Genomic DNA, 112,383 nt, shown 5'->3' with positions numbered 1-112,383 from the left:
TTATGGGGAAGAAAAAGGGTGTTTGTTTTATTAGCCCAAGATACGGTTAGCTTAGACTACTTAGGAAATGAAAGGCAGGGCCCGGTTGCACAAAACACCTTAAATTAAGATTTTCCCATTAAGTTCAATTTAAGGTTCCTTTAAATTAAGGTATTCTCCTAAGGCAAGTATTCTCCTAAATTTTTCTTAAGAATTCCCTTAACTTTTCTCCTTATCTTGGTCTACTTAAGGTAGGGTGACCAGATTTGTCGAAACTAAAACCGGGACACTTAGTGCGTGACCGCGTTTAACGTGCGGCAGCTCGGGCAGACACAGACATTTTTTTTCTTTAAGCCCAAAAGGTGTAGGGGGTTTGTAGGTATCACCCCTGAGAAAATTTATGAAATATTGTATGCAAACACACAAGTTCTGCGCACTTTAAGTCAGAGAAAAAGGTCCTGTATGCCTAACGAGTGCCAGACATGCATGAAAACATTTAACAGTAATTTTGAGAATGATGACCTTCTCTTCAACATTGTCGTAGCGTATCCGTTAAAACGAGGGAGATATGAAGAGGCATGCAGCAATGTTTACGGATACATTGTAACGTTGGTTGCAAAGATTATGGAGACTGCTACGATTGACTGACACACGCACGCACACATTATCGAAATCATACGCCGCTAGTCTTTCTACATGGGTTTAGTTAATGATTGGGCTATAATAAGACCATGCCGGCTATGGAATCTCTGAAAAACAGGGACACTTTAATAGTGGTTGGTGTAAACCGGGACATTTTAGCGTCTCCTACAGCTTTTGTCGGGACTCGGGACACACATCTCAAAATCGGGATTGTCCCGGTTAAACCGGGACGTCTGGTCACGTTAACTTAAGGTGAACCGTTGTACAGAACACCTTAAGCCCTCCTTACACTGACAGACTTTGGAAAGATTTGGAAAAGATTTTTGAAAGACTACAGTCTCAGACCCCCTCACATCTAAAGACAAGTAGTAGAGTTTTAAGTCACAGACTATGATTTTGCAATGACTAGAGATCTTGCAGGGTCACTATTTACAAGACTGCAACTAGATTCCTTTAAATTATTACCCATCGTGCAATAGATAAACAGGAACTGAAATGATAGCATACTAAACTCAGTCGTATTTTCGTGTTTCTGCAGCATTGTTTTATGCGTGACATCCCTAACCGATATAGAGTCGTTCTGTCACGTGGAAGAGCCGACTAAATATGTATAAGAAATGACAAATATTTATTAGACAGTTAAGTTTTTTCACTTTGGAAATAATAAGTGGATTCAACATAATCTTCTTGCTCCAGAATGGCACCTGCATCTACTGAGGTGATCACATGGGTACCATAATTAACCACCATCATCTCCGAGAGGAATGTTGCATGTTGAGTGTTGTTCTTTAGCAGTGCGTCTGCTATTTCTTTCACTTGCTCAATAAAACTTGAGTCCAGGGTGAACTCAGGATAGGTGTTCACTGTGTATATATGGTCTCTTACCTGCCAAACACAGAAAAGGTGCAAATATTAAGTTAAAGTCAACAATACTCTCATACCCAAAAAATGTACACTTAAAAAATACAAATTAAACTTTTTTCTTCACCCTTTATGGTAAATTTCATAACGAATGTATGGCCGGGCAGGCACCAAGGGATGATGTCATGCGTACTGTATGCCGATACATGAAACAGGCCTGCTGTATGTAATCTATCGTAAACGTGCTAATTACCAACTGTTTCGTTTGAAAATTCTAAAACAACGATGTTTTTTAATACTTCAAAATAACATTTGATAAATGAACCGTACATTTTTCAGTAGGGCATAAGTGTGTAGATTTGAGCAAAATCTAGTTTGGTTCTTTTCCTGCCTGAAATATCTGATTTTGTGTACCTCGCCCAGAGTTCAGCGAGGTCATAGTTGTACTACTGTAGAAGTTTCGTACCATTCAGGGCATTATTAGTGGGGTAATTTACGAGATAAAAGTTGGTTCCATCACGACTGCAGAACGTCATTTGTTTCTGACAGCGCTACTCGACCAGGGTTCGACCAAGGGAAAAAAGGTTCTGGGAGGGTGTTTGGCTTGGGGTCATGGTGCAAAGGACCCTAGGGTGAAATTACTCCGAACCATCGCTTTAAGGGTTGTTTTAGGACGTGTTTGAGTAGCCTACAGTACCCAGATAGCAAACATACACTGGGACGGAACTGGGCCACACCTACCACGTCTGGCACGGATCTGCATAATGGACCTGATCCGGCGTCCAAACGCACATCGGTCTAACGGGTCCAGGTCCGTGTGATCCTCTGAGTTACGGATCCGCGGTACATATCTGTTTCTGATATGGACCAGCACTTGTCCTCTGTCTGATCATCTGCTACAGATGTGGCACAGACCTGCTTATCAGATCCCTGCCTATGGATGCGATACGAATCTGCTTACCAGACCACTGCCAGCTTCTATTTTGCCTTATATTGGCATTTTGATAACTTGCTTTACAAAGTTACACTGTTGCTTGGACCTAGGCTACAATGGAATAGGGAAAAAGAAACAAAAGAAGCCAAGATAAATGTTTGAATTTATTACATGAACAACTTCCTGAAACATGACAAATGCAATTGATTAATTCCAATATATGTTGTTGCCTACATAAACATAAAAAACAGCTCCATATGCTGTAGACCAAAAAAAAAACATGCGTGTCTTTGGAGGGCAGGGAGGGAGTTAAATCGTTGTTACTACTGGTAGTGTTGCATTTGCTGTTGGACTGCGGCTTCCGCCGTCGAACAGGTAGTGGAGTTTGGTCGCTGCCATAGCGGCGGTCGGTGTCTTTCCATCCTTTCCTGTTCCTGCCGCTGTTTCTCCATCCTCTCCTGGCGGCCTCCAAACCGGTCATGGGCCAGGGAGAACCATCGGATGGCATGATGGCATATTTCATCATCTGTAGCCTGTGCCATTGTAGCACATTTGCGCACTGCTCCTGGAAAACACACAGACAATGTTGTTGAAGGGCCACAAATAAAGATGAGTTTGATATGACCAATGCGAGATCTGGACCAGACCAGAGCTGCAGCACTCAATGAGGACATAGTCCAGGAGTGCCATTGCATCAGTGGCAACCTGTTGATCTAAATTAAGAAATATATTTAATTCCTTGCCCTAAACAGTATTCATGTTTACTGCTACTAATTTACCGATGTCAAGTAATTTAGTGTGGGGCAGACAATAGTTCAACAGTATGGAGTAGAAAATAAAGAGATCTAGGCTAAATCTGTCAAGGCTGTGGGTGCCACCATGGCAAACAGTCTTGCAGCGATCTCAGTTGAACACTAACCGCTTGATTGCACAGTCTTTTAGCCTACCCCCATATGGGCCGTTCTGACACTGTGATATGGCAATCTGGTCAAGAGAACACTTCAGATTGTCGTTTTTTTCGTGTGAGCTAATAACTGCTTGTGTCACAGCAAAATCGCCAGTGTTGTTTCAACTCTTATGGTGTTAAATTCAACACTTTCCCAGAGTTTATATAATTCTCACCGGTTCAGAGTTCATTTTACACTTTGGATAGTGTTAATAATTTAACTACACAATAGTGTTATAATTTGACACCCATAGAGTTATTATTTTGACACATTTTAGTGTTATTGTACTGGATTGTGTTAAATATTTTCACTGGAGGTGTTACTTCATAACATTCATAGTGTTCTTTTTTGACAAATGTAAGTGTTAATTTCCACACTGGATTGTGTAAACGTTTCACTTAGGGTGTTACTTTATAACATTCACAGTGTTGTTTTATGACACTTTAAAGTGTATACATAGCACTATATTGTGTTTTTAACATGTGCATCTTTATGATTTAATACCACATTGAAGTGCATGTGTAACTATTGTGTTACATTCAATGTTCTGAAAGTGGTTCTTGCATGATAGGAAAACAAAACGTGAACAACTGATCAACTATCATTTTTAATATATTATTAAATATTGAATAAATTCCAAGCACCATGTAACCTTTGCACATTTACAAAGAAAATAAATGGACAATGTAAAGTCCATCATAATCACTAAAAGTCAAAGGGCTCATACATTTAAATACAGTCTGCTTTAACTTTAACTTTTTTCATCAGTTTCAAACACTCTGTAGGCATGAAAATGTTCATTAAAGTTTTCAACAACAAGCTTGTTATCAAAGCCAGATGAAAGTGCCCTAACAGATGAAAACATTTAAACATCATTCAAAACTTTGGCACGTAACTCACGAACACGTGGTGACTCGTCTGTAGAGGTTACATCGATGTTGAATACAGTGGTCTGCACAAAAGTATAGAGATGAACCAGGGACTCCTCATAAGACAAGTTGAACACGTAGTGGGATTTAAAAAGTTCGTCGAAAGCACTCAATGAGCTGGTGGTTGAGCAATGAGGGGATGAGCCGTTTGTCGACTGCGATGTAGAAGGTGTCAATCCTGTTCTGGACTCGGCCAACAGCGAGGATGTATGGTTGTTTACCCTCTCTTTCTTGCAGGTTCTCATCAATGCTGCAGCATGACTAAATAAACAAATGAGAAAAAACAACATGTGCACCTTTCAGTAATGCTTGTTGGTCCATGATAGTGTAAACATGAGTGTAAACTGCCCCTTTGGATTGAGATCATGTGCCTTACTGGAAGCTCATTACTCCCAAACAATGGCCCTGTGCTAAAGAACACACACTACAAAGCAACACATGAAGAGCAAAAGTTAGAAAGTGCATATCTGAAAAGGTGGCTTGTGGTATTTTACAAAATTACCTTGTGAAAGTGCACCATGTTGTGCACTGCATCACTTGGACTTATTTTGGTCCTCCTCTTCCGTCCAGCTGTGGGTGGCAAAAGATGAAGCAGCAGCAGCAGCAGCAGGGAAGCCATGTCACTGTCCCAGCCTATCGGGGAGGGGGGAGACAAGGCTGTGTGATTAAAGACATAAAAGAAAGTATTAGTAATATCAACCAAGCATGCGATAAAGCTACCATTTTCATCATTCACTGTAAGTTTCTCAGCAGCTTTCAGCAGGCGACACACATCAGTTGACGGAGTCAGGTGTTTGGCCTCTTTGATGACTAGGGCTGTCACTTTTATGAAAAAATCCTGTTCGATTTGAGAGACATAAGTGTTCATGGAATCGATTGTAAAATCGACTTTCCATGTCTAAAGACGTCTCCATTTTCAACGCCAAATATAGGCCAATCCACTGACAACTAACAGGTATTAGAATGAACGTAAGGGTGCTTGAGACGCACAAGTCAGCAATATTTCTGACGATTTATTTGCGTGAAGTTTCGTGCACAATGATAAACAGGAGTGCAACATTCAACAACAAATTTCGCTTACGTAGGCGATTGTAGCCCATGAAAAGAGGTTGAAAATAAAATTTAAAATTCACTGAAGGACTAGCTTACATTGAACATGAATTTCGTGTAGGCTATGCCAACAAACTCGCAGGGTCGCTACATTCTCTAAATTAGGACTAGAGACAATTTTCAATTAAATTCAAAGGTGCTTTATGACAAAAAGGGCATTTGCATTGCCAAAGCAGTCATACAAAACAGTGTATAGACATTTATGTGTAACATACATAGGCCTAGATCTAAACTTACGTAAAATATAGGATAGAGGGGGAAATAACATCTGTCGCCGTCTACAACAGGCTGCATTTATATGACTTAGGCTATTCAAAAATCTCCAAAATTACTTAAAGTAATGATTCAACTTAGGAATGGCACCCAGGCTAGATTCAATCCATTACAACTGGTCAAAAATTAAACTTTAAATGGACTTACTTGAGAACAGGCCATGTGTTTTTTTTTATTGAACGTAACCGACACGGCATAATGGAACGTGCAAATAAGGCTAGGGCTATTACAAATAATTGGACAGGAAAACAAGTCGATCAACATTTTCGGGGTCCAGAGCAGAGCGTTTTTTATTCACTATATGTCCAGCTGTTGAGAAGACGCGCTCCGACCGCACTGATGTTCCAGGGACACTCAGGTACTTCATTGCCAGTTGCGCAAGGTGGGGGTATTTCGTACTTCCAGTCTTCCACCACAAAAGCGGGTCGCTGTCAGCTGGCAATGGTGGCTCTTTTTCATAAGCCATCATCTCCTGTAAGAGGTCGCTTTCGACGTCATTCACTTTTTCGTAGCTCCTTGTGTAGATGTCTCCAAACAGATCCCCCATTGCTGTTAAGGCCGTCTTTTCCCTGCTTGTTGCCGAGCTGCATGGCTCCACGGGTTCGTCATTGTCGCCAGACTGCAGTGCCAATTCATCTCTAATGTTTGCGTGCACTTGTTGCTTCTGTTTCTCCGATAAATGAATTAAAAGATGAAATCGAGGATCCAAGCAGCTTTTCAAAAGCATAAATGTAGCTTCATTTTTGGAGTCATAGCGTTTGCTCAAGTCTGCCTCGATTTTAGTGGCCATTTCCCTCAAGCAAGACCTCCCGTCTGACTCTGACCTGATTTTTTCAACTTGAGACAAAAGTACATGTTGCAAAGGCAGTACAGCTGAGGATGTGGGGTATTTGCATGTGGACAACGCTTGGGTGGCGACTTTGAAAGGTTTAAGTGTCTCTCGCACCTGTTCAACCAGACGCCACTCAGTTGTGGTCAGTTCTAGATTAGACATTTTTTTGTCAAATATCACGGCTGCCACTGCTGCTTGTTGCTCAGATGCCCTACAAATCATATCGTAGGTAGAGTTCCATCGTGTCACACAGTCATTAATGAGCTTCTCTGGCTTTAGGCCTAGCATACGCTGCTTATCTTCCAAGAGGCTGCTGTCTGTAGTGGATCTGTGAAAATGAGAAGCCGTTTTTCTTAGCCTAGCAAGAGTTGTGTCTATGGCTCTGACATCTAACCCCTTGCGTACAGCCAGGTTGATTGTGTGGGCCAGACACGGTATGTTAACAGCACCCAGGTGCTGCTCCACTGCATTAACATAATTAAGTGCATTATCGGTAGTTACTGCAACAACTGAATCAGGCTGTATTGCGAAATCCCTCAATATGCCTGCGATGCACTCTGCAACATTCTCTGCTGTGTGGCTACCTCTCAGCTGCTTCGTTTGCAGTACAAAATCGTGGAGTTCCCAAGTCTCTGAAATGACGTGTGCTGTCACTGTGATATATGCCTCTGTAGCGAGGGAGCTCCATCCATCGGTAGTCAGAGCAACGTTTTTGCCACTCAAAATCTGATGCATGTTTTCACGACTAGTGTCATAGATTTTCGCAATCTTCTTAGTTACTGTGGTTCGGCTAGGTATAATATATCTCGGCTCAAGTTCATGAACAAAATCAATGAAACCTTCACCCTCCACTATGCTAATTGGCCTCATGGCTCGACAAATGAACTTTGCGAGCTTCGAGTTTATAGCCTCTTTCCGTGCAGCAGGTAGAGGTGCAGACGGGGGGAAAAAGTGTGTCAGTCTTGGCTGTTTAGCAGGTGGCTCTATCGGGTCTAGGTCTTTGTATTCATCTGGATGATGAAGCTGAATATGCCCCCTCATATTTGTAGTGCTGCTGTGGTATGGGAAGTCACGATCGCACAGTTTACATACCACTTTGTCCTTCTTCACTGTTTGACCTATAGTCCAAAACCCAAAGTGCTTCCATATCGAACTCCTAAAATGATTAGGGGTTATCACTTGTGGCACAGGTTGATCGCCGTTGTCCTCCATTTTATTTTCGCAAAACACCAACAGCAGCTGATTGAAACTAATAGGCTAGGCGCGGCGTAAAATCGGTGGGAATGTTATTTTTAGTTTTCGCAACGCCTACTGCACTTCCGGAATTCTTTATTTTATTTTTCTGCTTGTTTGTGAGTTTTGTTACATCTGTCTTTTTATTTGTTTAATTCGTTAAAAATTAATAGTGTACAAATTTGGTTAAAATCGATTCCCCATTTTCGTTTTCGAAACTTGTGTTGGTTGGTCCAATCGATTGTGCAATCGATTTTCGAACGTAAAGTGACAGCCCTATTGATGACCTTGGGCTTGAATGAGGTGTCCCACTTCTGAAGCAACTTGGAGCTTGTTTCAACACCAAAGAGCAGCAGGAAGTCTTGATTTACCTGTTGATCATACATAAGCATATTAAGCCAGGGCTCAGTATTGTTAATGTTGCATTAGGGCTAGGCCTAAGTGATTTTTACCATATAAATACGGGGTAAACCCACATACATCTTGTGTCTATTTTAAAGATGGAAAGCACATCATCCATAACTTCTTAAACCATAGCCAGAACAAAGATATTTGAAAATAGAGTTGAAAATAAAAGAAATGTACAACTCACTAGGCCTTTGACATCCAAAAAGCGTGTAAATGTTTTGTAGACATCTGTGGTTCTTTGTGGGTCATACACTAGGTCCTGGCGATGTTGGAATGTCATCCATCATCTTCTGAAGTACACTTGCTTCATCAGGAGTTAAAAAAGAAATGAAATAGCCTCTCTGCAGGCATCTCCATCAAGCTGCTGAGGCAGTGTGTTTTGATCTTCAGCGCTTTGGCCCTTGTTCTTGAGGCACTGAGGTTTCCTTGGCTGGCTGTTTAACGGTACTCCTGGACATGGTCTTGAGGCGCCACGCTAAATATCCACTGCATTTCTCCCCATCATAGAAATGCTCCTGTTAAATTTAAACGAACTAATGAACATCACAAAAGGATCTTACAGCAAGTGCAGATGCAGCAAAAAAAACCAAGAAGAACAATCACTTATGTTATAGGCGTTCTATTTTCATATTAAGATGCAATATCCTTATAATCTGAGTCCTTTTGAATCAGGGCCATTGATTGTGATTTTGCATCTTTAACCAGTTGAACTTTATAACCTACACCAGTTTCAATTGTGGTTCTATCTATGACACTACATTTTTAGTCACTATCAAAACCAAAATAACACCAAATAGCAGAATTTTTCAATCGTTTCACTTTTATTAGCTACAGTAGTTATTCCATGATGAAAACTAAAACTGTAATCTGTGCGATGTTTTCTTACTATCACTGCAAAACTTACACAGCCCTTTGAAGAAAAGGGATCCTTTAGTGAAGGAAAGAGTAATAATTCCCAGGGCATACTTCTCCCTCTGCTGACGGGTAGGAATCCTGCTATAGAGTAAAGACAAAAGTCAGTCTTGAGTGAGTTTGATTAAATACAGACAGAAGTTACAATATATATATATATATATATCATATATTCTTTACAGTCCTTTATAATATTAATCTTATTAACTCTTACCCATGTCTCTCGGTCATATCACTTGCCAATATGTTGACAAGCTGTCTCCGGGTGTGGTGGCTCAGTGAATTTTCTGACTTGTACTCTTCAAGAATATCCTCTCCTCCAGGCTTCCTAAGCAAGGCATTTTCGACCATCTGCTCACATAAAAGAAAAAAGGTTTTCAGTGTTCAATTCTGTCTATGATATAAAATCATTGGAAGAAACACATACCACATCATGTTTGTATAAACTTAAGGTGAAAGTTCAGAGAAATGTCAAAAACCCATAGAGATACAACATACAAAACCCTAAGGGTAAATCAAAAAACATCTACTTTGATTAAGGGTGAGTTTGGAATTTATAAATTATGTCAACTCCAAATTACATTTCTTTCGTCTCAATTACCTCTTGCAGTCTCTGACACAGAAACTTTTCCAGCAGAACTACCCATGTCTTCTTTGCTGGATCTACTGAGGCCTGTGGGAATACCCTGATCCCTTAAGTCACTGTCACTTGAAGAAAGTGATATGGTGTCTGTGAGGGAAGAGTGTGTATCCGAGGAAGATGGTGTTGAATGAGCTAGAGGAGAAAAATCTTTACAAGAGAGTATTTGATTAACTTCATGTTTGTGGCTGTATCCATTTTAGTATAATTTTTTAGGTAACTTAAACATACTCAGATGACATATATTTATTAATTCAGTTGGTAACATTAATAATAACAATTGGCAAGTAATATGTATTGAGTGTCACAACAAAATTTCACATAAAAATGACCCAACCCTGTCCACTGTCATGTCCATTCCATAAAGAAAGATCACCATCAGCTGCATCAGGGAGCAAAAACTTGGCTATGTATTGACTGTAGGCTTCATTGACAACGTAAGATTTTATGAGAACACCTACCTTCATCTGAAATCCTTTCACGTACTGTCAGGCATAGATCTGGATGAGCCTCGTTAACAGCTGTGTCAGTTTCATCGAAAATGTCTAGTTCAGCAGCATCAGGAAGACCAAACTTATTTTTGACTGTAGAGAGAGCGAATGTAACCATTGAAAGTGACCGGAAACAAATATTGAACAGCACATTGAATAACTGATCATCCTGTTTTTCTCTTTGATGCTGAAATGCTGAAAAGTACTTGTTAACAGTAGTATTTTGACACTGCATCTTGGGTTATTAACTTGTCTGAAAATAGTAACCTTAACTAAACAGATCTGTAAATACATTGCTCTGTGCTAACCCAAGTTGATGATTCCAACATGAACCGTCACAGTAATAAGAATACGCAACACACCATTCTAACAAAGTATGTTAATTACAGCTAAAAAAAAAAGTCTTTAAGGATACAAGGAAGTTTATTGTCACATGCATATAGTTACTGGAAGTAAGAAATGCAGTGAAATTATGTCTGGTGTCAGCCTATTTGTGCATTAATGGGGGGGGTAAAAAGTGCAGTAGAAGAGGGGTTTAGTAGATTAAGTGGCAAGGGCTGCATAAAAAAGGTGGGGGAGGATTGGGATTGGGTGGGGGGCACCAACAAGGAGCACCCAAGAGCAACAGGGGCAAGGAAAAACTCCCTTACCAAGGAAGAAACCTTGGGCAGATCCACGGCTCAAGGGGCTAACCCAACTGCCAGGGGTCTTGGTGTGTGTGTTGGGGGGATGACAGGGGAGATGGGATAGTGTGCTGTGTATGTGGGGAGATGGCAGTGTGCAATATGTGTGTTGGAGAAGCTTCCTCATGAGACAATGTGCTGTGTATTGAGGGGGGGGGGGGCAGTGTGCTGTAAGTATGTTGGGGATGTGTGTTGGAGAAGCTTCCTGATGAAATAATGTGCTGTGTATGTAGGGGGGGGGGGGGGGGGGGGCAGGGACTTACTATTGCAAGCAGAGTACTGTATGTAATGTATGTGAGTGATGACAGTGAAGATGTGTGTGTGGGCGGGAGGGGAGTGGAGCAGTGACTGTGTGTGTGTGTGTGTGTGTGTGTGTGTAGTGTGTAGGTGGGTAGGTGGGGGCAGTGTGCTGTAAGTATGTAGAGGATGTGTGTTGGAGAAGATCCTGAAGACAATGTGCTGTGTATGTGGGGGGGGGGGGGGGGGGGGGAGGGACTTACTATTGCAAGCAGAGTACTGTATGTAATGTATGTGAGTGATGACAGTGAAGATGTGTGTGTGGGCGGGAGGGGAGTGGAGCAGTGACTGTGTGTGTGTGTGTAGTGTGTAGGTGGGTAGGTGGGGGCAGTGTGCTGTAAGTATGTAGAGGATGTGTGTTGGAGAAGATCCTGAAGACAATGTGCTGTGTATGTGGGGGGGGGGGGGGGGGGGGGGCAGTGTGCAGCAAGTATGTAGAGGAGGCTTACTGTAGCAAGCAGTGTGCTGTATGTATGTGAAGTGATGACAGTGATGATGTAAGTGTGTGTGTTGGGGATGGGGGTGGGGTGGGGTGGGGGGGAAGAAAGGCTAGGCAATCAAGGACATGGGTAGATGGAGGAGAAATCAAAAATAATAAATAAAAAGTGTGCAAAAGTTGGAGAAAGTCAGATATGTGTGTGTGTGTGTGTGTGTGTGTGTGTGTTGACGTGTGATGAAATAAGAAAATAAATAAAAGGTCTGTAGCATAGGGAGAGGGATGTAAAAGTGTAAAAGTGCTAAAAGTCTTGTAGGTGTGTGTGGGTGTGTGTGTGTGTGGGGGGGGGGGGGGGGTCATGAGTGCTGAGGAGTGAATGAGTGCAAAGTCAGTATAGTGTGAGTTCAGAGTTCGGATGGCCTGGGGATAAAAACTTCTCCTGAGTCTCTCAGTTCTGGCTTTGTGACTACATAGGCGTCTTCTTGATTTCAGCGGTAGGAATAATCCATTGTTAGGATGAGAAGAGTCCTTCAGAATCTTTTGGGCTCTTAGGAGTACTCTTCTGGAATAGATATCTTGTAGAGCAGGGAGTTGAGTTCTTATAGTACGTTCAGCTGAGCGCACTACTCTCTGCAGAGTACTACAATCTCTAACTGTGGAGTTCCCATACCAGGTGATGATGCTACCAGTTAGAACACTCTCAACCGCTGAAGTGTAAAAGGCCTTCATGATGGATGTAGAAACTTTGAATTTCCTTAGCTGACGAAGGAAGTAGAGTCGTTGTCTGGACTTCTTCAGAACATATTGAGTGTTAACAGTCCATGTTAAGTCTTCAGTAATGTGGACACCAAGGTATTTAAAACTTGTGACTCTCTCTACAGGTTGCCCGCTGATCATTAGTGGGGTGTAACTGTAGTTCTGCTGCTGCCTTCTGTAATCCACTACCATTTCCTTGGTTTTATTGATATTCAGTGTCAAGCTGTTAGATTGACACCACTGTGCCACCTCATCAACCTGATCCAAGTAGAACTGTTCATTGTTGTTACTAATCAGGCCCAAGATCACTGTGTCATCTGCAAACTTGATGATGGAGGTATGACTACTGTTGGCTTTGCAGTCATGTGTGTAGATGTTGTACAGCAGTGGACTCAAAACACAGCCTTGGGGAGCACCAGTGCTGATGGTTAATGAGTCAGATGTCAGACCCCCCACTCTAACCACTTGTGAACGGTTGGTGAGGAAGTCAAATATCGAGTGACACAGGGTGGTGTTCAGTCCTAAGGCCTTCATCTTTGTGACCAAGGTGAGAGGTACTATCGTGTTGAATGCTGAACTAAAGTCAATGAACAGCATCCTCACATAATTCCCATTCCCCTCCTCCAGGTGAGTTAAGGTGGTGTGCATGAGGTTTGAGATGGCATCCTCTGTAGACCTGTTGGCTCTGTAAGCAAATTGGAGGGGGTCGAAGGAGGCAGGGAGGGATGAGCAGATAATGTTTTTCACAAGCTTCTCAAAACACTTCATCACTGTAGACGTCAGGGCTACTGGGCGGTAGTCATTCAGACATGATGGACTTTTGTTTTTCGGTACTGGAACAATAACAGACTGCTTGAGGCAAGTAGGAACTGTCTCTTGAGCCAATGATGTGTTAAAGATATAAGTGAACACAGGAGCTAACTGAGCAGCGCAGGATTTCAAAACCCTGTTTGAAATTCCATCCGGTCCAGTAGCTTTTCTACAATTTACCCTCCTAAAGGCATTGCTCACATCGACCTCAGAGACACAGAAAGGTGCATCCTCATTTGCTTCACATGCTGCAGCTAGTCCAATATAGTCTGTGTTTTTCATGTCAAAGCGAGCATAAAAAGCATTAAGTTCATCAGGGAGGGCTTTACTCACATTCATCATAGGAGGGGACTTTCTTTCAAAGCCAGTGATGGTTCGGAGTCCTTTCCACACTCGTGCTGGATCACCCTCCAAGAAATCAGCTTCAACTCTGTCTCTATAGCAGCCGCTTTACATAGTTGAGCCACATAAGATCATGCTTTGATTTGTTGATGCGGGCACATATTTGGTTAGGCCTCTAAACCGTATCTTACCTTCACTGATGAATTCCAAATAGGTGAAGCCTGAATGCAATTTGACGTAGTTCTTAACATTGAGGTATTTCACTTTCAGCAACATGGTAATGTTCTAAAACTGCACTTAGTGTAACAAGTGGGAAATATTAGAAAATACAACATATCAGCCATGATATGAGCAACAAACTATGAAGTTTACAAACTATTAAACAAACAACGTTCGCAAAATGTTTAGTGTTTAAATTAGTGCATGATGCCCAGGCGACAGTCATTGACTATATACTTGAATATTATTCAGGCTCTGACCATTTTCTTATAAATCGTGTGCCATCCTTGCAGGCAACAGATTTGAATCTGACCAGCTCCTCGCGTGAGCGGGTTTGCACAAGGATAGCTAAACTTGGTTACTTCCACTGAAAATGCGCTCTCCCTCAAAAGCGCGTGCGCATCTTTTTTTTTTTTTTTAGACGCCTACTTACAATTAAAACCTGGTTTAAGTTACAGAAACAACATTGAAACCTTATATTTCTGACACAGAAACAGTCGCTCACAACCTAACTTGTCTGTATTGCTAGCTTACTTGTTAGGTACTTGCTGCTAGTCGCATTTCTATATGAACTCATGCAAGGCTAACGTGAAATGCAATCGAACAACGCCCCGAGCCAACGTTTAACGTTAGCTGCCAAGTAGCGCTTAGCAATCCCTGTATTATCTAAGTTTCTTGCCAGCTTTGTGATAAGGAGTGCACCACAACACCCCCATAACAAAACGACTTGAACAACCACGCAAACACGATTCTTACCTTTTTAACAGATTATTATTCCTGTCAAGTAAAGTCTCTCCACCTTTTGGGCATGGCGCTTTTTGGGCAGCCATGGCCTACTGGTTAGCACTCTGGACTTGTAACCGGAGGGTTGCTGGTCCGAGCCCAGTGGGCCGCGGCTGAAGTAAAGATTGTTGAAGTGCCCTTGAGCAAGGCACCTAACCCCTCGCCGCCGTTGTAGCAGGCAGATCACTGCGCCAGGATTAGTGTGTACTTCACCTCACTGTGTGCTGTTTGTGTTTCACTAATTCACCGATTGGGTTAAATGCAGAGACCAAATTTCCCTCACGGGATCAAAAAAGTATATATACTTATACTATACTTATATACCTACCAGCTTCATGGGGATGTCTCACAAACTCACGTTAGCTGCTAAGTACCAGCTAGCAATGGTGATTCTAATGTCTGCATTTTGAAAAGACTACCCCCCCTCGTTCCTGCTTTTCATTCAGTATAAAAACACTTGCATTTCATTAATGACATAAAATGGACTGTTAAGCACTTATATTACCTGTACACAACACACATTTACGCTGTACAATAATAACTTGTTTTTGGGAGATATTACTTAGGCTAACGCCATTAGAATGCTAGTTAGCCTACTGTAGGGGAGGGTGGGGTGATTGGTGCCAGTGGGGAAGTTGTGCCACCCCCTATTTCTAGGAAACCATAGACGAAATTGGTTATGTGACCACACATTTTTGAAGACTTCGATTGTTGTGTCAAAAGAGTTATAGACAAGTTTGAAACATTTCACACATGTTTTAGTAAGCTACATTATGAGTCTATACAGCTAGCATGATGTTAGCTCAAATCTGATGGATGATGCATTTTTTCCAAAATGGTGGGGTTGGGGTGATTTGTGCCAAAGGGCCTGGGTTAAGTTGTGCCAGTGGCCCCACTTATAAATAATGTTTTAAACATATTTTATTGTAATTGTGCATTTTATTCTTACATTTTATCACTAAAACTATGTGACATTCTTAATTTTAGACCAAAAATAGAAATATACCATCATGCCACAGAGTTATAAGAGGAAGACATGCAGGGCATACTGTACGGAGAAGGAGCTGGCAGAACATAAAGGCACTAGGAGTAATGTTTCACGGTCTAAGTCCCATGAAATGCTGTGAACTTCTCACACACACACACACACACACACACACACACACACACACACACACACACACACACACTGACCAGGAAGCCTGGGAAGGAGAGGGGGAACATTATCAGGTAGCAGTGGCAGAGTTGACATCTACACAACCACATCAAACCACCTAAATCTGCTGTAAACTTCTCTGATCAACAAAACTTTGATCTCATTTCAGGTATGACTTCCCTCCACACAAGATCTACAACATGGATAAAACTGGTGTGACAATGGAAAATTACCTTTGATGTGCTCGTGTGGCGCAATAGGCTTGTAGAAAATTGGCCTTTAATGTTGTAAAATAACTTTAAGAACAATTAAGTGACTTTAAAAAATATAATACTCAACCAAGTGTATTTTCTTTGCCTCCCCTTTCGAATACAATACTCAAATTACTTGAAAAAAAAAAATATCCTGAGAGTGGATTTTGAGGCGTACAGCTCCATAGACCTCCATGCATTCTGCACTCGTGGACGAGCGTCCTCATGTGGAACCACAGAAGGAACTGCAACCAGTTCAGAAACCGGAAGTTTTCCGAGAGTGGCAGTTCTCCCCTTATTAGACATTCTCTGATAGGCTTCACCTGGCTTGATGAATCCGTGTCTGCTCATCCTGGCTTGGTCTTTGCGCAACCAATTAAGCCTATACGCTCTTGTTTTGGATTCATTGAGCGCAGCTGAGAACCTGAGAGGGGCAACTTTTAAAGAATCTAAGTCTCCCTTAGACAAGTAAGACAGCTATGCTAATGTGGTCGATTTAGAGAAGTTAAGAAACCTGCCACAATATAAATGCATTGGCTGAAAAGATTACTTTTGGAAAAAAAAATAGGTGGAAAGAAAGGAAGAATCAGGCATACGAAGGACAAAAAGGACAATCAATGTTTGACTTTAATTGATTTATTTATCAAAAGAGATTACATTACTTCTTAAAATTGTATGTTGGTTGAGGGAGTTGAAGAGATTTACAATGGGACCCTGTGAGAGCGTTTCCAAAAACAGGCCAAAAAAACATTCTTGGTTTCATAAGTACAGACACAGGACGAGAAGTCGGAAAATATACAGTACAAGGCCTAAAAAAATAAATGTGTGACAGTCAGTGGCCTCTTCCAAATTTGGTCAAACAGCAAAGCTGTCCTTTACCATCTTGAAAACAAAATTAATTAAGTGCTTTGACACAGTACTGAGCACAGTTCTACAGCGGCGTTGAGATGTTTGTGAGTGAAGTGTCTCCAGAAAGGCAGACTTTTCTCTTAGTGTAAAGAGGGGGTTAAAGACTACATACAGGTGGAGGGTGAACTAGTGCCTGGCTGGTTTGATAGAGGATAGTTTGGTAAGCATTTGAAAATCTTGTAACATCCTCAGTAGCCGTATTTATCATTGAGATGAGTCCTGCCGTCCCCTGACTGATCTGAAAACACAGAAAACATGGGGGGGAATGTTAACTACAGACCCTTTAAATGCTGAGAGGATTATTGGGGAGAATGTCAACTGACAGATCCTTTGAAGGTTAGGTCTCATCAGGTCCTTAAGCTGGTACAGATAGGGCTAGTTTCCTGCACATGGATTAAGCCTAGGCTTGCAGTAAAAGAACATTTCAATGAAGCTTTCAGTCTAGGACAAGGCCATGGTGAAGACTATTGTGAATCAATCTAATATCCTTACCACAGGGACTTTACTTGTCACAACCCAAAATCAAAGCTTCTAAATGTATCCATAGTGCCATCACAATACATTCACTGAGTGTTAAATGCTATTTTCTTTACCTGTTGGTGGTACCCAGACAGAGTAGTCGGGATCGTCCTCAGGGTAGCTTCCTGAAAGGGCACTGGGGGGCTGGGAGGGACGCAAGAGAGCATACATTTGTGGGTAAACATATGAACTTGTCATCATACCATACCAAACCAAAGGCAATCAGCAAAAAAAAAATATCAAGTCAAAAGTTAACAAAACAGTAATCAAAAAGTAAGCTTCACACTCATGCCAAACAGTCACTAAATTAAACAATGGGTAAGTAACATTCTACCAGAAATTTGGTCAAGCAAGAACTGCTAGAATTACCACTTCTGCGAAAAATACACAATTTGAACCAAAAGAGTACAGAAGTACAGGCATCTTGTCTGTTTTGAGCGGTCTTCCCGGTCGACATCCTTACAATACTCAGTCCAACATGGCGGCAGCGCTAACACAGTGCCATCTAGTGGCTGTTGGCAAAAAGGGAACATAATTTCCCCTCTTAATACTTCTATAGTCTTTGATTTGATTGTAGTGTTCTATTCTCAGGCCAATTCTGAGCGGGCTAGTTTGTGCCAAGGCCATCTGTGTTTCCATATGGGCCATATGGGCCATGGGCTTATTCGTGCCTCTAGTAAAAGGTGAGGTTAGTGGTGGTATCGGGTAAGCGGTCCAGCGACAAAAAGAGATAGTGTTCACTATCATATAACCCACAAGGTAGCAAAGAAGAAAACAAGATAGTATTTACCATCAAGTAACCCAAGAGGTAGCAAATACCTTTACCAGATAAAAACAAACCTCTGAATCGATGGAGCTGGTAAGGGCTCTGTTTCATATTTTGGCTTGATCAGAAGTTATAAAACTTTCACTGACTCTACCAAAGCATTTATTAAAACGTTTAAGTCATGTGTTGTATGAAATATAACCAAGCAATAGGGGGGCTGTGTGAAGTGGTCCTCCGGCACCGAACATGTAACGTTCTGTACGGCACAATAGTCAACATGTCTAACCTACAGAACAGTTCAAATGAATACAAGGTGCTTACCCTGGCAGGGCCCATAGGCTTCCTAGGCCTCTTATCTGTACTCTTCTCTTTAATTTGTTGTATTGGTGATTCCAAGTGTTCCTTTTCAGTACCTAAACATGAACAAGTTTAGGTGAAAAAACCTATATGTCCATGCATGCCCTCTAGTGGAGGTTAAAATCAATGTTAAGGTATGGTATACTTGGATGCAACATGTAGAATAGCCACTGGAATAGTTTTACGATATACATAGTGCCTAAAACAAGCATTCAGCCTCCTTGTAAATTGTTGTACAACACTTAGAAATGAAAGTGTATTACATCAAACTTGATTAAGTGAAAAGAGATCACTACAAAACGAAGTAAATGAACTGAAAATAGAAAGTAGAAAAAAAAAAATCAATGCATACGTATTTACCCCCTTTACCATAACTCACCTTAGAGTAATTCAATATGAAATTCACACAAAAATGTAAAATGTGAAATTATAGTCAAAAGTGTCTACCATGTTTTATAACAACTGTGCAAAGATTTCAGCCAGATATCTCATTTAATTCTTTAGATAAGATTCATTGTGACAAATTTCACATTTAAAGCAGATTGATTGATCATAGCTATATGTTTCTATTTGCCTAATGGCCCGGACATTGCCATTTTATTGGCAGTTTGACAATTCCATACCTGAATGAGACCTGATTGCGTGTTCTGGGTGATGATGCTGTTCCTTCTCAACTCTGTCAGACTTAAGCATGTCCTTGGCTTCAGGATGTCCCTTTAATGTAGACACTGCAAGAACAGTCAAACAGTTAGCTCAGGGGAGATCAGAACAAGCACAATTATATATTTAAAATGGATTATATTACCATTGGCCTGTGTTTAAAATGGAGATTAGATTACCACTGGCCTGTGTTTAAAATGGATTAGATTACCATTGGTCTGTGTTTAAGATGAATTAGATTACCATGATTACCATTGGCCTGTTGGCCTGTGTTTAAAATGGCTTAGATTACCATTGCCCTGTGTTTAAAATGGATTAGATTACCATTTGCCTGTGGTTCCTCCTCAGCGTGCTCTTCCTTTTCTTCTTCTTCTTCTTTTTCTTCTTCCTCCTCCTCCTCCTCTTCCTCCTCACCCCCTTTAGGCGTTTCTTTCATGTTGAAGAGTTCAGGAGGTAGACATGCTCGCTTCGGGGGCAATGTCTAATGAGACAGAGAGCAAAATAGACACCAAAGGCCAATACTAATACCTAGACTAATGACTAAGACTCATGCACAGCTAAGACAGTGCACAGACACACACAAACACACACACACAGCTAAGAGAGCGCTCACCCCTATGGTTCCAGTCTTCAGTTTGAACTTGCTGCCTCCCTTCATGGCACCAAACATCGGCAATGCTGGTTTTTTCGGCTTGTCTGGGTTAGATCCACTAGACCAGAAAAGTCATATATCACCCATGAATGCACTACCTACTGAATGTCATGTTACTATTTCCCCTTCCTATTTCTCACTGAAATCATACTCAAAATTGGTCGATTAAGGTGATTCTCTATGGTCTTATGTTATCTTAACTTATCTTAGTTGATTATGACAGCAAGAGACGAAGGGCCAGTTTAGAGCTTATTTGTGTGTTCATACTGTATGTATGTGTGTGGTAGTACAGCAGCCAATGGCGCTCACCTTGCCTGCAGAGAGGGAAGTTGAGTGGGCCGGGTAAGATCGATCAGTCTGTGCAAGCGCTGCGCCTCCTTGCGAAGCTCAGCAATATGGACATGAAGCTTCTTCCTCTCCACACTGTCCAGCTTGATCTCACTGGACACCACGTTCATGAAGGCATCCAGCGGGTCATCAGAGGAAGCCCGCTGACCACCTGCATCCACATTTGCAGAGCACACAGACAGCCAAGCTGTTATTAACCACCTGCATCCACATTTACAGAGCACAGATTTACTAGATTTACATTTAGCAGACGCTGTTAAGTTATACTGTAGAGACTTATGTCAATTATATTACAAGGGCCATTGTCCCCGGAGCATCTGGGGGTTAAGTGCCTTGCTCAAGAGCCCAATGGTGGAAGCCGGGAATTGAACCCACAACTTTTCAGGCTAGCCAAGCTCCTTAACCACTACGCTACCACCGCCCCAAGCTGTTATTAACTGGAGGGCACAAATGTGATAAGGTGACATAGTTGTTGATGAAAAAAGCATCAGTTAAAACCATACTGCTTTTGTATATTATTAAATAATGTTTTATGATCAACCACTAAGACAAAAACAAACAAACAAACCAACAAACAACATTGCCCAGCTCACTTTTCTCTGAAGAGCGGAGCTTGTTCTCTGTCTCTGCGATCTCTTTCTCCACGTCATTCAACTTCAAGGTCTAAAGCAGTAGCAGAAATGTCAGGACATGAGTTCATATCTATGTTAAGCCTAAAAATAGTCCACACAACACATTTCAGTCTGTGAAGCTTGAGGGATAAGATCAGATCAGATGTTGTTTTCTTTTAGTGTTTTATTCTTTCTATAAAACATTTTTTATTAACTGTATTATTAAATGTATTATTATTATTATGCATGTGTTATTATTATTCCCTATGAGTAGAGAACACCTTACCAGCGATTCATATGAGGCTGGCTGGTCCTCAACCTTTCCAGCCCTCTTCATGCGTTCTTTCCTCTTTTTTTCCACAGTGCCAGTCCGATCCAGGAAGTTGTCATCATCACTATCATAAAAGTCCTCGTCCTCCCAGTTTTTCTTTCTTCTCTTCCGGGAAACTGAGTGAGGGGACACAAAGCCATAACAAATCCTCTGTGCATTATGAAGACAAGTAAAATGCCTCACTAAAGCCAAGCTCAATATATTATTAGGTCATTCTGTGTCAAATCAGACAAAATCCAGGAAAATAGTTGCCACACGGTCTCAGATTTTGCTTGGAGTTTCTCAACATGATGTTTAGGTCCCAATGCTAAGACCTGTACAATATTTTTCACCAATTCCAATTGTTTCATTTTTGGGCACAGCTGGCTACAACGAAAGGCTAATTATACTGTCAGAGATTGGAAACAGAATAGGACAGTGGACAAAGCTATTCTGTAGCCGGAACCCCTTGTAACTGGCCAGCCTAGCTGTAGAGACTCACCTGCTTCCTGTCTGAGCAGACCTCGGGCTTCTAGAATACGGCAGGCCTCCAAGGAACACTGAATAGATGCCTCCTTCTTCTTTCCTGTATGTGTTACCTCAGCAACCAGTTGCTTGCCATGAGCATCATCTACAGGCAGCCTGAGAATGATTGTAGCACACAGAAAAATTAGGAGTAATGCCAGTAGAGGACTGGTGGTCTAATTTACATCTGATAAGTAGCAAATTGTTCAAAGTGCTTAAATTGAAAAGTCCACTCCATTAATAACAAAACAAATGTTTTTCTCTCTAACTACTAGCAACAGTGCAGTTGGCACCTTGCAGTCTCATGTATTGCGGTATCTCATGTATTGCGGCATTATGTTTGGTGAGATCATGCTGCTCTTAAGGGTTTGGGAAAGGTGCATTTCACATGACCATTTGAGCACCACCTACATGTGCTTCCTTATTTTGGGGTGAAATGCATTATGTCAGCCCAATGTTGGGCATAATGCAGAAATGTGCTGTGATTTCAAAACCAGATTAGTCGAGAACACCTTATTGTACAGATAAACATACCATTGTATGCTGTAAGTTCTGCTGTATATTTTGATATGCGGTTTATCATGTGGTGATTGAAGAGTTTATGATACAAGGATACAAGGATACAAGGAAGTTTATTGTCACATGCATATAGTTACTGGAAGTAAGAAATGCAGTGAAATTATGTCTGGTGTCAGCCTATTTGTGCATTAATGGGGGGGGTAAAAAGTGCAGTAGAAGAGGGGTTTAGTAGATTAAGTGGCAAGGGCTGCATAAAAAAGGTGGGGGAGGATTGGGATTGGGTGGGGGGCACCAACAAGGAGCACCCAAGAGCAACAGGGGCAAGGAAAAACTCCCTTACCAAGGAAGAAACCTTGGGCAGATCCACGGCTCAAGGGGCTAACCCAACTGCCAGGGGTCTTGGTGTGTGTGTTGGGGGGATGACAGGGGAGATGGGATAGTGTGCTGTGTATGTGGGGAGAGGGCAGTGTGCAATATGTGTGTTGGAGAAGCTTCCTCATGAGACAATGTGCTGTGTATTGAGGGGGGGGCAGTGTGCTGTAAGTATGTTGGGGATGTGTATGAGCTATTCAACCGAAAAGAATGGGTGTGGAGATGGACACAGAGCTGTATGTAGAATGAAATATAGGAAATATATAATAATAAATTTGATGTTTCTTGGAAACTAGTGAGTGGGACCATTAGAACGCTGAAGTCAGTGATATACATGTGGTATTTGTGTAATGAGCAATTCAACTGAGAAGAATGAGTGTGAATTTGCCTGTAAACTGCAATCATCGGGCCCATGATATGTGTTTTTCAAATAAAGTCCATGTAATTATGTCTCTCGCTATCCTAACAGCATTTTTGCACAGATATCTTTAACTAATCCTTAACTAACTTACTCCAACCAACGTCAAACTCGACACTGCACTTGTGCCCTTTGCAGGGACACCTGTCAAATGTAAAGTCTGTCTGAATATCTCAAACTGTTTGTCCGACTAATGTTCTTGGAACTCATAGGTACAGTACATAGATCGAACATCGAATCACTTTCAGCAATGAATCACAGCAACCTAAATTCTTTAAAATGTAATCCACCTCTGACCACCTTAGGACACTGAAAGTGTCGATCCTCCTCTTATCATCTTACCTTACTCTGCAAAGCCACGAACCATGGCCTTTTTCCTCATATTCAAATTCCAACTCCTCCCCTAGGATTATGAAAAAGAGGTTCAAGAAATCAGTCAGTCAGTATTTCTCAGAATGTCCTTCATAAATTGAATTAAATCATTTCCAGCTGCCAGGTTTTTTGCCGGCTCAATTCCAGGCTATCTAATATAACTACTTTTTCCCCATCAAGTCTCCCGTCTCATTTCTAAAATAATACTTTTTTTTAAACTCGGTGTAAATTTTGAGATCAATTGCAATAGATTTGGCCAATGGCCATTATTAACAATCTTTTAGGAGTAGGTCAGTTCAGTTGTAGGCTACTAATCAGCTGACAGAATGTGGTCCATAAAAAAAATATTTATTTTACTGTACAATATTGTTGCCCTTTAAGTCATCTACAATGTATTTTTAAAATATGTCAGAAGGTTATATTTGGACAAACTTCTCCAATTTCATTACAAGAAAAGAGATAACCACCTTCGCGATCATAGAAGCCTTGAAGTGCTTTCTTGGGATCCTTGAGGTAGGCAGCCTCTTGGTCCTCCTGGAATTCTGTGGCAAACGGGTTCTCTTCATTCTCATCTTCTGGTGCTGCCTCCTCCGCTGTAGACAGAGTTATAAAAGGCATTGAGAATATGAGAGGGTTCAAATAAACATCCCAGTTACTGCCTCTTCCACTGTAGACAGAGTCATTATAAAAGGCATTGAGATTGAGACTCTTAACATTTCTTTCAACAGGTTTCTTGCTTTACGTCTTGATGGCAACCACAGTAATGTATTTGCTATACCTGGAATCTGATGCAAGTAACTACTACTACTACAGCTACTACTACCGAAGTACGGCGAAATAGCATTACTTGCACAAACATTTTGTATTTAAAAAAAAAAAAAAAACCTTACCCATTCCCCAAGAACAGCCAGAGTCGTCTGTGGAGTTCTTCCCAGGGATGCGGTCACTTTTATCTTCGTCCTTCTCCTCGTCAGACCCATCTCCCATCATCCTCTCTTCCAGCTCTCGCTGCTTCCTGGCTCTTTCTCTTAATTGCGTTACGGTAAGTTCTGACTCTGTTTCTTCATCAGATTCTGGACCCTGTGTTGGCACAAATGTTTGCTTTTACTGCACATACTGTATACACAGAAAACTGCACTACCACCATGCGGTGAGGACAGGCAGTGGCGCCAATAGCCTATTGGTAAATTAGTTATTTCCCTTAAAAATTTTACATTTTGCGGCAGATTTGCAGCAAACTTGCGGGTGATTTGTGGGAAACAAATGAGTTCACTAGAAAATATTGCCAGAAGTTTGCCAATGTTGGCCACTATAGGAAAACTTCCAGCAAAGTTCTGGCAACAATGAGTTTGACTAGTGCCAAAGTTCTGGCAACAATGTGACTAGTGGCAAATATGTTCGCCAGTGATTTGCCACCAAACTTCCAGTGAACTAATGGTGACAAACCTAATTTGCATATGACATTGCTGTAAATTTGCTGCAACATTGCTTAAAGTTAACCACAACTGTTTGCCAGAAACCTAATTTGCATGTGAAAATATCACCTTGCCTCAAATTTGTGATAACTGAAATTTCTGTAAGGGTTATAATAAAAAAAAAAAATAACAACTGCATGAAATGTCAGGGACCCCTCACACCTCAAAACGATGACAGCAATTTGCAGGGAAATGTCAGTGTAGTTCATCCCCATTTATCCGTCTATTTATCCATCCATTCGAGCCTTACACAGGCATTGAAAACTACGCACCTGCTAGGCCATGATTGGTAGGTGGGACACCCATTCTGTATGCCACCTCTGCATAAGACCCATCTGCATTTTTTTTACTCCACCTATTTTACACCTATCCTTAAGGTCATATTCTACATCAGGAGTAGTGAGCATACATGAGCATGATCATACTCGTTAGTGGCAAGGAAACAAAAATATTAATTAAAAATCAATCCACTGTCTTGTCTTTCAGGCCTTCAGAGCACCATCACTGAATGCCCCAGTCTGCGCATAACACAACACATTGCTAGTGCAGACCTGATTCAACATAAGACATGGACATCTGCCACTGTCATATGTAGCCTACATGGCATGTCAATAAGGCCGACTGATATAGGTCCTGGATCTCTATGGACCAACAACTCAAGTTTGCATTATTCTGTCCTACAAGTTTATATTGGACACTGGAGGCTTCGGAAGGCTAATGAAGGAATGCACCGTATTACAGACCTGTAATATGAAGAGTCGAGTGCTACCCCCAAACTTAAGGACATGTCCTACTTTCAGCCTGATGTAGGTTTTTGGGGGTATTTTGTTCTTGTTGACAAAGGTGCCATGCGTGCTAGACAAATCATAAACATAGAATCCAGTTTCTTCACCAATCTCTCCAGCGTCACCGCTTTCTCCTCTGTGTTGCAAAATTGCGTGGTAACGCGAGATTGATGGGTGTTCCAAGGATACATCACACAGGGGTAAGCGTCCAATAACAAAATAACTGTTTTGAGTAAGTGGAATTGAGTCGACAATTGTCCCTGTTTTGAGTATCTCTAACGCATAGGGCATCTCTGCAGGACGTCCCCACGGGGGCTCAGTGTAGGGAAGAGGAGGGTTTGGTTTGAATTTACCAGCTGGAGGTGCTTTGGGTTTGGGTTTGACATCTTGTATCGTTTTCGTAGGTAAACGCGTGCTGTCTCTGGACTGCGTAGACATATTTTTAGCTTCGTCGGTTTTAGGAGACACATTCTCCTCAATCACACCTTCTGATGATTGCGACTCCTGCTCATCATGAGAACCATGATTCCTCTTCACATCTTTGGACACCAAAGCATCTTCATTGCCTGAAACGGAGGAGGCCTCCTTGTCTGAACAACTTTTAGCATTCCCTCTTTTGCCCACCACGGATGGTGGTGCGAATGTGGGTTTCTTGAAAGGGCCATCTCTGTCTTCGGTATCAGCTACGCTAGTATTCTCGTCTTTCAATTCAGCGACGATATCCTTATTTATGTTGTCGCTAGGGTCCATTTCTAGTGTCTCGCCACTGTCCATTTTTGAAGTTCACACCGTTGATTGTTTTACTGTCTATGGTTCACACACGGCCCTTGGTCCTTCCCAGGATATGTAACCCCTTAATTCGTCCGGGCAGTCTTGTTTTTAAATCATGGGCCCGATGACTGCCCGGACGAATTACGTTTCCGCCCTGTATAAGGTGGACATCGAAAACGACACGAAAAATTAAAATAGTTCGTTCGCTGTATCATATGTCGCAATATGGGGAAATATTTTGTTCTTAATCATATGAAAACATACAGGAACTATTTATGTCGATCCGATGCTCTCCCACGGTGCATATACAGGCTTACTCAAATACCCGGCATGCATCCTGCTGTGAAAGGCAAAATAATCCATGAAAATAATACCAGAGAACGTCTAATGTCTACTTTTTGCCGATAAACTTCGTGTTGTCATATGTTAGCTAAACATAGCACGTTTTGTTTAACTTTTAGATGTAACTAGTGCATCAGCCAACGTAAGTTTTACGGACTTGCCTATTGATATTGTGTACTATTGTGTGTTTGGTTTAGTGTGTTCTTTAGTACAGCATCTCTCATTCCTTTTGAGCTCATCATCAGGCTAAATTTGTGTTGAGTTGTGCTAACTTTGTTTATCCATATTTCAGCATTGCATTTTATGTTTACCAGTGAATCCAATACACATTTGTTATTGGCAGGTATTAATACATCACTAACAAGAGCTGCAGGTGGTCAGCCATCAAAATGATGCGTTACTGGGGGGAGATCCCAGCTGTTTCCGCGCCTCCTGGCCGCAGCTCCTTTGATTTGCTGCAGCGAGAGTTCCGTCAGGTGGAGATGCAGGACCCGCCCCTGCACCAGCCATCTGCCCCACGCCCTCGTCCCACCACTATGCTTGATGTGCCTTCGGAACCTTGTAGCCTCACCATTCACACCGTTCAACTCTGTCAGCATGTCCGCCGTCTTCGCAGCCTTCTAGCAGCGGCCCAGCAAGGCCAACAGCCACTTGCATCTTCTACAGCTGACGTTCAGAGCAATTTCAAAACGGAGGAGGGTGAGCCACTACCTCCAAGGCCTCCCACACCAACCATGCCAGATGACCTGCTGCCCCCAGACAGTAAGGTCCCAAGCCTGCCTTTCCAGCTTCGGCATAGCAACCCAGAAAGCGACTTCTACAAGTAAGTCTACCCTCCTTTTAAGATGTACAAAAATGGTGGGTTAAGACCCTTATATCTTGTACCACTATGTGTTATTTCAAGTTAATATAAAGTAACCAAAATCTCTCTGTGCTTCAGGGGGAAAGGGGAACCAGTGACAGAACTTAGTTGGCCATCCTGTCGGCAGCTTCTGTACCAGTCTGTTGCTACAGTTCTTGCTCATGCCGGCTTTGAATTAGCCCACGAGAGTGTGCTGGAGACACTTACAGACCTGGTGCATGAGCACTACCAACGTCTGAGCTGGCTGCTTCGTGTTGCAGTGGACCGGGAGGCCCAGCTGGGTGCTACCCCGTTCCCTGATGTGGTGGAGCAAGTGTTCCATGAGGTGGGCATCGGTAGTGTGTTGGCACTGCAGCGCTTCTGGCAGAGCCGCATCAAGGACTACCACAGCTACATGGTTCAGGTGAGACACACCAGTGTAATTAACAGCTTAATAGAAGGGCTGGTTGATTATGGCAAATGAAGCAGCCCTTAACGATGATCATCTTATTTTAACACAGCGCTTTTCAAGATACCCAAAGTGCTTTACAGTGAAAAGGGCTGATGCACAGCAGTCATTATGCGCCAGAACGAGGTGGAGAGTTAGGGAATGAATGAATGTGCCAATTACATTGGGGGATGATTAGGGGGCCAGATTGAATAAGCCAATTACACTGGGGGGTGATTAGGGAGCCAGCTTGAATGAGACAGGTTAGGAATTTAGACAGGAAACCGGGGAACCCCCTACGCTTTGCGACAAGTGCCATGAATTCTGTATTGACCACAGTGAGTCAGGAGCACCACGGAGGACCCTCGGTTTAATGTCTCATCTGAACGACAGACATTGTAAAGTATAAAGCTAGACTTGGGCAATAAAACGATAGTGATATCATGATAAACAAATCAGAAAATGTTTTGTTCATTTGGTCATAGACACCTTGTTTTTGGATTTCAGATTTTGTTGTTGGTATTGTATTTCTGTGTTGCAGATTTGACTGTGTAACACATCTTGCACAGTACTTGTTGTTCTTTGTCTGACTTCCAAACAGCTGGATTTGTTTGACCTATATTGCTGACCAGTGGCTTTCCTTTCACCATTTGGGTTGAGCTGAAATAAACAAACCACAGTCTGGCTCAGACTCGGCATTTTAGAAAGGGACAAAAGTGCTCAGCTGTTCAGAAAAGGGGTTTTCTGGATTTATAACGCAGGACTAAGTGTGGCAAATCGTTTTATCTCAGAAACAATTATAATCGTCAGAAGCTATAATTATAATTGTAATTCAGTTAATTGTCAAACCACTCTGCAAACTACATGCTTAAGTTATTATGAAGTGTTGTAAGGATTATTGACTACTTTGTCTCAATTTGCAATTTTGAATCTAAACAGTCTTTAAAGCCAGACAAACTATCTTTGTGACTGTGCCCTTTCTATTGTTGATCTTTTTCCATCCTTTTTCAATTAGGTCAGCAGAGAGCTTTCAGAAGAGTATGAGAGAGTAGTAAATCCAGAGAAGGCTCTAGAAGACTCCAAACCCATGCGGGTCAAAGACGAACCTATGAGTGACATTCCCTTCCCTGTCAGTGAGGAACCAGAGGCTGACTTGGCATCCGGTGACCAGGCCCTGCCCATTGGTGTGCTGGGTACTTCCAGTGAGAGAATGGCTGGTGGACTTGATTCAGAGAATTCTCCTCATGTCTCAGGTAATAATGCAATATGGGGCATTTGATATGGTTTCAAACACATTGTTTTTGTAAATGCTAGGGCAGAGAGGTAAAACCTGATTGTTCAGCAAAAGCCAAAAGGAAACTATAAACGTCAGTTAAATCAATATCTCTTGTCAACAATCTAACATAATCTGTTAGAATGCACCTATTGACCTTTTGTGTCAGCTTTACATATTTATGCAATATTGACGGAGTCATCTGACATTAAGGAACGGGTGTATAAAATATTATGTTGATAGATTTTACAACATATTACAAATTACTTAGCCAATTTCACCTTCATTGCACCCTGTGATGTGTCAATAAATTTGTTTAAAACAATTAAAAATTAAAAATGGTAGCCTGCGTAATGTTACATAGTGTACGCTGTAGAATTGTATGAATGGCTATGGTGATCAGAATGTTACAAATTTAGGTCTTACCCTTGATAGTCTGGTTTCATTCAACAAGTTTTGTTTAATTTTAAAGCAGCACCTAAGTAGCTGCTTAAAAGGCGTGCAAAACAAATACCACCCAGAGCAATCAAATGAACATGATGGTGCTAAAACTAGTTGCTTGATAAAAGCATTTCAGCATAGTTTATAGTTTAAGTATTTTTGCATAGTTTATACTTTATGACTTAAAACATGAGCACTATGGCATATTATTTGGTTTGGTGCAAAAAAAATATTATTGGGTTTGTTAACAAACCATGTTTACAACAACTGGTCATCTCTTTAAAGGTGCAGCAGTCACCAACTCCCCCTTGTGGCACCTCCCTCAAGTCAAGATGGAGCCGCAGGATGGAGAGGAGGCCCAGGTGCCAGGGCCCTTGGGAAGTGATGTCTTCGAGGAAGAGCCTATGTCCACCATGAGTGAAGCTGGAATAGCGCCATCACCTGGAGGAGCATCAGACGGCAGCTACGGCTCCCACTCTCCAGACTCACTGATTGGCAGCTCACCTGTTTTTCACCAGAGATTTAAAAAGCGAATGAGGAAGATGTAATGGAAGCTTAATAGAGCATCTAGGACATAACGTGTCATAACTAACTGTTAAAAATGACATTCACTTACTTCCTTCAATTTAAAATGCACCTCTTTGTTTTTTATGTAAATATGTGTCACTCCTCTGTCTGCTGCAATGTTGGAAGGCACGCTGAATAATTTCCTTTCCTGAGGTTTGATTGAAGACAAAGGGACCTCAATCAAGGCGTAGTGGGAAATTATTTGCAGCATTGAGGTACCTGTTATATTACAGGTACATTATACATACGTGTTATATTACTTTTTATTAAAAAAAAAAATCTCCTTGGGACAAAAAAAGACTAAAAGAAGAAGAAAAGGCAAGGAAAAATATGGCTTATCTCCTGTTGTGGATTTTAATAAAATATGTCCATTTACAAATAAGCACAATTAATTTCTTGAACTGATTCCAGGCTGCCCTCTAAATTCGACCTAAAATGAAATGGAGTCAGTGTCCAGATTCAGGCACATACACCATGCAGACAAAAGTATTGGGACACCTGCCATTACACCCATGGCAAATTCAGTGTGTTAATATCAGAAAACATGTGTGAGCTGGGACGGACCTAAAGGCTTTCATGTGGATCTGGCCCAAAGATAATTGCCGTCTGGGGTAGTAAATAATGGCTATTTCTCCTGACAAAACCTGTCAATCCCCATATGTATTCATCAAAAGCAATAGAAATCCTTGCAGCTGAAATAATGAAATAATAATTAAATAAAGTATATAAACATATGAGGCTCGGCCCTTTGAAAAATACAGATTTCTCTCTCCTTGTGATTTCCAGTTCAATGGATAGTCAGTCACTGCACTTATTAGACTATTAACATCCCTGTGAACCATGAACAAATCTCAACACAATATTAAACTCAGTAGAATCACACGATTTTGCAGCCTTGTCAGGGGAAAAATACTGACAATTTATGATGAAAACAACCTTTGTTTCACAGTTTATATATTTATTTATGGCATTACCAAACCCTAGAGCAGTGTTTCTCTAAGTGTGGTCCGGGGACCACTGGTGGTCCGCAAGCTAGCCCAAGTGGTCCGTGAGCAGACGTGGTAAAATATAATTGTTTGCAATATTGTGTAATTTACTGTTGAAGTAGGTCTACTTTTTTTTTTTTAGCTAGGTGGTCCGTGAGGCTATTTTTAAGTGAAAAAGTTTGAGAAACACTGCCCTAGATGAACATTTTTCAATCTCTGAAGAATGTCGATGCTTGCGTCTGGTTGCGTGCGCACCTCATGGTTCCATGTCAGTCCCGCAGATGGCGGTAATTCACTAAGATTGTAACTTATCACTAATTTAACGCAAGAGGAAGAAGTTGTGGTGGTGGCGGGAGTGTCGACTTAATTTTGAACCAGTGAAGACTGTAAAAGAAAGGATGGGACGGGCACGGGTCTCAGGCATAATTTCATTGTGACATTATATCACTCGTTTCTATCCAAGAACAGCCAGTATGTGCGATAAAAACAAACAGGTTTGTGCGTAATGTTACTTTTCGCTTGATTATGTTCATTTTAGTCGTGTTTTCTGAACGCAAGTTCGGGACCTATTTTAGCATTTTGTCATTCTATGTATTTAACGAGGCTGCTTTTTAAACAGGTCAGCGAGTGGCTGAAAGTGGTGCTCGGAGAAGTCCCGTGGTTTGAGGTGAATATGCGCACAATTGACATTTTATACAAGCTATCAAAGGACAGTGAACAACGAGGCCAAGAAATTGGTTGGTTGGTGGAGGACGTAAAGCAGAAAACTGGCGAGTGTAAGGCAGACGGTAAGATATATTTGACCCTGCTACTGCTATTAATCTGCACTAAACGTAAACGTTAAAATGCTACAAATACCTCGTTTCCACACAGTTGGACCACCATCAGCTGTGGAAAGCAGAATTGCATTTTTCATACCTTTAGCACTTGTTGACACATTAGGGGTCGCAACACAATATTATTGTTGGAGGTGAGTGGTTAGGACTAACGTCTTAACATAAACTCAATCTATGTCATCTATGTTTATTTTTCATGTTAATACACATAACATGTAAATCGCCATTACTGTCATTAAATTAGTTACTATTCTCGATTACGCAGCAACTTCCGGTTTCGGACAACGGTGTGTAAACAAACACATGTGATCCTACATTGTCAATAAATCTAATTTATGATTTTATGTTTTTATTTAAATATATATGGTGGTTGTTATTGTTAGCAGATGAAAGCGACTTACAATTACATCAATAACATTAGAATTACATTCAAATTGACAGTTTACTAACTGTAAAGTCATATAGCCTAGATAAAAAAAAATATTAATAGAATGAACATGATAATAATCATATACAAACTGTATACAAACCATGAGGCAAGTTAATTAGTTAATTAGTTGAAACAATCTTCAAATGTTTGTGATTGGTCATCAACTACAGATATGAAACCCTTTCTGAGCTACTTGAGTTAATAAGCTCTCATTCTTGTCAGGAGCCTACCACCAAAAGGTACTTCAAAGTGCATTGGGTGAAAATGTTTCCCGTGGAAAGCTCAAACCCATGAGCCGCTCTCTGAATACATTAGAGAGTATGGCTATAGCATTTAAAACGAAGGACACCAAAGTGGCAAGGTAATACACAAAGAAAATGAATTTTTTGCAAAACACATATTTTGTCAGTTTGTTATATCTACTATTGTGAAGTTTCTCAATCCAACCAGCAGTGTTTTTTACCATGCAGCTTTTTGGCTAGTACTAATTATCAAACTAAAGTGCTTCTGGAGATGGAAGAGGAAAACAGGGAGTTGCAGAAAAAACTGCGCAACCTGGAAAAGAAGAAGAATGAGGTTTTGAATTCTCAAAAGTCTTTACAAATGTAAGTATTTCATTTTAACTAGGTGCGCTCCCCTATTGCAGTAAATGATGGCTCTAGCAGCTAAGGACCAGCATCTCTATGGAATGTATTCAGAGTTTTGTTACATGCCACACTGACTTTCTATTTGTGTGTGCCTGTGTATGCGCTTGGGTATTTGTGTACAGACAAATATCAAAGGTGCAAAAGGCTCAGGAGGTGGAGTCTGTTGAGACTGAAGAGAGGCTGCTGAATAAGAACTTCATGGAGAAAAAATTCCAGGAAATGACTTCAAGAGTTAGGAGTGCAGAGGTATTTATTGTGTGTGTGTTCATTGTTTTCTCCATGAACATTTGTTTTGAGAGGAAATACACAAAGAGTATCCATATAAGATTAAGATCATGAAAATGATTTTAAATCAATGGATTATTTGCTAGGACCAACAAGCAAACCTCAGAGGAAATGCATGGCTTCATCTTCTAGAATGCTCAGTGCCCTTATAAGACTAGAATTAAGTTTAAATCCTTTGGTTTATACTCTTATTTCACCTGTTCTTACATACTTAATTAGTATGGCCATAACCGGTCTATAACAAGCAGTGTCTGTAGATTTGTGATTCAGCTATAATACGTGGATACATTTTTATATCACTACATTGCTAATCTGTCTGACTTGCTTTTAGGAAAAATTAGCTTCCAGGGAAGTTACTTGGTCTCTTACTCATCATTGCATCGAAGAGATTTCAGAGGTACATACACATTGAACCAAAATGTTACATATATCAAAAACCTTAACCTGCCATTTTTACATTGTCTCAGAGAGCAGTGGGCCATTTAATTTTACGATTTTTGAATTTATTTTTTTTGTCCCCCCTCCCAGCAACTCTCTGTGGTCAAGCAGGAGATGGACCCTCTGAAAAGAAAACTGCAGGCCTATCATGGTCTCCCTCTTGTGAGTACCTCTGACTTTTGACTCTGCGGGCTAGTGGTGCTCACCAATCCTCTTCATACTTCTCTAGTGCAGACCTGCAGTGAGACTAAGTGGTACTTAATAATTCACATTTTATTATTTCTACAGAGCGTTCCTCTCGCTCGTCTGGCAGTGGCAGAATCCAAGAAGGAACTGGTCAGTGTTTGTTTGTTTGTGTGTGTTTGTTTGTTTGTTTTTGTTTGTGTGTGTGTGTGCATTGCATTCCTGATACAGTTGTCAATGTCTTTGGAGCTGATAACAGAAATAGGCATACTTTTTGTATTGTAAATGTTTTGCGTAAATCGCCCATTTATTGACAACATCAAAGTAATGTCTGCAGGTAACTGATCGTTGTAGCAATTCCCAGGATGCTGAAAAACCGGGCTGCACGAAACTTGGTGGGCATGTAGCCCAACAAGGATGACACAGAACCATTGATTTTAGTGTTGATCTGTCGCCCACCCACCGCACCGAACCCCCCAAAAGGAGGGTAGGGCGGACACAGTTTTCTGTGAATATCTCGAGAACCGTATAACCTAGGATGACCAAATTTTTTTGTATGATCTCTTTGTCAAACGGAGGTCTGACCCTTCGGGTGATTCAGACATGATGCTAACCTGCGGACTTTATGCTGACGTGTGAACGACACCGACGCACATGAACAGAATCTCCGTGTGGTTGAACAGGTTGAACACGCACGTGAACAGAATCTCTGCATGTTCTTCGCTTCGTTCAGACACAAGCTCATTTACATAATGTCCGTCGGAAATACTAGGAGGGGAGCAGTAGAACAGCCGGCTAAGTTTGGACTTCCAAATGACCGGTGATGTTGTTCTGATATATAGCTCAACCGTTTGACATCCGCAGAACAGTCGGACTTACACATAGGTCTGAAAGCAGCTATTAAGGCACGCACACACACTCACGCACGCACATGCACACAAAGGCACGCAGGGACACACTCACACACACGCTTGCACACACACACACACACACACACACACACAGGCACGCACGCACACACGCACGCAAGTGTTACCGCCCCAGATCCAGTGCCGTATTAAGGAGTTGTGAGGCCCGGTGCTATGTGCCAGGAGGAGGCCCTATCGCCAGCCTTACTCAAACTTCTTTGACCTGAGACCCGGTCATGGCAGACTTTGGGGCCACCCCCCCTTTAAATTATCATGATGATTATCATTATCACAATTATTATTGTTATGCTATATTGTTATACATGCACTTCAAAGCAGTACATTTTTAAAGTGCTAACATTAAACATCAAAACGACAGCAATTATATGGGTTCCATTGTTTTGGGATGTTTCCCTCATGCAAGCATCATAGGAAGACGAATTATGCTACAATAGCTTTTGCCCACGTTATATTCAAATTTGACTATACTATACTCAATGCTAGCCAGTGTATTAAATAGTCTCTGCTCTGTTTTTATGGAAGTTGCAGGAATCCATGTCTTCTATAAAATGTTGTTACATAATTAAATAGCCTTCCAACAGGTTGAAGCGGAGCTTTGCTACCAACGTTATCGAGTGATTTCAGTTTCTCTCGCGCAGACGCACACACGCATGCATTAAATGAACGCTCATACCACCACTTAAATGTATGCCTCCATGTTTGATGACACCAAATTAGCAAGTATTTCCTCCTGATTACAGAAACGTTTGTTTTCTTTTTCTGTTGGTCCGCAGTCTACCGGGCATAACTTTACTCCGCGGCCTATAGTTTGAGAAACGCTGGCCTAGACGCACATGAAGCACATGAAGGGTTGCCGGTTCGAACCCCGAACAGTAGACACGGCTGAAGTGCCCTTGAGCAAGGCACCTAAAGGCCCATTCACACCAAGAACGATAACTATAACTATAACCATAACGATAAAAGCATTCACACTGAACAACGATAAACAAAGTCTCTCATTGTGTTAATAAATGTGAGGGCTAAAATTCGATGGGTTCTGATTGGCTATTAGCATTTTATCGTTGTGAAAATCGCTCTGAAAGTGATCCCCAACGATATCGTTCTTCATGTCGTTATCGTTATAGTTTATGTGTGAACGTCGTCATTCATATTAACGAGAACGATATTTAGTTATAGTTATCGTTATCGTTTTTGGTGTAAATGGGCCTTAACCCCTCACTGCTCCCCGAGCGCCGCTGTTGTTGCAGGCAGCTCACTGCGCCGGGATTAGTGTGTCCTTCACCTCACTGTGTGCTGAGTGTGTTTCACTAATTCACGGATTGGGATAAATGCAGAGACCAAATTTCCCTCACGGGATCAAATATACTTAATAATTACTTATATTATTAGTGGTGTCACTAAGTAGCCGTAGAACTTTGCCGTAGCTTGCATTGATCGTTTGTTTTTAGTTCCCTCTATGCCAGTGGTTCTTAACTGGTGGGTCGGGACCCAAAAGTGGGTCGCGGAACCATTCTGGGTGGGTCGCAGAGCTTGTGGTTAAAAAAAAGAAGAAATCGCCCATTTCAAATAGACTTAAATTGAGATGAAATGGTGCAGAAATCCACAGTGTGCGATGTTCACAATTGCTGGAACAGGAGTAAAAATGCCTCATAATAAAGTACACCTGTCAAGTACTTTAAGGTGACATCAGGAGTTGGAGACTTCACAAATGTAATGCCAAACGGCATGTTCCAAACAAATAGGCCTACAGGCACTTCGCCTTTCTTAGCATGTAGCTCACCAAATCTGTTGTCTTGGACGCTATAAAATATATATGGGTCGTGACTTCATGAACATGGGAAATTGTGGGTCCCAAAGCCAGACCAGTTAAGAACCACTGCTCTATGCTATGTTAGCTCGCTGATGACTGGTGACTCACGCCATGTCCACATAAATGAACATAAAATAAAATGGAACCAAAATAGATTGGTCATATTGTCACCGATACCTGATCCAGCTATAGTCGATATCAGTATTAAATCAATGCATCCCTAACATTTTGTGTACTTGAAGGTAGTGAAAGGTCATATAAATGTCATTAATTGGTGAGTCCATGTAAGCTGTGAGTTCATTGTGTGGCTTGTTTTCCCGAAAATGCTGACTTCCTTGTTATAGCAACCCTGCATGTTGCTATAGTCAATATCTGTTTTTTTTTATTCCAGGAAGCGCTTGATGCCATTTTGGATGAAAGGATTGACTGGAGGCACACATGAAATGTCTGTGTAAATTCACCTGAAATAACTCACCATTCATTTCTTTTATGATTTTTGTTTGTTTGTTCACAGACTAATTAATAAAGTATTGTAATGTCAGAGATCAGAATTTCTGTATTACCATCTTAAGTCTTACATTCTAATTATGGTAGCTCCAAATGAGATAAAAGATAACAGTCTAAATGAATAAATAAATAACTGTTTAGGAGTAGCCCTCAACATCTGCCAAACTTTGTATTTACTTCTGCGAAGGGAGAGGAGGTAGTGTCTGCAAATATAGTAATGCACTGTTCCTAATCTGCTTGGGGTGGAGAGTATACAATTGAAAAACGCATTTCACTAAATTCACTACATGAAATGCCATTCACTTAATGCCATTCATTTCTTTTATGTCATTGTTTGTTCACAGATTAATTAATAAAGTATTTTAATACTTTATCTGGCTTCTGCAGTGCTAAGTGTATGAGTCAGACTCCCCCCACCCCCCAATTTGTAAATGAGGTTTACAAATGACTTTCAAGTATCTTGAAAAATTGTAATCCAGTAGTCTGAACAGTTTTCACAATTGTTAAAACACATTTTTTGAAACCTGCACCCTTTTCTCAAAATTATAAACACAAATCTCAAACTTCATTCCCCAAACCTTTGCCAACTTCTGCAAAACTGAACAATTGCCTAAAAACAGTTGTACCTGTGCTCAAAACCAAACACTGTCTTCAGATCATCTCACAAAGCAGTCAAAATGAAAACACTAACGAGCAGTCAGACGCTACATCAAAAAATGGAAAATAGTGTTCAGGGCAGCTCATATAGCTCCAGGAGAAATTGTTTACCATACAGCAAATGTAAATACAGTAAATTGTGTTTACAGTTTTGAGAAAAGGGTGGAATGTTTAAAAAAATGTATTTGAGCAATTGTGAAAAACTGTATACCGGAAAAACAGACATTTCGATACTGTAAAGGAGAAGTACATTGCCGTCTACAGCCTATGTACTCTAAATGCCTCACAGTTTCTGTCCATTGTTGATATTAACCTGCACTGTCCAGCAACCTGTTTACACTCTGAACTAATTTAAATTGGTTGTTACATAGTGACAAGTGTGATAAATTTTGAGTAGTTGTGTTAAACGTATGGCATCTGTGCTCTATTTGTATTTACCTTTTGCCACTTGTGGTTACCATTATGCATCACAAGTGCATCACAATGCAAAATGTCTAATTGCATGAGAATGTGTTTGGTTTTGCAAAAACAGTCTATGAGATCTGCAAATTGTGTTTTATATGTAAAAAACTTTTAAAGTTTTGCCAAAAGGAGGATCGATCAAGAAATGTGTTCAGGCAACGAAAATTTGTTTCAGAGAATGGAGTTTAGTGTTTGTGAAAACTGTAAATAAATCAGCAGTGGGTTTACTGGTAGAAAGGACATGTCTCTCAAAATATCCACTAGAGGGATTGGTGTGATGTTACTTCAGAATTTACTCTGAACATGGGTGGATTATGAACTTCCGGGCCCCTGGGCCCAGATGTATTAAGGGACCCCCACTTACTGTCATATATGTGGGAGGGGGGGTTTGGGGGTTCTCCCCCAGAATTTTTTTAATTTGTTTGATGTGATTTCCTGTATTCTGGTGCATTTTGGGCATGGCCAGTACTAAATTCAATCAGATTCATAGCCTCATCCTGATTTGTTGATATTGAGGCAATGAGCATGCAAAGGCTTGGGCTTCAGGGCCCCCTGACCCCTTGGGCCCGGTAGGCCCGTGCAGTAATCCATCCCTGACTCTGAAGCAGATGTGTTATAAACAAATGTGCTCAGAATGTTTTAAGAGGCCAATAATATTGAAAGCTTTGTGCAAGAGGAATAAGTGAGATTACAAATACCCTGATGCTTATAGGCCTAACTAATTAATGTGTTGAAATGAGCAAGGTGGTAGGCCAAGTTTAGGCTTTTAGGCCTATTCGATAAAGCCTAGCCTAGGGTATTCTGTCTGCCTTCAGAAATCGCCACACACACAGGGACGCTAACCTGCGGTGTAGCCTACCGCCCTCAACCCCCCACCCCCCATCCTCAGCCAGACAAATCTGTCTTTATCAACCTTCGGCAAAACACAGAGGAATCTGTTGAGTCAATGACCCAAGAAACGCTGCTGGGGACAGAGATTAGAATGGAAGAATGAAGCACACAAATGCAGACCTGGAAGTGAGACTATCAAATGTGAAAACCTTTCGAATGGTGAAGAAATGAAAAGGGGGACAGGGCGTGAAATACCAGAGGGAGGAGCGAGATATCTGTTGAAAATTTTTCTTGAAACGCATGTTGCCACTAACCAGGCTAAATTATGAAAAATAAGTAAAATACAAACTTGGATTAGGCAACATCATGGATTGGTCACAACTCCTGGATTAACAACATGAAATAGCACGGACCAAGAAACGCATTGAAGTCAGCACTCTCGTACTGAAAGGATAACTGGGATTTTCCTTTCTAGAGCATTTCGATATCAAGTTTTGCTTGAATTAAGCTACTCCGCTGAAAGTTACCCACCCTCTGAACTGTAAGATTAACTCGATGAGAATAGAAGTAAACATGCATTTAGAAAGAGCAGTTTTGTTTTTCTTATTAATTAACTGCGTGACCAAGACATTATCACTGTCCTCTTGTACAACTGTGGACATCGACAACATTAAGAAGAAGAGAATGGAGGCGATCCGGGGACAGATTCTAAGTAAATTGCGACTTACCAGTCCACCACAGGCCCTGGGTCCAAATCAGGTCCCATTTCAGGTACTGGCGCTTTACAATAGTACGAGGGAACTGATAGAGGAATTGGGACAGCACCGACAGCAAAGCTGTGGACAAGATAACACGGAGACGGAATACTACGCAAAAGAGATATACAAATTCAATATGATTCAAGGACTCCCAGAAAACAGTAAGTCATTAAAATTGCAATGCTAAGGTACCCCATATAGGCCACTGAATTGAGTTATTAGCCTAAATGTTTGTACCCACTGTTCTGTGTTTATTCTTTCCTATATTCGTAGCATTCCAATCCTATCACAACCTAGAATAAAGATCATCTGCTGGACACATTGGTCATGCAGGGCAATTCAGTTTGATTGTTTTTCTTCCATGGCCTAACCCCATATACCGTGTAAACTGAGGTAGGCTATATGGGATAAAAACAGTCTGTCTAGACCTATTTTCTGTGGTGACAAATACAGTTAATTAGTCAATCAATCAATCAATCAACCAATTAATCAATAATTCAACCAATAATGGTTATCACTATTATTATTGTGTGATCATCATAATCAAACAATTTGAGGGTTTCTCATGGAAAATGTGTTTTTGAAGGAAGACTAGAGAAAGAGTTAAGTCCTGGTGCTGTTTTTTAGCTCCTATTTCACACTGAGACAAAGCAGTTGGCCTTTCCATCCCCTCCATTTACACAGGCCTACGTTTTTCCCCCCACCAAGCCGGCTCTATATCACATTAAAACAAATAAAACAGATAGAATAGACAATGCATGCTGGAAGAAGTGTAGATTGCCATTGTCGGAACCCTTTGTTAACTGATTATTAATGTTATTTCAATCACAATGAACCCATTTTTTCCACTTTCCTGGGGTAGTAAGACTAGGGCATTATCAGTCCTTAGGACACAGTTAATTTGATGGAGTGATTAGCAAAGTCACAACTGTTTTATCTAGGCCTACTGTTTCTCCCAAGCCTCTATCATCACTGATTGCTGTATCTACTTGTTTTGAAAAACATTAAGAGACCATTCATCATCATCACTACCATCACCTAAATTAAATTTGATACTTTGGCATGAACACATTCAGACACTACTGATTTTGTGATGCATTGATTTTTTAACTTAATACAACTTTAAGCATGGCATTAATTTCAAAGTAACATTTATTTTATCCAGCTCAAGTTTAGGTACAGACAGATTTAATTAGTGTGTATGTCATATATTTATTTATGTCTTAATTGCAAAATTGCCGTAGTGATTCAGCATATACTGAACCACCCTGATTGAATAACTGTAGGCTATTTGCTATGTCTTAGGTTTAAATTGTTCCATTCACATGGAAAATGAAATGGCTATTTAACGATGTGTCCCGTATGGTATTGAAATGTTATAGATTAAGGGACAATCACTCTGGTCTCAACTAGGTAACCTGTTATCATCCGATGTTATTCAACACGCAAACCACCAAGTAATAGTGAGAGTTACACCCCTCCCTCGACTCCGATCCCAAGCATGCAACGCAACTCCTCCCACTCTGCTACCCTCACGATCACGCCAATGTAAAATGTATCCAGGGAAAGTTCCTACAATAGAGTCTGGAATGTCAGGATTTAGCCAAGTCTCTGATACAGCACCAACCACTGAATTATTGTTCACTTATACGATGGAACTCATCACACCTGACGTAGCAAACGCACATAAGACAGGAGAAAACCAGCCTAGAAGGCTTAGGTTTGGCCATATATTCATGTCCAACTTACCATGTGACCCCACTGACACCGGACCGACAACAAGCAGTCCGTAGGGAAACGAGACTGCTTTGAACAATTCTTCCTCTGCTGGTTGGCATTTGAGGGACAAGGGTGGCCCACTCTGGGAAGCTGTGCTGTGTTGAGTTACATATGTGCTGGTTGTTGTCTGTACAGTAGTGTAGTGATGACACCTCTGTTAACTGCTGAAAAGTAAGGAGGCCTTGATGATGTAGAGTCAGAACTTCATCACTGATAATGCTATTGGAGATGGTTGTCTATCGAAAAGTTCTCATAGCCAGAAAAAAACAAGATCCATGACAATAGAATAGTCATAGATAAGCAATTGGTTGACTTATAACTTATTGAAGAATCTGGATTAAGTTGATGAATTCATATATTTTTTTTATCCTTACGTTTAATTTATATATATATTTTATTCTCAAAGGAACACGTCAAATTTTTGGGAAATTAGATTGTTTGCTGTCTTAAAGAGGATACTTCTCTTCTCTGTGCAATAACTGTGTAATAACTGGCAACAGGAGGTCCCAGCCTAAAAGCTTTAAGAATAAGAACAAAAATTTAAACTAGATACAGTCTGGCTCAGATGCCCCTCAAACCCAGGACCTCCAGGTTAAGAGGCAGATGATTCACCAAACCCAGGTGCTACTGCATAGTTAGACTTCTAGCGATAGGATGGAAATCATGTTGAATTTATTCCACGCTCTCTTAAAATCCACAACCGTCTCCTTTGTCTTGGTCACACCACTTGGCACCGCCTGCACCATGATGCCACAAAGCGGTCCATGAGTCTCCTCCCTGCTACCCACACACGCCGCAACTGCAGAGTAATCTGAGAATTTCTGCTGATTACAGGACTCCAAGTTGCACTGGAGGTCTGAGGTTTACACTGTAAAAAGGAAGAGTGAGGAAAGTACAGTCCCCTGTGGTGCTGCTGTGCAGCTCACCAACGGAGCCCTTCAGACTGAGTCCACATGACAGCGTTTTCATTTGAGAACCCAACACTTTTGCTACGTTCGTGCCTGTCAGCCACACGACTCCTGCGTTTTCGAGCTTTGAAAATGTGCATACAGACGAAGATAGATGCTTTAAAGCAAAAACACAATAATGGAGATAGAGCCTCAGTCACACAACTGTGGTCTGTCTCTCAGGTAGTTAATAATCCAGACAGTCTTGGAGATGTCTAGTTGGGTGGTATAGGCAAACGTCAGTGGATCCACACGTGCTTGCCTGCGGTCTGAGGTGGGCAAAAATCAGTCTCTCCAGGACTTTCATGATGTATGATGTTAAGGCAAAGGGTCATTAAGAACAGCTGGAGAAGACTTCTTTGGCAGGATGTCTTCCACATCACTGTGGCACAACACAGCAGCTTCCCCTGACTCTGGCTTAGGTTGAATGGGTGCTGTAGAACATGCATAAGTGATCTACACAGGGCTGGCCTTTAGGACTCTGGGCAGGATACCATCCATACCTGCAGCTTTGTTCTGGCGTAGTCTTCGGGTGCTTCTGGAAACAGACAGGTGGGTGGGGGACGTAAGATTGCTGATGTGGAGGTTGCTGATGTGTGGTTCCTGAAGTGGGGGTAGGTGTTTATGTGGGTGTGGTGAAGTCCATGGGGGGGGGGGGGGGGGGTATACATCCACCATACCAACGTATCCAAAGACAGAAGTTGGACAATAGATACAGCTGTTTTCCTTTAAACACAAATAACTTAAAGGTGCTAAACATGCAAACAAGCTAGTGTTGCCCTGATTCTCTTGTAATACCACGTTTTACCACGTGACAACAAAGACACCAAGACAACTTGAATACAGAATTCCACGTGGCTTCATTATGTCATTTTATCGATATCTTCCTTTCCAAGCCAGTGTGTGTCTTCTGCCTAGCATGCTGACCAATGAAGCAATGAAACCATTAAAATTGCATAAAGAATCTTACTGAATCTTACTGTAACAGAAATCAGTCCATGTCATAATGTCTTCCTCATGCATGGCATCATTAACCTCTTTATTCACTGCATTATTTCCTTTCTAATCATGTCTACATCTCTGAGGAGCTTCCTTTGTCTTTAAAAAGTAAAACCTCTCAGTTTGTGCTGGGAGTTTATAGCCATTTTATTATGTGGTAGGCCAATATATGCAGGCAGCATGCCAATACAGGTCAATATAGGACAATAGTCATGGGTTTAGGTTTTCTGTTAATGTTTTACAAAAGGCATGTAAGGCAGCATAGACACATATGTCCATGAAACGTGAGGCGGGTTGCTACTTGCTAGTATTCCTAAACAAGAGTTAAAAACAGATTTGAGGTGGAAATTGATTGTGTATCTTGCTATCATACATTATGCTTAGCTAAATAGCATAATGTATGATAGCAAGATACACAATCCTGACTATGAATTGGTAGGCCTACGCTTCGATCTGTGATTGTGTATGAGCACACTCCCTGAAATTACCTCCTGCTGAGTGCTAATTCCGTCATGTAGAATAAATGTAACAGGGATGAGTGTGAGTCATTTTTGTCATAAAGTCAGACTAATGTTAGGTAATGTTTCATTGTCTTCACATTTCCTCGTTGAACACAAAAATATAAAGAAATGGCACTACCATTAAACCTTGCTAGAGCTAAGCTAATTCGTCCAATATTCCACTTCCATAGGGAAATTCGCTTTTTGCAGAAGGGATTCAAGCGTCAATATTATATATTACATAGTTATTTTCAACGTGTCTAACATAAGTCTTTTTTATTTGAGGGTAAAAAATGGTGAAGGCAGAAAGGAGACCTAGACCTGCTATCAAATTAAACAGAAAGTGAGTTTGAAGGTAAGCAGACACATTGTTCCTCTGAAGAGATTCTGTGTCATTATTTCAAGATAGCACCAGAGCCCGTCTACGGAGAGCCTTGGCACTTCCTATTAAGCCCCATTGTATCGAAATTGGTTGCAGTTCCATTAGAATTCCACTGGGGGTGATCGCAGGTTGAATGGGGGTCTATGGAGCTAGACGGCTAAATTTATCTCTTTCACCTGCTTGTCGTGGAAGATTCGTAGATTTTATTGGAGTTTATGCAAGTTCAATATAGATTTTAGATCTAAAGTTGAATGAACAAGTACTTATGTCCTTTTCATTTCTTACAGGTTTGGTCTTTGTTGCCCATAACATGCTAGCATTGTGCTAATGAATGACGCCATTGACGTATTTGAAAGGCTTTTTAGATGAATTACATGACTTTAAAAAATATAATAATCAACAGTGTGTATTTTCTTTGCCTCTCTTATCGAATGCAACATTCAAATTACTACTCAAAAAATTATATCCAGAGAAAAGTGGATATTGAGGGGTAAAGCTCCATAGACCTCCATGCATTCTGCACTCGCCTGTGAGCGCCCTCAAGTGGAATCTGGGAAGGAACTGCAACCAGTCCAGAAACCGGAAGTAACCAGACAGTGCCACTTCTCTTCCTATTAGACATTCTCTGATAGCACTTAAAAATAACTGGAGACTAATGGCCGGGCTACACCGGATGCGCAACTGAAGTGTTACGTTCGCAAAGTGAATGCTTAATCAGTTAGCATCCACTATAATCAATTAAACTGGCCGCACCAGACGACGTATATACCACACACATTTAAAAAATAGACCCGTCTTTTATTTCTATTTTTCCACGGCACTTGCAAACTGCGTACGTTCCACTTCAGTTGCGCTTTCAGTGTAACCCAGGCCAAAGTCATTATTGTGTAATTGCACAAAACATATTGTCCTATACAAGTTTTATTGTTAATAATAATAAAAATAATAATAATAATTATTATTATTATTATTTTGCGCTGTTTGTCTCCATAGCAGCACTCACGGGTCCGTGTTGTTTAATGGGCTTGTACAGCTTTTGATTTGTTCATGAGACTGGTTCATTTTCTTAAATGCAGTATTTTCCTGTTGAAAATGAGTGGAGGGAAGAGTTATATTTCTAATGCTGATGCTTTGCCTAAGTCAATCTCCAGTCAAGATGTAATGATGTCATAGAGCTTTGCGAAGTGATGGAAAATGATTGTTGTATTACAGACATGAAGTAGACCATGGGAAGTTGCAAAGAAACATTCAAGTTCCAAGTTCCAACTCAGTTTGCTAGTTAATAGTATTTAGACTTAAAATACAAGCCAGTTATGGCTTGCCATTTATCATTTGTAACAGCCTAAGTTGCAAGCAACAGGCTTATAAACACTTGGGGCTTTAATTTGTATAACACACAATACGGTAGGCAGTGTTTTCAGTAAAAAAAAACTAACAAAAAAAACCCATTTTTCAATGACAACATGCACATTAGAGGATTGCTTTACTAATGGAAAGCTTTTCATTCTAATTGTCAATGCAATTTCGATGGTTTCATTGCGTCACTCAGCATGGTTGCATGGTGCCTGCATGGGGAAAACCTCCCAAAACCATGGCAGTAGTCCATTACAAAAAACAAATATCTGCCTTTGAGTATAGTAGACAGGGAAAGGTCCTTCCAGCACTTGTGCAGCATAGAATGCGGTCCTCTTCCTCCTCCTTTCACATACACTGAATGCTCCATTCCTGTAGCGAAAATGTTCACAAGTCAAGTGTCCAGTCCAGCTTGTTAGTCTTCCGGTTCACCAAATGTCCATTCAGTCGACGTTTGCTAGTTGTCTGTTGTCAAGTTTTAAGAGGACCACCATCATGTCAGTCCCTAAGAAGTTGCCTACAACGACCCAGTCACACGGTTTAATTTGCGTTAATACTTGGCAATGGGTTTGGCCGATGTTCGGGGGTGTGAGAGATGTTATAGTGAGATTGACCATTCAACCAACAGTCACCATTGTTCACTGGCTATGGGAGTAGTTTGCTTGGTAACTTCCTAACATTCGATAGTGTGCTCAGTCGGACATGTTTTTGGCGTGCGTTTTCAGACTGTACAGTTTCTATTTTTTGCTAACTTTAAAAAAAAATCGAAGTATAAAAAAGCACAAAAAAATCATAGGCTAAAAAGCCTAACGGCCTAAAACCTAAGCATAACAAAATAGATTTATCTGCAAACATTACCATCTCGGACCATCTACTGAACCCAATCCGCCATGTTGGTTGAAATTGAGAAGCACTGCTGCTTGAAAAGTTGACCTTTTCTAAACTTTTTACCACCAGCAATGCAACCACAATTGAGTTCAGAAGGGCATGCTGTTAAGTTAAGCCATTGAAAGTCAATGAGAAGCAGCTCCATCAGTGCATACAACTGAGCTGTCTGAGTTGGCCGTCAATGACTGCAGACCAGTCATTATTAACGGCCTTACAGCAGAAAAGTCATTATTAACGGCCTTATTGCAGACCAGTCATTATTAACGGCCTTACTGTAGACAAGTCATTATTAACGGCCTTATTGCAGACCAGTCATTATTAACGGCCTTACTGCAGACCAGTCATTATTAACGGCCTTAGTTGACATCAAGTGCAGACGCCTCTGTAGTCATGAAGTGCTTTGAGCAGTTTGTCAAATGTCATATTCCATCCTCCCTACCTGCCACATTAGATCCAGTCCAGTGTTTCCTACAGACCACCGCAGGGTCACAGATGATACAGTAGCATTTGTGCTGAACACTGCTCTCTCACCTGGATCTGAAAAACACCTAAATTGCGTTGCTATTCATTGTCCACAGCTCTGCTTTAAAATACCATGGTGCCATCCAGGCTCATCATGAAACTAATGACTTTAACATCAGTTCCTCGCTGTGCAGCTGGATCCTAGATGTCCTGACTGGTAGACAGGCAATATCACCTCATCCACCGTAGCACATAACACTGGTGCACCCCAGGGACGTGTGGTCAGCCGCTTGTTGTACACACTGTTCCCTCGCGACTGCCGCGCCGCACACAGCTCCCACACTATCATTAAGGTTTCACACCACCGCAATCGGCTGTACGGCGGACGGAGAGGAGTATGCCGACAGAGCAGAGTTGACAACCATAACATCGTGGTTTCCTGGACAACAACATGCTGCTCAACGTCAGCACAACCAGTAAGGAGCTGATCGTGGACCACAGGGAGACTGCAGAGTGTAAGGAAGTGGCGAGAGTCAGCTGCTTTAGATTCTCAGGGTTTTACATCATATGAGCTCATCACACTACATAGATGTGGTCACAAACACAGTGAAACAGTGGCTCTTATTCCTTTGGTGGCTGCAGTCCATGGTTTGATATGCGCACTGTGCTTCGGTGTACCACTGACTGGCAGCATCACTGCCTGCTATGGCAACTGCACCGCCCCTGACCGCAAAGCTCTACATCGATCAACACCGTGCATCTCAAGGACTGAGCTTCCAACCATCCAGACCCTCTATAGTTCTGTGCTGCAGGAGGAAGGCAAAGCAGATCCTCTCTGACTTGGGGCATCCCAGCCACAGTTTTTTTACTCTTGCCTTCTGGCAGGTGCATAAGTAGATTCAGGGGCAACTTCTATCCATAAGACATCAGGATGCTGAATTGTCATCAGCACTTCCACACACACACACACACACACACACACACACATTCCAATCACAAATACAGTTAAACTTACCTTACACACACTACAATGATTAGAACACATCCCACCCACCCCACATATCTATTGTTTAAAGTGTCTATTGTTGTTACCCACTTTGCACATTAGACAGAGTGTTTATTAATTAGCCGTCTATTTAATATGACTGTCACTTGTTGCATTTTCATTAATCACATGGCTATAAACTTTAACTCAATGTGGGATGTCCCTCCGAGAGCAGATACTCGTCTTTTTTGTCACCTTCAGACCCCACAAACCTCACTCCGGCAGCCGTGGCCTACTGGTTAAGGTTTCGGGCTTGTAACTGAAGGGTTGCCAGTCACGGATGGCATAAATGCAGTATATGTATACTTAGCCTACAAACCTGATTTACATTTTACCCTCCCGGTCCATGTCATAGCACTAATAACGTGAGGGAAGCGCATCTGGACTTAAACTTGCTGTTTTGGACATGGCAGAGGAGTGTGGTAGTTACCAGTCACTAATTAATAAAAACTATGACAAAGTGGTATGTCTTATCTGTTAGATGACCATCTTAAAACATTAGACAACCTAGCTTGCCCATCTGATTGGTTGCACATGGACAAAGGATATCATATTTGAGCATACTTTTATAGGGATGCGTTTATTCTTGGAGACCTTACTTGAAATATAGCCATAGGTGCTTCCTAGTCAATGCCCTCTTATTCAGTCTGTTTGTCAAGAATATGCTCTGTGGTTGATGCTTTATTCTATCAGCTCATGCTCTTTTATTAGTGGTGAGAATAAAAGGTTCAGGTCATGTTCCAGCTGATGTCAGCATTGTCCAACTGGCTTACTACCTAAATCTTGTAATGGGTGGAGGACTGTAAATGGGCCCCTGAATTTCACTCCAATTATTCTAGCAATCCTCAACTCTCACAGCCATGGAACAAATTACATAGACTAAAGCCTTGGCAAAAATAAGCCATAATCTGAACTCCATCTTAAAACCATTGCAATAGGAAAAATTAGGTCATCCAAAAAGGAAACCAAAGACTTGATCAGAATTTCAAATCTCTGCTGAAAATGAGGCGCTCTACATTCAGCATGGCCAAGGAGAAAGAAGGAAGGACGGAATAAAAGACAAAGAAGTCTCAAGTTAAAGCATGAATAGAACAGGAAGGTATATTCAACGGCGGGAGGTTTAGTGACTATAGTATGTTCCTATGAAGCGTCTATGAAGATAACTAATAGCTAATAGTTGAAGGTAAAGAAGTGTAAAAGGGCATTACTGCTCTGATTTGTCACAAGCATTTTCTATAAAGGAATGTAAGTGTAAGCTTGGAAGTCAACTCTGAAGTGAAACTGCTGTGACCTTATTTATAGTGTGGGGACGTATAATAAAACACGGGTGACTTGATTGCAAATGAATGTTTCTATTCAGCTTGTTAAAACAGCCTCTGCACTTTCTTTGATCAAATAAAAATACAGTCATATTTAAATAAAACAAATTAAGCTTTACTGAAGTATGGGGTAAATTATATTAAAAGCATGAAATGACCTGCTATATTTGATTGGCAACACCTTTAATAAGAAAGTCAGGTTTTTAGACATTGAAATGGTCATATCTTTTATTTTGTTTGTTTGTCAGTTTTGAAATTATTCAAAAATAGTTTGTATGGCTCACAATGTAAATATTTAATGAAAACCAAAAGAATCTTGGCATAAGGGTCCTTGTATTGTAGCATTAACCCACTTTGTAGCTTTAATTACACTGTTGCTAAGGTACAGCATTTAAGCATCACATCTGACTATAGGAAGTATTTGGTAGCATTTTAATTTGAACTCTCAACCACATTATAAACATATATGATGCTCACAAGGGTTTCATAAGACATTTTTATTTTATACTTTTCATGAATAGTAACAGTGCCATCATGTAACCCTTGCTATTTTCATGTTAAGCTTATGTGACAGACCAAATTTAACACCAGTTCCTTTCGGTAGCTTGGCAAGAAGTAGTCTTCCACTAATGACAGGACCTGAGCCATTACAGTGTAATTAAAAAAAACTGTGGAAAGTAGTTTGACAAACAAGTCTCTTCAGGGGACAAGAATGTTAAACTTCTGTATACAAAGTAGGATATTGAAGTGTAGCATGGTATCAGTGTTATAATAACCTATATGGTCATGGGGTAATGGCATTCCTCTTGGCATTGATCGGCGCACCATATATTCTTACATTTTGATTACATGTGGCATCTGCCATTACATCATACTGACACAATTGTCAAAATTATAATAGATTCCAAGTATTTTAACATGTAGTCGAAATGCAGTGCTGTGCAATACTTTACCAGTTTGCCCACAACAACAGCAGAAAGGAAAATGATGGGAGCTCTTGTGCCACAGAATGTTTGGATGAGCCTAGGCTGGCATGTGCAGGCCCGATCCAGTCAGCCAACCTCAGCAGAACTGTATTAGACATTTGGTTTTGATTTTGTGACTTAAGCTCTTTTAACTAGGACAGCATCGTTTTTGTCCAGGTGCCTCTTTTTTTTAAACATTCCTATGCATAATCCTTGCGAAAATATATAGTCAGTGTTACACCAACTGACACAGATCAGTGTTTTTACAGTTCATCAGTTGTCATAATTAGCAGCAGTCTAATCACTAGCTTTCAACTGCTTCCTTTTAGCTGTTGTAGCTCATTTTTGCGGTCACATTAGTAGTATAAGTAACCATGTGGTTATGGTAGAACTATGGCTTGAACACACTGCGTGTAGAACAGCTGCATTGAGTGCTGATTGTCATTTCGAGGCCGGTGTTAACAGCAGTGTTGGGAGTAATGCATTAAAAAAGTAATGTCATTACAGTAATGCATTGCTTTTTGCTGTAATGCAGTAATGTAAGACATTACCAATACAATTTCAGTAACTCAAATTCCCTTTCTACAGTCATCTAAACAAGGAAATCAAATTCCAGGACCAGCATAGATGACTTTTTTTAATTCTTGGATAATCTTCTCTGGTGCCAATTGAGCATTTCTCAATTTTGGATTAAAAAGCAAAGTAACTTCAGTTACTGAGAATTGTACCGAGTAAAATATTACTGAAATTGTATTCGTAATGCCTTACATTACTGCATGGTCAATAAAGTTTACTTATCTTATTTACCATGCAGAGCCTTAGATTAGGCCATTGGTAGTCTCTTTCCGATTTGAGTCTTCACACAGAGTAAAACTGAGAAGTAAATGTTTTTGTCCCTGTCGGAATACAGCAATTGCAAATCAAGAGCATATGGAGAATAAATTGAAGTTTTAATGTTAATGTCTGACTGGAATTTCATTGGGTCCCTATGCAGCTGTGGGCCTCCATAAGCATAAGCACCTTTAAGTCCCCCTTGCTGTATGACATCAACTCTCACTACCTGAGTCTCAGTACTCTCAACTCTCAGTACTTTCAGTTATATTCTCAATCATGATGAGTCTTGTAAAAGTTGACAATTTTCTGTATTCACCCAATTTATGATGATTTATCATTTCTAGAAGTTGAATATGCAGACACATCATTTCATGCTTCATTTTTGTTGGTGAGAGTGTGCAGCACATCCAATGTGGCACATCTGCATGTGCATGTGCAAGATAAACGTGACCTTGAATGTATTCTTATATTACAGATGACATTCCCTCCTGCAAGGGAATCACCTCCAAGGTTTTCAGATTCAATGTGTCCGTGATGGAGAAAAACTCTACCAACTTGTTCCGTGCGGAGTTCCGTGCATTGCGGGTGCCCAACTCTAGTGCTAAGAAAAATGAACAGCGCATCGAGTTGTACCAGGTAAGCTAATACCTCCTTCACCACTTAAGGTTGGTGCGATAGCACAAATATTTGGTCTGCTTGACTTCTGAGTGTCTTCACAGAGGCAGCTGATAGTTTAAACATGGTTATGGATACAACATTTAATAATAATAAATAATAATACATTTTATTTAAAATCACCTATCTGGACAGATTAATGAAAACCAAAAGAATCTTGGCATAAGGGTCCTTGTATTGTAGCATTAACCCACTTTGTAGATGTACTGTACAAATATAGATACATTTACATTATATAAACATGATATAATATTTATAATTAATACAGTAATAAGCAATCATGTTACAATGAATATACTAGCCGAAAGAGATGACTTTTGAAGTCCGCAATGGATTTACAATGCCTGATGTGATGGCAAAGTGAATTCCAGAGCTTATGAGCAATGCCATTTTACCCATGTTGTTGAGGTTCATGTCTGGTTTTCTGAGTAAAGAGGGACTTTACATGTGAGGAGGAGAGCCTATAGTTGAAACCAAGGAAGCTGGATGAGTACAGGTGCTATATGGCTTGTGGATTTGAAGCGTGTGAGGACCCTTCCTGCAGAGTTTTGGATTAATTGGAGCTGGTGGAGTAGCTTATTTGGGATTCCAGACAGGATGGAGTTGCAGTAGCCAATGTGGGATGCAACATAAGCGCTGACCAGGACTGCTGAGTGGGGCTGCAGGTGCTGACTGATGGCTGAGCAGAGTCTTGCAATGTTCTGTAGGTTCTGTATGTTCTGTAGGTGGAAAAAGGTACTGCAAGAAACATTGTTGAAAGGAGGGTGTACTGTCTAATATTATACCAAGGCTCTTGACCTGAATAGAGCAAGGTGCAGGAGTTAAACATATTACCTTTTAGAAAAAAGATGTCACATGCACACCTGTCCACTGATTAGTCCACATCCCCCTCTGCCCTGATTTGCTTTTGTATAGCTGACACTCTCACAGCGTTTTTCTTTTTGTTTACATGTGATAGCTTCCGCTAGAACTAATGGACTGGAGACCTTGGGGGTCAATGGCTAAGCCAACCCAAACTGTCCATTTTTGGAAGGTTTCGGCAGTTAGCTGAAGTAATTTACTTTGTCATTTAGTGAAAATAGCACTTTTCATGCAGTGACTGAGCAGCTGATAAGATTTATCCCAACAATGGCCTCTTCTCCAGTAGGCTGGTCCTATCCACAGTCTATAGACATACTGAATGAGGACTGGGACACACGACATACAATGCGCTCACTTTACCACACAACAGAGGGGAGGGAAGGCACATCTTCACATCTGCTACTGCATAGGCATATTTATTCACATTGTGTATATGTAAATATTACATTTATCTTGTATCTATTTCTTGACTTTTATATATCTTTTCATTATGCCATTGGACTTCATATATTTGCTGACATTTGCTACAGAATTTTCATTTGCACCATCACCATGACACTCACACAGAACATCTTACCGTACTATCCACAGAGAATCACAGGCTCAGTCCCTGCCTCAGTCATTGCAAGTGCCTCATGATTAATCACCCACTATGTGGATACTGTTTTTAGACTTGATTTAGACTTTGTGTTATTTAGTATAATTTGTATTTTATTTTTTTATTTTTAGTATATTCTTTATCTTCTACTGTCCTTATTGCTTAGTTGTGTTTTTATATTATATACTTTGTAATTACTTTTTTCTGCTGTTAGTGAATGTGTGTGTCATGTCTGTATGCTACTGAGACCTTGAATTTCCCCTTGGGGATCAATAAAGTATCTATCTATCTATCTATCTATCTATCTAGAATCTGCTATTCGGCTGACTCAAAAAAATGGCTGGGACTAGATTATACAGTGAACTTACATACAGTGATCATACAGCCATACGTATAGTAAACTAGGTATGGAACAGACCTCATGGAGCAGCTGGGGTTAGGGCCTTGCTCAGGGGCAAAATGGTGGCATCACCTGGCATTGAATTCACAACCTTGTGAAGGTCAGATGACCACCTCATCAAATGAATGCAATGATGAGACAGCCTTATAAGCTTGGTCAAATGAGCAGCAATACAAAGAAGGAAACTCATAGGGCTTTTAAGATTTTTTTTATTGTTACTACTATGCTGGTAACCAATTATTACACAAATGAGCAATATGCAGCACTCTACAAAGATATATAATATACCCAAGTATGCATGTTGTCTCACCCCCACAGCCCCCCCCCCCCCCCCCCCCCCCCCCCCCCCCCGTGCACGTGCACATACACACACGCACACACAAACCCACAGTCACTTTTTCCATGAGAGACGAGAGCATTTTGGCTGAGTGCATCCTTTAGTGTCTAGCTCAGACATCTCTGGTGGGAATGATGTCTGGGGCTGTGTGTGTATTTCCTTCTGCGCGACGGTATTTTCTTTTGGTGATAATTGCTGTTTTACCACTCCGATCGTTTAACTTCCAAACCCCTCTGTACAACTGATGACCCGTGTCCTTGTGCATTGTGGTTATCTGTGCCTCCACTGTTATAACAATCCTTTGTTTGCAACAGCTAACTGACAAACAGTATTCCAGGAATATCATTACCAAGGGTTCACTGAGTCATTTTCCTTGGAGTGCTATGAGCAGCTAGAGAGAACACTCTGGAATATATCTAGGGTGGCAAATAAAAACAATGTTCGATCAGAGGAGAGAAGGCCAGCTGTAAAAACATTAACAGCCCTATGTACTGACGGATGGGAGAATATCCACAGTTCTTGTTGGCAATGAAGGGACGTTAACACTCAATAGGAATTTGTGTTGTTGTTGAACTCTTGTGTATATCTCATTCACTCTCACAATACACAGCATGAATGCCTTATCACATCAAACCATCAAAGCAAGAAAAACACCTACACTAAGAAATGGTATTTGTCTGTCAACAATATAGCATCCTACCTCACATTGAACAGACCCATGTAGCTGATGATGGTACTGTGTCCTGCTGCATTCTTGTCAGCTCCATCTTCATCCCATTTGCAGATCCTTCGGCAGGACGACCACATTGCCAAGCAGCGCTATATTGGGGGCAAGAATGTGTTGACCAAGGGGGCTCCAGAGTGGGTTTCTTTTGATGTTACTGAAACAGTGAGGGAATGGCTTACAAACAGAGGTGAGTGTAAAGCAATGCTTAATACCCTGATGTCACTAAAGTTTCTTTCTGTACTCTCTGTATTCAGTGCTGGTCTATATGCTGTATGAAGAAGGGGAAGTATGCATGGGAGGATATGGGGCAGAGTGAAGAGAGGAGGATGAAAGGGGGGAGGGGTAAAAATCCCTGGATGAAAACCAAAATGACTAAACCTCTGAAAATACAATGCCTATGTGTGATTGTTTTTGAGTCTAGACATTTGGCCATGTGATATGTCAAATATGTGAGATGTACAATACTCACATTTTCTTTGGCACAGTATCGGTGGAATGTTTTGCTTTTCTGGAGGAGTAAGATAACATGAGAGACTGTCCACACAACAAAATGCACTCCAGATTCAAGGATACATTATTTAGTTTGATTTCTGTAATTTTACATTCTGTAATTTTAAATATTTTAAAAAATTGTCTCCTTGGAATACACAACATGATGGAGTGTGTTTTTTATATTCAGAGAGTGATGAGACAAATGAACACTGACTTGATCTGGTCAAGAACCAACTGTAGGAGTAAATGTAAATCACATTCACCGATTTGGGAGTTGAGGTATTTAGCTACACTGTTTTTTTATCCAAAGCGTCACAAACTTGCAAGGGCAGGTTCGAAGTGGAACCCGAGCCATGGTTGAGCTTACCCTACAGAGTTGCGGGTAGCTTGTGTCTGTACTGTCACTTTGACTTATGGTTTTGTCTCCCCCTGCCTGCCAGTGTTTTGACAGTTCTGGGTTTGTTTTTGTTTTTCACACCATGTGCTGTTTGTGTCATGTGCCCTGAACTCCGCCCATCACCTTTTTTGGTCTACTTCCTGGCAGTGATTTTTCCCGCCATATTCTATGTTGTTTCTGTTTCTCATTAATGTTGGATTACCGTGTGTATTTAAAACCTGACCTTTTTTAGTTTAATTTGTCAGGTCGTCCCAGTTTATTGTGAGCTCTGTATGACCTGATTTTGTAAGAAAGTAAGTAAGCAATTTCTACCTGCCTTCTAAGGTTTTGACTTCAGTCTGTTATCTCCAACTACGGCCTTGGCCTCACATGTTCTGGGTTGTCTGCCTGTTCCTGACTGCTCTTCTGGTTGCTGTCTCTGCCCTTGTACTGGATTGTCAATCTTGCCTGCTAGATTGTATTTTTTTCCAAATAAACATATTTCACTGTAACACACACATTGATCTGCACCTGTCCCTGTCTGAGTCCTGACAACTTGGGAACGCTTTGCAGCATTTTTTCACACAATGCCCTGGACTCCTCTGTGCAGCATTAGCTAAAGTAAGCTTAGTACAGGCTAGCTATCATGATAACGCTATGAGGTAATAGTAGCCTTGTTAACTGAAGTAGCCTACATTTCTGGCATTGTAGGCTACCTGGTTAGTGTCTTTCACACTTAAAGGAGAATTCCAGTAGCAGCATTTGGAATCCATGCATTTCCAAGGAATTATTTTTGGAATCTGATCCCTAATCATACCTGTTCATTCATACTCGTTGCTCGACTTATCGTGACTAAATTCAAGATGGCGGCGAACGGTAAACTTCCTGAAGGTACTGTCTGTATAAATCGTCTTGTAAATAAACTACCACTGCTTTTTCAGTTCTCAACGTCTCGTTTTAAATGTCAGGGCCCTCGTAAGTCTACCAATGAAGTCTGGAGCTACTTTGAGCCTCGTAAATGGTGTAAAACAGATGGTAGCATCGGCTAACTAGCGCCAGATTTTGGAGTGCAGGGGACAAGCCGAGATGAGCTATGAGACATACGTTCACACTCGGTATCATGTTTCAACACACTTTAGGTCAATATCACACCGGAATTCTCCTTTAATATCTGAAAGTTTGAGACATGCAAGTTTAACCTGTGCAATGTTTTCACTTTGCGGCACAGCACTGCACCTTGCCTAGGCTTGAATCTGCAAACTTTCAGCACCTCGTACTGGGAGGTGGGCGTGCTAGCAAGACAGCTGAACCCAATGGGAGCATCTGCCGCTAGCACTATCTCTTAAGGTGTCGTAAGGGAGGTTTACGTACAAACTGCAAAGCTACCATACCAGCTGGCTACAGCTACACTTACTTCCCTAAACCTCACACTCCCATACAGGTTACAGCAAGAATGTAACCTGTGTTGTGTTTTGATTGCACGGTTCAGCCTCAAGACTCTAACCCATAAACTTGCAGCACCAGATTGGGAGGCAGGCATGCTAGCAAGGTGGCTAAAACCCATGGGTGCTAGCATCTGTCTGTAGTACGTCCCTGAAGGTGTTTGTATTGCAAAATAATTCCATCCACACTGATACGCAAAAGCAGCCGTTGAAGGGTGTCAAGAACTTGCAATTAAACAGATGGTAATATTGGTGAATCTGAGACCTGACAACATTTTAAAGAAAAGCCAGAGTTTTTAAACAGTTTTTAGTGATGGAAAACTTTTTTTTTTTCTTTGTGTGGACGAAAGGCCAAAACGCATAAAAAAAATCTGAATTGAGGAAAAACGATCCCTATCCTTTATAGTGAATAAGGCAGGAGGCAACTCAGGCTTGTTCTTTCTGGCTGTCCCCACCATGGTCTTTTTTTTTTAAGATCAGCTCCTGACCAAGGGCATATGAGGTGAAGAAATTTTCACGTCATGTTGTGCCCCTGAAGACCCGCAGTCATTTCCAAGACCACCCGGGAGCACCGTCAGCAGGTTTCCCAGTATAAACCTGCATGTTCCAGGCATAACTTGTCCTTGTATCACATGCTGCCAATATCTTTATTCTATATTTAGACAGATTGCTTTGGCATGTACTGTTTGAATGGGCAGGGTTCCCTAAAACAGACCAGGCGCTCATCCACTGTGATGTCTGGCCTTGGGTTATAGATCAATGGCAGGCACTGGACCCGCTTGGCCCAACCTCTCTGATGGCTGCCAGCTTGTCTTGTTGACAGTAGCCTTGTCTCTCATGGTTGTGGAATAAAATCAGATGTGTGACGTGACAACACATGAAGGATTCTGAAGTGGTATAGTGGCCCCAACATTTCCTGACCATGTCTTGAACATCGGTCCAGTCCACCTACTTCTAGTTATCTTTGTAAACATCTGTTTACAAACTTTATCTCCAAGTTGGTCTTTTTTATCACTAAGATTTCAACTCTGTCAGGAACAATTCAAAGCAAGATATTCTCATCAATCCAGCATCAATCTTGTGGCCTGCGGATCCCCTGATAGCATGGTCAGCCAGCAGCCAACGCTCTCCTCTCGGGTGGGGATGAAGACTCTCTCCATTGCATGATTATTCCTTATCAGTTGTCTCTTGGTCTGGACATATCTGTGTAGTCTTGAACTCCTGACACTTACTTGCATTTCCATTGTCAGTTTCTAGTCATTGTCATTATTTATGTTGGATAAATATGAAAAAATCAGTCAAGGCAGTTCTGTCTCAGGTCATGAGTTATTTATTTCACTCTTAATGTTCACTGGCTATATATTTGCAGTTTCTCGTTGATGGTATGCTGCTGTCAGATTTGAATTTCCCTTTGTTTGATTAATAATGTTCATGTAATCTAATTTAACAAATCATATTTTTTTTCATATTTCAATATGTACTGTATATTCAATAAAATAGGGTGACAAGTTTGTTTACAACCAAATATGGTAACTGGGATATAATGTACATCCTTGGATGATGTCTAGTACATGACTTGATTTGTGTAACTTTCATTGCCTCTATGTAAAAAAAAAAAACTCTTTCTCCTAATTTAGGTCAATATTTTTTTATCATTTCACCATCTTACCATCTTTTTACCATTTCACTGTCAATAGTTTGGGCTTTAAACAACACATGTATGATAGAATCGAACAAATAAGAAGGTTGTGCATGCTCATCAGTGTTCAGGCTTCAATTGCCTATATGATATGTCAAAAGTTGTGACTTGTGCTGGGTTTTTCTGTAGCAGGTAACATATAGCAGTATATTAGTTGAGAATATGAGTCAGGGAATTGCCAATAACAATACTAGGCATGTTCTGCATCACAGCAGATCTCTTAATTGTGCCTTAGCTCTTTTCCAGACCATGTGTTTGACCTTCAACTTTCAACTGAACTTTCCACAGACTCTAACCTGGGTCTGGAGATCAGTGTGCACTGCCCATGCCACACCTTCAACCCCAATGGTGACATTACTGAAAACGTCAACGAAGTGCTAGATGTCAAGTTTAAAGGTAAGGTTTTTTTTTTTTTTTTTAAAGAAAATGTACAAAAGAGAGGTTAAGTATCTCTACGATTAATTATTCAAATCGCATAATCCTGTAATTTCAAGGAAAGCAAGTTGTGTTTATATTTAAGTTGCAAAGTGTAAAATACAATTTACTTGTTACATCTTGCAAAGGTCTTGGTAACTAGCTTTACTTCTTATTTTCCCTGTGTGAAACAAACCATTTCTTGACCAAATGTTACTGTATAGTACATGCCAATTCAACTGAAATTGTTTAATGATTAAGAAATGTGTAGCTATTTGGGAGCAGTATGAAGCTGGTTTCCTGGGAAGCTGAGATTTCAAAAGTAAAATGCAGAGCTACAGTAACAGCAAGTGAGATTATGAGAGCCTGCGTGGTCTGTTATCTTACTTAGCGTTGGGGGCCCTCAGGACAGCCATCTATGCAAGTGATTTTCGCTGAACTGTAAGAGGAATGCATGGCTGCTGCAGATCCTCACACACTCGGCATGAAATGAAAGAAGGGCACTGGTATCTAGTGGTGACACTTCCCGAGGGGGAGAAGTACTGTTTTAGCCATCATGGGCAGCAGAGTGGTTGAGCAGACCAAGAGGAGAGCCGCCAGGAGAGCAAATTGAGGTACAGAAGTCGGTAAGATATGAGTTCAGGAGATGAGTCAGTTCTGGTCATTCATTGTTTGCACAATATCTGGAGTACAGTTTTAATATGAATTGAATGGTTTTCCACACTGTTAAGTTTTTCCTGAAAAGTTTCTAATGAAATTCACACAATTTGACCTGCTAAACCCAAGGTCAGCTGGCATGGATTGACCGTATTGTGTTTACAAACGTTCAGCATATGGCGCCAAGATGTGGACATGTTGTAGACATGTTTCCTACATTTTGTTGATAGTCTTGTTTCTTTTAAAGGAAAAGTTTATCTTGGGTATAGGCTGACACAACCTACAAAAATTAAGCAGAAACACATCGCTTATTTTGCATTATATATTTTTAATGAATTAACATTACTTCTGCTTTTACTTTGACATTAAAGGGGAGATTTTTGTAAATTATTGTAAAAAAAGCCAAATCAATATTCCATTTATAAAAGCAGTAAAACTGGAAATATCCACGGGGGGTGAATACTTTTTATAGGCCCTATATTTCACGTTTAGTCTTACTTTACTGAAAATATAAACACACAATATAAACAAATGGGCAAACAAGATACTCAGTCAATCCTCTATACTTATACTTGGAAACTGCACTTTAACCACTAAATGTTTTATATGGACTTAGTACTAAAACTACTACTATTACTATGAATGTCTGTGAAGAGGGGTTTGATATAGACTTAGTACTAAAACTACTACTATTACTATGAACGTCTGTGAAGAGGGGTTTATATTATATACTATTACTATGAGCATCTGTGAAGAGGTTTTTTTTATTATATACTATTACTATGAGCGTCTGTGAAGAGGGGTTTATATTATATACTATTACTATGAACGTCTGTGAAGAGAGGTTTTTCCTTCAAAAGGCCTGGGAACCTCATGGTATCATGAGCTTGGACATTTTAAATTGAGATCTGGCTGCCTCTGCCAAGACACTAAAAAATCTCCCAGCAGGTCAGTGATCCAAACCATATGTCCAGATCAACACATGGCTTACTGAACACAAAATCAAATCAAGCTCCTGCCATGGTCATCTCTGTCCTCTGATCTGAACTTCGTAAAACCAGTGGGGTAAGCAAGAGGGGAGAATGGCCAAAAGAGGACCTAGGCATATGGTCAATCTGGACAGATTGTGCAAAGGGGAATGGCCTCAGATCCCCTGCTGTGTATTCTCCGAGTTTATTAGATGATATAGGAGACTAAGAGCTGTTTTATTGGCAAAGGGAGCCACTTTAGGTAGAAGTAGCTGGAGCCTGTTGTGAGCAGTCACTGGTCATTTTACGTCATGTCACTGTGCAGGGGAGTATTGTTGCGCTCAGATGATCTAGACTCTAGAGTCTAGCCAGGTGCGTTTGAACCAAGAGTTGAAGAGAGTGAGAGGAGTAGTTCGCACACTGAAAGAAATGACTTAAACAAAGTCTTCAGAAAGGAGTTTTTCATTTCACGTCATGGTCACTGGTCATTTCGTTACGTCATGGTCACTGGTCATTTTGTTACGTCATGGTCACTGGTCATTTCGTTGTGTCAAAGTAAATCGCTTTTAAGCCACTAGGCTCAACATAGCATTAGACTTCTATGCCATGTTTGTCAGTGTGAAGAAGGGGTAGAAAAAAGGAGTGTTTGTGCCCTATTTGTGGTTTGTGCTCTTTGTGTAATCAACCTCCTTGAGACTTCTGTCAAAGTGAAACGTATTTCTGTCCCAAAACCTTTATTTTCATGCCTATGTGGTTTAAGAATCTAAACACACTTTCCTCTTGGATATATGAAAAATGGGATGATTTTGTCTTTAAGAACTGATTTAGGCACGCTTCACACTGAATACCACATATTCAGGTCTCAATAATCAGTAATAAGCACATATTTTGCAAACTAAGTGTTCAGTTTCTTTCTCATCTGTCTATTCCTGAGATATTGCTATACCATACATTGCCATCACAGGCATCTGGGACTATTAAATGGGAGATGTAAATTCATATGGGGTTTAGGAGGAGATAAGGATGGGATAAGATTGTTACACCTTTCAGATTTTGGATTGGTGTACAATCTGACTACAATATGGCCGCTAGTATATTTAAGTCTGTCATATTGGTTAGATAGATAGATAGATACTTTATTGATCCCCAGGGGAAATTCAAGGTCTCAGTAGCATACAGACAACACACACACATTCACTAACAGCAGAAAAATTAATTAAAAGTATATAATATAAAAACACAACTAAGGACAGTAGAAGATAAAGAATATACTAAATATACTAAAATACAAATTATACTAACTAACACCTAATCTAAATCAATTCTAAAAACAGTATCCACATAGTGACAGACGAAACGTCACCAATTCGCCCATGTCACGTTTCGTCTGTCACTGACAGAGAACACGCAGCGTTTTAGTCAGAGGACTGTCATCTCGTTTTTTTTAGAACACCAGTGTAACCATAGGCCTACTCTATCAGTCAAAAATGTTCGCAATGTCATGAAAACAAATGCCATTTCCTAGCCTACCTACCTGCTAGTTAGGTAAGTTAACCTCTAGGCTATATCGGAAAGTGACCCATTAGGCCTACCGCCCGTGCCCTATGTTTGTGTCGGCATATGTGTCACTTAATATTTATTTTTATACAAAACCAAGACGGCAGATTCCTAAGGAAACGCAAGCACCCATCCCATTTGGATATCTTATATTGTACCAAAAATGACATTGTAGCCTACAGTGATTCGAAGAGCAGTAAACAGTGTTGTAAGGCTGCGTGTATAAAACCGCTTCTTTAGATCAGCTGGCTAACGCTGCTTTTGCCAGCTGCCAGGTCAAATTTTGTATAATTTTAATTAGACAAGAAAGATATGTTTAGATTCCCATGTCAACAGTTTAGGAAAAAAGTACCTATTTTGAAATTTGCTTTGCTATTTTTCTACTGTCCCAGAGTTGTCCCAGACATCATTCTGTTGTGTCCCGGAGGCATTTTTTATGGTCCCCGGGACGTCAGGACATCGTTAATTTCGAGCCCTGGTGGCCACAGTTCGGCAATGGCATGGAGGGAGGGGTTATGCATATGTGCTAATGTGCTAATATAGCACGCAAACAGTGAGGCAGAAAGACAGTTATAGAAAGTGGCTAGTGGATAGTAGTAGAGAGTATCCAAACATGGAGGGGGTGAAGAGGCAGACAGACTATGCCGGTTATGAGAACAGAAGAAAACTCATCCTGAGCAGAAGGCTGCATAGGCCTTTCTTATGGGAACAAATATTCTCTCACATTTGAACTGGACTTGGTGAGACAGATTTACTAACTTTCTTTTCAAACTTGATTTGTTGGTGGGCAGGTTGAATGGTCCACCAGTATGAGTGATAGTAAAGCAGTGATGCGTCAGTTCTGTCTCTTGGCAGGAGCAGAGGGGGACTATGACGAGAATATCCGCTGGGACCTGGGGCATCTGAAGAAGCAGAAAGAGCAGTCCCTGCCTCACCTCATCCTTATGATGCTTCCACCCCATAGGCTGGATGCTCAGGCATCACCACGGAGACGCAAGCGGGCGCTGGACACGAACTACTGCTTCAAGTGAGATGCTCAGCTTCTAGTTAACACACATTTAGAGACATACCACAGTCCGCCCACTGGCTCACAGTTCTGTATTGGGCTGGGGCATGGAAACTTTGATCAATCCAATGGGATCTGAAGAGAGCAAATTTGAGTCTCTAGATATGTATCAGCAAATATAGCTGAACATTAATTAGTGAGACAGGACCATTTAGGGCCTTTTAATTACTACTCCAAGAACCTTTCCCTGCCACAAAACCTTTTAGCTTTTGCACTGCAGGAATGGGCACTTTTGTAGTTCCTCAAGAGCAGTTCTGCAAGTGATCATTCCTGCAGTGCAGTTGTAAAGCAAAGTACAAACAAACTCCAGAGTAACGGCTTGGCTACAATGACCATGGAAACCCTTGGACACCCTGTGTCCAGATAACAAAGTGTGACCATGGAAACCCTCGGACACCCTGTGTCCAGATAACAAAGTGTGAGATGTGCAGTGTTCTGTGCCCTGCCCTTTCTCTTCATGTTCCTACAGAAGCTAACACAAACCCTCCGCTACATATCCAGTCCCCTTCACCAGTTTGGACACCCTCACAAATATGACCAATGGGATGAAGATAAAATAAACACCATTACTACCAAATCAATCAAATCCAATGCATTGTCCTGTGTTGAACCATTGTGATATACAAGTACAGTACTTTCAGTAAATATAAATACTATGTAAATGATCATTTAAAGGATCCATTTTTTTGTCTCAAATGCAGTCATCCTAAAAGGCCAACACATCAGCGCTTTAATGCATGTCTGGTAGAATAGCTTAAATACAGTATATACTGGTATATATTTTTTCCTTACTCTTTCATTTGGGTTTTCACTTAATATGGCAAACAAAGATTCTAGAACAGAGCTCTGTACTAGAATCTTTGATGGCAAAAGCACAGCTTTACTTACTGTAGGTTGTAGCTATAAGAAACTTCTCACTACAACATATTAAGCATCAGTGGTTAACAGGGTCGGGGCTATTTATAGGTTCCCTTTCAGTCAAAGCATGTCGGCATCACCTTTGGGATGTCGGCCATGTGTTGGCGGGCGTGTGCTCTCGCTGACCCCTTTTCAAACGTCCTCTCAGAGATCTGCTGGCAGTGTCAACTGGCTTACATGTCACAATGCAGCATTCTTCTGTCTGTTTTACAGACACACCATCATTGTGTCACCACATTCAGCTTTTCCAGAGTAAGGACCAGCTATAGGGAGAGAGCAGGGAGTAGAGAACACCACAGTCCGGTACAAGTTTGGGAAAAAACAGCGACAATAAAGAACGAGGATTACTGTTACAGGTTTTAACAAAAAGAACAAGGCCTCCTGCTACAGGTTTCAACAACATGAATGAAGCCTGTTGCTATAGGTTTCAGAGCAGGTCTTGACCTTCCAGAGGCCCTTAGAAAACTGCTGCTAGCAAGGGCATGTGAACCACGGGAAGTGTCTTTCTTCATAGGACATAAAAAAGTACAGCAGGCAAATTTGTGTTAAAATCTGAATTGAGCAAATAAATATCTCTCCCCAAATCGCTAAAATAATGCTAAAAAGGACCAAAAAAGGTTGCTTACTTACATTAGAGGAAGGGGTGGAATATGTGTGGACAACTGCCATATTGCCGTTACAAACTAACCCCATACATTTCTATTGAGGATTCCTTGAGTGCTGTGTGTCCTCATTAGAATGTCTCTGTTACAATCATACATGCATCCAAAACTGGCTGACAAGCAAACAAAACAGGGAGACCACAAGATAGCTGTGCTGCTCGGTCCACACTGGAGTCAGAGTCTGATATTGGGCACATTTTAACAGATTAATGTGAGCAGCCACACACACACACAAATAGATTTGCGCAAAAAAATCTGAATTGAGCATTAAAGGAGAATTCCAGCCAGGTCTGGTCACCGAGTACCGTCGGTTCTACCTAGCTTGAGTTGCTGAGAGTCGTCAGGCAGCTACAGTGCTACACTCTGGGGGCTTGTTCATGCTCCCCAGAGTGTAACCTCGAGCTAGGTACAGTACAGTACAGTACACCGACAGTACTTGGTGACCTTGAGAAACGGAGATCTATGGGAAAAATAGCCAGAATTCTCCTTTAAGGCTTGCAATGTCTTAGAGCTCCAAACCTCTGAGCCCAATAGAAAGAGAAATAATCAAACGCCCAGCTATAGAGCTGCTGAGCATCCAAAGGTTAAAAGGATGGTTAAGTTAACGCCGTATGAAAGCTGAATGTGTCTAATTTACGGTAATATAGACATCCTAAATAAATCTTATCCAGGCAGATATTTGGAGGGGATACTCTCCATTCAAAAGACATCTTTACATTCTGCATATAAATAAAATAGCTAAAAATACTTGAAACTTTAAATGTTAAAAACAGAAGACAGAAGAAATCATGAGTTGATTTCATGGTGTTTTTCCTCTGTATTGCGTAAATAAAAGTAACCACTCCCTTCTCTTTCATCCACAGTAATTATGAAGAAAACTGTTGTGTGAGGGAGCTCTATATAGATTTCCGTCAGGACCTAGGTTGGCGTTGGATCCATGAACCCAAAGGCTACTATGCAAACTTCTGCTCAGGACCTTGTCCTTACCTCCGCAGTGCTGACACCACACACAGTTCAGTAAGTAGTGCGAGGACATGAACACAAAAGATAGAAGATAACACCTAGATAAAGTGGCTTGCAAAACTATTTAAGCCCCTTGTAAGTTATAACCATATATATACCGTTATAACATATTATAATTTGTATATCTCAGTCTTTGTTTTCATTGTGAACACTAATACAATAGTAAAGGCCTACCTCTACAGGCAAAATAAGTTGTGTTTTAAATATATATTATTAGAGACATGTCATAATTTGCCTTCAAAGTATTTACGATAAAAAGCAAATCATAATTTGGAAGTTTTTTTTTATATAATTGTGAAAATGGTAATGATTTTTAGGGGGGTTGAAGAAGCCATGTATACAGATACCCATGTCTGTGGTACAAAGACCATATGGAATAAGAAATGTACCATTGAAAACTATACTGAAAGAAAATTATACTGTACATATTCCATATACTGCTGTCCTTCACAGCTTTTGAGCCTGTTCAACACACTAAATCCAGAGGCCTCAGCCTCGCCGTGCTGCGTGCCTCAGGACCTGGAGCCCCTCACCATCCTCTACTACGTGGGCCGGACGCCCAAGGTGGAACAGCTCTCCAACATGATAGTGAAATCTTGCAAGTGCAGCTGAGATCTTTGATCTGGGCCCCCCAAGCAGGTTCGGACCTGACCAAACATCCATGGTAGGACAGAGAGGGGGGGGGGGGGGGGGTGTGTAAGAGAGAGAGGTGGGGGTGTTGAATAGATATAAGAGAGAAGTGTACAAATGTGAGTTAAAATATAGAGGGAGAAAAAGATGAACAAAGAGGGAAAACAGGCTTGGCTCAACCAGACTATATCTCAGCTTGGAATTTGCTGGGATATAATCTGGTCGCCCTCTACAGAGAGAGCTTTGTGTCTCACATGTTCTGTTCTGTCCCACAGGTTGCTGTATGAAAAGGGGTTTGTTTAAGTGATAACATAAAACTGCTTGTGTTATTAAATCAGTAATGCTGGAAGACTGCAGGTCAAAGGCTGATTCAGTTGCTCCTTGTTTATCTCTGTGGTCTATGACCACAGGAGAGCACACCAAGAAAAGAGAGAAGTTGACACAAAAAAATTACCTCTAAGCATCTTCCTAAATTTTAAAAGCAACATCCGATGGCACACTTCCGTATTTCCATGCCTTATATCTTAAGTCTTCTAAAGACGCTTTCCCTTCAATCATGAGATTTTCTTTGAAAAAAAAATAGCAGTGATTCCCAAGTTCCCAGTAATCTGCACTGATTGCTTAGAGAAACAAAGGAGATCGAAATAAAACAGAAAACAGAATGCAAAACCACAATGGAAATGGAAGAAATAAAACAAAATAATGCCAATAAAGTGATGGACATATTCAATATCTAAAAGCTTTAAGGTATCATTTAACAAGAATTTAATTTGGCTTGACGGTGTGAACATTTATCTTGACCACAAACTGTAAGTAATTTTATTATTCTTTAAATAGCTTTTAAGACCAGGACAACAATGTTGAATATATTGTATTTTCTGTCTGTTAAAACTCAGCTTGTAGCTGAACCCTTTCTGCAGTACAACCTGTTGAAACTGGTCTGAGCGGTAATGGACAAACCATCCAAGTGCAAAGGTCAGTTAATGGAAGATTTGTGGTGCATAGATTTTGTATTGCTCACATGCCCATAATGGTACGGATAAAACAGGTCTCATACTGTAAGTGTTGAGAACCATTTCATTGTTTTCTTTTGAGTTGTCTTTGACAACAGGCGGCATTGAAAGAACAGAAACAACTAGTTTATTCTACAAACATCCTTGATTATCCTTTACTGACAATAAGAAATAGTAAGGATGGGCTAATGAATAGCAAATCTTCAGCATTTTTACATAGATAACCCCATGTAGTCTATTACAACTGTATAATGCTCTGAAAACTATATTTGAGTTGTGAACTTATTTCATTAGTTATGATGGCAAATTGGAAAGACATGAGCAATTAATTGATTCAATTAATTTGTGCTAGATACAAATTTCAATAATGCCCATCCAAGGAAGGAATTACTACTCTACATGTGAAGATACAAAACTTTGTAACACAAAATTCTGTCTTAAAACATCCTCTATTTCATTCAGTCAGTTGAAAAATTATGTCAGGAATTATACTTCCTCGTTGTACATTTATTGAAGAGCAGAGATGCACATTGAAAGCAAATACGTATCAACCAACAACATTTTAATCTCGATAAAAGTGGTATTGCTTTTCTGTTGAGGATGTGCTTTGTGGGTAACCATTAATATTAATATGCAGACATGAATAAAATCCATGTTAAATAAATGGCAGATAAATATGTCTGTGCCTTACTTCATTTTTTGGGAGCACATAACAAAGAGGAAAACAGTGATTTTATTACATATTCTTTCTTAAATAAAATGAACTGTCAAGCACAGGTCCTCTTGGATTGTTTGCCTTGTATGCATTAAGCTTGCCATGTTATTTTACCTCTAACTGTAAGTTTGCTTTTTTCTATGTGTATGCCAAGTGTAACATGGTAATTTGTAACATTTCTGTCAGTGTTCTAATTGTAATGTGATATCTTACTCGTACTGTTGAGAAGCCAGCATATTAACAGCGTAGTTTATCACAGTAGATACGGTGAACACAAATATAAATGCAACGTGTCAAGTTTTGGTCCCATATTTTCAATTATAAAAGGTATTGTATTTGTGTATGCTCACAACAAACGTATTTTAATCTGTCTGTGCCCAAAGCTGCATTTGTAGCTATAGTAACCAGTATGCAAAATACCGGGTGTCAATCAGGAAGGTCTCATTAACAGCCGGATCCAACATCACCCAACACCTCGTCCTCCTCTGTAATATCCACATTATGAGCCAACTGGTTTAGCACTGCTGCATAAACAGCACAATAACTTTGTCTTTCCATGCCGAGAGGAGCAATAAATTATCATATGCTAGGGAAGGTCTGAGGGCTGAATATGACATTCACATTAGATTTGTGCTGTAAGGTAACATAATAACTATTGTATCTAACAGAAAGGATCACAAAGGGCTTTGGTGGATGTTGTGATTTGCACTGTTGGCTTATCTTCACATGCCACTGGGAAGCACGGCAGAGTAACCTAATGAGAGATCAGTTTATTGTTCACAGAAAGCATTGTTTACTCCAAATCACAGACTGATTTTTTGAACTGTGGAATTCGGTAAAATATGATTGTGATGGTTGTGTCATGTTGCATTCATATTTTTGTTCTATATTACACCTTGTTCAGTTAAAGCTCCTGTGATGGGTTATCCCTACTAATGAAATTAGCAATAAATCAAGAAGGCAATTAAACCCCAACTTTCCCATTTGTGAGATGTAAAAATGTATTTTTCTGAGGTAAGCCAGTTGAAGGTACATGTCAGTACTAGCTTCAATTAAATGGATTATATTTCTTCATACAATTATGTCATTGGCTTGTCATTTTCTTTTTCGATCATGAAGTACATCTGTGTTTAAGAAGCAAAAGGACACGCTGACCTAAATGCATTCACAGACAGCTTATTGCTATGCTTGGCAGACTTCTGAATGAACTCTTCCATTGTTGTTTGTCAGAAGCGAAGAGTGCAGGGCCAGAGCTGTGAGTTTGAAGGCAGTACTGTATCTCCAAGCCTCTGCTAGAGGACCACAACATTTCTGGTAACCAGGCTCTCCTAGAGACTTGACACATCCCCATTAAACATTAATGAGCAACCAAGTCTTCTTGGTTTAACTGATTAATTAGTTGTAGTTTCATCCCACAAAAATCAAACATGTTTTGTGTTGTGCGTTATCTATGCAAATGTGATTTTGCATGAGTGTGTAACATCTTCAATGTTAAACTCCACAAGATTGCCTCAGAATTACTTACAATTACTTACAAGAATTACTTATAAAATAGGTAGTCAAAGATCACCTCCTTAGTTGTAAAGTGTTCTTTTACATTGTGGTGTTTGAGGTACCCTTCAAATATAAATCTTGCATTTTTAAAACAAAACAAAAAAACATTTATCATGTAAGATCATTACGACAAGCTCTGGACCAGAATGAAATTCTGCATTCTACAATGGTACAGCTAATGCTAATGCTACTGCCTAAATATGCAGGAGGCAAACTATTATTTGAGTGTTCGGACCAATGCAAAATGGCCATGGGACATATGTTTTCGGTGTGTAGTCTGGACAGAGATCATAATTGATATGGAGCCAAATACGTTTGTATGGATGGAGCTTGCTTTATTTTTAACGCAAACAGAATAGTGTAGATATTGCCTTAGGGTTTCCCAACGGCATTGTAAGTGCTATCATCTTCCCCTACCCCCATCTCCCCATCCATGTAATGTCTGAGGCCGGGCAAGAAATAAACAAATCAAAACAGAAACATTACTAACAGACTTTGAATTATGACATCTCCCCATCCATGTAATGTCTGAGGCTGGGCAAGAAATAATCAAATCAAAACAGAAACATTACTAACTCACTGGATTATGACATCTTCAATTCCAAACACAGAAAACTTGTATGCAACTAATAACGTAGACTGAGTGTGCCATTTTTGACGTACTGTGACATGGATGGAGTGGTGGAGTGGGACACTGAACATTTGGAGATTTCAAGCTCCAGCACAGGGCCTGACGGGAGGGGGTGTGTTGGAGCGTGACCCAATTTGGCCCGATTCCTATTTTAGGGGGAAATTCGGGGCCACTTAAAACAGGTTGTCGCCGCTAAAATCTTGAGTGGTCTGTACCCATTTTATATGCATCTCATACTTGCATGTCAAATCATTATAGTTGTTACCACATTGTTACCACGTTACTGTTGTTAACACGTCTTACTGATCCTAGCACTCACCAGCCGTTTTTAAACTGACAAGTAACTGTTAAAAACAGCACTCACCGACGCACTTATTCTTACTGTACTCTAATGTTTTTTTAAACTGTCCTAAAATTGTGAGAATTGTTCTAAAACTTACTGTTTACCATGTTGTTAGTCGCTTTGGTTAAAAACGCGTCAGCCAAATGTAATGTAATGTAATGTAATGTAACGTTATTACCAGGGCTGTGGGGAGGGCCCGCGGGGACTGAGTGGCTGTGATCTCACATTCTAGGCTGCTTGAGGACACAGCACAGAACTAACACAAACAGCAAAATCATGACCATTTTAAGCTCACAGTAATTAGCCCAGCCTCAAAATGTAACCAGCCAACCGGGAATTCTACCGATTCGTTTTTTACTGGTTATAAATTGTGACATGGGGTGTGTTGTCAACTGAACTTGTAGTAGTCCCCTCTAGCCACTTTTACAGTAATTTAAACATTTTACATTCAGAAAGTACAAAACGAATATACAAGACAAAAATCAGAAGACAAACTGATGTAAAAATGCCCCTGTTTATTTATTTTTGTGTACATGGTTTTGGCATATCTCTTTCATAAGAAACTGTGCATGTGTTTCCACAGGTGCTGAACATCCTAACACAGGTACAAAAAACAAAAGCTGGCTGACTCCAACACAATCTTTACATTGTGATTGGCTGCTACTGTTGCCATTTTTCCCCAATGGACTTAGAACATGTGATTGGAAGGATTGGGAAATTGCAAGCACAGCTAATGTTGGTGTTGGATGGAGTAATGTCACAAAAAACCTTTCAATTGTCTGAAGAGGGATTTGTTACTGCCTGGGCATCTTGTCTGCACTTCTACATTGTTTGAGATAAACAGGTGTCACTTGATTTTGGATTGGTCCCTTGGTTTCTTTAAAAATATACATCAGATCAGACAATTTCCTGTGAGACCAGTGATCACTTGTCTGGAAAAGAGGAAATCTGAAACCAGAGGAAGTTCAGAGACAAGCAACTGAATCTAGGTCCTGTGGAGACGACTAAAATACCATGTGAAGAGAGCAGGAGTTCAGTAGCAATCCCTGTGGAACAGACATGTCCATGTCATCTCTGCTTAGATCCCTGAGTGGCTGTACACAACCAGACCTGCAGATAAAGATGTAGACAGAGCAGAGAAACATTCTTACTGTATTTAACAACTGAATACCCTGCAACCACCTTGAAATTATTACAGTGAAAATGTAGGCCTCAAAAGTCATTCATAGAATAATACAAACATATTGCATACCTCATCTTGATGTCAACATTTGAAGAGCGCTTTTGCAAACATAGATAATAACAAGTGAATATACAGATCATCGCTGGCCTTTAGATCTTTTCTATGGTTTTCTACTTAAGCAACGCAACTCATATCAAAGTTGACCAAAATATTCCGGGTCAAGCTAAAAAACGATTGGCTGGGAGCCGTAGACAAATAACGCTGCCTACGCCGTCCACATAGCAGTGATTAGAGAATCCATGGGGGTGGATAATTTCACTTCAGTAAGTGGTGTAGAAAATAGCAGGGGCCCAAGCACTGATCCCTGAGGTACACCAGTGGTGAGGTCATGACACTTTGACCCCTGTCCTTGCCAGGACATGCTGAATGAATGTCTATTGAATTATGATTCAAACCAACTGAGTGCCTTCCCAGAAAGTCCAAGTTTAGATAACGCAGAGAGGCCAGAATGATCACTCTTAAAACCAGACTTAAGGGTCAGGGTCAAGTAAATTACTTTGAGATTGTTTCTCTATGGAATGATGTGACAGGGGAACTCTAGACCGTTCAAACGTTTAACTCATGAGGTCTCATTGTTTCAACAACTAGTCTTAGCCAAGTCAGGGAGCTATGTATTTAACTGAGTATAACATAATGACAATACATATTAACAAATTTTAATCCTTGTGTTTTTTGAAGTCATGTTTTGGAATTCTAGCGACATGGGCCATGTCCAGGTGAATATGACCTTAGCTTGTTAATAATATAAAGCCCTTGATGTCCTGAGTGTAAGTGTAAACGTCCTTCAACTGTATATTCTTCATTTTCATCTCCACATAAATGGTCCTGCACACCTTCTGTTATGTCACTCTTTAGTGATGTCACTTCCTCTCTTGTCCCTTGTCTTGTTTCCGTCTTCTCTTGTCCTCTCTCTCTTTCCCTCTTCTGGTTCCCCTTTTGGCCTTTTCCATTTCTTCATTCTTCTAAAACAAAAGGAAATTCCTTGTGCAGTCTGAGCTACTCTGTTTGCCTTCCCAAACAGTATTCTCTTTCATTCCTTCTCCACAGATTGTTTAGTTTGGTGCTCTTAAACACGCTGAGGCCTTTCAGGATAGACAAATGAAAACACCACCCTGACTTTCAATGCACTGCTGCTGGAAGCAGCTTTTCCTTGCTCAGCAAGGAAACACAGAGCAAATGTCACAGAAAAAGACTCACAGAAAAAGACACTAGAGTCAGACTAGAGTCAACCAATGTTTCATAACCTTTTCTGTAACACTCAGTGAGGTGTACTCTGACAGGCATGGCAAAATGATTGTGGGAAGAAAGACAGTAAATACAAAATGCCAAACTGAAATGAAACATCTAATGAACAGGCTTCTAGATGGTAAACCAAACTCCATCATTGAAACAGAGAAAGTTTTCAGATTTAAAATGAATTCTGGCCGCTATAGCAAACCAACGAAAAGAGGCTAGAAGAGGAGTTGCATGCACCATCTTTGGCAGATTAAAGACCAGATGTGTCATCTGCAGTGGTCTCGCTACACTTGCAGGTAGACCTGTAAACATTGCATTGCAAAAGTCTAACCTGTAAATAACCACGGCCTGCACAAAAATATTGTGCAGCATATTGCGTGACCTCTGAATAATTAGTGTGAATAGACAAGACCTCATGACTGATGCTTTATACTCTGATGATGAACCAATGATGATAAACCAAGCTTTATGTTAGTATTTTGAGGGATAGCCAAACTCGCTGGGAATAACAGGGATACGGAACATGAAAAGGTAACAGAATCATTTAAGCCCCCCTGTGTAAAAAATTCTCCCATCTAGTGGTTAGGAGTTATATAGTAACCAACGCCTCGTTTAGAACTATGAGAGCTGTCACACATCAAAACTGGCACTAGTTCTTGACTCTTAGGCAAGTCGACTTTGCAAACTTCTCTCTGAATAGGCAATAACAACATATTAATACAATTGTGTGTACTATTGTATTGTATTGCTTGTGTGTGATGCCAATGGAACACTCTTTCGGACAAGGAATAAATAGTTTCATTTTGCCTGTTAACCGACCTAGTTAGCTGATGTAAGCACAGTAAACGGAAAGTGAATGGGAACGGCTAGTTATGTTCGCTAGCTAGGTAGCAGCTAAGGACCTTGGTTAAACTTGTATATTGTTGCAAACTAACCTGAAATAACACACGTTCAGCAACTTTGTGGTAGTCTACTAGTCCTAGCAAAACTATGTTCGGTTAGGTTGTCAACTGTCTCTGGGTCTAGAAACTAGAGATCAAGTGAGCCGGTGACAGATCAAACAAAGTTATTTTTCTCTTTATTTATTTCGTTGGAAAATAAATTCAATGTCGGATTGTTAGGAAAATATATGACTTGTAGAAACTGGGCTCGTAACATTGCTGAATGTAGGGAAATTCTGCAGATGAATCCAAGCCAATGTTTTTCTATGCATGCAGACGCCAAAGACTGAGCTGTATTTCGCATATGTCCCTTGATGGCCACCGTTATTTTAAAATGGTGCACGTACGAGTGAGTCGACACTGTGCTATGTAAATGTAAATGAGGATTTCTAAGGCAATAGGTATGCTTTGATTTGGTGGTGGTCGTAATTAAACTGTGAATGGGGCCACATTTATGAATGGGAAATGTTGATTAACAAACAACTGAAAACGTTACACAGGGGACCTTTAAAAATACATTGTGTGAAGTCTCTTTTTTTCATTTTGTAAAGTAGCTGTGTAATAATCAGGATAACGTATTGTATAAAGTATCGGTATCAGAAAATAAGTCCCTTTAGGACGCACTGTTGGGACTTATTTTCCGATACTGACCGACTGACAATACATTACCCCTTAGGTAAGGAATAATAATAATAATAATAATAATAATTGATAACTGTGTATTACATTGTTAGTACTAGAAGAAAAAAAAATGGGGGAAACACAATCACCATCGCCACTAATACTAAAATAAGTTAAAAGTAACATTTTTCATTCTATTTTCCAACATCAGCTTTTCTGTTTTCCAGCATACTTTTAGCTCCCTTTAGTTTCTAAGTTTCCTCTTTAGTATTTGTTCTTCCTTTTCTGGAATGTACAGTATCTTTCTTTACTCCCTGCAATAACTCTAAAAGTCCTCCAATTTTACTGCCTCTTATTTTCCTCCTTTTTGTATGAGCCCTTTCCCCAATTCTCCTCTTTGTTTCCATCCATGCATTATGCTCCGAAGTAGTTCTGTGTCTCTCTTCCACTCACCCCTGTCACACATGCTCACCACAAAAATGCAGAATAGTGGAGCGTATGAGGGGTCTGGAATTCCACATTCCCTGAGTAAACACAGTAGCTGCCATGAAGGCACACACAGAGGAGCAAACACTGCACCTACCCCTCTCCACTACTATCCAGCAGCTGCTCCACGTCTTTGAGCTTAAATGTAGACTAGGCCATAGCTGTTTACCCAAACCTAACTATTCCCAGTACTATTACCCCCACTATACTAACAACAACAATGCCCTTCTTCAGCAACGTATAGCATAAAGCTTTTTACAGAGTAAAGGGACAAGGTCCCTGAAATATCCTCTGCATCACACAACAAAAAAAAGTTTTTGTTGTAGAAAATGTATGTTGAGGAAGTGCGAACACTGAAAAATGTTACTTTTAGCTTCACGTTAGGAAATCATGTTATTTTGGAGATGAAAGTTGCTTGATAAGTACAGTGCATGTGGAGTGCATAGGCTACATCGGCAAAATGCATCATCCAGATGTCCATTTGTCCAATCAAAATGCAGTGAGTTGTCTCATGGAATTAACAGATGGGTCAAAGAAGGTTGTGTGAATGTTGATGTTTACTTAATTTGTTTACAAAATGTTGTTCTACAAAAGCCAATTTGACGTCAGTCAGAGTGGGAGGTTTTTGAATTTTTTTGTTTTGTTTTTTTTGTCAAGGAGAAGATTAGTCATAGCCTGCGAGATCCAAGATAAATTTAAATTTGCTCTGCAGGTTAGTCTGGCAAGGAGGCCATTGACACCCATTTCCAATTTTCCAAAAACCCAGGTACCAATCAATTGCTTATACAGCATGGGGCAGGCATGTCAAACAAAGACATGGTAGTCATACCATGAAGACATTTTCCTGGTTCTTTTCTGTGAAAAGGCAAATTTGTACAGGGAATTCAAGTAGACTACTTAAGTTAAATTGGAATATCTAACTACCGGTAGTTAGATATTGTTTCAAAGCAAAGTCTGAGGCACTCATAAGAATTAAATAAAAAGCCTTCATCAAGCCAAAAAGTGTAAGCAATTTTTAAAAAACTTAAAAGCCATATGAGAATTTTTATTGAATGCTCATGAGTGCCTCAGACTTTGCTTTGAAACAATTCTAACTAATTGGATCCCTAACTTAAGGGCACTAGGGGAACACCTAGTCCTACACCCTAGCAGCACTCCTTGCTATTTGATTTTGGTATCTAACTGTTGGTGGTCAACACACTACAGACTACCAGACACTACATGTACTTAGCAAGGACAGAATAAAACAGCTTCAACATAAGATAGATAGATAGATACTGTAGATAGATAAGATACTTTATTGATCCCCAGGGGAAATTCAATTCAAATTCTTGAATTTCCCCTGGGGATCAATAAAGTATCTATCTATAAGAGACTGGTCAGAACAATTAATTTCAGCACAAGGCCAGGGAAGAATAATAGTTATGAAACAGAAGTTTGTCAAAGCACAACACTGCTATGTGTATCAGTACAGTAAAGACAACTCACTTGTTGGGACGATGGATGGAAGTGTTTATCGGCTGGACCTTTTATGACTGGTGGCTGGAGGTTTTGAAGTGTGAACAGGAGTTACTTGGGTGGGGCTGAAGGTGCTGTGGATGGCAGAGTTTGACCGTGGTGAGTAGCTCACCACAGTCCTGGCTGCAGGAAGAGGTGAGGTTTTTGGGTGAGGGGAAACGTCATCTGGCCAGCGGTTAACTGCATGAGCAGCCAGAATAGCCTGGAATATGGAGAAAAGGTCAAATTTCAATGAAAACTTTGTAACAGATTAACAGGGAAAGACAGAAATCTCCATTTCCATGTTGTACGTCTCTCCATGGCACAATGACTTCTTAGCAAAATAATGTCTCCAAAAAATCCACTTAGGATACAATTTTGACCAGCTGGCTGACAGCTGCCATTGGTGTTCTAATCAACTCTGGATCAGTTTGTCAGAGTAAGCAACAGTTTCTAAGAGGGGTAAGGCTTAGTGATAGGTCGACTGAGTATGTACTGTATGTGAGTAGGTGTGTGCGATTGGATGTGTATGTTTTTGATTATGAGGATAATTGGTTACCATCTTGAAAAACAGTATATAAGACTTTCATTTGGCTAATGATAATTTCTTAAATCCTTTGGAATTCAGTCCCAAGGTAAACAAAATGCAAAATGGCATTCGCGCCACAAAATTACTCTGGTGCAATGTAATTGATCCCAAATTTAATGTTTCTTCTTTGGCCCATGCTACACCTTTCAAGTAGTTAACATAATCCTGCTTGAACAAACAATCCTGCCCCAACCCTGCTATACGCCCCATTTCTGTACAACTACTTAATTGAATCAAACGCTTCATTGGCCTACTGTACAACCTCTGCCAGACAGAGGAAGTTAAAGAGAAGCTAACAATAACTTCACAAATAGTTTTTGCAGCTCTGTCCCAATAAAAATATATTTTTAGAAAATATATTTCATCCCTTACCAAAACACCACTACATATTTTCTAATCAGACTAAATTCACAACTCCTTGGTTTTGCCCAACATGCTTCTATTTAACAGTTACGGTTAATCATTTCCAACACACACTTCTTCAGCCTTGCATGGATTTGCTGTTCCCTATACAGTCATTGCATTATGTGTACATGTTGTGTACAACATGCATTTAGATTACACTAATGAGGTGTGTACCTCATCTACACATTAGTGTAGATTATACACAAGTCAACATGCCCCGCAAAGTAAAAAGTGTTTGATTACATGAAAAATAGATTTTTCTAGAGAGTGTGTGAGAACACGTCTGAGAGTGTAATTGAGGGAGAGGTCGATGGTATGCGTGTAAGTGTGTGTGTGTGTGTGTGTGTGTGTGTGTGTGTGTGTGTGTGTGTGTGTGTGTGTGTGTGTGTGTGTGTGTGTGTGTATGTCTTGAGTGAGTGAGAGTGAGTATCGCAGAACTATGTCTGTTGATGAAAGAGTGGTCTGGGAGGTTGGAGGGTCAGGGGCGGAGCCAGGAAAATGCACCTTTCTTTTGCTGCCAAGTGGCCACAAGCCAATCTTGGAGCCACAGAGTCTGCACCCACTTACTGGAACACGAGGCAGAGCACCAGGGCAACGCAACACACACACACACACACACACACACACACACACACACACTTTCCTTCTTTCTCTCGCTTTCATTTTCTTCCATGTAGTCACATGCTCGCAAACAATCCATTTAACTGGCAATCTAATACTGGTGATTAGATACTTTACCAAATATTCCCAAGGAATGGTTTAACAACCAAGCTAATCTACCAAAGCTGCATGTAAACGCTCCCTTGCCTTGCTACTGGTGGCATGAAAAGTGTCACTGTTACAGACCTGCACCGTATCTTTGAGGTACTGTATGTTGCTACCAGAGGTCCACTGTGCTGCTGACCTACACGCTTCTCTTCCAGCATCTAATCAGAGAGGTATAGGACTGTGTGACTGATAGTGGAGTTCTCGGAGAGGTTCAACTACTAGAAGTCGTTGAAGCTACTGATCTACAAGATGCCCTTCCAGTGTCTGTCAGTGTTCCTCCCGCACCAACAGGCTCACCAACATGCTGGATGTCATGGCCATAAGATATTATCGAGACAGAGATTATTGATTTTTTTAAAAAGATACATTTTTCCTTCAGATAGTACAGTGAGGAGTGATAGAATACGAGTAGGAGAGAGGGTGGGTGGGGTCGAGAAATGACTGTGGGTCAGACGCAAACCGTGGGCACTCGGATCGCAATGTGATATGATTAGAGTGCTTTGTTGTATGATTAGATATGGCTTTGTTAATGACATTTTTCATCAACATTTTCAATGACAAAATGAACACCGCTTGTGTAATAGAGTGACTCACCTGGTGCCGGCTGCGACTCTGACAAAGCAACTGACTGGACTTTTGCTTCTGTTGTTGCAACTGCTGAATAGCAAAGTGAAGCTGGTAGCTACCAGCAGAAGACTGGTTGCTGTCTGGAGGCTGTATGGCCCTTTGGTGGGCACCTCTGTCCCATTTGGTCAAGTATTCTTGTGTGGCCTTATGACTGAAGGGGTCAAAAAAGAATCTCTGGGTGAGAAGGTTGGAACATTCTAAAATATCTTTGAAAATGTCATGGCAGATATGCCAAACCTTTTTGATCAGGAAAGAAAGATTATGACCAGTTTGCACTTACCTTGAAGCACTGTAAAAGCTGGATTCTGAGAACAGACTTTTTGGCCAGTTCTGAAGACTTTGGCTGAGGTGCAAACTATTCTTTCTAAGAACCCCACTGGAAAGACTCAGGTTGGTCAACTGCAAAGGAGGTGGAAAATGATTTAAATGTTTAGAAGACCCCCTCCAGCAAAAATGTATTATTTTTTAAAAAATCTTTTTAGCATGTCAATTGAGGGGGTTTCTTTTGTGTTACAACACATACCATAAGCAAAGTAAACAGTAAATGTTATAGCTGAAGGTTTCTGGTTTGGATTTTCAAATTAAAACAGCCTGTTTTAAACACTACTACAATAAATACTACTACCAGAGGATGACAGTCCTGATGTTTAGATACCAGGCAAAGTGTGGTCGAAGGAACAGGAGGTATAAAGAAGTAGAAGGGAGGAAGAAAGGAAATACATGGTAAGTGCATGTTAGGTGTATTGGGTTGCTGAATGTGTTGAGAGAGCAGGTACTCTTGGAAGAGAAAGTTTAAACTTTAAGTGTCCTTTGTTCTTTAATCCACTAATTTGTAAACCACTTTGAACTTATCAATGTGTATGTGCAATGGTAGCCAGTAAATCTCACTCCCCAACATGCTAAGCAAAGTTCTATTGATAGATGCTAAAACCCATGAGGTTGAGCTCAGGCTCTTGCGGGGCTGAATCAACACAATGCAGCATGATTATGAATTTTGCTGTAAAATTAACTTGCCTTGCTTGATAGAGTTTTAGTTTTGTTAGTTTTTCTTATCTTCTACTGTCTCTATTGTACAGTGGAGTTTTGTTATATGTATATACTTATATTTACCCTTTCTACTGTAAGTGCATGTTGTGTGTGATGTCTGTATGCTACTGAGACCTTGAATTTCCCCTTGAGGATCTATCTATCTATTCTAGAGTTCTCTTAATTAATCAAGGGAATATGCATGTAAAATATCCAGAAATAGACATGTGCTTGATGGATATATTCACAAATGAAATGGCGTACATAGCGCCACAACAAACTGTTTTTTTATTATTAAAAAAAATATTCATTTAGCCATTTGTTAAGTCAATATAATCACCATGGCATCTGAATCTTTAACTTTCCGTCAAGAAAAGCACTCACGTTTTGTGTCATCATAGTGATCTGGCTGGAGGTTGAGCGCTGTTGTGCCGCCTGCTTCTCCACCAAGTTTTTCAAGGCTGTTGTGATGGCTTGCTGGTGATGTTGAGACGACAGAGAGTCCAGCTCTTTCAGAACTCCACCTGAGCCAGGGTTAGACTTTTTGAAATGGCTCTTTGATCTCTCTGACAGAGTTTCTGGAGGGAAGAAGAAAGAAAGAAAATTACATTAGCGCATTCGGTTGAAGATAATTTCTACATGCAAAGTTTTGGGGTGTAAATTTGGTGATTGGTGCAGGATTCAATTAGGCTTCAGATGCTTTGTACATTCAATTGATGATAAAAATCATTAACTGGACTAGCATTACAGCCTGGCCACGCCCACCTAGATCTCCTATGAACCCCATAGTTCATTAACGCTTCCATCGGTCTGCAGATTACCTGCCCAAGGGGATGACGCTACAGTTTCAAAATTGTCTGTGGTAAACAGTAGTAGTAACACCTACAAACATCAACAATTGCAGTCGGAAGAATGTGTTTATTTACAGCAAAGATATGGCCCACATACATTGTTTTCTAACTGTCGTTTATTAGTTTGTAAAGTTTAGGCTAAGTATGAAGTAACGTTATGAATCCCTGATCAATGTGATTGAAATCATTGGTCCAGCATAACCAAAGTTAGCACAAAGTCTAAGCCCGTTGCGATGCGAGTGTTGCAAAGGTTACCCAATCGTGAGTGACCACACCCATTCACTTTGTGAATTAGTTTGGTTTACCAGGCTACTAGCATTATGTCATCTGTCCATTTAATAAAAAGAAAATGTATTGCAAAAATCTTCCGACATTTCGAAAATTCTTTGACCTTTACCTAACACCATGCCAAAGAAACTTGGAAAATAAAGTAAAAGAGAACAACTCTATTTAATGTGACATAAATCTGCCTTCACAATTGGATCCTAGTTCATGCCTTTTAACCAAGAGCAAATTTAGAAGAGTCCAAGACCAAGATCATTACCTGAAACTGTGGAGCTGGGATAAGAGGTCATCTTATGATAAATAGGTAGAGAGCTGGGGGTGGACAATGACAATGGTGTCTTGGTGCAGTCAAAAGTGGTAGAGGACTGCACTGCCTGCAGTGTCCCAGTGGCAGGTGCTGACACCGAGTTGGAGCGCATGGCCTGTGCACGGCCATTGTTGAGCATAGAAGAAACAGGGCTATAATGACCATTTTCAGCATGATTGATGGGATGTGGTTGAGGTTTAGAATAGGTTGTGTGATGAGAGTGAGAATGAGAATCACTTTGGGCCTGAGGTAGAGAAGAGCAATTGTTCACATCACAGTTTAAGGCAGCTGTGTTTGAAGATACCAGGATTCTGTGTTGAGCATTGCTGGCTACTGAAGCATCCGGTTCAGTTCTCGTGTGTGATTTAGCAGTTCTGACATCTCCAGATTTGGTTGTTAAAAGTTCCCCATTTTTCATTCCACTTGTTGACATATCGCTTTGCATTTCACTGATAGTGAAGTTGTGAGGTTTGACCTCAATTATATCAATATCCCTTTGAAGGCCTCTGTTTGTCTGGAGAATTCCATTCTCAAAGGCATTTTCCCTTTGGATTGCACCCATTCGGACATCCTGGACTTGACCAACAGCAGAAGACATCATGGACCCTTGGTAGCAGAAGGGAATAATAAGGAATAGTAGCCTAAAAGGCACTGTTACCACGACTAAACAATTCCAACACCTTAACAAATCTCTTGTCACACATTCCAAATAATCCATTAGGAGTCACTACCAAACACTTCCCAAACTAAAACACTAATACCCCTTCACCCCACCTGAATTCAATATGAACAGTAACCTTTCTATGATCAATGCTGAATCAAGCCGTAAACTCACACATACTGTTTCACTTGCAGAGTACTACATTTATTGTAACAATGTTTCTGTCCACAGACCTTCATCGTTATTCTTAACAAATACTGTAAGTGAAATAGACAAATCAGTTATTTGCTACTAATTCTACTAATACAGGACTAACGAAAGCTCCTTACTTCACCAATGGAGTTCCACAAGGCTCAGTGCTAGAGCCACTCTTGATCATTATTTCTTGTCATTATAGCATCCATCTTCACCTTTGTGTCCACTAAGCCCACTTCATCCACTTGATTATAATTTATTACATGTTTAATGTCCCTGAAAATGTCACACCCAGGCTCACTGGCTCCCAGTATTACAGCACATTTACTCCAATATCTTAATGATGACATTAAAAGCTCTTTGTTACCCTGCTTATCTTTACTGACGTCTGTCAGAACTACACTACCTCCCCTTCCCTGTGTTCATCACATCATCACTGTGTTCACATTGAGGGCCCATTGACAGGGCCTGCTCACAAACTGTGGAACTCTGTTCGTTGTGATTTATCATACTCACACTTCGCAGAGTTAACTCTCTCTGGTTCTCCTGAGCCAGGACAAAAGGTCTTATTATGTGCTGGTTTAGAGTTGTGGCATTTAGTCCCCAAAAACACATTTGCTGACTTGTTTTTCTGGGTGTAGAAGGTTAACACTTCCTCCAAGTCATTTTCACTAGAACAGACCATATTGAAATTAGATAACAAAAATTGTAACTTTGCTGATCTTTCTTAAATGAAAGGGTTGAAATAGGTCTGACCAATCGTAGAGAAACAATGTGGGGTAATGCATCACACTAACCATGCTTTCCTAATAAAGTCTTTGAATACACTTGGATCTATGCAGCGTTCTTCATCGTTGATCTTCTCTAGCTTCTGAACCATATGGTGTGTCTCCTTTGGTCATTCATATTGATTAGAAGCACAAAATAAATATCAGAAATCTCTTCAATAACTATTACTACTTGAGATAACTATCTCTTGGGAGTCTTGGGAATTTTGCATCCTGGGTACTGTTTTCAGTAAACTCTTCACAAATTAAAGGCCTTAAATACATTCATATAAAAAATCATTACAATCACTGAGTAACAAAAGGGTTAAAAATTCAAAACTAGAATGCATTCAAATAGAAACTTGAGGGACACAGTGCCTTGTTGTAACAGCGTATGAACTCCCCCAGCTGGTGTGAGAGGATACGACAGCGGTCCTGCAGTGGCAGCTGGGTACTGGGTAGATCCATCTTCATGTCTTCCTGAAGATTGCTAGCGGCTCGTTTCAAAAAGCGGATGATCAGTTCCTACAAAGGAATAAAGGGTGAGATTATGTTAAGGTGTTGGTCATATTTGGAAATTATAAACTAAAAATACTTGATATTTCCACTTTTCTGGAAAAAAAGGGGGGGGGGGTTAGGAGATTAAGTACAACTTGGCTTTACAAATCAAATGAGCATAAAAGTGGGAGAAAAAAATTGAATATTCAACATGAAGACTTTGTTTACCATTTGATCATTGTCTTTCTCTGGAAAAGGTGATCCACAGTTAATTTTGCTTTCAGTTAACAGTCTTTTCTGCACATGCTGGAGATAACAAGAAAAGGCCATTCGAGCCTGCACTTTACTGTATAAAAGTAAAAGAAAGGGAGACAGAGAGGAGAGGGAGAAGTGAGAAGTCAACATATAGCAGGGAAATGGGCATAAGATAGTACAAACATTCACAACACTTACAAACAAATGTAATGTTCTCAAAAGTTTGGCGAGTCAAATGAAAAGTCTGACCTGAGGTGCCATCCTTGCTGAAGGACATAAAGTAGGCTGAGATGTGGCTTGTTGATGGCTGAGGCATCTCCTGACAAGCGGGTGTCAAGGGCTGTCTCCCTCTGTTCATCCTGGGATTTGTGGGAGCACAGAGTAGAGGGTCTTCCCTTCTCATCACCCTCCACAAATGCTAGATCTTCTGCCTCTTCACCTTCCTCATCTCCACTGCTCACAAAAGCGTTCTCCCTGCATCTCCTGCCTGAATAGGATAGAGACACAGGGCAAGTTAGGACTGATTTTAAACGGGCCATGAGAGAAAAAGAAAAGGACGGAGTCAAACAACAGGCCAACAGACAGAGGAGTAGTCTATAGTCAGGAGTAGTCTGGTTGCAAACTTCAGATACATCGAGAATGATATGACCACTGTTATGACCCTGAACCTAAGCCTGAACTCCCTTGGGGAAGTACGAAGTGATGATAACAAAGAAGAGCCTTGTGGGACAAGAGGAAATACTTGGAAATAGTTGGACTAAAGAGCATGAGTCATGAGTAGTAATTGCTGTTATTTTGGTCGATGCCATTTTTTGGTTTATTCTATTCGTAGTTACTGAACATTGTTTTTTCATTATTTATTTGTTCCTGGCTGAGCGGTCAATAAAAAAAGGGAACCCTCAATTGGCAACTTTTAATGTTCCTGTTTTTCCACTATCACTCGGCCATCTTGCTCACACAAAGGTTGCACTAAGGTCCAATAACACTAAAGCTAAATGTCTCTACGTCAGTATTGAGGCATGAGTCATCTAAAACCTAAATGAGAGCTGTTTCAGTGCTGTGATCGCAGAACCCTGAGAGAAAGTTACAAAAATAGGCAACGATTATTTTTGATATTTTTTCTTATTGATAAGGGGCTTTACAACAGTTGTCTTTAGGGACTTTAGAAATGTTCCAGACAGTAATGGTAATTTACAATCCTAAATATGTCCATAAAATTAAATTCTGACATCAAAATGTTTTTGTCTCTGGCAATGGCAAACGACTAAGTGTTAGTCTGATTTCCCCTCTCAGTGTATGTATGAGTGAACTTCTGCACAAATAATACAGCCCAGTCTCTGTGTGTGTGTGTGTGTGTGTGTGTGTGTGTGTGTGTGTGTGTGCGTGAGATGCATGTAATGTGTCAATGATGCCACACCGTCGTGACTGAAACTGACCAGTTTGTCTCCGCCTGCTCCTCTTGGCTGAGTGCCTCCTCAGGCAGCGGGTCTCAAGGCTAAGCAGCTTCCTCTCGTACAGCAGCACATGATCTGACTGGCAGCCATCCCCATCCACTGAAGCAACTGCACTAGCTCTACTACTGACATGATACAGATACTTACATAACCACTCGGAATGAATTACAAAGTCATCTAATTATTTCTAACAATAAAAGACTTGTATGTGCACGTGTATGAGCAAGTGTCTGGCGGTAACATGAGGGTTGACATCAGTTGGAGAACTGGAATACCAACCGTGATCTTGAAGCCATGGCTGCTTTTCCATATCTGAAATAGAGGAGGAAATGAAGTGAAACACTTTGTGGTCGCACTTAAATGGAACAACAAACTCTTCACACTCTACAATTCCTACCAGAGAAAAGTAAGTCATTTTCAAGGTATTACAGAGCAAAAACCTTCTGTTGAAATGAGCAGCTTTTGCAACACAGTGTTTGTTGTGCCTGTGTTTTATCTTTTTTCTTCAGTGACCGAAAACCTAAGATATACCGTCACAGTGGCAGGGTGCTCCTCCTCAAAAATGTTGTACTGTAAACTCACCTTCCAGGGAACAATCTGTTGGCCAGCATGGAGTTCATATTTGTCTTGTACTCCAGATAACCGCTAGGGAAATGAGCATGGACAGAAAGACAGATATAGATACATAAATATATTTGTAGTACACACACACACACACACACACACACACACACACACACACACACACACAACTCTTCATCAGTATATCATCTGAACGGTGTGGGAAAATAACATCAGATGTGTATCCGTGCGCCACACACACACACGTTTTTTAGAATGACTGCCTCTTACCACATTTTATCATTAAAGTTAAACAATTTCCCAAATATAGGATACATTATAAATAAACTGTGTTTTATGCCAATAAGACAAACTAAAACAACTGTGCATTAACCACAGTTTATTTTAGCATTCATTCATTCATTGTCATTAAACTACAACATTCAGTGTGGTCCCCTGCATCAATTGAACCAACACTTTAAGTGTTATCTTCATTGCACCATTTGAGACCTCACCATTATATCTCACCACTACAACAAAGTAATTCCACGTGAACTCTATTGAATATTACCATGTTGTTACTGATTTATTTATAGCTAACTGATTATCATAGCTAAAGTTGGATTATTCTTTAGAAACTTAGAAAGTCATTTGTTAGTTGTTATGAGCTGTTATTGTGTTACCATGGTTTTACCCACTTATTACCATAACACTCTCCTCTTATTACTGATCTGTAAAATGATACTGACCCCAAACTTGTACACGCTGCACAAAATGAATAAAACTGACAATTTACTCATTAAGTAAGATGACACTGTACTATAAAATGAAGCCTTGTTTCCATGGTATTCCATGGTGTTGGTAGCTAACAACACTTCAACCATCCACACCTGTAGAGTTCCCAAGTGTCTGAAGTGGGAAAAATCCGTACAAATCCCCCTCTCCTTTCATACTCTTCCTGTGTTCTCTTCAGTACCTTTGTCTGTCCAGAGATATGAGAAGAGAGAGTATGCCTTAGCACAACATCATACTACTTTCAAAGCCTACTGTCATAAATGGAGGGAAATGATCAGAAGTGGTCACTGATCATAATCCTGTGATTCTAGAGCCATGTTCAGACCACTAGCATACTTTTTAGCCTATCCAGAGTGTACCTAGATTGACAAATCTAATTCTAACCACATTTGGAGATGGTTTAAAATGTTATTCCAATCGGATTTCTACAGATGTGCCTCAGTCTGAACACTCTGGTCACTCAAATAGGATTTCCACAGTTACCACAGCAAACTATGCGTATAGAGTATGTATAGGTTGATGATGTGTAGACAGTCAAATCCAATTCAATTACTTGCAATAAAACAATGTGGGTAATCGTCGAAAAAGATCTGATTGGCAAAACAAGTCTGATTTGCCAGCAGTCTGAAGATAGCTGAAGAGGAGACCAATCTTCACCTTATTATTGTCTCATCTGCAAACACCTAAATGAGCACTTTCATCTCATCTCACCGTTTCACAGACAAGGAAATGAGACCAACAATATCACTGACTCTCAGTGAATTGAACGGAATTCTTCACATGACAAATTGGTCAGTGTTGTTTTTCATTGGTCATTTTCCAGCAAAGCACAACTGAGTACCTCCTCAGATGTAAGGCTGAGTGTGCTGTCTGCATGGCTCTCCTGCTTGGTACCCCCCTTCTCTGAGCTGTTTGCAGAATAAGGCCTCTGTCATTGGAAAAAATATGAAAATGGCTATTACTTTTACAGACAAAATCAGATTCATTTCCCTCAGTTCTTGATTGCGAGGTTATTTAGAGATTTGTACTTCTTTGTATGTGTTTGTGATAACTCACATTTTTAAGTAAATTGTTGCATCTCTTTAGCCATTTTCCAAAACTACAATGCTTATTTTGAAATGAATGAACCTGGGTGACATTTTATCACTTTCAAAAACAATACTGTGAATGAATTAATGAATTCACTGAATCAATGAATTCACTGTCAAAGATCAAGATGAAACTGAAACCAAACTACTGGTAGTCATATATTGCATAGCTGTTCTCAACTCCAGCGTGCTAACGCTAAAGGAGGAGTGGAGCTGTATGCAGTGGAGTGGAGTTGTATCCATGTAGTGAAATGGAGCTGTACCCATGCAGTTGAGTGGCGCTGTACCCATGTAGTGGAGTGGAGCGGAGCTGTATCTATGCAGTGCTAACGCTAAAGGAGAAGGGACTCTGTATCTATGCAGTGCTAACGCTAAAGGAGAAGTGACTCTGTATCTATGCAGTGCTAAATCTAAAGGAGAAGTGACGCTGTATGTATGCAGTGCTAACGCTAAAGGAGAAGTGACTGTATCTATGCAGTGTTAACGCTAAAGGAGAAGTGACTCTATATGCAGTGCTAACGCTAAAGGAGGAGTGACTGTATCTATGCAATGCTCACCTGAGATTTCTGGGTCTGGCACTTGAGACTGGACTCCTGCCCTGTTCGATCTACATGTGGCTGTCGCACCAAAGGGTCCTGACACACAATGCCTGATAGGTGAAAACATAAAGAACAGATAATAAAGACAGGAAATGGAAAAAAGAGTCTCAGAAACTCAGTCAAGCTCAAAAGAGAACACATTACATTCAAAGTACATTCATCCACCTGTATACAGTAAATATACATTTACATTTATTCATTTAGCAGACGCAAATCATATTAAAGGACAATTCCGGTGCAAAATGAACCTAGGGGTTAATAACACATGTGTACCGAGTTCGACCGTTCGATGGGATTTGTTTTCATGCTAGTCGAATGTGACCAGTTTTATTGCAAACCGCTAATTAGCGTTTAACGCTAGCCTTCGGGGCACACGTACAGTAGAAAGAAATTGCTATTTCTATACCACTAACAAGGCTCAAAATAGCACCACACTTACACAGTAGCATAATGAGGGTCTCTACATGTAAACCGAAGCATTGAGAACTTTGTAAGTGTACAGGCAGTTTATTAAAAAGAAACACATTACCGTTCACGTCTGGTTCACATACAGGCAATAAACTGCCTGTACACTTACAAAGTTCTCAATGCTTCGGTGTACATGTAGAGATGCCCCGAAGGCTAGCGTTAAACGCTAATTAGCGGTTTGCAATAAAACTGGTCACATTCGACTAGCATGAAAATAAATCCCAGCGAACGGATGTGTTATTAACCCCTAGGTTCATTTTGCACCGGAATTGTCCTTTAAGTGCTTTGCTGAAGGGCACAACGGTGATAGCCGGGAATTGAACCCACAACTTTTCAGGCCACTGCATGCTAGCCCAGCTCCTAAGCCACTACACTACCACCACCCCTGTCCTATAATAAATGTCCAGTGATTAAAACACATACAGGTATATGTGCCATCATGTACTTATATTCTCACTTTGTAGGCAAACTGGAGTGGGTCTCTCGCTCACCATTGTGGTAAGCTCCCCAACGACCATCCTCTACATGCATTTGCAGTGAATGGAGGTAAATGCCACAGGCCTGAAATCATTCATGGCTTTAGCATGGGGCTTTGTGGGCGCACAAATGACAGAGATCACCATCAGATCATTCAGGCCCACACTTCATTTCAGAAGGTGGTCGTAATGTGGTGGGCCCCATGATCCCAAAGTCTGCCATGACCAAGCCTCAGGTCAAAGAAGTTTGAGAATGTGAATGTGTGGTAAGAAAAAGGTGCCGTTAACCCGATCCCTTATTCCACACCTTCATGTAGGCAGTGCCATTTTACAGGGCAGGATTTTGGGCCCAGTCTTTATTCTTTTTTATTCACAATTCTTTATTATTCTCTTCTATTCATGCAGCCATAGTACATATGATAATGACAATAAAGAAATGATAAAATAGAAGACTTACCAATGAGGGATAACATGTCTGAAATCATACTGGCCTTGATCTTCAGATCTAGTGGAGTATCGCTGGAATCCAAGACACAAGGAAGAGACAAAAAAATGAAAAACAAATCAATTGCATCTGCAACCCCCTACAACATGCATATTTCCAGTGCACATGAAAATGACATTAAATATATAATAACAGAGCAGCAGGCAGGATTCTATAACAGGCAATGGTAAACAGGCTATCATAATGAGTACATCAGGATTCTATAACAGGCAATGGTAAACAGGCTATCATAATGAGTACATCAGGATTCTATAACAGGCAATGGTGTATAGATTGAACGAAGAGTCATCATTTAGAGCTGCTTTCCTTTGGCGGAATAGGGATTAAATAGACAGAAAATACAGAAAACTTATGAACAAAACTAGAATATCATGGTACTGGAATTCACTAAAAAAAATATATATTCTTCAACGCAGATGGAGCCTTAGAGCAACAGGTGTTGCCCAGCAATACCAACAATGGTATAGAATACTTAGCAGAGGCAACACAGTAGAAACATCTAGAGTCTCCAATAAATTAATAGATTACTTGGGAAAGATGTGAAAGTCGTGAATTAAAAGTGGTATAACTGGCCATGACCATGGTCCGTATTCATTTCTATGTTAACAGCAAATACCATGTATCTGAATATTACCATAGTCCATCCAATATAACACAATATTCTGCAGTGTTCTGAGTATGTGTATAAACACATACACTCAATATATCTCAAACCTGACTTCTGTTTTACTCAGATCATCAATATTTCTGTCACTCACCAAGCTAGAGAAGGAGATAGGTTAACTTCCAAGAGCCAAGGCTTAAGGTTGGAATCAATAAGGACATCAAAACCATAGAGTTCTGCAGACAAACACACAAGCAAAAAGATGGAGGTTGTCATATTCTAATAACTAGATGTACCGCAGAGCGGTACAAAATATGACCGCCGCCCAGTCCAGCACATTTTTTCCACAAAAATAAATCACGCTGAAAGGCCTATATGATTCTAACTGTCTCACTAAATTGCATTATCCACACTCAATTCTCACTGGTATCTGCTAGACAACAATACCAAAACATGATTAGTTCATAGATTTCACATGTAAAATTAATTTTATACAACCCCACCCCCATCTTGCCTGTTCATAATTCTGAGAAATTCTTGTGTGCATGTGTGCGTGTACATGTTTATGTGTGTGGGTGTGTGTGTTTGTGTGTGTGCCTGCGTATATGCCTGTGTTTGTGCATGTGCATGCATGCGTACATATGTCTACTGTCTGAGTATGTGTCATACGTATGATTACTGTGAATGTATGTGTGTGCGTGTGTATCTGTTTATGCACATGTGTGCACATGGAATGGGTTAAGATGACCCCTGGAGGCAAACATACGGAAAAAAATTGGTCATCCTAGTCCCTACGGTTCTCAAGATATTCACAGAAAACTGTGTCTGCCCTACCCTCCTTTCGGGGGGTCCAGTCCAGCGGGGGGGCTACAGATCAAAACGAAAAATGATGGTTCCATGCTATCCATGTGGGGTTACATGCCCACCAAGTTTCGTGTACCCCGGTCTTTCAGTGTCCCGGGAATCCTTGTTGGTGTACCGTCACTAAATGTACACATAAATAATTTTATTGTAAGGCCCCCCATGAACGAAAGTTCACAAAACTTGGCATGCATTCGGAGGGTGTCATAATGATCCTACACTTTCAATTTCGTGCAGTTTTGACCATGTCAGCCAGAGATATTGTGATGAAAACACCTAATTTTTTGCTTTTTAATTTTTAACTAGGTGGCGCTATACATGAAATAAGTGGTAATGGGATGGGTTGACATGTCCCCTTAAGACCAACATACAAAAAAAAGGTGGACCTCCTAGGCCCTACGGTTCTCGAGATATTCACAGAAAACTCTCTCCGTCCACCTACAGGCCAGTTGGTGTATAGTAACATAAATTAATTTATTGTGTGGCCCCCCATGAGTGGAATTCCACTAAACTTGGCATGCATTCAGAGGGTGTCATAATGTTCCTACACTTCCAATTTCGTGCAGTTTTGACTATGTTAGGTCACAGATACCTGCGATTACAACACCTCATTTTTACTTTTTTGTGTTTAACTAGGTGGCGCTATACATGAAATGAGTGGTTATGGAATGGGTTGACATAGCCTCTTGAGATCAACATACAAAAAAAATGGTCCTCCTAAACCCTACGGTTCTCGAGATATTCACAGAAAACTGTGTCTGCCCTACCCTCCTTTCGGGGGGTCCAGTCCAGCGGGGGGGCTACAGATCAAAACGAAAAACGATGGTTCCATGCTATCCATGTGGGGTTACATGCCCACCAAGTTTCGTGTACCCCGGTCTTACAGTGTCCCGGGAATCCTTGACGGAAATTTGGACATGCGAAAAAAAAAAAATCTGACTAAACCTATATGACCGCCGCTTCGCTGCACGGCGGTCATAATAATAATACTAATAATAATAATAATAATAACTTATACTTTATTGTCCTCTAGGGTCAATTTGTTCTCTGCATTTTACCCATCCGGGGGTAGTGTGCACATATTCACACACACACACACACACATATACACGGCACCCGGGGAGTAGTCGGGGGTTAGGTGCTTTTCTCAAGGGCCACTTCCAAGGAGACTTTGTGCACATCCCAGGTGCTGAACAAAAAAAAGTCAAATTTTTTAGGAAAAAGGTTCGCACACTCCAAATGTGTGGCAAATAATGAGAAAATAAAAAGCTTTGCTTAAGGACACCTCATCCGTGGATGTGGAAGAGCTGTTTTAAATCACTCCCCCACCCACATTTTTCCTACCAGTCAGGGATTGAACCGGCCACCCTCCGGTCACAAGTCCGATTCCCTAACTAAGTAGGCCACGGATGCAACTGGTCTGTCAAAAACATGCTCAAATACTATCTTACAATCCCATTAACAACCCTATAACTAGGCTGGGCAATAAAAAGGCCCATTTTAGCAGACATCCAGTGCTCCCTCATGCTTATCTGGTACCCACATGAATGATTAAGTGAGCTTTATGCTGGTTGACAATAGGCTCCTGCAACTAACTGAATCTCCAACTCGAAGTGGTAACGTAACATGTGGAGGTGGTGTCCAGTGACCAGCGTCACAGTCCCCTTACAGAAATTTCAGGTTTCTGGCGAACAGTTACTACAAATTTGAGGCAAGGTCATATTTTCACTTGCAAATTAGGTTTCTAGCAAACAGTTGCAGTTAACTTTTGGCAATATTGCAAATTTTCAGCAATGTCATATGCAAATCAGAAGTTCACTGGAAGTTTGCCATTATTGGCTAAGTGTGGTGACAAATCATTGGCGAACACATTTGCCACTAGTGACAATATTGGCAAACTTCTGGCAATATTTTCTTGTGAACTCATTTGTTTCCCACAAATCACCCACAAGTTTGCTGCAAATCTGCTGCAAACATTTACATTTTGTAAGGGTCTGTCTAAATAAAATAATGTTGCAGCTTAGCGGAGCCACTGATAGTGTTCAACGCACTACTAACCATTCTCCTCGGTCCGTCATCATACTGTATAAAGCCTGCCCCATGCCAGATAAGTGGTTGCGATTGGTTCCTGGGTTTTTGCTGATGTAGAAATTCGCTTACATGTTAAGGTTGTTAGAAAGACCTGCTGAGCAAATTCAAAAGCGCTCACAGATTCGTCTGGCTAGCTGAATGCAGTCCGATGGCCGGGCCTGAAGGCTTTGCCAAAGAAGACCTATTCTATAGTACTTATGGAAATGATCATTGTTGTATGGTGTCGGCTGTTTATGAAGCATTTGTAAGCCACTGTCTATTTGTAAAAGCAAAAGGTAAAAAAGAGAAGTAACATTAATTAGTCAGCGATATTGTAGGTCTTAAAAACTACAAGGGGCATAGTGCTTTGGACTTGTAACCGGAGGGTTGCCGGTTCGAACCCCGACCAGTAGGCACGGCTTAAGTGCCCTTGAGCAAGGCACCTAACCCCTCACTGCTCCCCGAGCGCCGCTGTTGTTGCAGGCAGCTCACTGTGCCGGGATTAGTGTGTGCTTCACCTCACTCTGTGCTGAGTGTGTTTCACTAATTCACGGATTGGGATAAATGCAGAGACCAAATTTATCTCACGGGATCAAAAGAGTATATACTTATACTTATACTTATGTGCACGACCATTTGCATACGCAGGGCCAAGATTTACCTATGGATCTTACCAAAGCAATTGGTCCTGTAGGGAATGAACATCTTGCAAGCAGAGGCTACCGTGAGCTCCACACTTAGCAGAGCTTTTATCACCAGGTCCTCTATCTGCCCCATTAGCACTGGAACACAATACAAAATGTCTATGTAACAAAAATCATCCAAACTCATCATCATAACTCATATATTCATTCATTTAATGTTATTCAACTAACCCTTATTTATTAAGTGTTCAAATCATTGTAGCCATTTAAAGCACTTTCAAATTTCTTAAGGCCAATTTCTAGTCCAGGTGAAAAGTGTCGCTCAACAAAATATGATGTGAAAGAGACTAAATTTGTGTCTACTAGGGTGTTGCAGAGCTCATCACGTACTTGTGTACCAATTGTAATGGTGCAGAGTTGTTGCATACTATGATATCAACTCAGAGTTATACACTGAGTTGTCTGTTGCCGTGGTCACAGTGTGTGTCTGTTCACTTCCGCGTTTTGGAAATATAATGTAACATGTAGTGAATGTACAAGCTGAAAGTAGGTGACGTTATATTTGCCACTTTGTTGCTGGCACAAGGCAGCACGGCAGCATGAAAGCCTACAGTGCCGCCACATCTGTCGACAACAATATTATTTGTCAAGAGAACACTTGGCTCCTAGACTACATATAAATAAAAGAGAGACAGTTAACTATAAATCCTGCAGGTAGAGCTGGCAGAAGATGTGAGAGCTTTCCACCCACTCACATGTGGTGTTCATGCCCTGCTGTTTCAGATACCGCAGCATTGCACTCATACTCCATTTGTTGCCATAGTCCTCCACTTCAGCGTCATCACAGCTGCACAGAATGGAAAACACTATCTGGATTATAGCATTTTAATAGACTAGCATAGAGTGTGGGATGCCTGGTCTGTAGCTACTTGCTTTTCATCATCCCATATCGACACAATAAGCATTTTCACAAAGATATGCCTTAATTTGAATTCATTTGTGTCACATTATCTTAAAAGTTTTTCTACCATTTTTTTTAGCATTTATAAGCAATGGCTACTACATAGTATTATCGACCTCTTTTGAGTAACAGAGACAGTGTGCCATTATTCCAGATCTGAAATATTTATAATCATTTAGGATAAAAGCACCCAGATGAATATCCATTACATTACATTTCTTAATAAAACAACTCTAAAACACTTGTTGGGTGCGCAAAAATCAGTTGGATTGAACATTTTAAGTACAATTATATCATACTTGGATGGATGGATTCATACCGTACAAAGACATGCTTGCTATCTATGTATCTATGAAATGTTTTTTTACATTCGTCAATAAAGAATTTCAATCTATCAATCAATCAATCAAATGCTAGCTTTCTATAAGTGTAAACACTTTCAAATTCTTTGTGCCAGATATTCTTGCTTACCTGACATAATCACTGCTCTTCTTGTTAACACTGTAATTAGTAAGATGCATGAACTGATTCTTGATGTTCTTTGTATTCTGTTCATACTTCACTGTGGCAAACCTATGGATCAAAAAGGTCACTCTTTTTTAGATGGAAGAGTATCATCCACTCCACTTATTCTGGATTAAAAACAGAATTTTGACTTAGGCCAAACAACAAGGCCCAAGAAATGCAGGCCCACAAATTTACATGGATTTGTTATTTACAGAGCCAGTGGACATTGCATAACTATTATGTTTAGATAAATAGACATTTATTAATCCTTTCAGAAATTCATCTTGTACCATATAGCTCATCAGATAGACAGACAACAGACCACAGACAACAGGACCACTAAACCCTCCCACAACCCCACACAACAACAATACACAACACCAAGCATCTCTACATTATAAAGTTATTGTTAGTACCTGTAGGGTATCAATAGTAAGGTGCAATATCATCAGTGACATTTTAATATTATACCAAAGTGCAGTATTATCTCACAGAAAGGTTTAAGTTATTTTCCTTAACTTATACAGCAGTGTAAGGCTGGTAGGAATAAATGATTTGCGAGCCTGGTTGGTTTGTAAGGATGGCACTGTTTGCATTCTTCTACCCTTGTACAACTACAGGTCTATTTCAAACTTCCCCAAGGTTATTGAGACAGTCGTCTTTAACCAAATCAGTAACTACTGAAATATAAATGGCTCTTATGACAACCTCCGTCAGGGTTTCATGGACATCATAGTACTGAAAATGCTCTTGTAAAGGTATTAAATGACATTCATCTGAATACAGACTCATCTAAAAAAGATGGTCCTAGTATTGTTAGATCTTAGTGCGGTTGATCATAAAATACTACTTGACAGTTTGGAGAACTGTGCTGGACTCTCAGGAAATGTCCTTAGATGGTTCAAGTCCTACCTAGAAGACAGGGATTACTTTGTTTCTATCGGCACTTATGTATCAGAGAAAACCACCATGCCATATGGAGGGATGGATTCTTGGGCCCCTTTTGTTTAACTTGCACATGCTGCCTCTTGGCCAAATCTTTCAAGTGTACAATGTGGCTTATCATAGCTGTGCAGATGATATCCAGATCTATCAGAAAACTTCGGTCCCAATAAGTCATTGTGTCTGTGTCTTGAAAAAGTAAATGATAGCTTCAGCGAAAGTTCTACTAGGAAGACTCGTAGTGTAGCTTACTCCTCCCATGCTTACACGGAGCCAATCTTAGCTTTGCCTACTTTTGGGAAAGCCCTGCAATCTGATCATTCACTCATTCAATCAGCGCTAGCCTATAGGAATTCAGTGGGCTCTTTAAATATGTACCACCTAACACTGCTTCTGCTTCTCAGTATGCTGACTTTGACGTCCTAGCTCAGGCTTCCGCGTGGACCTGGGCTCTCTGCATTTTTACATTCGCCCCTTCTGCCCTCAGTGGCGTTACTTGTTACAATCCTACCGCGCTCGTTTGCTGCGCTGTTCAGACCTGTGCGTCCTTCAGTCAGGGCCACTGCATGTCGCTTCATCGCTAATCTCTGCCTATCGGAGCCAGTCACGCTCACGCTGTTGCAGCCTTCAATTCACGATAGCCTACTGCCGGGTCGCCGTCCTCGCGCAACTCTGTTGCAGGCCCATGTCGTTTTCGGCAACAATTTCTCAAGCTTCAGCGTCTGGTTGGTAAGGTTATCGTGCTCTCTTCCCAAGCTCCTCGAGCTGGGCTACATTCTATCCACAGTCATGCAACCTGCTTGCCAACGATATTCGGCGGGCAGCAAACTGACTTGTCTGACACGGTTTAACTTTCACTTAAGCCTCCTTACATAATTTCTGCTGATTTTATAATCCTTGCGATTCGTGCTGTAAATTGCTGGCCTGCACCACGCTGCCGTTGAACCCAACCCTGTATTAAGACCTGTTTAATTGATGTTCTACACTCACTGTGGTTATCTCGATGTCTACCTTGGTTGAGCGTCGTCAAACCAGTTGTCTTTTTGTATAGCCTCTTAATTTGCCTCGCTGCTCGTTGGGCTGCTTAGGCTTTAGGCTAGGCTACTCGTCTGCTGGACCTTCGGTTCAGGTATCACTCCTTGTGCATGGCTGCGGGAAGCCAGTTCATCGTTGCATTCGTTTAATCATCCGGGATTGCGTCCCATACCTTCTGGTAGGAAGTCTACACGGCCTTCCTTGGTTGATTCTCTGCATGCACTTGCAGTTGCTCAAACTACTCAGCTACCGCTGATCTGTGATGTCCCAGGTATGCCGTGACGTCCCCGACGTTCTCAGCTATCTGGGTTCTCAATTTTGGGGGGTCTTACACCAAAGCTCGAACCAAAATGACGGCACGCCGGCCCATGGTCATCAATTGCCAGTATGTCACACAAGCTATTATCTAGGCAATAATAGGTGTTTTCTTTCAATGCCCGTATTATGTCAGTGTTCATGAGCTGACACCACAGTGTGGGCTCATGCCCACATGGTTGAGCTTTTAATTAAGAAGCTGTGTCATTTGTGTATGTAACATATCCTTCTAGTGTCTTTTGTATGGTTAAAATGTCTTTTCTGATTCCGTATCGTGTATTGGGTTCCTAGGAATTCTATGGCAGGCCTCACTTTGCTCACTGCCCACCAGTGGGTCGCTTCAGCACTCCATATATAGGTTTTAATGGTTACCGGCTGTCCATGATTATGTCGGCAATTTTACATTTTGCTAGTTGTGGTTTAAATGGTGGCCTATGCTGGAAGTTCGTTGTTCACGACTACCAACGTAGCCGTTGCCTGGTTGTTTTACCAATGACGATGCTACATGTCACCTGTCTAACCACTCCTTCCTTCTCGCAGGTCAAACGGAGCGGTCCATCATCACTGGCAGACTCAAGTCTCCTTCAGGCCAACGCCGCGCCCTTCATGCACTCTCTTTAGTCAACGGGTCTCTGCGTGTCCGTGTGATTTCAGCCCATCTAGTCACGCCATCAGTCACATTGATTGCTGACTCGAATTGCTGTTTTAGCAGGATCCTCTGCAAATAATGTGTACTCTAATTTCCATTCTCCATTTTGCCTTGGCTGTTTTGTTTTGGCAGATATGCTCACCCGAAGTGATCGCGCCAGGGAGGACGTGCAAGTTCCTTTTACATTCTCCTCCCAATCTTTAATTTGCTAACCCCTGCAGGTGCATCATGCCTCCCCTCTTCCGTTGAGGGGATTCAGTTCGTCAATGGAGAAGCAGTTCCACATATCACACTAACATCTACTTTCTTACAGGGATGGCAGTGCCGGTTCACAGAATCACGCAATCGTGTGGATCATGTTTCCAGTTCATACTGGAGGGGGGTCATCCCTCCGTCTTCACAAATCTCCCGAAGGCCAGCGCCTTCGAGGATATCTCCTCTTGTAGCACGGCTTAAAACTAGCCTTCCTAATCCCAGCACTTATCACCTGTCTAGAACTGACTCTTGACTGTGTAAAACCGGCACTCACTGATGCACTTTCGTTATTGTGCTCTACCTCGTAAATTGTTTTTAATTGCACTGGCATTGTGGGAGAATTGTTTTAGCTTTAACCTGTTTGCCGTCACGTTGGTCTAGGTTGCCCTAGACGCTGGTTGCCCAGCTCACTGTCCAGGTTGCCTTGGACGCCGGTTGCCCGGCTCATGACGCTCGTCTAGGTTGCCCTAGACGCTGGTTGCCCAGTTTGGTCCAGGTGGCCCTGGATGCCGGTTGCCCGGCCGTCATGTCTGTCTGGGTTGCCCTGGACGCTGGTTGCCCAGCTCATGGTTCAGGATACCGCTATACGGTCAATGTTAACTGCCTGATTCCGGACTTCGACGCAATTGGATGACACTACGTCTGTCATCTGTTTAGATCGCCTATGGCCCGCTATATCAGCTACACATATATTGGTTCCCCGCGATGCAAGGGGCAAAAGTTACGTGCATCATACTCCTTGCCAGACTCGAGTCTCTCCCTGAGCAAACGCTTCCGTGAGAACTCTGGATTCCCAGGGTACATTGTCAGTCGCTTTGATTAAAAATGTCCTGGCCACATGGAATGCCACGTGAATGCACACCCCTCCACTCACTCAGGGGCTAGTGCTTGGCGCATGACTAATATAATTTCTGCATCCAGTTGGGCGATATGTATTGCTTATTCTCTCCTCATTGCTACCTTTACTCATTGTCTCTCCAGCAGCCAGTTCTAAACTGTACTATCCTGCCACAGTGGTGCAGCTGGTATAGCAAGCTCGCGTTAAGTCATTCTCAGAGCTCCTCTGCACTCTGAGATGCATAAGCACCATGGTGGTACCCCAGCACTCATCTGTTCGTTGTCTCGTCATATTTCAGTTACATATGTTTCTTCCTCCTGTCACATACAGGCATGAATTGTCCTGAAGTCCTTTGTCTACGTCGCAAGGTCATGCTTCCCTCGCATTACTGATGCTGCTCATCTTATTTTGGGGGGCTTTCCAAGAGCAGGTGCTAAGGTGTAGCTCACACGCATCCATCTTGGCCTTGGGTCTGCAGCTCATGCATTCATCTCACTCTAGCCGCTGCAGGTGAGCTATCGAACCAGAACACACATCTGGCTTCACAAGCACTAGTCTTCTACAGAACTAGTCATAATGCTTATCTATCCTAAATATTAAACCACATGACTTCGATGCGAATATACTCAAGCACCCATATCAACTAACTCATTGCTCCGGTCCCAAGCATCTGCAACCACAAGCTCTATTCCCCTGCATTGATCCTGAGTACATCATGTTTAACCTTTTAACCCTAACCATGTTTTGCTTCCCTGGTCCCCGTTCACTACCTTAAACTACGGCTCACACTTTACCCGATTTTCAGCAGCCATCTAGCTAACGTGCTGCTTAAATGTAACCTCTCTTCAAAGAGGTTCACTTCTCACTCATTCCGCATCGGCGCAGCCAAGACTGCCGGCCAAAAAGGGCTATCCACGTCATCCATCAGGATGCATCAAACTAACTCCTCTTGACATTTTCGATGCTCAGAAGTTGCTCTCCCATGTTAACTCAGGTACCTCATTTTACCTTCACAAATCCTGGTGGCGGTGGTTAAATTCTGGCATTCGCCTTACACAATTGCTGAAACATATTGGGCCCCAGCATGCCGGTAGCTTGTGGTGATTTAGTCTCAGCCATGGGCATGTTGCCCTTTCACTGATTGCCCAGCTCGTTCAACGCTTATGGTTCAGGTCACTTCTCGCCGGTCGCCCGGCTCGTGATGCACGTCTAGGTTGCCCTAGACACTGGTTGCCCAGTTTGGTCCAGGTTGCCCTGGATGCCGGTCGCCCGGCCGTCACGTTGGTCTAGGTTGCCCTAGACGCTGGTTGCCCAGCTAATGGTCCAGGTTGCCTTGGACGCCGGTAGCCCGGCACGTCTCGTGGTCTAGGTTGCCCTAGACGCTGGTTGCCCAGCTCGCATAAGCACTAAAGTCCAGGTTGCTCTGGATGCCGGTGGCCTGGCTCGTCACGATGTACTAGCTCGCTAGTCACTGGGCGCCCAGATCGTGAAGTGCTTATGGTCCAGGTTGCCCTGGACGCCGGTTGCCCGGCCGCCGCATTGGTCTAGGTTGCCCTAGACGCTGGTTGCCCAACTCGTCAAGCTTCTAAATCCCACTAAAGCGAAAGTATGCTGCGGGCCCCACTACAACCCTAGGTTATGGTTAACACCTAGCTACTTTAAAATTCTGTCGGCGTCCTGGCACAACGTCTTCACCCCGGCCCAGTCATGCTGTTTAATTCATCTTGTATGTATACTAATGTCTCTGCTCCTCTCAGAACCAGATTACTGAGTCACCGCCCTGGCGGGCATCACTCATCCTTTTGGGGGTAGGCTCCCCGCCCCTGCCTTCATCCATCGGCAGGAGACGAGATCCGCTCATCGCTGGACGGATCCGAGACGGGGCCTACGCCAAAGACTGTTACCTATTCAGGACTCTATCATGCTTGCATCCAAGCCGTTCCTTTACTAATTAAATCGTTAACTGATTCTATTCTGTCTACTGAGTCTTTCTGGTAGAAATGATAGCTTCAGCGAAAGTTCTACTAGGAAGACTCGTAGTGTAGCTTACTCCTCCCATGCTTACACGGAGCCAATCTTAGCTTTGCCTACTTTTGGGAAAGCCCTGCAATCTGATCATTCACTCATTCAATCAGCGCTAGCCTATAGGAATTCAGTGGGCTCTTTAAATATGTACCACCTAACACTGCTTCTGCTTCTCAGTACGCTGACTTTGACGTCCCCTCCACCTCCCCTCCAGCCACCTCTGCCAGCAGTCCACGTCCATCGGGCACGGTCTGCCTACCACATCTTCCTTCAGCCACCGCCACCAGTTGGTCCCCGTCTCGTCGTGGGGGGTAGGCTCCCCGCCCCTGCCTTCATCCATCGGCAGGAGACGAGATCCGCTCATCGCTGGACGGATCCGAGACGGGGCCTACGCCAAAGACTGTTACCTATTCAGGACTCTATCATGCTTGCATCCAAGCCGTTCCTTTACTAATTAAATCGTTAACTGATTCTATTCTGTCTATTGAGTCTTTCTGGTAGAAATAACTGGATGCAACGAAAATTTCCTTCAACCTAATTAAGACAAGACTGAAATAGTTCTGATTGGGAACAAAGATAGAAGGTTGAAACTCAGCCACTAATTGGAATTTAGGGCAATTCAGACTGTCAAAAAAGTGTAAGCATGGGTGGGGACCTTAGTATTAGTGATCACATTAAAACCATTATTAAATCAGCATTTGTGCATTTCTGTGTAGATTAGGTCTACATGTTTTTAATAATGTTTTGTTACTGGTAGAAATATATTTTGGATGGGATTTTTTTTGTGTTTACCATTGGCAGACAAACCAAAAAGCTACTACGGAGCCCGGAAGGTGCTATTGCAAGATATTTCTGTATTTCGAGAAAATGTGCGTTCATTTTAGTAAATTGTGCGCTCATTTTACTAAATTGTGGTCTCATTTTACTAGATTGTGTATACGATTTTAGACTAAATTGTGCATACGATTTAGTAAATTGTGGTCACAATTTAGTAAAATGTGTGCACCCTCTACTAAATTGAGAGCACAATTTACTAAAATGTACACACTATATAGTAAAACATGCGCCCGATTTAGTAAAATGAGCACACAATTTAGTAAATTGAGCACACGTTTTCAAAAACTATTTTGCAATGACCCCTCCAGGGTTCCGTAAGCTACTTTTACACCCAGAAAGTCTTCTGTAGACACACAAAAAAAGTGAAAGTTACCTGGCAAGTCCTTCTTCATAGAGATAGATGATGACGGGGTCATAGGAAGTGACTAGTACATACAGTCGCACATCAAACTTGAAGTCTACATAAGATAGACCAACAAAAATCATTAGCACTGATTCTGTTTATGACACTCGACACTGACATCACCAAAACATAATTTGTCATACCCATTCATAGTCAACTTTACCAGGGTAGCAAATAGATGTGAACGGCGCTGCATTTTGGTTTCTACTTCATGAATTACACTGAGAAAAAATAGTTCTTCACACAATACAACTTTAAGGTTTAAGGTTTTGCGTAGAAACACATTTACTTTTTGACTCAAATCCATCAAAACATTAGGAGGTCCTCAATTCAATGGAACTTTCTGCCACATTCTGAAGAGCTAAAACTAAACCACACATCAGTGAGCAGATAAGAGAAGTAAGACTAACATTCAGAAGGTCATACTGTTAAGTCCATCATACATTTGTAAAAAAAAAAAACTGTTAAAATACATTTCTTTATTTGTATCGGCTACGAACACAGGATTTATACTGTTCATTTTTCAATTTTTGGGTTGAACACGCACAGTGGTGTCATGTAAGGACCCTGTTCATGTTGCACAGCACTTGTCATGACATTTTGAGTATGTGAGGAGGCACAAAGGTACAGTTTAGAACATGCCCCCATAAGGTAGCTTTTAAGCACTTTGGCTACTTTAGCCGCTAGCCGGCTAACTCGCATCAGACAGCACCGATTTTTTCATGTTTTTTCAGACCAACAGTATTCCATGAACATGATCAACTGAGCTCCGTGTTAAAATTGGCCAGATTGAACTGAATATTCTGAGACACGTGCGATGATATGTGCACGGTAGTAGGCATGGCTGAAGTGCCCTTGAGCAAGGCACCTAACCCCTCACTCCCCGAGCACCGCTGTTGATGCAGGCAGCTCACAGGCCGGGATTAGTGTGTGCTTCACCTCACTGTGTGTACCCTGTGTGCTGTGTGTGTTTCACTAATTCACGGATTGGGATAAATGCAGAGACAAAATTTCCCTCACGGGATCAAGAGTATATATACTTATGATCATCAAACTCACCATCAATGAGCAGTGGGTTGTTGATGTAACGGGAAACCAGAATGTTTTCGTCCAATGAGATCTGGCTGGGCTGTGAGGTTTACACCAAAGTATACAGTATATAATTACACAATATGTGATTATTTCAAAGAATATGCATGTAGCAGACAGCTATGCAAGAGAAAGTTGCACCACTTTCCTTAAATATGTTTCTTGTTATAATAACAAATAAGCAAAATAGCAGTCACAACGATGCCATATACAGTATGTGTGGTGAAATGGCTGGGATAACATAAAAAGTTACATGCCATAAGTAAAGATAAGAACAAATGAGTAGCATCTGTGTTGGTCCGACTTACATTGCTAACCAAGTAAATTCCCCTCCCACGAGAGGAGGCTACTGGCTTGATAATCCAAGGTCCCTTGTCCTTAGAGAAGGAGTCTGCCATTTAAACAAGGAGAGGAAGATCAGATTAAAGGAACAAATAAAAAGGCACCACTCACCAGACAGTCAATAGTTTCTATGCTAGATTTGATAATCTGAACGCAGACTCAAAAACCCACTGCAACCCTGAGGACAGTGCACTCCAGGAAACATTCACAGAGGTCCTGAAGACTCTGAAACAGGTAAATCCCCATAAGGCAGCGGGGACTGATGGAGTATCACACAAGTACTGAAGGCCTGTGCTGAACAACTGGCGGGTGTATACACTGATATTTTTAACTTGTCTCACACAAGCAGTAGCCCCATGTCTATTAGTCCTCCATTATCATATCGGTCCCTAAGAAATGACTTCAGGCCAGTGGCGCTCACACCGGCTGCCATGAAGTGCTTGGAGAAACTGGTACTTACACACATTGCTAACTCTGTAGTCCCAGACACTGAAGACAGTGGACGATGCAGTGGGTGGCCATGGCTCTACACAGCATATGTAAACATCTAGACTGTGGCAGAACATATGTAAGGATGCTCTTCCTGGACTATAGTTCAGCTTTTAGCACCATCCGACATGGAAAGCTGATTGTGATGCTCACGAACCTTGGGGTCCCAACTCCCACCTGTAACTTGATTTTGGACAGGACTAGAGGCAGGGTTCTAATAGGTCTCTGCAGAGCTCTCAATCAGCACAGGAACACCACAGGGCAGCTGCCTCAGCCCCAAACTCTACACCCTGTACACCCAATCATCACAGAACACCACAGGGCTGCTGCCTCTATACTCTTTACACCCAACCAGCACAGGAGCACCACATGGCTGCTGCCTCAGCCCCAAACTCTACATCCTGTACACCCAATCATCACAGAACAACACAGGGCTGCTGCCTCTATACCCTGTACACCCAACCAACACAGGAGCACCACAGGGCTGCTGCCTCAGCCCCAAACTCTCCTGTACACCCATGACAGTGTCTCCACCCAGGACAATAATGCAATCATCAAATATGCAGATGACTGTACCATCCTTGGCCTCAGGTGGGTGGGCACGAGTCAGGTTACAGGGAGCTGGTCAATAACATCCTTGTCTATGGGGAGGACAGTGACCTCATCCTCAACACAGACAAGACCAAGGAGATCATCATGGACTTCAGGAGGAGTCCACATACTGTATAACACATTTAGCTAATGCAGAATTGATGTAGCATAACAGATCAACACCAGCCACTGTTATCGGTAAATGTTACATTATTTGCCAGTAGGTCAACATTAGGTCGATATCAATGATATATCGGTTCATTCCTAATAGAAACCTTGAGAGCTGCTGTAATAATGAAATTAAACTGTGGACAATAGCGTTCTATGGAACTTGGAAGGAACTTACTGCAGAACTCCTGGTACTCTGATGGGAGCATGAAAGTCTGTGGAATAAAGTGGAAGTTGTTGTATCCATGTGCCTGCTGCATACGGTGAATGTTTTTGTATAGCCGGTCCTTTCGCGTCAACTCATACGACCTACACAAGAAAAGATCATATAAAATTCAAGAAGCCCATGAGTTTTGGCAGGAATTTGGAGCAGGCTTGGAATTTCATATTTTAGGGGTAAGGCAACTTGGCCTTCAGTTGGATATATTTGGCCTGGGGCACCAAGGCCACACGTCAGGGCACCAAGGTCAAAGTTAACTATACAGAACCGTTTTGTGGCTTCCGCTGACAAAATAAACAGTTTGCCACACAGATAGAACTTGACAGTTTCAGGTGTTGCGTGGCAACGTCTTACTAGCTGACTTTCACTTTCAATGAAATTCCATTGCAATAAGCAAACGGACTTCTTGCGGAATGATATGAAAGACGTGAATCAAAAGCACAAAACTCATTGCCATTGACAGCGGTCATTATATACTTTGCAGCCGTAATTATATAGATTTAACAGACCTCCGAACGTTGTGAAGGCCCATTCATGTGAATGGAACTTTCTGCAGCACTCTAAAGAGCTGTGTAATAAGTCTAATAATGAGAGCCGTGAGAGATGGTAACATGAAAAAGGCCAATGGGGATAAGTTGTAGCCTAACATTTCTAACACACCTTGGAAAATGGTTGACCTTCTGAAAGGCCTGGAGACCACGGAGCAGGTAAGGCTTCAGATGAGAGCCTGTCCACATGAGGTTGAAGTCATTACTGTTGGGATGGACCTGTGGCAACACCAAAATGTATGCATGTGATATAGATGCATGGTTTCAATAACAACATTGTTAAACCTTGAATCCATTAACACAAACATTAATATACAGTTATGTTTTGGGGTGTGAATCCTTTCCACTTGGTCAAGATGGAGAACATTTTGAGAGGATGGATAGCACCAACTGAGGGAATTATAGGGTCTGGAAATGTGCGCTGTGCTTGATAGATAGATAGATACTTTATTGATCCCCAAGGGGAAATTCAAGAATTGCAAGAATCGTGTTTGCAGTATTTCTCTTGTTGGACAGGTAATTTTTTTGATGTTTGGTGAAACTTGTTCTGGACCTATGCTGTCAACTTAGCTCTAGCTTTATAAGTTAACATTATGTGTGTAGCTAGTTTCTGTATTATTCCACTGATTACATTTGCTACAATGTGTAAACTAGAATATGTATCCCTGTTTTCATCTTGTAACCCAATTCATTTGTTTATCTGTGTGCTCAGGGGAGTCATATGAAGGCATTTTTCTTATGTTAGTCTATACTGGCTTTGAATGGGATGCTTTACTAATAGGGTGAATGTAGCTTGTTTGGAAGTTCTGCCACACTCGATCCTGTAGGCTCTTCATGCGTTCAGGTACCTTAGGAGAGTGGCTATGGAGGATAGCCAGAGGGCAGGGGTGGGATTTCTTCAGCTGTACACTTTCAAAATCAATCTATTATCTGTGTTACCCAGCATCTCTGACTATACCCGACTCAGTATCAAACCTGAGGTTACAGTTCATTCTAAAGAGGGCATTTTACCTCATGGAATCCATGGTTGGTGAGTATTCCACGCACCAGTCGACTTTCTGTACGTACAATCTTGAAGGCCAAGTTAAACCGCTCTGCAAGTGAACAATGAGACTTATATTTGACAGGATAGTCACTAGAATGTGCCAGAAGTGAACAATGAGACTTATATTTGACAGGATAGTCACTAGAATGTGCATGAAGAGAACAAGAAGAAAATGGGATACATTACCACCAATACTACGGAGGCTGCCATTTTTGATCACAAGGGCCTCAGCATAGAACAACAGAACTGGAGTCTTCCTACTGATTCCACTCCAAGAAATGCAGAGATGGTCCCTGATGAGCATAGCAGAAAGGAGGTCCAATGGCATGGTCAGGTGTAATCAAAATTCAGTCACATATTATACCAGGGTCAACAGACAAGGGCACCTTCATCTCTGAGCTCCTTAGAGATGATAGGAAACAATGGACAATTATCTCTACTGATGTTGTGTGATGTTTCTCATTAATTACCTGTAAATGTTACAGCTTACTTTAGGATGATTGGACAGTGTATATTTCAACTTACTTTATAAAAAGTCCAAGTAGAAAAAAATGTAACAACTCACATTTATCTGCAAATACTGCCATCTCAGATACTGAACTAAGTCCACCATTTTGGTTGAAGTTGAGAACAATCTTTGCTATTTTTTTACGGCAAGCAACGCAACCATTATTTAGTTTGGCAACATATAATGTTAGCCCATAAAACTATGTGAATTAGAAACGTCTCCATCAAAGCATACGATGGAAGCATGTGAATGTACTGTTACAAAGTCATGACCATATAACTTCTTATTTGGAATGTTCATAAATAGTATTAGTCACAAAACTTACTGTAAATGTTTTTATAGTGCGTATTTTTATTTAGTAGATTCGTCTTTTTTTTTTTTTTTTTTTTAAATATGCAACTCAGCAAAACAGTTAATTTCACTTGTGGCACACAACATATAATCAAAGGATATGATGGGCTGTTTCTGAGTCAAGTCATAGGTTTTGTTGCATTTAACCACAAAACATATCAATTATTTTACTCAAACAGTATTGCTGTTGCTATTGATGTAAGTTGCAATGTCTATCATAATTGTTTTAGCACGAAGACCTAACCAATTAGTAAAGGGAGTGCTCATATAGCTTACTGTAGATCATCTTCCAATGAGGACTCCTCTGTATCCCAGGTCACTGCCAGCATTTTCTTCACAAAGCAATCAGGTCTTTGTTGTTGTGTGTCTAAAGCCGAGAACTTGTAGCCTACATTTCTTGGTATCCAGTGTTCACTGAAACAATTAGAAACAATAAACGTCAGAGGTGGGAAGCAACACATCATATGTAGTCCTCCCATAGATCCTAGTCAGATCACAAAAAATAAATGACTACACAATAATAATCTATGTTCATGTTAATAACACATCTATTGTAAGTCATGGGGGCAATATTCCTATTCCAAATGAAAAACTCAAAGATGAGTTATTTCTTTTAAGGCAGAAAAATATGTAATATTGAAATTGTCGTTTTAGACCAATGTTGTAACAATTTATGCGTTTCCTTCTTAGTATTATTTACAACCTATAAATCACAGAAAGCAAGTAGACCTAGCCACAATTTGATAAGATATCTTTGTGCATACCTGACCTAGTCTACTTGTCAGAGTGAAAAAGTAGTCTCTAAGTAGTCGATGATACAATAATTTATATCCTCATCATAAGTGAATCCATACTTCAAATATTCAGGGTTTTGCCATATTTACTCCCAAATGTGAAGACCTGGGTGAACCCAGACAAACCTGTTATAATTTGCTCTGCAGGACTGTCTGTAAAGGATCCTGTCTAGGGATGCACACCAATATATAGGCTAGGCCAGTGTTTGTTAACTGGTGGTTAACCGTTAACAAAACCGTTCTGGGTGGGTCGAAGAGTTTCTGGGTAAAAAAAAAATCAGACCTTTACTTTGATAGACTTTATTCTTATGCCATCGTTGCCATAGACATAGACAATGTTTATGTGACAAGTCATGTTAGACATTATTTTAGTGGATCATGTCAAAATGAAATGTCTGTAAGAATCAGTCATGAGCTAAAGGATATAGAGTTCACATTTCCTGGGCTGAAATGAAGTCAATGAACACCGTAAAAGACATTTGGTGCATTTGCATTTAGGCTTATCATCAAGGGCCTTGCTTCAAGGCGGTAGAAAGCCATCCCAGTGACAGGTAAGATCATGTAAATTGTACAATCAAACTGCACATCCATCTAAGTCCTTAGCAGTATTCAAACCAAACTGGGGCAAATATTACCATAAAATGTCTAATAGGAATACTGCAATCTTGCTCAATGTCAGTTTATTGTGTTTACATCTGCTTCCGGAGAGGTCACGTGAGTAGGAGCATACTCTAATCTTCTAATAAATACCCTATGTGCAGATTTTAGATTGGAGAGAGATTCTCCCTAATGTGCGTGATGCAACCAGATTTCTAAATCGGTTAGGGTTGTAGGATCCTGTAACTTTGTGTGAGCCCGGCTTAGGTTACCCAGTTGAGTTGACTTGACTTGGCATTTCAAAGCAGTGCAACGTCAACGTAACGTCAGTATTTAGCTGTTATGAGTTAGATGTTATTGCACAGAACTTAGTAAACGAAAGACAAGGACAGGTAAAGGATAGCTTCTGCCGTAGCAGGGAACTGTTAAGGGGATTCTTGAACGTTAATCCGGCTAACATTAAGTTACCATTTATACGTTAATGTTAATTTGCCTGTTCGTGCAACGTTACGTTACGTCACTTAACGTTAACTTAGTTAATACCAAGGTTGAAGGATGACATACTGATTATAAGTTAGGGAATCATTACCTGATAGTAATTTGGAGTTTATAATATTAGCTGATGCAAGTTACCAAATAACAGGTAGCAGCAGTAGCCTAACGGAAACTAGTCAAATAACTTGACTAAGCCGTCGCTACTCGCTAGCTAAATTATCGATAACCTGCACCTGCGACTATGCTAATAAACGTTCGCTAGCTAACGTAGGGGACTTTAACGTCCCCAAATGATGTAATCTACAAACAGCGTTAATGTTGAGTCATACAGAGGAATTTATTGTACCTACCGATTGTGTTACGTGCAGGTTAACTTGGGTGCATGTCTTGTTTAATGGACTCCCATAGTAGTATCCATAGCTATAACGTTAACCATCCCTGTTTAGGCAAATCCCTGACGTCACATATCCCTAGCGACTCAGCAGGGGTTTTACTCCGCCTAAAGACTGTAGTCCTAGGGTTTAAAAAAAAGGGGGCTAGCTAGGCCTAACGAGTTTCGGTCAAAAGGTTTGCTTGAAAGCTAATTTCATCAGTCTGTGAGCCAGGTAGGCCTATCCTAAATTGTAGCCCATCAGTAGTCTACCTACCATTCAGAGTGGCTGGCTGATTCCAATTAAAGACTATAATATGATCACACTTTTGCATAGCAGTTTATTCTGAGCCCCTCTCAAATAACATCTCATGTAGGCTATACATTCACATCAGAATCAGAAGTATTTTGGAGTTCAAAAAGGCTAAATTCTTTTGGTGCTGGTGACAACATTAAAACATAGCCTAGGCCTAGATCCAGTAGGCCTAAAAGCATCTTAAAATGAATGTGTTGAAAATAACAACTAGTTGTTTTTAACACATTTCTATGTCCAGATAGGGACAACACAATTTGTGTTGTTTCGAACACATTGCTTTTGTTATACTGCGTACCCTCTTACAACAAATGTGTTGAAAATAACTTGTGTTGTTTTTTAACACATCTAACTGTTTTCAGACATCTCCTCTGAACTACATGCGGATCTCCGAACGTGGTTGAACAGAACAGAATCTGTCTTCGTTCAGACATGAGCTCATTTACATAATGTCAAAATACTAGGAGGGGAGTAGTGTAAGAGCCTGTTAAATCTGGAGTTCCAAATGTCGGTTATGTTGTTCAGATACAAGACCCAACTTCTTGATATCCGCAGAACATGCAGACTTACACCTTGCTTTTGTTATGCTGTGTACACTCTTGTTGTTTTTAAACACATCTTTATGTCCAGATAGGGACAACACAGTGTATTTTGTTTCTAACACATTTGTTTTTAGAGTGCAGTAGGCCTAGTTAAAGAGATTTTAAAACATGAAATAAACATAAACTACACGAAACAAACTGAAAGTGTATGCTCTGACAACAGTAGCCTTCAGTTCCCTCCAGAATTAATTATTGGCCTCCCTGGTAAAGTTGACTAAAAACAGGTAGATCTTTGCCTGGATCTTGCCTCTTTTTATTACCCCCTATGGAACCTAAAAAAATCATCCCAGCATTCTATGTTGTACAGTCTGGTGGACAGTGAACCAAGGTTTACTTATGAAAAATATAGACCCTATAACCAGCCAAAGATAGTATGATTTGCTATGGTCAGATATATTACAACTATTGTTTGTCAATTATTTGCTGTCTGCCTAAATACCCCCCCCCCCCCCCCCCCCCCCATGGCCCTGATTCAGGATGAAGAAACCCATAAGGAATATTTTACATGGATGTTCT

The 112,383-nt window shown here is 41.0% G+C and overlaps 5 protein-coding genes and 1 pseudogene across 11 annotated transcripts; 3 read left to right on the top strand and 3 right to left on the bottom strand.

Annotated features, from left to right (window-relative positions):
* Positions 1-4,109: 4,109 nt before the first annotated feature.
* Positions 4,110-10,587, bottom strand: LOC121693220 (annotated as a pseudogene).
* A 5,012-nt stretch (positions 10,588-15,599) lies between these two features.
* On the bottom strand, positions 15,600-26,391 carry LOC121692808 (solute carrier family 4 member 1 adaptor protein). 3 transcript variants are annotated; one of them, XM_042071717.1, is made up of 14 exons: positions 25,481-26,388; positions 24,153-24,342; positions 23,730-23,855; positions 23,233-23,293; positions 21,559-21,698; positions 21,033-21,193; positions 20,729-20,798; positions 20,097-20,286; positions 19,749-19,845; positions 19,460-19,616; positions 19,099-19,203; positions 18,440-18,531; positions 17,427-17,496; positions 16,545-17,071 (listed from the first exon to the last, which is right to left on the bottom strand). In XM_042071717.1, the coding sequence occupies exons 1-14, from the start codon at positions 26,294-26,296 to the stop codon at positions 17,022-17,024; spliced, it is 2,325 nt and encodes a 774-aa protein (XP_041927651.1). In that variant the 5' UTR covers positions 26,297-26,388; the 3' UTR covers positions 16,545-17,021. The 3 variants fall into 3 exon arrangements, with proteins under 3 accessions (XP_041927652.1, XP_041927654.1, XP_041927651.1); XM_042071718.1 differs by lacking the exons at positions 16,545-17,071; positions 17,427-17,496; positions 18,440-18,531; positions 19,099-19,203; positions 19,460-19,616 and adding an exon at positions 15,600-15,706 and having other exon boundaries at positions 19,721-19,845; positions 25,481-26,391; XM_042071720.1 differs by lacking the exons at positions 16,545-17,071; positions 17,427-17,496; positions 18,440-18,531; positions 19,099-19,203; positions 19,460-19,616 and adding an exon at positions 15,607-15,706 and having other exon boundaries at positions 19,729-19,845; positions 25,481-26,390.
* Positions 26,392-26,445: 54 nt separating this feature from the next.
* Positions 26,446-30,584, top strand: supt7l (SPT7 like, STAGA complex subunit gamma). The gene is made up of 5 exons (XM_042071721.1): positions 26,446-26,777; positions 26,979-27,458; positions 27,576-27,900; positions 28,940-29,177; positions 29,924-30,584. Exons 2-5 carry the CDS (start codon positions 27,025-27,027, stop codon positions 30,184-30,186), a joined length of 1,260 nt encoding a protein of 419 aa, XP_041927655.1. The 5' UTR covers positions 26,446-26,777; positions 26,979-27,024; the 3' UTR covers positions 30,187-30,584.
* A 928-nt stretch (positions 30,585-31,512) lies between these two features.
* Positions 31,513-37,300, top strand: haus1 (HAUS augmin-like complex, subunit 1). Its single transcript, XM_042071724.1, has 9 exons — positions 31,513-31,685; positions 31,811-31,979; positions 32,680-32,818; positions 32,928-33,062; positions 33,227-33,350; positions 33,721-33,786; positions 33,918-33,989; positions 34,116-34,163; positions 37,141-37,300. The coding sequence occupies exons 1-9, from the start codon at positions 31,665-31,667 to the stop codon at positions 37,189-37,191; spliced, it is 825 nt and encodes a 274-aa protein (XP_041927658.1). The 5' UTR covers positions 31,513-31,664; the 3' UTR covers positions 37,192-37,300.
* Positions 37,301-39,215: 1,915 nt separating this feature from the next.
* On the top strand, positions 39,216-69,746 carry tgfb3 (transforming growth factor, beta 3). Of its 2 annotated transcripts, none has more exons than XM_042071722.1 (7): positions 39,216-40,125; positions 51,913-52,073; positions 55,093-55,222; positions 59,333-59,440; positions 63,496-63,667; positions 66,150-66,303; positions 66,763-69,746. In XM_042071722.1, exons 1-7 carry the CDS (start codon positions 39,762-39,764, stop codon positions 66,919-66,921), a joined length of 1,248 nt encoding a protein of 415 aa, XP_041927656.1. In that variant the 5' UTR covers positions 39,216-39,761; the 3' UTR covers positions 66,922-69,746. The 2 variants fall into 2 exon arrangements, with proteins under 2 accessions (XP_041927656.1, XP_041927657.1); XM_042071723.1 differs by having other exon boundaries at positions 39,219-40,125; positions 63,502-63,667.
* A 1,944-nt stretch (positions 69,747-71,690) lies between these two features.
* Positions 71,691-111,072, bottom strand: ttll5 (tubulin tyrosine ligase-like family, member 5). 4 transcript variants are annotated; one of them, XM_042072177.1, is made up of 33 exons: positions 110,933-111,068; positions 109,617-109,751; positions 108,973-109,110; positions 108,024-108,130; positions 107,804-107,886; positions 106,905-107,011; positions 106,203-106,333; positions 104,743-104,825; positions 104,405-104,474; positions 103,316-103,400; positions 96,011-96,112; positions 95,334-95,425; positions 94,609-94,716; positions 91,158-91,239; positions 90,352-90,413; positions 88,909-89,000; positions 88,105-88,191; positions 87,359-87,450; positions 86,490-86,552; positions 86,187-86,219; positions 85,890-86,032; positions 84,703-84,940; positions 84,427-84,544; positions 84,079-84,225; positions 83,731-83,825; positions 83,450-83,604; positions 82,030-82,683; positions 81,019-81,212; positions 80,234-80,248; positions 79,889-80,007; positions 79,576-79,759; positions 77,211-77,442; positions 71,691-72,305 (listed from the first exon to the last, which is right to left on the bottom strand). In XM_042072177.1, exons 3-32 carry the CDS (start codon positions 109,023-109,025, stop codon positions 77,236-77,238), a joined length of 3,801 nt encoding a protein of 1,266 aa, XP_041928111.1. In that variant the 5' UTR covers positions 109,026-109,110; positions 109,617-109,751; positions 110,933-111,068; the 3' UTR covers positions 71,691-72,305; positions 77,211-77,235. The 4 variants fall into 4 exon arrangements, with proteins under 4 accessions (XP_041928111.1, XP_041928110.1, XP_041928112.1 ...); XM_042072176.1 differs by lacking the exon at positions 109,617-109,751 and having other exon boundaries at positions 110,933-111,072; XM_042072178.1 differs by lacking the exon at positions 109,617-109,751 and having other exon boundaries at positions 85,890-86,029; positions 110,933-111,072.
* Positions 111,073-112,383: the final 1,311 nt, after the last annotated feature.

The sequence above is a fragment of the Alosa sapidissima genome, chromosome 19, assembly GCF_018492685.1.
Source record: "Alosa sapidissima isolate fAloSap1 chromosome 19, fAloSap1.pri, whole genome shotgun sequence".
Lineage (NCBI taxonomy): Eukaryota > Metazoa > Chordata > Actinopteri > Clupeiformes > Clupeidae > Alosa > Alosa sapidissima.
The sequence above is the reverse complement of the archived record's forward strand: the minus strand, read 5'-3'. Positions and strand labels throughout refer to the sequence as shown.

What these genes read in the sequence shown, in the direction of transcription:
- ttll5 (XM_042072176.1), bottom strand. Translation starts at nt 109,025, where the DNA reads ATGCTGGCAGTGACCTGGGATACAGAGGAGTCCTCATTGGAAGATGAT. An exon ending in TCAGCCTTACATCTGAGGAG is followed by an intron (nt 87,451 to 88,104) that starts GTACTCAGTTGT and finishes ATCTCTGGACAG; the next exon opens with ACAAAGGTACTGAAGAGAAC. An exon ending in AACAGATTGTTCCCTGGAAG is followed by an intron (nt 86,220 to 86,489) that starts GTGAGTTTACAG and finishes CCTCTATTTCAG; the next exon opens with ATATGGAAAAGCAGCCATGG.
- haus1 (XM_042071724.1), top strand. Translation starts at nt 31,665, where the DNA reads ATGTGCGATAAAAACAAACAG. An exon ending in GCATCGAAGAGATTTCAGAG is followed by an intron (nt 33,787 to 33,917) that starts GTACATACACAT and finishes CCCCCCTCCCAG; the next exon opens with CAACTCTCTGTGGTCAAGCA. An exon ending in CCTATCATGGTCTCCCTCTT is followed by an intron (nt 33,990 to 34,115) that starts GTGAGTACCTCT and finishes TTATTTCTACAG; the next exon opens with AGCGTTCCTCTCGCTCGTCT.
- supt7l (XM_042071721.1), top strand. Translation starts at nt 27,025, where the DNA reads ATGATGCGTTACTGGGGGGAGATCCCAGCTGTTTCCGCGCCTCCTGGC. An exon ending in ACCACAGCTACATGGTTCAG is followed by an intron (nt 27,901 to 28,939) that starts GTGAGACACACC and finishes TTTTTCAATTAG; the next exon opens with GTCAGCAGAGAGCTTTCAGA. An exon ending in GAATTCTCCTCATGTCTCAG is followed by an intron (nt 29,178 to 29,923) that starts GTAATAATGCAA and finishes ATCTCTTTAAAG; the next exon opens with GTGCAGCAGTCACCAACTCC.
- tgfb3 (XM_042071722.1), top strand. Translation starts at nt 39,762, where the DNA reads ATGAGAATAGAAGTAAACATGCATTTAGAAAGAGCAGTTTTGTTTTTC. An exon ending in GGAATGGCTTACAAACAGAG is followed by an intron (nt 55,223 to 59,332) that starts GTGAGTGTAAAG and finishes AACTTTCCACAG; the next exon opens with ACTCTAACCTGGGTCTGGAG. An exon ending in CTGACACCACACACAGTTCA is followed by an intron (nt 66,304 to 66,762) that starts GTAAGTAGTGCG and finishes TGTCCTTCACAG; the next exon opens with CTTTTGAGCCTGTTCAACAC.
- LOC121692808 (XM_042071717.1), bottom strand. Translation starts at nt 26,296, where the DNA reads ATGGACAGTGGCGAGACACTAGAAATGGACCCTAGCGACAACATAAAT. An exon ending in TGAAGACTGGAACCATAGGG is followed by an intron (nt 19,617 to 19,748) that starts GTGAGCGCTCTC and finishes CTGTCTCATTAG; the next exon opens with ACATTGCCCCCGAAGCGAGC. An exon ending in CGCAATCAGGTCTCATTCAG is followed by an intron (nt 18,532 to 19,098) that starts GTATGGAATTGT and finishes GTTCATGTTTAG; the next exon opens with GTACTGAAAAGGAACACTTG.